The following is a 101455-nucleotide window of genomic DNA, read 5'->3' as shown; positions in this document are numbered from 1 at the left end:
TAGTAATGCTAATGACTGTACACGTGATTTGAAACAGAGTACATAGTAATATCTTCTATTTAAGACATTTGTTAAGGTAGCTCTATCTAGGAACTTCTAATTAAAATATGAATACACTAGGTTGCACAAAAAGACTGTTTCACTTCAATTTAAAGTCTAGAAAGGGTTTTATAAGATTCAAAAGGTCCATTGAGCTCCTCACTGCTATGTCATCAAAAATCCGAACACTTGTCCCGGATTTACTTCCAGATCATAATTGTTCTAGTGAATAACTAAAGAAAATAGAATAGATAGGTGGGAGATAGAAGAGAAAGAAACTAAATAGAAAAATCTCTCATAAGTTCACTAATTATGTTTTATGTTTGGCAGGACTCAATGATTATTCATTTGCTGGAACCAGGAGTAAAAATTTTGGTAGATATGGATCCCATAAAAACGTCTTTCAGGGAATGGACTAAACCTGGTCATTTTTCTCAAGAACAATATAGCTAAGGGACCTAATACTACTACTTGGATCTAGAACCTACATGCTGATGCTCATGATTTCGATAGCCATACTAGTGATTTGGAGGAGATTTCCTGAAAAGTATTTGGTGCCCATTTCAGCCAACTCTCCATCATCTTTCTTTGGCTGAGTGGCATGTATTTCTATGGTGCTTGTTTTTCCAATTATGAAGCATGGCTAAGCGATCCTACTCACATTGGACCAAGCGCCCAGGTGGTTTGGCCAATAGTGGGCCAAGAAATATTGAATGGTGATGTAGGTGGGGGTTTCCGAGGAATACAAATAACCTCGGGTTTTTTCAGATTTGGCGAGCATCTGGAATAACTAGTGAATTACAACTCTATTGTACCGCAATTGGTGGTTGGTTTCATTATCACAAAGCTGCTCCAAAATTGGCTTGGTTCCAAGATGTAGAATCTATGTTGAATCACCATTTAGCGAGGCTACTAGGACTTGGGTCTCTTTCTCAAGCAGGACATCAAGTACATGTATCTTTACCGATTAACCAATTTCTAAATGCTGGAGTAGATCCTAAAGAGATCCCACTTCCTCATGAATTTATCTTGAATTGAGATTTTTGGCTCAACTTTATCCCAATTTTGCTGAGGGAGCAACCCCCTTTTTCACCTTGAATTAGTCACAATACGCAGAATTTCTTACTTTTCGTAGAGGATTAGATCCAGTAACTGGTGGTCTATGGCCGACCGATATTGCACACCGTCATTTAGCTATTGCAATTCTTTTCCTGATAGCGGGTCACATGTATAGAACTAACTGGGGTATTGGTCATGGTATAAAAGATATTTCAGAGGCTTATAAAGGTCTATTTACAGGCTAGGGGCATAAAGGCTTATATGAGATCCTAACAACGTCATGGCATGCTTAGTTATCTATTAACCTAGCTCTTTTAGGCTCTTTAACCATCGTTGTAGCTCGCCATATGTATTCTATGCCCCCTTATCTGTATCTAGCTACTGACTATGGTACATAACTTTCATTGTTCACACATCACATGTGGATTGGTGGATTTCTCATAATTGGTGCTGCTGTGCATGCAGCCATTTTTATGGTAAGAGTACAACGATCTATTAGGTCGTGTCCTTAAGCATCGGGATGCAATCATATCACATCTCAACTGGCCATGTATATTTTTAGGCTTTCACAGTTTTGGTTTGTATATTCATAATGATACCATGAGTGCTTTAGGGCGCCCCCAAGATATGTTTTCAGATACCGCTATATAATTACAACCCGTCTTTGCTCAATGGATACAAAACGCCCATGTTTTAGCACCTGGCAGCCCCTGGTGCAACAACAACCCGTCTTTTATATCATATTAGGTTGCTTTAAGTAGTGTATTGTTACTTTATGTCTAGTTGTCATTTTAGCTTTGTAAGCTTTTTTGCTTTTTTGTTAGGAATCTCTACTTTTATAGAAGTAGGGTTGCATTATTAGGTGTAATAATTCAAATTTGTCTTCTAGTTAGTCACAAGCCTAGTCTTCTTAGGAGGCATCGAGAGTTGTAGATATCTTCTATGAATAAAATTATGTCTTTTATAATTTCTCTCTAAAATTCTTTCTTTTTGAAACCTTGGTCTATTTGCACTAAGATTCAAGTTCCTTATATAAGGATCTTGTTAGGAGTGGAAATAAGCCAGGCAACCTGTTAGGGGCCTATGGCCTAGCCTGTCCTATTTTCAAATTAAAGCAGGCTTAGGCCATTTGAAAGGCTTGTTTCTCTTAAAAGGCCAGGCCCAGGCTTTTTAATAAGCCTGTTAAGCTTGTTAGGAAGCATAGACTTGTTATGTTTTTTTTAAATATTATAATTGTAAATTTATAATTAACTTTTTTAGAATAATACCGTGTTTTGATTAATATTGTAAATATGCCTAATACCACATTTTTATCATGAATAAGATCATATTTGGATTACTCTTCAATATACCTGATGATTTCTGTAACATGCACTTTATTATTCATTCAAATCCTACCTGCCCGATGATGATTTTGTGTTTGTCATTGTTGACTTTTATTTACCTATACAAAACTACTCAGCTTTTCTAATATGCATCACCAACAACTGACAATAGAAATCACCCCTCTATGAATTTGATTTCTGTTTATCTCTTGTAATGTTACCATTTTAACTACATCTTCTCCTCAAGTTATTAAATATTTTTCACTTAAATAATATAACTTGAAACATGAACAACTAAATAATATACTACCATTTGAATAATAAATATTTTTCACTTAAATATTTTAGATAATTTTTATGTTTGTATTCTAAATAATTTGGATTGAGTTATTATAATTTTGAGTTGATTTAAATATATTTAAAATTTTTTAAAAAAATACAGGTTTCAGGTTAGGCCAGGCTTTTACGTAGGCCAGGCTACATATAAGGCCAGTAACAGGCCACAGGCCAAGCTTAGGCCAACAGACTTTAATACAGGCCTAGCCTGTTAAGGGTTGAAAGCTGGTCTGGCCTATTTCCATCCTAGATCTTGTGTATATATAAAAAAGAATCAAACCATATGTGAGAATCCTTCATGACTAAAGAACTATATAGTTCGAAGTTTTAGAGGTGGAGGTCCTAATATGGTCTGTTTAAGGCTTGGAGAGCTGTTTGTTTAGACCCTAACATAGTAAGACCTGTAAATCTTTAGACAGAGTCTCAGATGTTTAAGGAGACTCAGTCATATGGTATATCAGAGCAATATATCTCAACAGTATAGAGAATGAGTAAGAAAAAATTCTTGAAGCATGAGTAAATCTATCTCAATTGAACCTGTTCGTGTCTTTCTTTATCTCTTTCTCTTGACCCCTCTTCCTCCGCTGTGCTCCATACCACAAGATGCCTATATCCAAGCAAGAATGTGCTTCTCTAATTGAGCCTACTAACTCTAATTAGGCATGCTAAGCCTTTATGTTGAAAAACAATCTATCAAATTTCCTGTTAGTAGATCCTCTCCCCAGTTAAAGAACTTGTTCAAAGTTCTCATCTCAACAAGTGCGTTCTTCCTCCAACCACATCTGAACAATATGTCACCCTTGAACAAGGATATACGCATCTACGTAATACATGTTGTTTGTACCCTTCATGGAAGAAACTAGACAACTCTTATAAATCCTATCAAAATTCTTTTCACTGCACTGAGCAACGATAGTGTCATTATGACCAATTACCCTAGACTTCAACTTTATGCTTTTTGATCAGACTGCTTCCCAAAGTCTCTACTCAAAGTCCAAATCCAAATCATTGGAGCTGAACAGGATCCCCAAGCTATATTATGGCCGGTCTTAACTATCAAATGGTCTATAGAGTCTAAAATAGTCTCTCTTTTTAGATCTTCACTTCCCAACTTGTACCCAAGATGCTCTATATATGTTCACTGATAGAGAGCCCCCTGCCATTATCAGTATTCCAAGGCATTTTCTCAACAGAAGAACTCTCTCAGATCATGCCCCCTAAATGGATTTCAGTTTTATTCTGTTTCAGTAGATGAACATACTGTAGCAAAACCCCCCACTTGTCAAAAGAATTCCTAACGGGACGCTACTCTCACAAACAAGAGCACTAACTGGGACCATGGGAGATAATTCTCACCGTGGAGCTTGTTATTTTAGGGTCTAGCTTGCACTAGCTATGTATAAACCATACTTACCAAATTGAAGTGTGTTGGGAGGACTTAAGTGCTACAACCGAATTGCTGCAGAGAGAAATCGTGTGTTGAGATAGTGCGCACTAAAGAATCACGCACTGAAGAGAGTCATATGGAGATGATCGCATGCTACTAGGGCCTGTCCGAGCTTTTGGAGAAACGAGAGGGACAAACACACAATAGAGGTATCATAGTCTTATGCGATACAACTAAACCTAGCGCTATGCCAAAAGAAAATAGAGGATAAGAATGAAAATTGATTCTCGTCTTTAAAGCTTTATTTTATGCATTTTCTTGATATATATATATATATAGAGTAAAAATAAAGGATAAAAAGCCTAAAAAAGCTAATATCTTGAAATCAAAATTTAAATCATGATAAAAACAAATCTTATCTCATCTAATTTATTCTAATTTAACTGATATATAAATTAATTAATAAAGCACTAACTAATAATCTAACTGATTAGGACCTTTTAAGTGGGCTTACGCCTTCATCTTTCTACAATTATGATTCAAGATGATCTAACTGGTTATACTAAACAATATAGATATAAACTTCGTATTTATTATAATATTATTTTTAATCATTGATAAATTTGTGGTTGTATATTAGTGGTGATAATAAATTATGATACAACTCTTCTAGAATCTTATACCCTCATCTTCACCCAACAAGAGAAGCTCATACATTGTAATATTACTTTTAGCTATCAATGGGTATAATAAACCATAATAAGTCTCTTCTTGAGCCTTATATTTTCATATTTCACCCAATGAAAAAAATTCACACACTACTAAAGGGTTAAATTTACAACCTCTTGCTTTTAAGTAAGTACTTAAGTGTTTGTTGAATCTAACATTTTTAACTCTTGTAGAGTCTTAATCAATGTGATTTTCATTATTACATACTCATATAAATAAAAGAAAAGATAATTACATTATCCTCTTTATAAACTATAGAAATTTTGAGGGGTTTGTGAAAAGAAATGCATTGTAATGAATAAAAAGATAATTAATTTATTTTATATATTTTTTCTAAAATCTAATTATAAGGATAAAAGATCATCACAAAATCTTTATATCATTTATATTTTGTAGATAATATTAAATAAAATAAAAGATTTTGAGTGATGAGGTTTTTAACTGTAGTTTTTTTTCCAAAGTAATTATCCTTATAATTACGAAAAGGTGAGCTTTTGAGCATAAGGGGGTGTTTGGATAGAAACCAAATCATGGTTTCAGAAATGCTTTTACGGTTTACGAAGTAAATATGTGGAGGAGTTTGTCTCGTTTTGCGGAAAAGTACTTCTGAAACCATGGTTTGGAGGTTGCCAAACACTCCCTAATTCGTTGTAAAAGAATCCCGCTTTAAGTGTGCTTTTTGCCAAAATTCAAAAAAATAAATAATAACCTATTTAATAAGATAAAATTATATTCCCTCGTCCTAAATATAAAACTCATTTTATAGTATAATTTACATTATAATATGAGTCTTATATTTAGAACCGGAGGGAGTAATATTAACATATATCAAATTGAATATTACAAACAATAAGAATTTAAACTTTAAATTAATAAAATGTAAAATATGAATAATTGAGTATAACAAAAAATAATAAGAAAATGTAAATTTATTATTGTACTTTATAGAACACATGAAGTCATTGATATCAAATTGAGATGATCATAATCATTAAATAAATGAAAATATAATAAAAATAAGAAATGTAATACATATCCATGTACCTTTATATGGTAAACAAGAATTTCATAAGCAAGCATATTAAAGCCATTATTCACTATAGTCAAGAGCTTTTTATTATATAACTTGCTACATAAAACTAAAGAAACAGTAGAGAAATAGAAAGAAGAGAAGACAAGAGTTTTTTCATTTCATGCAAAGTATTAAATACATGATACATAGCCTCTATTTATTTATAGAAGCAACTTTACAACTTTAATAGGATCTATAGATTACATAATAATATAAGATAATTGTGAGCTTATGGAGATAATGTGAGATATTAGGAAAAAATGAGAGAGATATGGACATTTACATGTATATTCATAACAGTAATTTATTTATGATTAATAATTATATACTACCTTCAATTCTAATTATAAGACCTAAACTTAATATGTGTGATAAATAGGATTAGTTTGGAAAAAAAATAATAAACATGATGAAAAAATAAATTAATATCTTATATTTATGACTAAATTCAACTCGAGATAGTATTATTTTATATAAGATTGATAATTATATCTAAGGTGGCTTTTTAAAAAAAAATAAAAAATATAAATACATTACATTTAGCTTTGAGTAATATGAACTTTGAACTAATGCTACAACAGTATATGTTAGGAACTTTTTCTTATTTATGTTTAAGTATAAAATATATATAATTATTAATCCTATATAAATAATATTTATTTTAAAATTACTACTAGCATTTTCTACCAAATTACAAAGTAGATATATGTTATGAATTTATAAATAATTTAAAAAATTAATTTTTTAAATCTCTAATTATTTTTATCTACTTTAAATTTCTACACATATTTTGTCATATATTAACATTTAAAATTTTATTAGTTTTTCAATGGATGTGGACGATGTAGAAAACAGAAAGAAGGGAGGGGATTGTCATCACTTAAGAGTGGTGCAAACATGGAATGGAACGAAAAGGGGAGGGGAAACTTTGTGAGAGATGGGCTGTTGATAGGTGGCAAATTAAGCCTGCAGAAAAACTATTATATGAGTGGCTCTAAAACCCATTCAACAAGCCTAATCCAACCTTAAAAGCTCCATAGGGTTTATAATTGGTAAGTAATGATACGAGTGCAGTCTTTATAGTAACCTCCAGGGATTTCAAAACCGCACAGAAAAACTATTATAAATCTTGACTTAACCTGAGTAATTTTAGACCCAAGTATAAAACTGAATGTGTGTACGGTGTAGGCTTAGAAATCAAACTGCTCAGTAAAAATAAGGAATTTAAGCAAGAAAATAATTAATATAGTTCAAAAGAAATATAATTGAAGAGAAAACTAAAAAAACTAAAAAAGGAACTTCTCTTTCTTTTGTAATTTTCTTTTTTCCGTTGTTTACTTCTCACTTATTTACAAGTAATGAACACATGAAGGGGGTTCAATTTTTGAGATAGCTAATAAAAGATTGGAAGGTTTAAAGAGATTTTTTTTAAAAAAAATAATAATAATAAATTTGAAAAGGTAGAGGTTAAAGATCTTATAAGTGAAACTTGAGCCACAGGTCACTAAAGAATAACGATGAAAGTTGTTTTGCCGTAACCATAAAGCTATCATCGGGTTAGAGAAGAATTTAAAAGGGAAAAAAACAATGTCTTAACCCAATGTAACTTGCTGTTGTTCTAAAAACCCAAAGACCGAATTCCTCTATTTCCTCTTCATGCTTTTGCACCGTTTGATCTATTCGGCAAATCATGGTCGCTAGTTCCTTGCTCGCCTTAATTCTCTCCTCTCCTCACAAGGCAACACTCATTCCCCCCCTCACGGCCAGGACAACCTCACCATCAACTATTTGCAACTTCACTTGCAAATGTGCGGCGGTTCCCTTGCATATTTTAATTTCCCTGTCTATTTAATTGAGAATATTCCATTGACGTCAAATACCTCTATACAGATTTCTCAATTTTAATATATTTGAGTTTTTAAAAGCTCACATTTTTTATACATGTTGATTTTCATTAAATGTGGATGTCATTTTTAGCAAGAATTCAAACCCTAGTTCGTTATGTTACGAGGGAATAATCCCTTCTGCTAAATCCAACCCTCAGTTGGTGAGACTTTAGTTTGATGATGGTTGACTAGTTAGTATAGTTTTCTCTAATAACTTTGGGGTAAATCATAGTTAATGTATTATAATGAATTGACAAACAGCTAGGGTAAATCATCTAAAGAAGAGGTTTGATTTATTTATTTAAATAATTTTAAAATTTAACATTTAGAAAAAGTTGTTTTTAGTTGCCAAAATAATTAACATGCTTTGTAAATAATGAAAGAAATGTTGTTAATATGTGGACTTTTACATTAAATTATTCAATAATAAAATTTACTGAGACGCGTTCTCGCTTGCTAAATGCATTTGATAAAAGTATTGTAAATTTTATTTTCCAAAATTTGGGGAGTGAGATCATTTCCCATGATGGTATATATTAGTAAAAATATTTAAATAATCGAAACCTTTTTTTTTTTTAATCATTCTAAATTTCTAACCTTGAGCGTGGAGTGGTGGCCCACAAAAATCACCCGAGCCCCCTTCATAGTCACGCAGAATGGATAATTTTTTATTTTTTTTCCTCTTTAATTAAAAAAATTGTCCCCAAATGACTGGCTGCGAAAAGACATGAGATGGCGAGAAATAAAAAAACAATTTAACAAACGGAAACTAGAACGTCTACATGGAAGCACCGGAGCCACCGGTCTTTGAGGACAAGATTGTTCTTGCCCAATTTTTGTGGTTCAAATTTTGTCTTTTCCCACCCTTCCTTCCTCTCCTTGTCCTCATGTTTGAGTAAGATACAGATTCCACTGGCGTTTTCTAGTTCCTGCACAGAGCAAACTGAATCAAAACTCGTTATAGTTTCATATATTCGCCATCCCGAGTTCTCGGATCTTCTTGGTTAACTTGCCGAATGCTAACGGCTAGATCATGAGTGCCATATCGTCGGCGACCACAGCTAGTTCCAGTTTCAGCAATAACACTGTGTATCACCACTCAAAATGTAGACTCTCTTCGGATCTTCTTGGTTCAATTTCCTTTCCTAACATCAATTGGGATCATCGTTTTCGCCGGTGCCGCACTTCCTTGGAGCGTAAGTCTCCATTCCTGTTAGTTCCTAGGGCTGCGGCTCCAGATACTAGCAAGGAAATCAAGAGTGAAAATGCCCAAAATGGTGATGAAGGTAGTGATGAAATTCAAGTGACACAGAAGCAGGAATCGCAACCGCAACCGCCGCCGCCGTCCGTGTCGATTAGGCTAGACGACGTGAACCCGGTAGGTCTGGGTCGAAGATCACGCCAATTGTTTGATGAAGTTTGGAGGAAGTTCTCGGAATTGGGTCAGATTTCTAGGACTATACGCGCTGATGATAAGGAGGCTCTTGATGCTCTTCTCATACGAGAAGGGCCCATGTGCGAGTTCGCTATCCCGGGCGCTCAAAATACTGTTGTGCTCGTGGTTGGTGCCACTAGTCGCATTGGTCGCATTGTTGTCCGCAAGCTCATGCTGAGGGGCTACAGCGTGAAGGTGCCTTGCCTTTTTTCACAACTCCGTGCTTTTATTTACTTATACTGTATAAGTCGTTCTTCACCAGCGTTATTCACAGCTGCATCGAACCACTATATGCCAAATTATATAATTACGAATCTTTATTGAATAGTTCATGTGGTTACTCCAGAAATTGATGTTCTTTAATATGGGTTATCTTCTTTCAGCCCCGGAAAAAGTTAGAGGTCGTTTTTAATCTGTCTCTCTCTTTTTCCCATAAATGCTCATATTTTTTTTCCTGATAAGCGCACGCTTTTATATAATATGGTGTAGAATTTGAATTCTTTCTGTTTTATTTTTCTTTACGTCAATTGAATCACGAAGTTGCTCCTCGATGGTGTCACGTGGGTTTGAGAAGTATTTGACATTCCGAAACAAGATCATTTAGGAGACACAAAACCAGAATTTTCAGGCCTTTCTTGTTTAAGAATATAACTTTCTCGGTGTTCCATGGCGGCTTGATGCTCATGCTCTCTTTTGAGGCTTCTCTTATAAATTTTAAAAGAAGGGTTAGGTTTATTATTTATTTTATTGTATGTTAGGGAAGAAACTGAAAGAAGAGTAACAAGAAATGGCGGAACGTGCTGTGAGAGCAGTGCTCCATGCAACAGGAGTTTGAGATGGTTTACTCTGTGAAAATGAGTAGAATGGTTTAATTTCTTAAAGATGATGGTTGAGGGGAATTATTATTCTCTTTTTTAAAGCGGGCTTTTCACAAATAGTTCAAAGTCGAATCGGTGCATTGTGCAAATTGCTTTGCCAAGGCATTTACTTTCAATGATTTTTTTTCGTTGCATAATGATTTTTTATTTAATTTTTAAGGACATTATGCTGCTCAGTAAAAGAATTTGAGGCAGTCGGTTTCCCTTTAAAAGCTACACTTAAAAAGATGCTGGTCATTGTATAAATGACCCATTTAAATGTTATTAGCTACTATTTGTGATTCCATTGAAACTTTTTTTCTGCGCTGAAGGCTTTGGTAAGGAAGGATGACCCAGAGGTGGTTGACATGCTTCCAAGGTCAGTAGAGGTTGTAATTGGGGATGTTGGTGACTCCGATACACTCAAGGCTGCTGTGGAAGGTTGTAACAAAATAATATATTGTGCCACTGCTCGTTCTCCTATCACTGCCGATCTCTTTAGGGTTGATTACCGAGGAGTCTATAACCTTACTAAAGCATTTCAGGTCTGTCAATGTTGTTTGAAATTTTTAACATCTTCTCTCCCATGTGTTGAATGTTTGTGCCATTGTTAAATTAACTACAGATGAATTCTTTTACTATATTGAATTATACAAAGATGATGTATCATTGCATGATAATTGAAAGCCTAAATATCAGGCTTCATGACAACTCTGAATTTCAGGATTACAATAATAAGTTGGCGCAATTACGGGCTGGTAAAAGCAGTAAGAGCAAGCTCTTGATTGCCAAATTTAAGTCTCCAGAGTCATTGGATGGATGGGAAGTTCGCCAAGGAACTTACTTCCAAGATGTAATTGCCACAAAATATGATGGAGGGATGGATTCTAGATTTGAGTTCACTGAGACTGGCGAAGCTGTTTTCTCAGGTACATACATGTAGTGAATGTTAATACCAATAAGGGAAAACTCGAATTTCTTTTCTTTTTTTTTTTTCTAGTTATAAATAAGAGAGTGAAAAGGAACATATACCCTTGTTGAATCTATTTTTCATATTAATTTTAGGTTATGTTTTCACAAGAGGAGGTTATGTCGAACTTTCCAAAAAGCTTTCTCTGCCTTTAGGTTGCACTCTTGACAGGTATCAAATGATAGATATATGGTGTCTGTTGGCGAGATAGTTATCTAGAATTATCTTATGTTTTGCTTTTCGTTTGAACTTATATGTATGAGTTGAAATCTGCCATGTTAGGTATGAGGGCCTGGTCCTCTCAGTTGGTGGCAATGGAAGATCTTATGTTTTAATTTTAGAAGCCGGTCCTTCAGCAGATCCAAGTCAAAGCAAATTGTATTTTGCAAGAATTAGCACAAAATTGGGATTTTGTAGGGTAATAATAATTTCCTTTTAAGAAAATAATTGCTTTTCATTGACTCAGTTTCTTTTCATCTCAGCAAAGATTCTAGCAGTGTACTTCAATATTTTTCATATTAACTGTTGGTATTAATGTGTCAGGTTAGAGTACCATTCTCATCATTCCGTCCAGTAAAACCAGATGATCCACCATTGGATCCTTTTCTTGTGCATACTTTGACAATACGTTTCGAGCCAAGAAGACAGGTTTTTACCCCATAACCTTACTGATTATTTAGTTCGTGAAATTTAGACCTGATATCATCTTTGTAAAACAATTATCTTTTTAATTATTTAGTACACCAGGCATTATGTACTAGTTTTCCCTCGTGCCAGAAATTTTTTTTTTTTTTTTTTTTGGGGGGAGGGGTACAGATAGAATACAATGCAATGCAAACTTCTCATATTTCATTCTGTTTATTAGCGTTACTTATATTTAGCAGTCTGATTGAGTTAACTAATGACTACTGGACTGGTGGTCATGGGCCTAGCCTAACACTAGTGATGACTTTAACACTTATTTGTGGATAAGGGATTGTGCTAATACCATGACCCAAAGTAGGAGAGTTGTGTGTACTTATGCATGTTGTAAAGATATGTAGATATATTGTAATTAGTATAGGATCAAATCAGATATCATAGGATATTATACGATAGGATATTATCTCCTATTAATGAGCCATTAATGCCTAGGGCTCCTCTCTTGTGTATATAATGTCCCTTTCTGATCATGTATATACATGAAAAATATATTCCATCTGCTCTCTGGTCAATATGGTATCAGAGCGTCAATTTTAAGGTCCCTGTTCGTTCTGTTCTGTTGAGATCTGGGTACACTGTACGTTTGTTTTCTGTCCGCCTTGTGCCCATCATTAGAGCTCCGGTTTCTAGGCCTCTGGTGTGAACACGCGCCGGCCAAGAGGAGTCACAGTGTTCTGATCGGCCAACCACTGGAGTTTCGTTGCCATCTGAGCAGCGCGTGAGCGTCACGCGCCGTCACAGTCAGAGCGTGTGAGCATCACGCACTGTTGCTGTCCCCACGTGCCGATCACTTTTCCGGCCACTTTCCGACGTCAAAATTCTCCCTTGAGCTCATCTCTTCATTTTTGGCCTATCCCTGGTGTGTCTCGGTTCTGTTTCTTCCTCCTTGGGTTGATTTTTGGCTTCTGTTAAGCTATATTTGCTGTTTGGCTTCTGTTTAGCTACATTTGGTCTCTAAACAGCAGTGTTTCATATATGGTGTTATTGCTATTGCCTTTTACAGATTGTAGGTGGTGTTTTTTTTGTCCCTGGTGTGATTATTTGTGTTAAAATTATTGTTTCTGTCCTGTTCATCTCTCATGGGTGATACTAAGTCTGCAGTTACCTCTGAAGTGGTATCAGTAGTCATTAAGATTAACTGAATACAAATTAAACTGGACAAATTATCTGGATTGGAGTAAGACAATCCGTATCTACTTACAGAGCATTGAGAAGGAAAATCATTTAACTGAGGACCTTTCGGCCACTGACTCTCATCAATCCTGGTTAAGGGATGATGCACGGCTCTTCTTACAGATCCGCAACTCCATTGACAGTGAGATTATCCCTTCTGTTACTCACTGTGAATTTGTTAAAGAATTGATGAATTATTTGGAATTTTTATACTCAGGCAAGGGAAATATTTCTCGTGTTTATGAGGTTTGCAAAGCTTTTTATCGTGCAAAGAAGCAAGATCGTCCTCTCAAGACCTACTTCATGGATTTTAAACGAATGTATGAAGAACTGAATATCCTAATGCCCTTTACTTCTGATCTAAAGGTTCAACAGGCCCAATGCGAGCATATGGCCATTATGAGTTTTCTCACTGAGCTCTTACCTGAGTACGAGACTATTTGCTCTCAGATTTTATCTGGATCTGAGATTCCTACTCTTCAGGAGGTGTTTTCGCGTGTGATGAGGACTGAGAACCTTTCATCACCAGTTCCAACTGCTCTTGTCAGTGCTCTCATCAGTCGAGACCCAAATGATAATCGTGGAATGAGTAACCGTGGTGATTCCAAGCAAGGGGGAGCCACTCCAGATACAAGTGGGGTGATATGTTACTACTGTAAAGAACCGGGCCATACAAAACGTACTTGTCGCAAGTTGCAAAACAAACAACGTAATAACTCTGCCCATGTGACAACACTAGCCGATGACAAGATCACAATCTCTACTGCTGAATATGCTCAATTAAAATCTGCTGCAACACCCATGAATGCTTTCGCTGCTATAGGTAATCAGGCTACTGCTCTTGTCTCTTCTTCCTCCAAATGGATCATAGATTCTGGTGCTACTAACCACATGACAAGTAACCGCCATCTCTTCTCCACTTATACTTCTTACGCCAATCCTTCCTCTATTACTATTGCCAATGGCTCCCATTCCCAAGTCCTCGGATTGGGCACTGTTAAACCTACCCTCTCCATTCATTTGTCATTTGTGCTAAATGTCCCTGATCTTGCATTTAATTTGCTTTTCTCTAGTAAATTTACTCGTCAATTAAACTGTTAGGTCTCACTCTTTCCTGATCATTGCCTAATACAGGATCTTTTGACGAAAAAGATTATTGGTAGGGGCTATGAATCTGATGGACATTATTTCTTTGACGAGCAAGGGTCTCGTGCAGTAGCTTGCGCTGGTGGTGTCACTCCTTTTGAAGCACATTGTCGTTTGGGTCATTTGTCTTTGTCTTCTTTAAAAAGGGTTTATCCTCAATTTCAATATTTGTCATCTTTAGATTATAAGTCATGTCAGTATGCCAAACATTATCGTCTTCCTTTAGTTTCTCAATTCAATAAACGGGCTTCGTCCCCTTTTGAGCTAGTTCATTCTAATGTTTGGGGTCCGTGTCTTGTTGAGTCAACAGCAGGTTTTAAATATTTTATTACATTTGTTGATGATTATTCCCGTACAACTTGGTTATATTTAATAAAAAGTCGTTCTGAATTATATTCTCATTTTTGTGCCTTTTTTGCAAAAATTCAAACTCAATTTCATACTTCCATTCACACCTTACGAAGTGATAATGCTAAAGAATATTTTTCGACCACGTTTCAATCCCGTATGCTTCAAAATAGTGTCCTTCATCAATCTTCTTGTGTTGATACACCAGTTCAAAATGGTGTTGCGGAACGTAAAAATCGCCACTTACTAGAGGTGGCACGTGCACTTCTGTTTCAGATGGAGATTACCAAAACTTTCTGGGCTGATGCTGTCTGCACTGTTTGCTTCCTCATTAACCGCATGCCCTCTTCAGTTCTTGATGGTAACATTCCCTATACTACTCTTTTCCCTTCCAAACCTTTATTTCCTGTTGATACCAGGATCTTCGGTTGTGTTTGCTTTGTCCCGGATGTATGACCATCTGTCTCCAAATTAGATCCGAAGTCTCTTAAGTGTCTTTCTAGGATACTCTCGGGTTCAAAAGGGCTATTGGTGTTTCTCTCCTACTCTTAATCGTTATCTAGTTTCTGCAGATGTCACCTTTTAGGAATCGGCTTCATCTGCCCCTCCTCCATCTGTGGACAAGGATGACCTTCTAGTATACCTTGTCCTCCCGCCACCCACTTCACCACCTCTGGCTCTAGCTCCAGCACCTGTGCCACCACTGTTGTCTCGTGTCTACACTAGACGTTCCAAGGAGACCAATGTCACCGCCTCAAATTCCGGCCCTTCAATGTCTGCTTTGTCATCAAATCCTGTGTTGAGCATCTCTCATCTTAAGCCTACACCTATCTCCAACTCCGAGACACCTCCTGTTCCTAATCCGGATCCTTCACTTGACTTGCCCATTATTCTTCGCAAAGGTAAACGCATTTGTCCTCATCCTATTTCCTCATTTGTTTCTTATAACCACTTTTCCCCTGCCTCTCGTGCCTTTGTCTCTTCTTTAGATTATTTCCGTCCCTAAGACCCTACATGAAGCTTTAGCCCACCCGAGTTGGCGTGCTGCTATGGAAGAGGAGATGGTGGCCCTTGACCGGGCTGGCACTTGGATCTTGGTGGATCTACCGGCCGGGAAGAAGGCTATTGGGTGTAAGTGGGTCTTGACCCCTAAAACTCGAGCTGATGGTACCCTTGACCATCTTAAAGCTTGCTTGGTTGCTAAAGGCTATGCTCAGACCTATGGTGTTGATCACTCTGAAACTTTTTCCCCTGCTGTGAAACTTTCCTCCGTTCGCCTTTTCATCTCCATGGCAGCAACTTGTGGCTGGGATCTCTATCAATTGGATATTAAAAATGCTTTTTTACATGGTGATCTCCTTGAAGAAGTCTATATAGAGCAACCACCAGGCTTTATTGCTCAAGGGGAGCGTGGAAAAGTATGTCGCCTCAAAAGATCCTTATATGGACTGAAGCAGAGTCCCTGTGCATGGTTTGACAGGTTCAGTACTGTTGTCCAGAAATTTGGTATGTGTCAAAGTATGTGTGATCACTTTGTGTTCTATCAGAAAACATACACTGGCATGATTCTGTTGGTTGTATATGTAGATGACATTGTGATTACGGGGAGTAATATGTTGGGGATCTCATCACTTAAGTCCTTTCTTAATTCTCACTTCCAAACAAAAGATCTGGGCCCGTTAAAGTACTTTCTTGGAATTGAGGTTTTGAGAAGTAAGAAAGGAATTTTATTGACTCAGAGGAAGTATGTTCTTGACTTGTTGAAGGAAAGTGGAAAGTTAGGGGCTGCGCCAAACAGTTTTCCTATGATTTATAATCCACTACTTGATGCTGATGGAAGCATACCATTTGAGAATCCAGTTGACGCTGCTAAAAGCAAGCCGTTTGAAAATCCGAAGAGGTATCGAAGACTGATTGGAAAATTGAATTATCTTATTGTGACCCGTTCTGATATCACCTATTCAGTCAGTGTACTTAGCTAGTTTATGGTCTCACCTACTATCAGCAGTGGGAAGCTTTAGAGCATGTGCTTTATTACTTGAAGGGGTCTCCAGGTCATGGGATATTATTCAGAAATCATGGTCATACAGATATTGAGTGCTTTTGTGATGCTGATCATGGTGGTTCAAAGGCCATAAGAAGATCCACTGCAGGATATTGCGTCTTTGTGGGAGGAAATTTGGTGTCCTAGAGGAGTAAGAAGCAGAATGTGGTGTCACGATCAAGTGCAGAGGCAGAATATAGAGTTATGGCACAATCTGTGTGTGAGATAGTCTGGATACATTAGTTACTGAAGGAGGTTGGTCTTAAAACCTCGTTATCAGCAAAACTGTGGTACGACAATAAAGCAGCCTTACACATAGCTTCTAATTTGGTATTCTATGAACGTACAGAACACATTGAGATTGATTGTCATTTTGTTCGGGATAAGCTCAAGGAAAACTTCATCTTAACAGGACACGTGAGATCCAGTGATCGGTTGAGTGATCTCCATGCTAAGGCTTTGAATGGGGTTCGGGTTGATTATCTTTGTAACAAGTTGGGCATGATTCACATCTATGCTCCAACTTGAGGGGGAGTGTAAAAATATATAGATATATTGTAATTAGTATAGGATCAAATCATATATCATAGGATATTATACGATAGGATATTATCTCCTATTAATGAGCCATTAATGCGTAGGGCTCCTCTCTTGTGTATATAATCTCCCTTTCTGATTATGAATATACATGAAAAATATATTCCATCTGCTCTCTAGTCAATACATCTATAGAAAGCATAGTGCAGAGGCTCTACTCACATTTCATTTGTTTTTTGAATGGAAGTAAGCTACTGGGCTATTGGTCATGGGCGAGGCCTATGCTAACATATTGCAGCAACTCACTAATTATAGTTTGTTGCCCAGAAAAGAGAAAAACTGGAAATGCAAATTTAAAAAAAAAAAAAAAAAAACTCAACAATTTATAGTCTACACAGCTAGTTATCCATTACACATTATCAGCACTTTCACTTGCTGTCTCTCCTTTGCTTACTTGCAATGATCACCCAGTGTCTGTCCCACAATAAAACTAGGTTGCAAAATTCTGAATTTATAAGGCCTTGCTAAAGGAGTTTATCGCTGAGGAAGACTTTCCTTGCTAAGTCTATCTTAAAGCAACTTGATCGTACTTAGATGACTAAATAGTAGATACAACGTGGCTTCATGTGCAAGAACCCTCCGAAATAGAGGCAATTACTTTGCTGTCCTTTTCATGCCACTTCCTTTGTCAAAGTATATAGTACTTGTTTTCATTTAAATCATTTGTACACTTTTTAGTGCATTATTTAATAATTGACATAACATCTTTCTCCTTTTCTTTTTTTTTTTTCCATTTGTCGATAGTAATTTTTTATTTTCCCAAATATTTACAGTGTGATGATACTATATTTATTGTTGCAGAGGCCTGTTGATGTACCTACATCAAAGAGTCAAGATTTGAGAAGCTTTAAGCTTATACTAGAATATATAAAAGCCTTGCCTGTAAGTGCTCTTCTGCGGATTCCTTTTAATGTGGCGTAGACAGCCATAATGTTGATTATATGTTTGTCTTCTAGTCATGTATTGCAAATTGCAAGATCATTGAGTTCTTCTGTCCATGCTAATAGCAGAGCTAACTCATACTAGTTGAACTTCCTTAGGTGACATGATTAAAATGATGATATATATATATATATATATATCTCAAATGATACCCATATCTCAATGAGGGTGTGGTTTTTCCGTTTCCTTTTTTCTGGTCTGGATGATGTGTCTTACAAAGTGTGATTGTTTTGGGCATCTTTGAAGTCATTTCATTTATTATCACACCACATTACATTATATTGCATAGTGCTATCTAAAATTGTTTTTTCTCATGCACACAAATCAGATAATATTTGCATTTGAATGTTTGAATTCCCAAAGTACTTGCATTGAAATTTATATTTTTTGCTATACAAACCTTGGCTCTCCCACTACCCCAGCAATCTTTAATCATGCCTCTCGTGCATATTGAGCTATGTGTATATCTTAATGCAAGTCCATGAGTAGATTATATATCATGGTTATGATACGAGTCAAAAGTTCTGGGGATGGTTCTTTCCTTGATGGTGTTGCCTGGCGAGTATGAATTGTACTGTATAGCATACTTTCTATCATTGCTACCAGGCCGATAAATATTTTTGCTCTGCTTGATGCCCTTCATAAAAATTCGAAACAGAGAGAGGGAAAGAAGCAAAATGACTCTGCTTGATGATGCATCTGGATGATTAATTTTCTAAATTGCACATTTTTGCATTAGCAAAACTAATTAGCCTGGTGTCATGTTTACCTGATAATACGCTGTAGACTGGGCAAGAAACAGATTTTGTTCTAGTATCATGTTCTGGAAATGGAATTGAAAGCTCAAGAAGGGAGCAAGTTCTAAAAGCCAAGAAGGTAGGACCCTTTTGTTTCTTTAATTTTGTTGAAAGATGCTTTATATTTGGATTAAGGTGCAGTTTTTTTAACAATTAAGTTTCATGTAAGGAGCATCTCATACCATTTTGCCATTTCCATTACCAAAGCCAAATGTCAGTCTCCTTTTTTCCATGCGGATCCCACTCATTTTCCGGCTGGCAGATGTTGTGCAATTGACCAATTTACATGCTTAATTTTTTGTCCTAGTTGGGAGCTTACGTGTCACATGCTCAATTTATATTATTTTACCCTTTTAAAATAATGCTTCTAATTCATCATATCTCTCCTCTCTCTTCGATGAAACCATTTTTTTCTTCAGCCATGAAACTTCATCGCCACATAGAGAAGTTCATACCTTTCATATTCAAATCCAGATTAAAAGCCGGCGCAATTTTATTTTAGTGACATAGAATTAGAGAGAACCACATAGATATAGAATAGCAGTGGAAAAAATATGGACCAGAAAATGAACTTTCTGAATTTGTAGTTCCACAGCGCTGGATAAAATCTGGAGAAAAATGAACTTATGCTAAACTTAAAGCACCAGAACAGTGAAAAAAAAAAAAATTGGCAGAGACTGGATGGTGATGAATCAAGGGTAAGGTTTGGAGGCTGGGGTAGAAACCAAACGCAAGAGGGATCAGATAGTTCTCAGGCAAATGCATCTAAACACAACAAAATCACACTAACAGCAGCCATTGATTTTGCCATCCTATCTCCGATGAGTCTTCTTTGACAAAGTCACACAAGCGTTTTTGGCTGATCCCAACTCCTAAAATCAAAAGGGGGGGAAACCAAAATGAAAGTGAATTGGTGAGCTAAGGAGGGAGATCGAAGAAGACCCTCTACAAATAGAGGGGTGAGCTGCCATGTGAGAAACCGTCGCAGACGGGAGAACAAGTATTCTGTGACCTTTGCTATCTTCATCTTTCATTTTCTTCCCAAACCAGTATTCTGCCTTCTTCTACTTTCTCTATTCTCTCCTCACTTGATATCTTCTCCTTTGATTCTGCTCGCGCTGAACCAGTACTCTTCCCTTTGGATGCTGATCTGATCCTATATCCTTGTTGATTTACCAATCTCCCTTAATTCCCCAATGCTCGCAAGCCCTTGTTCCTCTTCAATAGCTTGTGTGTGTTTTCAGACCCCAAGTGTATCTCAAAATTTTGGAGCCTTATTTGTGTTGTGAATTGCTGGGTGATTCGATCTCTGTTTTCATCTTCCCCCCCCCCCCAAAATATAAATTTTGAAAGTTAAAATTTTTTTATTTTAATTTTTCTTCTCCCAAAATCAAAGTTATTTACACACCTGTCATGTATCATAGCCACATCACAGTTCACTCTTGCCACATCACCATTTCAGGTCAAACATTTATCCCACACCTCCTTCATGATGGTCAACGTTGGCCATTTTAACAGGGTGTTGAAAAAGCTCACTTTTTAACGTTTATGTTTTATTTTTGCACCCTCAAAACTTACTGGTCCCAGATGCTCCTTGTGCAAAGCTTAATTGTTAAAATTGCATTTTAACTTTTTATATTTTACATTTTTATATTTTACATTATGATGATGTCAATTTTTGGAATTTCGGCAGGCTGGGGAAGATTCGTTGAGAAGATCTGGCCTTGGATACACAATAATTCGTCCTGGTCCCTTAAAGGTAAAGTTTCAATTGTAGACCTGGAAACTTTTAATTGACAATTATGCTAGGAAGCAGGGATACTAATATAGACCCTCCACAGGACAGTGGCTTAGGGTTATGGCCTGGTTAGGCTATATTTATTATGTATTCTTCCTTGATTTTTGACAGTGGTTGATTGATTTCTAGACTCAGCTATCTCCTTTATATGTACTAAGTATACCAAGATGATTTTTAATTTTACCAAATAAGATAAATTAAGAGGAAACTTTTGAATCTAAAATTGTATGTGGTATCAGCACTAGTGATTTGTATCCTTTGATGATTCCAAACTTGGTCAAAAATGTGGCCAGGCAGAACACCTAATGAATGTTATTGCATCACATTCGTTCCCCACCGTTTCGAAGCTAGACCTCCTATTCTGATGCAATGTACGACAAGAAAAGAGGCACGCGCTCAATGTACTCAAAAGGCCAAAATAATCTTGAATTCAAATGCTGCACTCATCTGTGCTGCCATGTTCTGTTAAACTCCATCGCACTTGAGAGTACGTGGCTTGCATCATCTTCCATTGTTCATCCAGAAATGGTTGACTTGGCCACCTCTAAGTATTCGTGGTGACTGTCTGTTTACCCCGATACAATAGATAAGCATGAAAAAATAATGAATTGGTTAGTTGTTCATGGTTTAACCAAGGTTGGCGGTAATGAAAACCATCTTTTCCCTATCTCTTCCCCACAATAATGAAACGCATCCCCCCCCCCCCAAAAAAAAAAAACAAGAAGAACAGAGAGAGAGAGAGAGATAAAACTGAAAACCATTTGTTTGTTGTGAACATAAAACCATTACCTGTATGGAAGATAAACTTTCTAAATAAGGAGGATGTTATTGCAAATAATTAGTAGTGTTCCCTTCTGGACTAATTTGTAGCTTCTGAAACATTGCAGGAAGAGCCCGGTGGTCAGCGTGCTCTAATATTTGACCAAGGAAACAGAATATCTCAGGTTTGCTGAATTTTACTTTTTCTTCCTTTTAATTATCTACTATCAAGCAAATGGGTTCCTTTTCATTCATGCATTCATAAATTTGAAAAAGAGAATAACACCACAATACGATCGTGTCTGTGACTCATACATTATTTTTGCCCATTATCTCTTTTTTCTTTGTATCTCTTTGAAGGCACTGTTTCCATTTAAATCTCAGTGTGGGCATCCGGATTGCAAAACAATCCAATTTCTTATATTCCATAGGAACCAAGGTAGAACAGCAGGAAAATAAAGTTGAAGCTGATATTGATTCCACAAAATATTTTCTCCTCAAGAACAGAAGGAAAATTACAGCAGTTAACTCCCACCAATCTCACACGAAAGATACAAAAGAAACTAGCACACTTAAGTTAAAATGAAAAATGATGAAGACACTCTTCCTCCTCCCTCAACTAGCATTCAAGAGGCCAGAGCTCTCATAACTGCTCTCATATTACAAAATAAGTCCTGCCTTTCCCTGAGAAACCAATGACTGTTGTAAGTCCAAAGGGTGATCCTTAGAGCCCCAAAAACAATCCTTTCCTAGGTCAGGTCTATAGCCACCCTAAAGTAACTCTAATGCTTAGTTTCTCTCCCCAAAAGAGAAGGAAGCTTGAGGTTGACCCCTTGTACACCAGGAAGTGATTTTCCTCTTGGGAGAATTACAATGAGATCCTAAGGAAGGAAAATAATTACAAAATAAGTATTAAAAGTTGTCATTTTCTGTTCTGAAACTTGTTATTACAGGCTGCTCAGATTGTTATTGGAACTGGTTGGTAATTATTTTCGTCCTTGGCACCTCATTGTAATTCTCCCTTTCCTCTTTCTTGATTTTGCTAATTTTACTTTTATAGGGCTCTCAAGTAAAAGCAATTCTATCAAAGTCATGTGTTTGAAGAGAAACAACAAATATATGACTTTCGAAGTCTTTATTCCAAGTTAAGAAACATGGTCACTGACACATGCATAACACGTAAATGTGGGAATTGTAACTGAGCAAAGCATAGGTAAAACAGGTATGTTGCTTTCCAATGAAGCGTATCATTATATGGTCAGCCATGAGCTAAAAAATGAAGAAACGAATTGCCTTGTCAAAACTATTTAGTGCTGATTGATTCAGATCTTGCCATCATGCTAGATTAAGAGGGAAGAATTTCTTAGTTAACAAGAGATAACAGTAGCAGAGCATAATATAAGGGTCACATAATGTCTGGTGAGTTTTTAATGCGTCTCATGCATACCCAAGGAGACGGTTTCTTTTGTGTAATGGCTGGGATTAATTGATCTAAAACAATTGTTATCAGATACATGGTTCTTTTTCAAATTTCTTTTTAATTTATTGAACCAAGTTCACGAATTGTTAATTATAAAATTCACTGATTGACCAACGCCAAATTCTGTGTTTTTTAGGAAATCAGCTGTGCTGATGTGGCTGATATATGTGTCAAGGCGCTACATGATTCAACCGCAAGAAACAAAAGCTTTGATGTGAGTATATCCTGCTTGATTATTAATATTATACTGAATTTTAACTAAAAGAAGCTAATAGCTTTTCAAAATTTCAGGTATGTTACGAATATGTTGCTGACAAAGGGAGGGAGCTTTACGAGCTGGTACGTAAACAAAAATTAACTACAGTTCTGTAGGGGTTTTGAAAAAAAAAAAAAAAAAAGCAGTTAATTATGATCTAGTCTGCATGCTTGGAAACTGAAAATCTGAAATGCTGTGTTTGAATTGCCCAGGTTGCACACTTGCCTGACAAAGCAAATAACTACTTGACTCCAGCACTATCCGTCTTAGAGAAGAATACCTGATCGTTCCCTGTTCAGTATCATTTGCATCCGAGACAGTTCTTCCCATAAGCGAGATTCCATATGATGGCTGGCCAATTTGGCCCAATGGCTGTTTCAAGTAGATTCTTCAATCTATATCTTCATTGGTACAATTAAAATTTGTACAAATGGGTTTAATATGGTGGGAAAAAAAAAATCATGTATAGATATGAAGAGTGGGGTGTGGGGAAATTACTGGTCAACGACATTGCTCTCATGAAGTGATAGCAATTAGATCCATGTTATACACATCACGTCTTTGAACTGATGTATTGCGTGTGAAACTTCAAATTGATAACTTGCACATACTGCTGCTATGCTAGGTTTAGATGATCCAAGTGTCGTATATATCCTCACACTGGTGATTAGTGAATTCATGAGAAGTTGGTCTACCATGCCTACCTTTGGAAATTGCAAAGATTATCCACCCTGGGATCCTTGATTCTTTAGAGATGGGATTTGCCCATTCCTAGCTTGACTCTATTTATAGGTCCTTTTTTTCTTTTTTTTTGGTCTGGGATATCCCTTCGGTCATGTTTTTCGTATTTTGCCTATTTGATAAATTGAATTGCATTAATGAGTTCCTTAAATTTATTATTCAATGACTCATTACTTCTTGAATCTAAATTGTTGATCCACATACTCTCCGATATGTATAGCAAATTCCTGAATGTCATAGATAAAGAATTAATCTTTTTTTCAACGAGAGGATCAACAAATTTGAAGGGGAAAAAACACGTGTTAAAGAGAACCATGCAATAGTGGCGATAAAAAAATAAGGATTATATTGACAAATTATTGTTATTAATTTTTTTTTGTTTACAAACGTTGCGAAACAATCACTCATGCACTTAGCAAGCTCTTATAACACCTCCTCCTCTAAGATACAACACATGTAAGCGAGCGAGCATTCCAGGGCTTGATATCCCATATTCATCTCTAGTGCATGTGTTGCTAACGCATGAGCGCCTCTAGTGGCCTCCCAACACACGCGGGTCATGTCAACCTCCCAGTCTCGAGAGAGTAGTTCTCCAATTCTTCGTAAAAGGTCCCAGCTAGCGTTGATGCCCAGCTGTTCCTTCTGGATCATGTTCAGAGCCAGCGAGCAATCCATATATCTTAACGCGTCGGTGCCCTTCGTTCCAGGAGAGTTCAAGTCCGAGCCAGTTGCCCACAGCTTCGCTGGTAGCACAGAGCACACCCCAACATTCCTTACGCACCCTGCTAACCACTGCCCCGCCTCGTCCCGAATTAAGCAGCCTACCCCGACGCGTCCGTCTGAGTTCCTCCGGGATCCATCACAGTTGAAAGCCACGTAACCAGGGAGAGGTTTGGACCATGTAATGTATCGCTCCTCCCTTGTACACCTGCCTCTCCCAAGCACCCTTCGAGCTTCTCTAGCAGGCTGAATGTCGAGACCTGTGAGTTATGGAATACATGGAGATTTCGAGCCTCCCATAGATTCCAACAGGTGATACCAATTAAGGTGCACCATTTTCTTTATCCCTGCCAACGAACAATGTGACTTTCAAGTTACCTATCAATCAGTTGCGAGGTCCTGCTCCCAAGAGTCACCACGATTATCCGCAGTTGTTAGTGCGTCCCAAACACTTCGCGCGAAGCCAAATCGAGCGGAGCCGACTGAGAAAGCTCCATCCCTCTCCTGTCCCAATAACAGCGAGCTTCGCCATCCCACCTTCATGGGGGGCCTTGGTTCCTGCGATGCGGACAAAAACACGGCTTGGCAAGCCAATTATCCTCCCAGAACCTATACTTCGTTTTGTCAACTAGGCTCAATCGTATGGCTGTTCACTTCATTCCAAATACAGAAACAAAATCCCAATAACAGTGAGATTCATTAGGCTATGTGTACGAGAACCTCTTTTATTAACTAGGTAAGTCATGGTTAAATAAGAGGGTCATTGACCTTACCAACACAGCTTACAAGAGCGAAAATGACTAGAATTTACGCCAATGCAAGCTTCTATTTGATGATTCATGCATTTGCAAGAGGAACCACGTGATAGCACAAAAAATGATGAAATGGTTCTGGAATGATTACATGAACGATATGTACGGCGCACAAAGCCCCCCGTGTAGGATGTTTTCACCGTTAAATGCCATTTTTATCCTTAAACTACATAAGGAGGGATGGACACTCGTTTTTCCTTTTTCTTTTTGGGCCAAAAAAATAAGTCCAACTTATTGGTCACAAAAACATTAGGGTTAATACAAACTTTGATCTATCAAATTTATTTTCATTTTAGTTTTGGTCTCTCAGATTTCAAATCATAAGTTTTGATCTATCAAGTCTATAATCTAATAAAAATTTAGACCATTTTACCCTTAAAATGACTAAAACTTATTATTTTAAACTTGAGGAACTAAAATCAAAATAAAGATAAACTTAAAAGATCAGAGATTATATAATTATTATATTCACTTACAGTAGAAGACAGAAAAGAAAAATATTCAGTAAAAACCTTAAGATGCAACAAAAACAAATAAAGCCAATACAGTACTGAAGCAAACATCAAAACAAAATAAGCAAACAAAACAAACAAACAGAGCAGCATCAAACATCTTCAAGCAATCCCACTTCTGTCAGCAACATCCTTAAACGCAAAACTACTAGAAACTGCAGGAACATCATCCACCAAAGTATCATTTGCTAGGATAGTAGCAAGAGGGATTGTCGGTGAGTTCACCACAAAAATTGATGATAGTCCCTTTCCACATGCCACGGCAATCCAGCCTGCCGCTCCATTGCTCTTTCTGCGTACAAGAGCAATGTCCAAGCCCAGCTAATCTGCAAATTCATTGATGACTTCCTGCATTTCCCAGCTGCCTCTCCAATCAGCACCATTAATAGAGTTATTCTTCCAGCACCAGTAAACATCAGAGCAATCCACTTTCAAAACTGCTTTATCAATCTGCAACTCTTTTAGCAAAGATATTGCTCTTTGAACAGCCAACACTTTAGTCATGAAGGCTGAGTTAGCCTTCACCCAATCACCAAAACCCCACGGAAACTCCCCTCCATCATTCTTATAAACTAAGCCAATTGCTATATAATTATGCCTAATTGCACCATCATAATTAAAATCAACAATATGTAAATATGAATCAATTATATGCAATTAGAATTCTTCATGTACAATGAGATTCCATATGCAACCAGATAGCCACAATATACAATTAAAATCAGCAATATGTAAGTTTGGATCAACGATGTGCACTTAGAATCTTTGATATGCAATAAAATTTCATATGCAACTACGCATCTACAGTATGTAATTAGAATCAACTATATGCAATTTTAGATGAATAATATGCAGTAGAGTTTAGTCTTTCTCCCACTCAAGGACCTAAATATTCTAGGTACCATTACCCAATTAATTTTTCAAATAAAAATTTATCCTCAATTTTCCTATGAAAATATTAAAAAAGCTAATTTCTTTTCAAAGAGGGGATTTGCCAATCTGAACTCCAGCGGGTCTGCAGGCGATGCCTTCCAACCTGCCTTGCCTGACCTTTGTAGCCTGGACGTTAGGCCACATCACCACCTCTGCTTTTGAGCAATTTTCCCTTTTTATTATTCATTTAACATTTTGTTTTTTTTTAATATTATCTACGTAATTTTTAAAAAGAATTCAAAAATAAAATTTGAAACTACTAAAAGGATGTTTGGATGAAACCAAATCATGATTTAAAGAATAGTTTCTAGAAAATAAATTTTAAAAAAATAGATTCTATGAATAGATTTTGGAAAAATAGATTTTGAGAATAGATTTTAAAAAAAGTGATTTTGATAAAGTGAGAATATTTGGATAATTGTTATCAGAATCTTTTTTTTTTCATATACAAATTACTAAGATAATTAGATAAATGATAGATTTTAATTTACATTTTTGTTTGAAATAATAAATTTGTAAATAATAAATTATATATGAACAAATATAATTAATATTATCTCCAATCCTTAGTATAAGAACAAATTGGGTATTCCATTTGATTCTGAATATAACATATCAATCTACCATGTCTCATACATTTATCCGTTTTTTTCAAAGTAATTCTCATGTTAATTTACACATGTTAAATGATACATCAAATATTAATCCCAATACTCATCGTTAATAGATGTTTTAGAGAATGTAATACCTATTTATTATAAATAAATAATTTAATTAATTTTTTTTAATATTTACAAATTAATTTTCTAACTCTTACATTAAGAATCAAAGTTAATAATTGACATGTATATCCCAAACCATGGTTTTATACCTTTAACAGCAAAAAAAGAAAAAGAAATAACCACCGGCTGTTTGGCCGAGTGGTAGGCATGCGTGTGTGTGGAGTGTGTGTGTGCGGGTTCGATCCCGTCTCTTGTAACAAGAAAAGCCGGAAAAAAAAATCACTTTATGAAAAACCATGATTTTATACCCAAAACTACAGTTTCCAAATGAAAAGTGATTTTGAAAAAAAAATTATAATGTTTGGTTACTTTTATACAAACTATAATTTTAAATTGAAAAGTGATTTTGAAAAAATATGTAGTGTTTGGATTTTTTTTCTTCAAACCATGGTTTTCTCTTCAAAACCATGGTTTGAAGAAAAACCCAAACACCCCCCAAACCTTAAATAATAAAAAAAGTGTTATTATTTATCAATTAAGTATTATCAAAACTTATCAAAATATTATTACTAAACCTAATTTGAAATTTAGTAATTTTAAATTCTTTTATGTGGAATTTTTCTTTATTTTTGTGGTTTTCTGTTTTTTAGATGAAATAAAATAACTTTTTTTTATTTTTCCATGATACTGTTTGTGTTTTGCTGTTGCAACATGCCAACCTTAATTGAATAAATAAGAAAAACTTGTAATTAGGTCCGACAAAAGAAATTAAATACAAAAAAATCCCTTAAAATTACAAAATAATTCTGAAGTTGTAAGAGAATTTTTTGCAAAATTTTTTTTTATTTAAGTACTAAATTGCCCACAGTAATTTTTTTAAAATTTGTATTAACAATTGAAAAAACAGTTGTTAACAACTTAAAGTGCAAGGATTGACAACTATTGTGGCAAGTATTGACAACACATTTTCTTAGCACATCACAAAATGTAATGCATGAGTTATCAATATCTATCGCGATAGTTGTCAATCCTTACATCTTAAGTTGTCAACTACTATTTTTTCAGTTGTCAATGTAAACTTAAAAAAAAAAGGATAATTTTATAATTAAACAAATAAAACTTATTACAATGAGGTTTTTTGAAACTTCAGAATAATTTCATGATTTTAAGAGACTTTTTTGTATTTAATCTCTTTAAGTGGGATTTAATTGCAATTTTTCGAGGGGGTGGGGGGATTACGAACTGCACTTTTTTCGAGGGGGATTTAAGAGATTTTTTTTGTATTTAATCTAATTTTTTGAGGGAAGGTGGTGGGTGGGGGGGATTACGAACTGCACTTTTTTCACTTGAAAAATGAAAATGGATTATTGCGCTCTCCGTTTGTGGGTGGGAGGGGGACGAACGGTGTCCACATCCTCATCTGAGAGGCTTGTAATAAGCTGAAGAATCGATTCCCTACATTTTCTGGTAGGATTGGTTTGCTTCTGTCTTTTGGGCTATCCTAACTGCAAATCTTCACATGTTGGAGTACTGACTGTGAATTGGGTATGAAAGTGGTGTGCCTTTCATGCACCCCACATACTCTTCCTTCGAGAACCCCAAATCCCAAGTTTGGCTCAAAGGAGGCTCTTCTCTTTCTTCGAAATAGTGCCAGTTTGAAGCAGCTGAAGCAAATCCATGGGAAAATAATCCGTTTTGGTCACTCCCATGACCAATTGCTTGTCAGGAAGCTCCTACACCTCAGTTCCTCTTATGGGGATATGGACTATGCCACTGTAGTATTTAATCAGATCAAAGCTCTGGATACCTTCACTTGCAATGTCATGATTAGGGCTTATACTATCAGTGGTTCCCATGACCAGGCCCTTCACATTTTCACGCTCATGTTATGTCAAGGCCCTACGCCTGATAAGTTCACGTTCCCTTTTGTCATAAACACTTGCTTAGCTTGTTGTGCCCTGGCTTTTGGAAAAGTAGTTCATGCTCTTGCAATCAAAATGGGGTTTTCGAGTGATATATATTTGCAAAACACTCTAATGAATCTTTACCTGAAGTGTGGAAATACAGAGGGTGGGTATAAGGTGTTTGACAAAATGCGTGGGCGAAGTGTGGTTTCATGGACAACCATGATTTCAGGGCTTGCTGCTTGTGGACAACTGGATGAAGCCCGAAGAATTTTCGAGCAAATGCCATCTAAGAATGTGGTTTCATGGACGGCAATGATTGATGGGTATGTAAAAGACCAGCAACCAATAGAGGCTTTCAGGTTATTTCAAAGAATGCAGCTTGAAAATGTGATGCCAAATGAATTCACAGTGGTATGCTTGATTAAAGCTTGTACTGAGGTGGGAAGCCTAAAGCTAGGCAAATGGGTTCATGATTTTGCTCTCAAGAATGGGTTTGATCTTGGGATCTTCATGGGAACAGCTCTGATAGACATGTACAGTAAGTGTGGTAGTTTGGAAGACGCCATGAGAGTGTTCCATAAGATGCCAACCAAAGGCCTAGCTACTTGGAATTCAATGATCACTAGCTTGGGTGTACATGGGATGGGAAATGAAGCTCTTTCCTTTTTCCAAGAGATGGAGAACACAAATGTAGCTCCTGATGCTATCACTTTTGTGGGTGTTCTAAACGCTTGTGTTCATATCAATGACTTGGAGAAAGCTGAGAAGTACTTCAATCTTATGACTGAACATTATGGTATAACACCTGTGATGGAGCATTATAAGTGCATGATTGAACTCTATAGTCGTGCTAATAGGTTGGATGAAATTTACTCACTATTGAAGCCAAATTGCAGCACGGTTTTGGAATTGATCCAGGAGAGGAAGGCTGGTAATAGTGGTGATAAAAATTACTTAAGTTCACTCCAGGTTTAATGGAGGCTTGAAATGCTCAGGACTATTTGTAGGCCATCCTTCCTCGAACTCGCCATCTTTGCTTCATTGCTTCTAGTGGAACATCTGCTGATATCAATCAAAATAGATGATTTGAGATTCAACGTCGTCTGTCATATGCGAGCTTGACGCAACGATATCTCTCTCTGAAGCTTTTTTTTTTTTTTTTTAACTTTATACAAGAATGACGTATTTGAATGAAGATATATGCAGTTGGATGCTTGCCAGTGACATGGCTTGTAAGTTGCAGTGACCCCATTCTTTACCCTGTAAAATCTGAAAGAAATATAGCCTTTCAATCTGGGCACTCAGTTCCTATGAAATGGCTAATGCAAAATACTTCTCTAAGTTTGATAGATATCTAATTCCTAATGGAATCCTGGGTCATTAGCTTCTGTGATGGCATCTGAATTTTCTGCCGCCTCTCTGGTCTTCTCTGTCCAATTATGTGACCAGACATGGCTTCTTCTCTCGTTATTCGCAGCCGGATACACTCTGTTCTCACTGTTTCCTTCAATTTTTCAGTCCTATTCCATCCTTCTTATTCCTGCGGGTTTCTATACATCAATGGCCTGAACTAATTCGGATTCGCTAATTGTAAGTACTTCGAAAGGTAGGAGAGCTGATTAGGAGATTTAACGCTTTTCATGCTCAAGCGGGATCAAACCCCTAACCTTAGTTAAGGGAAGATAAGCCCTAGCACTCAACCATATGCCCCTAGTTTGCAATAGCCAAAGCTTTATACCACAAAAATAATATTTGATCAATCAATTCATATGTTGACTTAAGTCACAAATAATGACATTTTGATATTTATCTTCACCTGTCAAATCCATGTTTCATCATTTTTGGGTTAATATCATTTTAACTCCCTAAAATTTGAAATCATTGATTTTTTTAACCAAAAACACTGTTCGAGGCTTATAGGGACTAAAATTCTCTAGACACTTATAGGGACTAAAATTCTCTAGACATATCAATATGGTGTCAAACTTCAAAAACCAAAATCATTTGTTTCAAATTTTGGGGATAAAAAAATAAAATAAGTTCAAATTTGTACAGACCCATCATTTTTCTTAAAGCTAATATACTCATCCGGTCTTAAATGTAAGACACATTTTATAATGTAATTTACACTACAGAATAGGTTGTATATTTAGAACTATATATATAGGGAAAATGACCTAAAAAGAACCATGAAAATACTAAATTTCAATTTAGGAAGTTAGCAATTCATAATGCTGCAAAGAAAAGGAAAACTTTTTGAAATTAAATCAAAATAACAAAAATGCCCTGTTGGTAATTTTTATTCTAAAATTAGTTAAATGAATTGAAAATTTGTTATTAGCAACCGATGTTTATAAATTAATCATTTCCTCAAGATATGATGTTTTCCTCATTTTCTTAGATATTTAGGTTAAAATTATAACTTGTTAATTTTTATTTCAAAGTTATTAATATATATTAAAATGTAGTTAATACTGAGTTCAATTTGGAAGTGGCTTGGAGCCTGCCAAATTCAATCCTTCATATGGTTGGCTTATAAAGGAGAGCTCCTCCCACATGTTGAATGAACCCGCCGACACTTAGCTGTGAGCGCGAACTGCGAATTATGCGAAGGAGGGATGGAGGACATAAACTATATCTTCAGACAGTGCCCCTTGGCTGTTGCCTACTGGAAGCGCCTCATACCAGAGAGACACCTCAGTAGTTCTTGGGGAAACCGATCAGTGATTGTTGCCTACGTAACATAAACCCACGTCGAGCCAACCAGACCTGGATCCCGAGATTCGGCATCCTCAATTGGAAGTTTTGGGAGGCTCGGAACAAGCGATAGTTTGCTAGAGAAGATTTCAGACCGGAAGAAATTATCGCTGCCACCGATGCCATCGTTGAACATACTGCTAAAGCGATGGACCTCATATTTCCACTCAAAAAAAAAAAAAAAGCGATGGACCTCATAGCTGACATTAATTTTCCTACTTAATTCGCACTGTTTGCCTACCGCTTAATTTTGTTTTTTTTCCCTTACTGTAATTATTCGGGACCTCTTTTGACTGTTTAATAGAATTTCCATTTTCCACTCAAAAAAAAAAAATGACGTGAAAGAGTGGTGAATGAAAGTTATTGATACCTATTAAAATGTAGTAATAGTGACCTTATTACTTGCTAAACTAAAGTTGTTACTCACCTATTAAAATATAATCAATACCTATACAAAATATAGGAATGACATAAAAGTGTGACCTTATTACTTGCTAAACGAAAATTGTTAATACCTAATAAAATACAAAAGATATGAATGACCTACTAAAAGAGTAACCTTTGTTATTCACTAAAAAAAAGTTGTTAATAGCTATTAAAATGTAGTTAATATCTACACAAAAGTTATGGATGACCAATAGTTAAAACTAAATAGTTAACTTATACAGGAGTAATATTTTACATTATATTGATGACAAAACATTGGTGGCCAATGGTCATCTTTAATTTTGATACAAACCACCCAGGAGTGAATGCCACTTCCACTACTTAAGAAAAGAAAAAAAATCTTCCTGCCGGTTGCTTGCAGGTGTGGGGTGCCGGCGGGACGTTGCTGGTCAGCGACAGGGTTTCGGTAAAGGGGTTTGTAATTTTTTCTTTAAATAAGAGGCATTTTGTATATTACCTTCAATTTAAAAATCCAATTTAGATTGAGGTTGCTTTGTGTTATTTCCAAGTATTAGCTTCTCTTATTGTTATTTTGCATTTTCACGTCTCCTTTTCTGTCATTTTCCCACACACACATACATACCTATCATTAAGCGGTGTACGCTTCGTCTCATCTCATACGGCAATTTTTACAAATGCGAGCCACTCAAGTTGGGAAGAAGATAATGGCGAAGGCGAGATGATGGTATACGTGAAAGAGTTAAATCAGCCCGAGTAGAAGATAATGGTAATATATGGGGCAAAAGTGTTGCTGCCTTTAATGCCTGCTGTTAATGTGGCGAGACCGATCGTAATAGTTGCTCCAACAAAGTGGTTCGGTCGGCGTTGAGTGGCAGAAGAAGCAGTATTGTGAGTATGGTGAGCTCAGCCGCCGCAGCGGCCGCCATAGCTTGTGCTTGTGCTCGTGCTTGTGCTCAGGAGCCGCCTCAACCGGAGACTCTCTCCAACATACCTCAGACACTTTCCGGTGAATGTCCGTCGCCCGGCAACTGCCGGAAACCCAAAATCCAAAGACCTAAGTCCAGAAAAGCCGAATCCTGCACAAGCAAGTGCGTCACCACTTGCATCCAAGGCGGCGACGGTTCTCCCGGTGAAGGCCCTTTCAATGTCAGAAGGTACAAATCTGGATTTCTAAAATTAGAAAAATCGAAATCGAGCATAACTGGATACGCGCACATGAATAATTCGATAGAAAAATAACTGGAATCTAGTCTGCTTTATTTCGATACAGAGTGTTATTTACTTGGTGGATCAAACAAAACATAATTTTATTTAAAAAAGGTACAAAGACAGACATATTTTCAAAAACACAAAGCGTAAAAAATCTCAAAATTTCCTGATAAACATTGAATATCAGATTGTAGCATGTGGAGATTTATTGAAAGATCCTACTGTGTGTCAACATGTGAATAAAGGCTGGGTTAGTCATTGACTAATGAATTGCTTATCTGAGTCTTTGGTCGAAGATGATGGGGAGAATTATAACTATATGCAAACTCATAGGATAATTCGCATTAGAAATAATTGAATTCTAGTCTACTTTTGCTATAATGCATGGTGCTTTAACTTAGTTGTCTTGGGGAATATTTGGGTTTATCTCTCTCAAGACAAAAATGATGGGCACGATAGAGTTTTAGGTAATTAGTTAATAGATTGATGGGAATATGTAAAATAATGCCTGGATTTACTTTTATTTATAATCCTGACTGAACCGAAGTGTGAGCTTTTGAGTAGCCATACAAGAATTTTTAGAGTACAAAACATGAGAAACATGGCATCCTTTGTGCTGTTTGTCAAGATGCTGATCGCTATTTTGTTTTCCAAAATTTTTGTAGTACTTAGAGCTTCGGTTTTATAGAAAAGAATTGAGGGTAATATTTGTAATACGTGCCTCAATTGCAGTGAATTGGGGATTTTCAAACTAGTGAAGATGTTACAAAATTTCTATATAGCTAGAACTGCATTAAAAACCATTTGCATGATTTTATTCAATAGGAAAGAAGATCAACAAATTAGAAAGCACAGGTTAAAGAGAACGATACAATACCATGGAGAATAAGGACTATCCCCAAAATTGCAAAAGTCAAACCTTGAGTATGGTGAATTAATGTTTTTTGGTGAAAGGCAGCGATCGCAACTGATTGGTTTTTTTAGTGAAATCTTCCTTACATGGTGAATAAGGGTTTTCTTGAAAGTTGAAGCTCACACTGAAAGGTTTAGGGTCGGTGAGTCAAGTTTCTCCTTAACCGTTTAAACTTAATGTTGTAAATATTAATGCATCTTAATCAAACGCATCTACTATAAATTTTGTAAGTTAGCGGAGTCAGATTGCTCAAGATGTAATTTGAGATTTGAAAGATTGAAACAGTAAATTTTAAATTGGACATTTATAAATCTATAAAAAAAAAAATCCTAAAAGTAGTTTTTTCTATGTTTGGTATATGCTCCCTCCGGACTTATATAAGCATCTTCTAATTATCTCATCAGAATCAAAGAAAGGTAATTAAATCATTGATATTGCCCCTTTAAAAGTTCCCGGTGCCCATGCTTAAACTAGGATTATCTCCAAAATAGCAAAATTCAAACCCTTGTTACAAGCTTGAATATGATGAATTAGTGTCGTTCTTTATGAAAGGTGACTCTCAAGCTGATTAGTTTTTGAGTCAAATCTTTTTATAGGATATTAAATTTGGTGAATTGGGGTATTTTGAAAGGTGAAGCTCATACTCAAAGGTTTAGATTTCTCAAATAGGGCGAGTCAAGTTGTTTCTCAACTGTCCAAATTTAATACTGTAAATGTTAGTACATCTTAATTAAACACAACTAGTATGCATTTTGTCAGCTAGCGAAATCTGATTATTCATGATGCAATTGCAACCTCAGACCCTACTCATAAAATTGTAAAATGGTAAAATTAAAAAAAATGTAATTAATAATTCATCTTTTCATACAAAACAATTTATAAAATGAATTACCAATTTCTTTAGGATTAATATAATTTTTTGGTTCTTGGAATTTATGTCTATTTTAGTTTTAATCCCTCAAATTTTAAATTCATGGTTTTAGTTCCTGAAATTTAGTCCGTTTTAAAATGTATGGTGATAAAATTTACTAAAAAGTCATAAATAGTGTTGAAGTCAGTGATATGGACTCATCTAATGGCACATAGTTGGATCTTTTGTGGATAACAAAAAGGTAGGAAAAAAACAAGTTCTCACAATGCAGATATCTAGTCCCTCATTTTTTCTTCCTCGATGTTTGTTTCAAGAGCTATTCCTACATTGCAGTATGTTATTCACATAAGATCCAATTAGATGTCATTTGGTGAGTCCAAATCACCACTTTTAATGTTATTGATGACGTTTTAGCAAATTTTAATACCATTACACTTTTAGAAACTAATGTTTTAAGACATTAAATTTTAAGGACTAAACCCTGAGCTTGAAATTTGAGGAACCAAAACAAAAATGTGTTCAAATTTCATAAACTAAAAATTATATTAAACTTCCCTTTATATATATATATATATATATATATATATATATATATATATATATATATATATAGAAAGTGACTTATACATAAATAGGGGTGAAAGTGTGTTAAACCCTTATCAAAGGTCTATAGCATAGCCTACTTTGAGCCTAGCGCCAAACTCAAGTTCAAGCCTCTTGCCTTGCCTAGTTAGGCCCAAGCATATTTTCATTAGGCCTAGCTTAAAAGATTACAGGCTTGACCTTGTTGGCGTTTGTTTTTTAATTTACATTGTTATGCATAATGTAAATTAATTTTATAAATTATATATAAAACTGCTAACTTAGCCTTAACCCTAAGTTTTATAACACCAAAATTCTAACACTTTCATTTATCAGTTATTCACCTTTCACTCTTTTCTCTGTGACCACTTGAGATGGTAATACTAGCTCACTCCCTCTTGCCTAATTTGCCTTGTTGACTAAAACATGATAATTGTTGTAAATTTGTTTTAGTGATACCCAAATTAAATAATAGGAATAAGGTGTAAATTTGGCTTGAAAGTTTTTATTCATAGCACTAAGCACTCAAAAGTTTTTTGGATGCAAACTTGCTGCCGAAAATTTAGAATCATAGCAATTTTGTCTCTTACCATTAAAAATTATTAGGCACAGATGGGACCCCACCCCTTCGGAAGTCAATGTCATTATTTTAACTGTTAACATTAGTTTTTTTAATGATAGGAGGCAAATTTGAACCTAAAAAACTTTCAAGTACTTGACACTTCTAAATAAAAACTTGCAGGACAAATTTACATCTTAAATCTAAATAATATTATAATCATAGTAGTAGGAGTTTGCCATCTTAGTTTTAATTGAAAAAGGAAGAGGTAAAACATGTAATGTCACTTATTGTGATTAGTTGGTTTTAGAAAAATTCATCTTCCTGATTTAATGCAGGCTTTTAAATAGACTTGAGAAGTGATTTAATGTAGGCTTTTAAATAGACTTGAGAAGTTATAATGTAACTGGAAGTCTATATATTTTAGTCAATTTAATTAAGGTCCTACGTTTTAAATAGGGTTTTAAGTTTCTGTAATAGGCTCAGGCCTATTTGGTGTTTAGAGGATAAAACAGGGGAAGCATGATAACTATTGTGCTGCTTATCAAGATGTTAATCACTATTTTGTTTTGCGAAGTATTTAGAGTACTTAAGGCTTCGGAGGCATGTCATATTTCCTCCAGCCACTCAAATTGATGCAGATATATGTGCAAAATTTGTGACTTTCATACTCCCTTTTCTAACGTGAGAACCAGATAAACGGCTTGTAGAGGTTCAATATATTAATTTAGTTAGTTATGTGTATTGGTTTTCATAAAACACTACCTTTAATTATTGGCTAAATCATATAAAAATTCTCTAAACTTCATGTCATATATAAATAACCTCATTAACCTTTAAAATTTTACAATAAGCCCTCCTAAACTTTCAAGTCTATGCACGACCCCAAACTATTAACTTTATACTCTCTTAAATTTTATTTTTGTATGCACATAATTCCATCACATTTTAAATTATATACAATTATACATACAAGCTCCTTAAACTTTAAACCATTGTTATTTAATTAACAAAACTCATAGAGCGGAGTTTTTTAATTTTGGGAGGTCTATGGAGGTTTTTGTATTGTGGGAGGTCTATTGTAAGGTTTCAGAAGTTTAGAAAGGTTACATATATAAAGTTCGGAGGCTTTGTATAATTTAGTTTTAAAATCATCTTCTTGGACCTACTCCTCAATCGAAAGCCCTAGGACTGGTAACGCCATCCGAGTTCAATCGATACGGGTCAAAAAGGCCCGCTACCCGTCACATTTATTTACTTTTGTTTTTGCATTTTTTTCTTATGCAATATACTATTTTTTTTTAATAAGGTTAATATAATTTTTTGTCTTTAAAATTTGGGCTTGTTTTTCCTTCAAATTTCAAACTTATAATTTTAGTCCTGAGAAATGTTACTATCTAAAAGTATGACAATGTTAAAATCTACGAAAGTATCACAGATGGCATTAAAGTGGAATCACCAAATGGCACTAAGCTAGATCTTATATAGATAATATAGAGGAAGAAGGAACAATTCTTTAAAGCACAGTTGTTTAGGCCACTTTTTTCTTTATTGTTTGTTTGAGAAATTATCCATTGCATTGTGTTTTGAGAATTGTTCTCTATATTGCGTTTTGATAACCTATTCTTTTTTTCCTATTATCCACATGAAAATCAATCAGGTGTTATCTGCTGAGTCCATATTATCATTTTAACGTCACTTATGATATTTCAACATATTTTAATACTGTTAAACCTTCAAGAACTAATATTTTAAACGAATTAAATTTTAAGGACTACAACTAGAAACAAAATGGATCCAAATTCCAGTGACAAGATTATATCAACCCAAAAAATATAATAAAATCCTTAATTTTTCTTGGAATACTTTATTAAAAACAATAAATAAGTCCTATATGCAATTTTTTAAAATTTTTTTAAATGAGATATGACATATAATAATATAATTATAATAATTAAAAAGATTAAAAATAACAAATAAATGTGGGTTGTAAGCTTGGCAGTGGGGCCGAAAGCCCTTATTCTAGGTGAGTGAGTTGGCTTTTAGCCAATATGAACATGTTATTTATAGGTTTAACACATATTATCAACTTTAGAAATTCCCATAATATGTTATTTAAATTTGAAAGCATTGGTCAAACATATAATTTTGCTTTACTTAAATTAAGTAGAATTTTCATTACATATATGTGTTACTTCTTGTCTTTAATATAAGAGTTAGTTAACTAATTTGAATAGATTAAAAAAAATTAGTTAAGTTAGTTATTTGTAATAAATAGATGTTGTCTTTTTTAAAATAATCTTACTAATTAAATGTATTGGTTAGAATTATTATTATTATTATAACGACTAGTTTGGGAAAAAAAATAGATTAATATGATAAACAAAGTGGATTGGAATTTTATATTTAGGATCAAAATAGAAGTTAAACAAGCTCTTATATTGAGAATTGGAGGTAGTAATGTATAAAGTTTTCTCCAGTTAAGATGGAAAATGCCGGGTATAAAGGGTAGCAATTTGTATGAAGTAAAACTGAAATATTATTATTATTATTACTACTACTGTTATTACTGCTATTGAGAAGATCAAGGTCTCAGTTATTTTCTGAATTTTTCAGACCTCTGGTTGTTTTCAAGCAAGGGTTTCGAACTCGTCAATACTGGTAATCGCTTCAACTGTTGCCATTTAATTTATTTTCATTGACACAATGTCCAGTATTATTAGGTAATCCTGCAGTTTAAAATATAAGAGCTAAATAATTAATACACATGTTAGAAATTAATTAAGTTTGTTATTTGCAAAAAATCTGTATTAATTTTTAAAAAATATCTTTTCTTAATCAATTACATTAAAAACTACTCATTTAGTGCAAAACTTCCTTAATACATGCAATCAATTGGAGAATTTAGCAAAAATATTATAAAATTTGAAAGATAAAGTGAATTAAGATTTTATATTTAGGATTAAAATAAAACCTTCTTTTATTAGCTCTTATATGTTTAAAACAATAGGGAGTAATTAGAACGTTGCGATTAAATTGATCGTATCAATCAAAGGGCTTTTTGGTATTTTTGCACAAAGATAGGTGGTTAAGTTATGATGTTCACTCAACGTTCCTTGAAAAATTATTGACGACTTCATTATGTTTTTCGTACCAACTTGCTCCTTTTATATTTGAACAGAGATCTTTTTGTCTCCTAAGAATAGTAGTCATTAAGTTAATGATAAAAATAGTATTGGACAAGAACAAATAAACATGATTGTAGAGGATTCCATTATCTAATTTAAAAATGCCAGATGTGTCCTTTAAGCTTGGCAAATTACAAAGTAAAATATGGCTTGCTTAATTATTAATTATGAATTGAACCTGGATCATCTTCCCAAAACGGAAAATATTTTAGACTTTTATTGTTGAGTCAAACAAATTTTTATCCTCAGCTAAATATATTCTCGTGCATTATACAAAATTTGAGAAATAGGTCATATTATTCTTCGTTACCTGTAAAGACCAAGATTTTTTGGCCAGCCTTGTAAAGACTAAGTTTACTATTAATATATACAGACCCTCAAATTAGCAATGCTAATACGTATGGTCCAAGGTGGGGGAAAAGAAGTCTATTGAACGAAAATGCATTTATTTAATTTACAACACAGTTGTAAATTTTTAAACGATAAGTTGTAAATTCTGAATAACTTAAATATAAATTATATAAAATGAGTTGTAAATCATACAAAAACCCATTTTTATGGTATAATTTGAATTTGATTCACAACTAATAATATGGAATTTATAATTCAACCTCACATCATATGCAAAAATTGAGTAGGATCTTGAGACTTGTATCATTTTACAAATGTAAGAAACTTGCGTCTTTAATTTTTAGGTGAGGGATTTGGTTGTCATTTTTCCTAGATATATTAATTCTATAGTGAAAAGAAAATTATAAAAGTTTTATTTATTATGACTTTGCATATTTATAAGATGGTAAAACTGGACCATCCATATTTATAAGATGGAAGGATGATTAGATATCAACTATTTGTAATTAATCATAAGATTATAAGATAACTCTTACATTGATTCATCTAATTATACTTTGCTCACTGTGCAGCCTGGTGGAGTGTACAGATATATGCAATTTGATAGGTGATGGTGACGATGGACCTTGAATTTTGTTTTTGTTTTTCGGTTGATAGCACCAGCTATTTAAAAATTAAATATGGTTTGTCATGCTTCAGTTTCTGTGAAAAATGTTCCTTATTTTATCTTGGGAAAATATTTTTAAAAAAAACCTCAGAAGTCAGAAATCGCATAATCCCAGAATGAGAAATTTCTACAGCCAGGTATTGTTACTTTTAGCGTAGTCAAAACTTGTTAAAATACAAAAAACAAACTTAATAGTAATTTTCAAATTCTTTTTTTATGTCATTTTTTCTTTTTATATTTTTATTGGAAAAAAACATTCCAACAACAACAACATAAAATTCTTTATAATATCCTAGTCAAACAGGAGTTTCTCTAATTTATTACATTTCCAAGATAAAAAACTTTGTTGATGCATTGAATGAAAATATTTTTATGTTCATGGAACCTGTATGACTTCTAGACTAAATGAATTTAATGTTCTAATTAACGGTGACTCATTCTTGCGTGTGACCCAGTAAGGTCACATAACGTTTGCAGTGGGTCCAAATTAAAGTGGTAAAAGATGAAAGGTCTTTCACAAGTCTCGGAATGTCATTTCTTGATATCTCAATTATTAATAAATCTTAAAGGAATGTTTAGTGGAAGGTGATTACTGGTTAGAAAGTGTTGTGTTTGTGGATGTAGTTTTAAGGCATTTGATTACCAATGACAACTTTATCTAATCTGTTCCGATATCAAGATTGGCATTTCTTTTTTGTCTTCTTTTCCATTTCCTTCCTCCCTTGTCTTGTGTTTGGTGCTTTCAAGGTCATTGTATAGCACACTTTAGCTCAGATGATCAATTTTGATAGGATTAAGGTTTGATTTTATCCCAGAAGTTCTCGCACATAAGTTGTTGAGTATTCAAAAGTTTTGTTGAACAAATATCACCTCAAAAGTATTTAAAAAAATAAGCAAAATTGCCCAAACTGTTTAAAAACTAATGTTGAATATTCAAAAATTAACATTGACCATTTATATTGTTAATGGTGACGGGTGATATTGCTCCTTTTTCAACACTTTCAAGCAATATGATCCAACAAAACTTTTAGATATCCATAGTTCCTACGCAAAAACCTCCAGAACAAAACTTTGATCCATCTTGATATACTCCAATATCAATGTTAATCCCTGCTTATATAACTCCACATATATGGATTTGGAATAATGGTCTCAAACTCTATGGAAAGAAAAAAAACAAAAGAAAAAAATTGTTGCTCAAAGCACTCATCCCAATACATACAACTTTGGCATCAATTTGTTGAAGACTTTAGGAGGTAGACATCATGAAAGTATAGCAAAATTAACTTTATTTACGCAGAAGGTTTAAAATGGTTGGTGCAGTGCATAGGAGAACCACTTCACAACATAGTAAAGCAATTGATTACACCTTCCTTAAGCATACAGTACCCATTAACATCATAAGTCTGCAGTTCTAGAATAATGACATAATTTTTTTTTTTTTTAAAAAAAAGGTACTTAACATAATAAACAAGTTTGTTGAGCCATGAGTAAATCCAGCCTTTATGATTGCAAGAGAGACTACCAAGTCCATAGAAGGGCCCTCATCCTTCCAGTTTGCCGTTGAATTGGCAGCAGAAGAACTTAGTAAAGCCTACTTGAAACAGCAGCAAATCCAGTTACAAAAGCTTGCTGCTGCTGATGTACTGGCTTTGTCCTTTTCAGGTTCAGATAAAAAACTTGAAGAATCATTCAAACCAGCTTTGTCCTTTCCAGGTTCAGAAAGAAAACTTGAAGAATCATTCAGAAATGGAGAAGTTCGTTGTATTCCATCCACACGCATTCTTGAGCTCTTATTTGAGTTCACTAATGCAGAAGCTGCACAAAATTAAATTCATAATCATGTTGGTGTTAACTCAACAAATAGAATTATAAAATTATTAGAGGTGACATCGATTGAAGTCTTTCTTACCAGAAAATGGAATGCAAATAGGCTTAAATCTTTTGCTTTTAACTGCTACAAGACCAGAAGCACTTCCAACAACAGAAGCCATGCAAGGCTGAATCTCCCAGGGAGAAACTCTCCCTGGCCTTGGAACCATTGACGGTTCCTCCCACTTGACCTAATGTAGGAAGACATCGTGTATGTTTAAAATGAAGATGATGCAAGTCATAGAAGAAACATTAGACATGTAATTGAGAACAATGTCAGACCTTCAACATCCTCCACTTGGATTCGGGCCAATATGGGGAGAAATCCCCAATACCAATAATAGTGCCGAAGAAACTGACCAAAAAAAAACCATGCAACATTAAAACACAAATACTAAATGAAACATGACACCCTTTAACCATTATCACAACTTGCAAGGATATGCCAACCTTGTCTCAAGCGAGTCCTCTCTCTGAAATCTCATCTTGAACCTCATGCCAACATGAACGTTATTGTTCACTGCCTCCAAATATTTGTTCAAACGAATCACAAACTGGCTAGCCCTGAATGATATAGTAACCAAAATGTTATGTTATATATGCTAATGATTGGCATAGCACAAATCAAGGTGTGCACAAACCTAACCTTTGTTTGTAATAAACTGTAAACATAGTGCCAGTCATGACTGCATGTGATGCAGTCGCAAGTACTGCTAGATGCATATTCTGGTTTGGCATCCCAGATGAAGGAATAGGACTCTGTTGGAAAGTTGGAACTCCATGTGTGCTGGTAATAGAGGCCATTACCATTTTCCAAATTGAGTGAATTTCATGTTTCTGTGTTTCAGGTGGGATTGGATCTGGAACTGTTGGATCAGACTGAATAAACCCGTAAAATGCACCTTTTAGTTATAAGGACATATTTAAAAAGAATAAGCAACTTAAAGTTCTATGTATGCCAATAGGCTATAGAGAAATTCTATTTAGATCCCTCATTTTCTCGTTAACCTAACATATTGAATAGACTTGAAGTAGGAAAAATAGAAGGCATAAAAAAATTCTCACTTCTGTGTCAGGAATCAGAGTGAAGCCAAAGTAAATTTCAGCAGTATTTGGTTCAACCTACAAAATAAGTAATTTCATGATAAATACGCATAATGAACAAGATATTTTATAAATAAGATGAAAGGAGAATAGCAACAAAACATCCTCAGTACCAAAGGCTGAATATTTATAACTCTGCATAGAATCTGAGAAGGAAGATTAGGATGAGCAATTCCATGGTGGCACTCCTGCTTTGTAGAAAAATTCAGCTGCAAAATTAGAAATGAAAAAATTCTTATGTAAGTGACATGGGAGAGAAAGATATCTTGGTGAAATTCGAAAGCAACTATGACTTTGAAAAATGACAACAATGATGCAGAGAGTAAAGATTACCTCTTCAATATGTCCCTGCAGAAAATAAACCACCCTTTCTCCCTCTCGGGGGATATCAACCATGAGCCTTTCACATAGGTTCCATAGTTGTTTGTTTTGATCATATCCTCTCAAAACTACCAAACACACAGATTATAATGGATAATTGTGAGTTGATATTCCCTTGTAGTGGTTGTAAGAGAGCATGAAAATGAAAGATGGTTAAAGAAGCATTATTATTTTGCATGAATATTTCAAATACTCAATGACCAATAAATGAAGAGCTAAATTTTACAAATAAAAAGGTCATTATGGATATTAAACTCTCCCATTTCAAAAGAATACCCAGCATCAGAAATTGCTAACAACCCACACATTTTCTTTCTTTACTCAACCTTCTTAGTAACCAAATAAAGCAACAATTCATATTAAGAAATCTAGTTATTGACCTGTTTCCCCATGAGAACTTGTTAGACCCCTGAGATCGCTCCCATGGTGTGCACAGAACAACATGCTAACCATTTCAAACAAGGGGAAAAAAACCCGAAGTCCAAGGGTACAACACAAAAGCCAACAACCAAAGAGTAGCTTACTCCTTCCACGTATTAGCTTGCTCACCAGCCAAAAGTTGAAACCAATCATAAAACCCTCACACTAAATTTTTTTATAAGCCTCTTACTAAAGTTTATTATTATAAAATAATCAACAACTACCAAATAGAACAATTGAAAGAATATGTGCCGCATGGAAAAACAAATAAAGAAAATTACATAATACCTGGAGTCGTCGACATGAATGATCTCGATAATTCGATTCTTAGCTGGTGTCTCAATTGCGAAGAATTAGGGTTTTCCGAACTAGTGAAGATGGCACAAAATGTTTATTTAGTTAGAACATCACATTAAAACCATTTGCATGACTTTTTTCAATAAGAAAAAGGACCAAAAAAATTTTTAAGAAAAAAAACACTTGTTAAAGAGAACTATACCAAGCACGAATAAGGATTATCTCCAAAATTGCAAAGCTCAAACCCTAGTTATGAGTTTGAATATGGTGAATCAATGCTTTTTTCATGAAAGGCGACGCTCACACTGCTTGATTTTTTTAGTGAAATCCTCCTCTCAAAATCTCGATGTGGTGAATTAGGGTTCTTCTAAGAGGTGAAACTCACACTAAAAGGTTTTTGAGTAAAACTCACCTTAAATAGAGCGAGTCAAGTTTCTTCCCAACCGCCTAAATTTAATGTTATGAATGTTAATGCATCTCAATTAAATGCACTTAATATGACCTTTATAAGTTGACGAAATCTGATTGCTGATGGCGTAATTTGAGATCTAAAACAATAAATGTTAAATGGAACATTCATGAATCTCAAAAAAAAATATCTTTCAGAATCAGATTCTTATGTTTGATGTATATACTCCATTCTTTCCGTCCTATTTACTTTTTAAAATTTAAAGGGCAAGCACTAATGACCTCAGTTATAAGCAGGATTGAATATATTTGATTTCTCCTTATAGGGAAACATTATGCTATTAGGCTACAAAGTCATTGGCCATTCTATCTCTCTCTCTCTCTCTCTCTCTCTCTATATATATATATCTTCTAACTCACACCCAAAAAAATGTAGCTAAGTCATTGATATTGTTTGAAAAGGAAGAAAAAGTTCCCAATTTATCCTTATCAAATGCATCCTCTTTAAAAGCATTCTTATAGTTATATATAACCTCACAACCTACTGAAAAATTGTGACGTAAAATTTTAAAAAAATGTAAGTAATAATCTCTCTTTTTCTGCAAAATGATTTTTGGAACGGATGATCAATTTCTTATAAATGACTAGTATAAACAAAATGAGCACGTGAAAATTTGAGAAAGCCACCAACAATTGAGATGAAGGGATTTGGTGCCCGTAAACACTATTTAGTTGAAGCTTTCTGAGTGTTTGTTTGAAATGATGATAAGATTTTTCAAAAGCAGTTTTCCAATCATAATTTACAAAGTATATGATAAGACTTGAGAATTTTGTTTTGAATTATGCAAATGAATGCTTTTGAGTTGTCTGATTGTAATCCCAAACAAGCACTGAGTCAATAAAATAGAGAAACCAATAATGCTAAATCCCAGTCAGTCAATAGCATCAAATGGTTGTCAACACCCACAAAAAAAAAAAAGACACCTTATAAAAAGGTTCCGCATCATAAGGCAAACTCGAAACATGGCCCAACTAGAGTAATAATTTTGCTAGGCCTGAAAGAGTAGTATTTTAACATCCGTTTTTAATTTTCTTAGGACTTTAGAAACTATTTATCATCTTAGGAATGAATTAAGGTTAAGAATTGCGTCTTCGAGTAAGGTTAACTAATAAATAATGTACTGCCTCCGGTCCTAATTATAGAGCCAATTGACTAATTTGAAAAGATTAAAAAAGTAAATTGAGTTAGTTATTTATTCTAAATAGGTATTATCTTTCCTAAAATATCCTTGCTAATAAAGTGTATTAACTAAAACTATCATTGTTAGAAGGGCTACTTTAGAAAAAATTTATATAAATATGAGAGACAAAATATATTAGGATCTTATATTTAAGACTAAAATAAAAGTCAAACAAAATCTTATATTAAGGACCGGAGGCAGTATTTCTTCTGGCAAACTTTGTAGTTGTTATCCATGCGAGTTTAAAAAATGAAATAAATCAGCGGCATATGATCGGAGCTCAAGACATAGCTAATTTAATGCCCCAAAAAAACAGAGATTCAGAATTAATTTAATGGCACCCCGAATGGAACCAAAGGCATGATGCATGGATTAGTAACACATGAGATGTGATGACCGTAAGGGTAAAGGGCAAAATATGCACTAGGTGCTGCATTCTAATATTTCATATCAGATCCAGGGATCTTATTCGTCAAAGAACTAAAGAGATCCACTAGGATCTTGCTCAAATAAATAAGCCCCGCCCTCAGGAACCTCCATGTGAATGGGAGCAGGATTTACTCCCCCGCCGAACCAACCCCCCCCCCCCCCAACACATGAAACAAAACAAAAACCCTTTTTTTCCCTGTTTTATCTATACATGCTCAAATTCCAACCTCACAAGATCATGGTTTTGCATTGTGATGGGGGTTAACAAAAAAAAGGCCTCCAGCTGGCCATCTCTGAAATGAAACGTCCTTGGCTGATCCAAAGTGACGTAGTTTCAGTTCAGCTTTCAAGGAGTGGTGGAGGAGGGGACTGTATCAGGGAGGAATAAATAGCGGAAACGGGAATCAAAGGAAAGTATGGCACAGTTGCGTGAACCGAGGAAGCTCTGGCGCCTCTGGGACATGCATTGCTCCACAAAGGCAGCTTGTGAAGGAGGAAGATAATGGGATATCCACACTGCCAAACTTGCATCATCCGCAAAACTTTTGGCAAAGCAGTGAAGCATTTTGGGCACTAACAATCTCCCCTTGCTGCTTACTCCCACGGCTGCACGAATGTAATCACGCTGTGCATCTTCAAGCTCTTCCCTCACGTTTTTAGCTGTATAAATCCTGACCTGCATTTACATATTACACAAACATCACACACACAGTTATACGCCCGTCTAAATGGAATTGTATATCTTTTACTGCTGTGGGATGATCCATTGAAGAGAGGTTTAGTGGCAAGACCTACATGTCAAGTGAGTCTCACCATTTTCTTTTATCTCATTTTTCAATTGATCATGCAACAACTAGGACAAATACAAGTTAAATATATTATATCCACTTAACACAAGCCTCTCATATCATGGTAGGAAAATGAGTGTCCGATGGAATAGAATTTAATCATTCAGCTAATTTTGACAGTATATCTGAATCTAATTAAGCAGTAGGATTACCGCAGGTGAAGAATACATTCCGCAGCTGAGAGCAAAAGCCACTAGAGGCTCGTGGTTACCAATTGCAAACTTCCTTTGCTCCTCTGACACTTTGAACTTTTGAACGGCAAGAAGCAATGCCTAATAACACAATTGACAGAAACTGAGTCATGGAATGATGCCGGGACTTTTTTACAACAGGGATGCCAAAATACATACTATCTGAGGCCTATGAAGTGGCGGCTTCATCTTCAGAATCACATACTCAATTGCAGCTGCACTGAAAGAATGACCCCCCACAGTATATGCAGCCTGTATATAAACCAGACGAAAGAGAGGTGGTTAAAACTTTACGCTATAATGACTTTTGACCCATGGTATAGCTTGAGCCTTGAGATGCTACCAATTATGCTAGGGCAAAGTGATGCATATTATTTACAAATGTATGATATGCATAGAAAAATATGCAGATCCCAATATATAAAAGCATGTTTAATTCATCATGGCTACAGAAATCTTAAAATTCCAGTATTTAGTGTCTCCAAACAAGTAAACTTGGCATTCGAAAGGAAATTTTCCATGAAGTATTAAACCATAGGAAATGAATGATCTGGCCTAAGTGAGGGGTTCTCAAGAAGCTTATGCGAACAAACAAATATAATTCTGATTTTCAAGTCCACATCATCAGGAGAAAATCATTCGCCATAATAGAACAACATAATTAACTGGAGTACGATTAGAACAACAAGAATACACATTACACACAATCTCTATATCATCCCTTTCCCTTGAAGAATCCAAAATTAAGAAAAACACTAGCAAGAAAAAGAGGGAAAGAATGAATGGAATAAGATAAGAAATCAAACCTTTTGCAACAAAGAAAAGAGTTTTAAGTCACTTCTTGGGACTCCATAAGCCAAATAAGCCTGCTATAATGAAGAGACATAAAAGCTATAATATATTTCTGAAAACATGCATCAAGCCGTAATATTAATTGATAAAAGATATAAGGGCACCCACATGCATGATCAATGCGTTATACAGATTGATCCAGAAGGCAAGTTTCTCACTGGAGGTCAAATGGATGGGATTTGCTTTGGCCAATTGTTCAACGAGCAATCTGTTCTCAACAACAAAATTCAAACCACATGAACTTTTCTTGAACTTCAGTTTCAACTTTTCTTTCAAATTGATACCCAAAGTAAAAAATTCAACAAGACAAGATCAGGTTTAACTTCATTTATTCAAATTTCTTAAAAATCAGGGATCAGGCAAGAAAGTACAAATTTCAAACAGAATTTAGTTTGAATTTTTCTTCCAAATTTATGCCCAAAGTTCAAAACTCAGGAAGACGAGGTCAAATTTCATAGCTATCAGCAAATCAAGCTCCATCCAAATCTTGCAAATTCAAATCTGCTTTAAACAAAAAAAAAAAAATTATGGAAGAACATGTATATCTTTTGCAAGAAGAGCCAATCTCATGCTGCCGTGCCCAATGCAAATTTCATGTGAACCTTGACCATGAAGCACAGGCACTTAAAAGAAAGAGTCATGTCCAAAATAAGCAATGGTCAGTGGAGTTGTCAACCAAGCCATAGCCAAGCAATTTCAGCCACCCACATAGAAAAAAAACAAGCTCATTTGGTTTTGCTTTTGCACCATTGAGATGATCAATTTCGCCCTTTTTCCTTTTAAAACCAGCAGGACTGATTGTGACCGTCCCTGAAATTATTGATATTTAATCTGTGTTGGGTGGTCTGTAAAGCACCAGGACCACTAAAAACAGGAGCTGACAAAGGAGGGAATGGTTGATTTCATACTTTCATCTACCATGGAAATTTCTTTGGTTTGGAACTTGGCTCTGAATACAAGGGAAATGAATCTGAACCCATAACCCTTTCACTCAACAATAACAGGGTATAGATAAAAGATCAATCAAATAACAAATAAGGAAACCTAGTAAATTCCCAAAATACCAAGGACCCAAAAAACCAAAAAAAAAAAAAAAGGAAACAAATATAAATCAGACAAAAATAATGGGATTGATCTCAATCTGCAAAAGATATTTATTAAAAAAAATGACAAAAAAATTTACCTAAACCTCCGGAGTGCCCCAGCAGCATACTCTAATTGCTTTTTTCCCACTGACATCCAAGATACTTCAATTGCTGATCCATAACTTCCAATATCAGCCCAACTCAATTTACCACGAACATGATAGGGATCACAGGCATTCCCAGAAGCCAATACATCACAATCCTTTACATCAACTAGTGGGCTCTGCACCCATGATGAGGATGTTGAGTGCTCAGATGATGACCACCTCAATGAATTAGGAAGATGTTCGCATGGTGACTGAGTTGAGTACTGACTGTCTTCTATAAATGACTTCATAGATATACCAGAATCTGAAAGAGAGATATATATGTTTTTCATACATCTGACCATTTCTTCTGATAACAAATTAGGCCAATTCCAAAGTTCCTTTGGTGGCATCCCTTTAGGAAGCTTCCTGAAATCTGCAGGCTGACAATATTTGCCATCTATCTTTGTAGATTCATTTTTTTCACAGCAAAACAAAACTGAGCGCACTGCATTCTGATGCAAAACAGAACATGTCAAGACAACCATCAGAAGCTGAAGTCAAGTTGGGCCATATTATAAAAGCTCCAATTGCTTCAACAGCACTACCTCATTTGCTTGTACATGTAGACTAATTAATTCACAAAATAAGACTCCAACTCCATCAGAGGAAAATAAGATAACTCAGAATCTAGAGGCTTGAAGGTATAAACAGAAAAAAAGCACGGGGCAAAATTGAGAAGCAAAGAAACAAAAATGTTATCAGGACAGTAATGGAACACATAAGCTGGATATATGTATGATTCAATGGAAAATGCTCCTCCACAGAGTGTACATCTAATGGAGGTCTACAAGCTACGAAAGAACAGAACCACACTGTGCATTCAAGAGGCATAGAAACTCTACTCACAATTCACTCATCTCAATTTCCATGCCTTTCTACACCCACCTCTCACGTTATATAACCTTCTCTACTCTAACTGTCAAACCATAATACCAAGAATACCCTTATCCCACCTGTTCTGCATTCCTATTCTATCTTTGGGCTTAAGGCCCCTTTCCAACATTACCCCCCCGAGATTGACCTGTCCTCAAGGTCAAGAGGAGGATGCCATAGCTGAATAAGGCGCCAATTCTGGAAGTGTTCATTGGTTATCTTGGTTCACGATGCCCCTCTCCCTCATTGGTGGGTTTTCTGAAAGAATCAATACCTGCAATTGTTTGTTCTTGCATCATGACGGTTAGTCGATTTCAGCATCAATAAGCCTCTTAGAGTTGGCTTTGCCTGAATAAGTGACTAGAATGGTGACCTTCATTGCATCGATTGTTGTAGTCAAGGCTGGCAGCTTAGTCAAGAACAAAGAAGACACAGGCGTTAGAGTGGTTTTGGACAAGTCTGATTGAGAGTGAAATCGAGTAGGATAGACTTGACTACCCGTTTCCTTGTCTTCAAACCAGACCCAATCCGACCCAATATCATGGGGCACTAGACAATGGACTAAGACCCAGTTGCGCTCCTCAATTTGAAGCACCATATCCATGTATTCCGAGAGTGTACATAGACGGAGCAAACATAGGTTGGCCTTGATCTCCCCATTGACAGGCCATTCCTGAAGGCGACGATGAGCAACTCTTCATCATAGGTTTCCAAAGTTGCCAAGAGTAATTTGAAGTGTTCAATATATTCGGCAACACTTTGATGATGTCGAAGAGCCATTAACATCTCGCATAAACTCCCAAGATGTGACAATAAAAAATAAAAAAAAGAATTAAATCATATTTAAGTTCTTTCCATTGGAACCAATTAAGCACACGTCCCTCAATACAGAGCACAACAACATCAAGCTTGTCATTTTCATGACTTTGTTGAGCTTAAAGTAGCGCTCCACCTTGAGGATCTAACCAAGAGGTTCATCACCAGGAAACAGAGGCAGATCAAGCTTTTGATAATTAGAGGCTTTAAAATTTTCTCTACCAGTCCAATTTTGATTACCTAAGGAACAATCTTTGCAGCTGAGGAGGCCGCATGTTGCTTTTCCTTCCCCATCGAACACTGACGAGCTCGAAATTCATTAACCAATTTAGTTGTCAATGACTTCGTGGTAGCCACATCGCAAATGATCGTCACAGTATCCTTAGTCAAGCATTCGACATTCTGCTCCATTTGCACCAAACGAGACTTGAGTCCATCCAATTTGCTTTCCACTTTTTTGCCGATCATTTCCAAGAAAGAAGGGCTCTGACACCTTTAATAGAACACAGAACCTATATATATATATATATATATATATATATATCGAGGTCTACAAGGTAAGAAAGAACAGAACCACACTATGCATTTGAGAGGCACAAAAACTCTCCTCCCAGTTCACTCATCACAAATTCCATACCTCTATAGCCACCTCTCACGTTATATAGCCTTCTCTACTCTAACCGTCAAACCATAATACCAAGAATACCCTTATCCCACCTGTTCTGCATTCCTAGTCTACCTTTGGGCTTAAGCCCCATTTCTATCAGACAGCTAATGTTGGCACTTTACAGCCAAATTTAATAACACAGAGCTGATAAATAAAAAAATAACAAGTATTAGTGAGATAGGTCTCAGGAATATTATTGCGTGCACATAGATAACATGAATAAAATCACTAGGATATATTTCATCATGCTTTCCTCAAAAAGAAATTAGAGTCAAAAAGAAGAAACAAAAAACAAAATTAAGGAGAATAGAATGCATAAATGGGAATTGACAATGATGATTTTAAATGCTGCCACATATTTGAAAGAAAAACTTCCAAAAATAGACCACTAGAGAGAGTACCAATGAAAGCCAAAGAGACAATCATATCCTGTCCCAAAAATTCTATGGATGGGAAAGAAACCTGAAAAGTAAAAGTGTTTATCTGCCAACAAAGATACAGAATAATAGCATAAATTGCAAGCTTCTATGAAGGGTCATGTAATTTTATTTTTCAAAAAAATGCCTATTACTCTAGGGGAAAAAAAAAGAAGGTTAATTTCATCAACAAAAAGAAGAGGTTTTGGAAATATATATCAAATGTAAGAAGAGTCATGAATAATATTTTAAACAAGAGTAATGGTGCAAATCTACCCATAAACTTATGTCCAATGTGCGCCAAACACCATATATTTTTCTTAGATGCAAATCTACCTATGCAAGTTCAACGACAATGCAAAAATGACATCAGCATTAAACAACCTAAAAGCAGTTACTTTTGGTGGTGGGGCCTATGATATTTTAGTAAAAGTACCAAAACACCCACAACTCAAACACACTCATCCACCAACTACTCGATTCATCTCTAGATACCCAAAACCATCTCAAGCCCTAGTCAAATCCATATTTAGATCTCAACACAGTCACAATCAACACCAACATAACTAAAAATTCAAACCAGAATCATCATTGAACGTTAACCAGATTTTACAAATTAAAAAAAAAATTTGTTGGGGACTTGTTACTTCATATAAGAAAAGAAGGGCCAGTTGAAAGCTGAAACCTGAAAGATAAAAAGCTTGCCCACAAATTTATTGTCATGAAATCGCATAGTAGAGGGGCACTAGTGGACAAATCATTGCTTTAATGAAGGCAAAGATAAAAGCAAATACACTCCAATTCCATCTTCTTAGCACCTTTTATTCCTCAACCCTGATCCTCAATCTCTGACCACCACACCTACTTGCTTCAGTCTCCACTTGATCCTTAAGCCACCACTCAAACCCTTCACTATTAAAGATTTAACCTTTAACAAAGATAAGCTGAACCCAAACCAAAACCAGTTGGGATTTCATATCAGCAGGATGCAACGACACATGGGATTTCAAATCATCACATAGAGTCATCACTATATTGCTAGGATTTCAGATCGTCGGGATGCAGCAACAATAACGATGATAGTAGACTATGTTCTTTGACCTCCAGCAAAAATCGAAGTGGCAATGGCTTGTCGTCTTAGATCTTGATGCCATTGTCAATATTTTGGCGTCTCAAATCTCGATTGGTGTGAGGCGTGGCTGCTTTATTGTCCTTCTTCCCTCACGCCACGCCAAAGTCTACCATCAAACTTGGGATTTGTTGGCCATGGCATATTGATCTCACTAGCTGGGGCACAAGTTCGAATAGGGAGGTTGGGAGAGAAGGGAGAGGCAATAGATTAAGGTGAATGACTTTGCTTCTTATTCAGAGTGAATCAAGAGGTTGGGAGAGAAAAGGGCATTTCTTCTAAGTTAGGGTAATTTTGGTATTTTCATAAAAATATTGTGGGCCCCACTACCAAAAGTAACGATCATTAGGTTGTTTTAATAGTGGTCCATTATTGCATTGATTTTGAACTTGCATAGGAAGATTTGCACCCAAGAAAAGTATATGGTTTTGGCATGCATTGGGTATAAGTTTATAGGTATATTTCCACCTTTACCCTTTAAAAAATAGGGATCAAGTAAAACTTACTTGATCATTAGGGGAGAATCGTGTAACTAAAATAAGTGCATTAGACTAGGAGGCAAATCAAAGATATTCATAATATGTTCATTACCAAGGACAAAGAAGAGTTTTAACAATGCTAACTAGAGAAATAGAAATACATCCCTGAATTGTTCCTTATATGTTAAGAAAACTTGATCAATGATCAACTATAGCATTACCCGGCACTTGTAGCTTAATATGTAGACTGAACATTTCAGGCAATTAAATATGGACTTCTCATACATCAAACATAAGAAACGAAGTATTAGAAAGCTAATTGCCATACCAACAACCCCGAGCTTAGTATTTAACAGATCCACTGATCATGTCATGCATCAATGAACTCATTTCAAGGCAATCCTCCTATTCATTATTGGTTATATTCTCTAATCATTACTTCTCTAACTGAATTATATTTTCTTAATCAACAGATGTATACAAAAGAGTACTGACAGTCAAATCTGCCAAGAACACAAGAAAATGAGAATAAGATCAGAATATCACCCTCAGAAACTAATTATTTCTCAATATTGCATATATAGTACTGAAGAATACTACTAGTATCTTATGTTTATATGGTGAACATGTTCTGCTTTTAAGGAAGAACTAGACTTTTTCATATCATGTCGAACATGGATGGTACCTCCATCATTGGCTCTTCTCCTTCACAAGAATGCTTGGATGACTGAGCTTTTTGCACTTGGTCAAAGCACCTTTCAGCAAGCTGAAGTCCTTCACAATCAAATTGCTTTGAAGACCTTAAAGAATATGACATCTGCAAAAACAATGAAGATTTATGGACAAAAGGAATCATTTTAGCAAGGTATTTTCTCATAACAATAAATAACTCATCACTAGTTCATTATGTAAAACTGCACTGCAAATTGGTCTCATATCATTTTTTTTTAAGATTATTTTCACTTGAAATGGAACAAAGTCAACAGAAAATGTGTTTCAGTTTTCCCCAACAAGTTAAATAGAGAATTCATTGTTAATAAAACACAATGGCATTGTGTGGTTCACATAGTCGTCCTCAATAGGATGAGGCTTCTTGTTGCATGGAAATGCATAAGAAATTGAAATACCAAAAAATATTTATAAAAAAAATCAGAAAATCAGGATTGACATTATGCTTTCTCTAAAACTAAGAAATAAGGGTTGGTTTTTCCAAACATATACTAAGTAGGTAAGTTATCGAAATAGTAACATCAATTAATTGCAGAAATTACACTTCATGGTCAGTCCAACCACTTCAGGCCACAAAAAATAAAAGATAACATTTGGTTCAATGGCTCAACAATTGGCTTTCTACAATATAATAAAACCCTACGCATGTTTGTGCATGTATGTGTTAAGAATCACTTGAACTCAAAAGCTAAACATGCTACCTTGGCAACAAACAAAAGCTTAAGTTGTCAAGTAAAGTTCATAGTTTATACTATAATCTCTCACATGGTGCATGATATCACATGTAAGAATAGTTACAGATGCGTACTAACACATGTTTTTTTAACCTAAATAAGAGAAATTAAATAGCTTAGTGTCTGACCCCAGTTCAATCATACAACTCACAAATTTTTGGGATACCAATTGAGTTGAATCATACAGCTCACATTTTTTTGGTACTGACACGGTTTAAAATGCTCAATCGGAGTTACATCTAACCCAGCTCCTTTATTATGGGCAGCAGCAATATGTTTTGAGTTTTGATACACTGAACAACAATAACAAAGAAAAAATCCATACCGGCGTACTCAAAATTTCTGACGAACAAAGAAATGTTAATTGAGAAGGTAAATGTCTCAAACGATACTCCACAAGTCTCCGTTCATTTCTTTCTTGACTGAGTTGGAAATGTAAAGATACCATCTCATTTTCAAGTTTTGAGATTGTACTTTCCAGTTGAGCAATATCTGAGAGAAGCCCTTGGACCTAAAGAAAAAATAATGAAACGCACCACAACACAAATTCATACTACAATAGAGATTAATGGGAAAAGCAAGACTTTGCATGCCTGTAATTTAATATGAATACAAATGCTTAATGGCTGGAGAATGAAGCATTCATTCGAGCTAAAGTTGTGAATATTCAGTAAAAACCTTTTTTGTCATAAATTATCATATGTATCCTTTCTTAGCTTTAAGAGTACAATTGGTTCCAAGCTTCCCAACCCTAGCCCCCCACATAGAGCGTTTCAAGAAGATGCACAGACAAAAATCCTCTTGCGCTTATCAATATTGTTTAAATTGCTGATAAGCATTGCTAGTACTCATGCACTACAAAACGTAGTTATTTTGTGCAGCATGTTTTCACCTTTCTCTTTTCACAGCAAAAGGCCATTTTACTGGAATCACATCTTATTCTTCGTAATCTTGTCTTACAGCCACACACTGAAAAGCTTGTGCTAGAATCGTTTTACAAATTTCATAATTAAGCATCTTAAACACTGGCCAGAACTTTTGACCAAAAAAAAAACTGGCCAGAAAAGTCTACCAGTTTATCAAACCCAACTCACTCCTTCAACACTCAAATTTGCCTTTTCTATCAATCTAGTGATTTAAATTTCTCCTACAAGTCACAGAATCTACATTTTTTATTTGAGGTCCGATCGAGTATCATCCTTCAAGCATAGACAAATCTCTAATCAATCAAATAAGTATGTAATGTAATCATCTTCTTCAAAAAAAAACAAGGAAACAAAAAAAAGGGATTACATCTCTAGCCACAAGCAAAAGAAATTTGAAGAGTTCTACTCAAGTCTCTTGAACCTCAAGCCTGATTTGAAAACATGCATACAACAATAGAGCATACCAAAATAGAAGGCAGCATAACCAACAAAATATTAATTTAAATCTAAGGGGAAAAACGGACATCTACAACAATATCAAATGTCACTATTTATGTTAATAAATGTCTCTCTGACAGGATCGGAAAAAAGGCAACGACAAGGCGAAACGTCAACATGAAATTAAGTTACCAAAGACATTAAAAATAATAATAGTAATAATGATAATAATAAGTTTCTACTTTTAGCCTTCATCCTCTTCAAAAGCAAAATATTTTGGATTGCTGATAGTTTATAAGATGATAATCTAGCTATTCCTATGGGAAGTCCAAGAACCTACATAAGTTTTTTCCCTTGTGGGAAAAGAGCAAATAGAACTTTAAAGTGCATTAGTATCACATCCCATTAAATCAGGACATATGACACCATATTTTGGGGGTAAAAAAGGACATACATGATGAGGGAGATTTGCTGGACCAGAAAATCTGATGACATTTCTCTCGAGTACATTTTCAAGGAATGCATGAAGTTCCACCTCTTCTAGTAGCTGGTTTTCTAATTGTTGCACCTGTAGAGATGTCAAATTCTAAATTAGGGGTTAACAACTATAAGATAGCTAAGATATTTGGCTGTATAAACCTATATGTGTTATTAAAAGCATAAAATGCCTACTGACAGCCACCAAATTAGTCATATGACGACCAAAACTATAAAAATTGTGATTCATCAAAATCAAATAGGAAATTCTCCATACCATACCAAGGGAAATGTGATGCCTATGTGCGTGAGGCATGCCTCCCTCTACGTGTGTTCGTGTGAGTGAGAGAGAGAGAGAGAGATCATGGGAAGTTGAAAGTAATTTCAATCAGTAACAAGGGAGGCCAATATCATCTTGCAAGGTCCATGAAAAATCATCCAGTTCCTTTACCATTTTTTTCCCACAAGAAACAAGTAACACGCTCAAGATGAGTCAGCACAAAGAAAACTCACATCCTGTTCAAGTTGAAATCTGCTGAGAGCAGCACTGTTTCCTTGTTCATGTGACAAATTTCTTTCTGTCTCTTCCGTAACACTTCTCACCTTAAAGATTACATTTAAAACAACTCATAAGAATCATCACTATATTACCGTTGGGGAAAAAAAATCAGTCACAGCAATAAAATATGGAGAATCTTTGATTAACTTTGAATTGAAGCCAATGAGCAGGAAAAAAAATAGTGAATATATCAATCAACAAAAAGGCAAGTATTTGGTGCCAAAATTTGTTCCAGCTATTATTCTATAGGTTCTTACTATGAAATCATTGTAAGGAAGCCCCGCTATCCAACTTACCCTTATGGATATGTCACCACAATGAAGCTCACTCAGAACATCAGCCTGAAATTCTGAATCACAATAACTTGCGCCAAGACGTGAATATTCAGATGAAGAATCGCTTCTGTGAAAATAAAATTATATGTGAGTATTGGTTAAAAGGAAGATAGTTCAGAGCACACGTATAGGCAACGCTCCCCTCCCCTTACCGTCTCAGCGCAGACGGCATAACCAATGAGTCACACATCCTGCGATTACTGTATTTGTCATTCAATAGTGCACAACCTCTCCACAAACCTCGTCAAATTGTTGTCAAGTTCCCAAAGTAAGCCCATGCGCAATAAGTAATTATAGATTTTGCATATTCGTTTCAGGCATCATAGTTGCAGTGAAGCCTGTATTTTGCACTCGGAAGTTCTATTAAAAGGTTTGTCTTCAATGATCTCAAGATAGAGAATGTAAAATAGGTGAAGAACTGTAACACCTGTGACCAAGTAGTAAGAACAAACTCATGAATGCACAGCTCCCTGTCATTTTCAATACAAACACCCACGTATTATCAAGACGATAGTGCGCCTTGTCAAACTTTCCTTTCAAATTAATTTCCGTCCAGAAAACTTTGAAAGGAAAAAGGGGGCAAAAAAATTAAAGGAGTAGAAGAAGAGGTTAAGGGGAAAGTTAACTCTTCATGAAATTTAGAGTTAAGAAAAAGCAATGAATTTTTGTCGCAAGTCCAGTCATCGATAAAGCACTCGGTAATTAAAGATAAAAAAGGCAAGAAAAAGCGGGGCACCTGTAGCTCCCGACCCCATCCCCTAAAGAAAGTAAAAAGTTTCCAATACGAATAAGCCACCGACAATTTCCCATCTTTTCAAGGTCAGAAGAGTTTTTGGCGCATGAACCTGAGTACACACGAACCTCACGTCATAACTGAAAAAGCAATGGGTCTCCGTCTATTGTAAAAAGTGAGGTTATGAACAGTATTAAACAAAATACTTCTAGACTCAAGCGCGTCGCCAAGTTTAGATCAATAACAAAATGCATCAAGCGTCCCCGAGTCTAGTTCAATGCATTTGCTTGCTTTTAATCGGTTTAAAGAAGTGAAAAGCCATTTTTCGAGAGGACTCTTGTCCGACCAAGAGGGGCAAAACAAGGGGTGAAGAGGTCCGTAGAAATGTAAGAGAAGAAATAACAAACCGTTAATCAGCGCTTGGACTGTAGGTTCAGTACAAAGAACTCAATACAGAGCTCTAGCTGATTCAGGCGCTCGTGTGACGGTGTGAGTCAAATCTTGAACTTCGCGTTGAAGGCTTCAACTTGGCGTCGGATGCTTTCTGCAATGCTTCAGGTGGATAGTGAAAGCAGAAGCCAGAAGTGTTGGAAGACAACAAAGAAGCAGTTAAGCGCAATAGCGAGAGTTAAGTGAGATTTCAATTTTCAAGCAGCGAATTGCAGGAAGGACAGGAGGGAAGAATGTAATGAATTGAATATCATATTCCGAGAAAATCCCAGAAAAATAAATTACTTATTTAAATTTCATTACTCTCAAATCAGTCTTGTAAATTGTAATAAAATAAAATTGTGCAATCTTTCTAAAGGAAAATAACACTAAGGTCCCATAAAATACAAAAGGAAAATTATATTGGAGGTACTTATACTTTTTTTAATTTTCAATTTGGTACCTATGTGTTTTTTGTTCTTAACTAAATCTTTAATTTTGTTCTATTAACATCATTAATCCTTATGTAGAGACTAAAAATATCAATAGAACAAAGTTATAAGAGCTAATGTTGTTAAAAAGATAAAATTAAATGTTTAATTAAAAGGAAAAAAACACATAGGTACCAAATTAAAAATTGAGAGAAAGTATAGGTACCTTCAATATGGTTTTCCCAATACAAAATGCTGCAAAAAGTCCCAAAAAATTTGGTAATAAATGTGAAGTCTCAAAAGAACTTAAGTGCTATTTAGTAAAGTGTAAAAAGACTTCTTTGCCCCTAGTGAGATGCACCCAAAGTAAATGAAAGTTGCTCTGTTTTCCGTCGTCACTCTATACATAGAAAGCAAAAGGAAAAAAAACATAAACTTCATTATGTTTCGTCCCCATTCCCATTTTAAAATCTCATCCACTCCACCCATATCAATTATTAGCAAAAATCCCTTATGTTTTTGGTTTTGTGTGTGCTTGGTCATTTAAGTTGGAGTTTTATTATAGGTAGGTAGGGTGATGATAAGTGTTCTGTTTTTACGTATATTATGGGGAGTTGAAGATGGGCTTGCTTTGTCTGGGCATGATTCAATCAGAATTGATGAAGAAGATGAAGGCTGGCGTGGCCAAAAACCCTTATTGCGAAACAGGAAAATATATTGTCAATATGAGTCGTGATAATTGTTAATATAGCTGCTTGACTTGTGCTGTGCAAATTTACATTAAATGGTATTGTTAAATTTTTGATACAAAGACCATGACTTTCTATGCTTTTGTTTGTTAGGAGATATTACAAAAGAAGGAAGAAGATGCAATGAAAAAGGTTGGGTAGAAGAATTTTTTTGTAAATAGAAATAATATTTTTTGTAAATGTCACAATACACAAACAATTAGATTAATATTAGATATATGCAATTGTATTTTTTAATGGGTTGTGAAATTAGTGTAATTACATGTGTATGAAATTGTAAATAAAAGTTAGCTATATATTACATTATGATGTATAATCAGTTGTCATTATCGGCACCCTTCATTATCAATGCACCTTTATCACTTATCACTTGCTGCACTATCAGTTGTCAATTTACGTACTAATATAAATTGAAAAAAATGTGATTTTATGTTACATGATGCTATACAAAGTCATACAATATCACCAATTTCTCAAAACTAATTCACTTTTTATAATAATATAGAGTCATTATTAAAAGTCAATCATCACTAATATAAAATTATCAAATCACTTGTCATCAACGATACCTTACTTGTTAATGGTGACATTGCGACTTGTCAATAACATCATTGAGAATCTGTTTAAGTTTTGAAAACATACCGTTTAATTAACATAAATTTCAGTAATACATTCTGATGATAACATGATATAAAACGATATAATAATTCTATTTTTAAATAAAATACAATAGAATTGCAAATTTAAATCAATGCTTCTTGCATCAATTGTTAATGTCTACATATAACTTGGTAATTTTCCTACTGATATATGTGATTTTGAGAATTGGGTTGCTTTGTTTTTTTTTTTTTTAAAAAACAATATAACCCCGATAGAATATGAACGCCAAAAGAATTATATAAAAAAATTCAATATGTAAAGATAAAGTAGTCCTTCTTATAAACCACAACAAACAAAGTAACTTATGCCAGCCAAAAGAAAAAACTCATGTATCAGTATGGACGTTATATAATTTGAACTCACATTTTTTCAAACTTATATCAGCAAGTAAATTAACAAGTGATAGTGTAACTATTGACAAGTCACATTGAAACCAGTAATAAGTGAATATGTTGTTCATGACAAGTGATTTCATAACTTCATATTAATGATGATTGACTTTTAATAACAATTTTATATCACATTATAACCAAAATATATTAGTTTAGATGAATTGACGATATTATATGATGTCGTATGATATTATGTAACTTGAAATCACATTTTTTTAAATTTATATCAACACGTAAATTGACAACTGATAGTGCAATTAGTAACAAGTGATGAAGGATATATTAAAAATGCAGGGTGCAGATAATGACAACTGATTATGCATCAAAATATAATATATAGCCAACTTTTATTTACAACTTCATACACATGTAATTATACTGATTTCACAACACATTAAAAAAATACAATGGCATGTATTTAATATCAAACTAATTATTTGTGTGTATTGTGACATTTACAAAAAAAAAAAAGTCACTTCTATTTGCAAAAAAATCATTTTGCCATCATTTGTCTTGTCCAGGTTCAAAGTGGCCTTTTTTTTAACCTTTTTTTTTTCTTTTGCCTTATGTGGCTACCCATCCTTCTTCATTGCCTCTTTTTCTTCTTTTTGTATCCTCTACCAACGAGTCAAAGGCATAGAAGGTTATGGCCTTTGTGTCAAAAATTTAACAATATCATTTGACGTAAATCTACACAACATAGGTATCATTAACAAGTCAATGAGCTATATTGACAATTATCGCGACTCATATTGACAACATATTTTCTTGTTTCGCAATAGGGTTTATAGCCACACCAACCTTCATCTTCCTTATCAATTCCCACCGAACTATGCCCAAACAAAGTAAGTGCACCTTCAACCCTCCACAATATACCTAAAAATAGAACATCCAACATCACCTTACCCACCTATAATAAAACCCCAACTTAAATAACCAAGCATACATCAAACCAAAAACATAAGTGATTTTTGCCAATGGTTGATATGGGCGGAGTGGATGAGATTTTCATATGGGAATGGGGAAGAAAAATAATGAAGTTTAGGTTTTTTCTTTTTTGCTTTCTGTGTAAAGTGTGGCGATTTTCAGACTGAAGAACAAAGTAATTTTCAGTTACCTTGGATGCATCTCAACTGGGATAGAGAAGTCTTTTTACACTTTACTAAATTGCACTCAAGTCCCTTTAGGATTTCAGATTCATTACCAATTTTTTTTTGATCTTTTTATAGTATTTTGTGTTCCATAGGATCTCAGTGTCATTTTTCCTATTTTTAAACGAGATATACTCTTTTAGTTTGTTATTTTCATTATGTCAAGATTTTTAATTATGGAAAACTTAATATAATAAATATAAAAAATTTTATTTAAATTTTTTTTATAATATTACTCTTTTACTTAAAAATGGGCTCTTTTCTAAAATGCTACCTCATCACTCTTTGCAGGCGTGCAGCATCTTTGGCCATGTTTGGATTGGCGTTTCAAATGGTAAAAGCATATAGGAAAACGTGAAACTGATTTTTATGGCTTATTTATCTAGAAATGATTGTTTGGATCTCCTTTTAAACTAACCAACTTCTGCCCAAAAGATTCAGCCAGCCCATCGCTCTGAAAACCAACTTTTGAGAGTTTGAAAATGCATTAAACCATTAGTGTGGCATTAAATGAGCATAAAAATTACACCAACCCAGGTTTACGCTCATTTCCCCTCTGCCTCATCTCTCATCTCCTTCTTCATTCTTAGTCGTCGCTCCCTCCCTCAGAAGTCAGAACTCAGCTGCTCATCCCTCCCTCACTATCGCCGGTTGCTCTCCCTCCCTCCCTCTCTCCGGCCGTTCTGCTTCCATGACTGTTGTCGGCTCTTCTCCCTCTGTCAATCTCTCCTTTTTCCCTCACACAGAGGAGCCTTCTTCCCCTGACGAGCCTTCTTCCCCTGCTCTTGTCCCTGACGCAATCACGCCCAATCTCGCCATCTGTCACGTGGTCCATTGGTTGTTTGATCGAGTTTTGATAAAGCCCAATTTTTATACATTTTATCCCACATTAAATTAGGATTCAAATGATAATTTTGAGCTTAAATGGAATTTTATGTATTATTGAATTAATTGGTTGATTTTTGGATTTTGCATAAAAATGGAGATTTTGGATTAAAAATATAAATATTTTGTGAATTCCTATTTTTGACTTGAAATTAATTTTTTTTCTATTTCTTTGGAAACAAGTCTCATATTTTTAGAAAGATTATTTTTAGAAAGTTTTGCACTTTCTTGCCTAATTTTTGTGTAGATTTGATATTTAATTTTTGATTATATTTGGATATAATCTATATTAATGGATGCACTTAAATTCTTGTAGGTCAAGAAAGGGGCACACAGGAAATCTAATTGTGCAAGATTGTTTCTTGGAATTTAAGTACAATCCAATAGCTAATATCAAGTGGGTCAATTAATTACTAATGAGCTTGAATTTTGGATCCAAAAAAATTCCTTTTCTCCTATTAAAATAATCCCTCCAGCATGCGCCTAGCATCACTTTTCCTTCTCCATTCACACCCACAAGCATCATCCATCGTCAATCACTTCCTATATCCCACATTCACCATATACCATCTAGTCACCATCATCACTCCACGTATAAAACAAAAGCCGCACGCCCTCTCTCATATATTCATTGATTCCATTCCATATTCACCCACCAATTTCAATCAATTCCTCTCCTTTCTCACTACACGCACAGCTTTTCATCTACACCTCATCATTCATGGCCGTGGCATCTAACAACTTTGGAGGAAGAGACATTTTGATGGAGGCTTAAGCTTGTTAGGGAGGCAACTTGAGAGGAGCATGGAGGAGACTAGAGCCTTGAACTAGCACCTAAAGACCATAAGGGAGTAATGTTCCATTTATCTTTTTAATTCAAGGACTTGAGATTATTTAGTTTTAAATAATTTTAAGTTGTAATTTTGTGAGACAATTTAGTTCTAGATTGTCATCTTTATGCTTGGATTGGATTAATATTTGGATTTTATGTGTATTGAGACACTTGTTGGAATTTATGTTTAGAACCTTTGCATTGTTAATTGAATTGTAAAATTTGGGTTCTTTTGCCTCTTAATTGTTTAATTAAGTTGGTTAATTGTCTAATTGTTTAATTGGATAATTTCAAACATAATTTCCAAAATTAATTGAGTTATTTTTCATTGGTTTTAATAAGTTTAATCAACTAACCTTATACTGTTATGAGTTCTCTAATAGTTTAAGGGTTTTTGAAATTGAGGGTTCCTTTTGTTTCAAGTAGGTAATTAAGTTTATTAATTCCGCTCTTTTATCACCTCCTTTGGTCTAATTAACTGATTAAGGTTATGAAGGTTAAATCCATGCGAATCCTAAGTTGTCCCCTCTACCGTACCGAAAAGAACTTCTCAATTTTCACTTGTTAATTTTCTTTGCTCTTTAGTCAATTTTCTTTATTTATCATTTTAATTTTCTTTCTTAAAAAAAACCCCCCAAAAATTGCATTGCATTTGTTTAATTTAATTTAATTTTCATATAGATTTTAGGACATTTGCATTTTCCATTTAGAATTAGAATTTTGCATTTTAGTTTAGGTCCAATTTATTGCATTTTTTTATCACCTGAATTTTTATCTAAAAAAACCTATAAATTGCTCCTTGGAAGTAATGACCTAGGTCGATCCTAAACTACAAATTAATTGGGACCTAATTTAATTGAGTGTTTTAACGACGAAAGCATCATCAAGCTCGCACTACCGAATATGAAAAATGAAGATGGAGAAGAGAACAAGCCCTATTTTCGTTTTTCTTTGAGAGTACTACTTATTAAATATGCCAGATAAGATTTTTTTTAAATCAAATTTGGGCTGAGTCATCATTTTCATGGTCAACTATTTTTATTTTATAATTTCATAAATAAATTATTTATATTTATAATTTCACAAATAAACTAATTTTATTTTATCATAACAATTTTAGATTTTTTTTAACAATTACCACATTAAAAACATCAAATATCAAATATTACTAAACAATAAACTTCATACATTTTTCAGTTATTTTACAACTAAACTCACTTTTCTTTTAATCATCCAAATAATTTTTACCTTTTTTAACTGACTTTTTATAAGCATCTATCCAAACATAAATCACATTATACTAACTGACTTTTACTCTAATTTCAGTTACAATAATCAGTTAAAATAGAAGTTAGTTTTACTCAAACGCCAATCCAAACATGCCTTTATCGCCTGCCAATAACTTTGAGATCCGACAGCGGCGGCGACTATGATTTCTTTAGGCAAAGTTGACTTGTGATAAATATCTCAGGAATTGCAGTAAGTGGCTGACAGTACTATAATCACCCAACTATAAACTTTGTTAAAATGTATTGTGGTTTGCTAATTAAATATAGGAAACAATGAATGAAGTATAGCAAATACTCCCTTCATTTTTTTGTAATATTTCAAAATTTGAATTGATTTAAAAAAGACAGAAAGAAATTATTAATAAAAATGTAAAGTGGATATTTACTATACACTTCATCCTTTATTCGTTATTTATGCTACCTCTTATCTTTATCATACAACTCATCCAAGGAGTATAAAGTATTTGGGAAATTTGATTTAAAAAAAACCTGTTTTAAAAATTGTATTAGCTAAAATGATCTAAATTTGAGTATATACAACTTTTCTTTAACTGTGTATAACATATTTTCAGTTATATGCAAGAGTCATCAAAATAAAAATCATTTAAACATAGTTAAAGATATATTGCATGCAACTAAAGAAAAATTACACCCACTCAAATTCAATTGCTTTTAAGCAACATCATTTTCAAATAGGTTTTTTTTAAAACTAATTTTTTTAAGTATTTGGCCATGTTTATAAGACTCTTTGATTGTTCAGTGAGCATTAAATATTTTTCCTATATATGTTCATATTTAATAAGGTTAGTGAGAATGTAGAAATTAACAAAATTAATATTATTATTGATTCTTATAGTTTCATTGAATTTTGGTTAAAATCCATGAGGTTTCAAATTATTGGTTTTGGTTCATATAGTTTCATAAGAGTTTTGGTGAGCTTAAATATAGGAAGCAAAACCAGATCTTGTTAATAGCAGTTTCACCTAAGAGGAGGATGAATTGGGTGATAAAAAATTCACTTTTAGAAATGAATTCAAATGAGTTCAAAGAAAAAAGTTAGAAGTATATCATTGAAGGATATTGAAGATAAATAAGAGTACAACATATTTATACTGGTTTGGTCAACTATTTAACTTATATTCAATTCTTAGAGCGCTTCTCAATTTCCATTAAGCTTTCAAGATTCAACGGACTCTTACTACTTTAATACAGTAATTAAATTCACTTAATCACCCTCTCTTACTTCTCATATGCACCCTGTTCAAGATTTACATAATCTTGAATATCTCAAAATTTAGGGAAGCATTAATGAATCTCTCTCTAAGAGTAATCAATGATCACTAAAGCTCAGAAATGTACTTTAGAAACCAAAGCAATAAATCCAAAAGTTAATGCGATAGAGTGGTAGCTTAAGTTTGTTAATTGCTCCATTGAATGCTTGTCTTATTTATAGTTGATCTTCAATAAGTATCTGTTAGACTCTCGAGTTTTGTTTCTGTTGGAAATGGAACTGGATAGGTTGGCAGCTTGTATCCGTTGAATTGCATTTGATGTTTCTAACAAAAAATTGCTAACCAACGTCATTTTTCTGTTGAATCTAACCAATGTCATATTTTCTGAGTCCTTGAACCTACGATAATCTTGCTTTATTGATGTTGTTAGTGCTTCATAAACTCATGAACATACTCATGAACATTGAAAAACAATAACATCTTGAGATATATGTAGAGTTACTTTGATATTAGACAAAAAATCAGAATTTGTTATTTAAGAAATTGATAAGCTTACTCGAGCAGCTTATTGAGTAAGAAGGCAAAGGGACAGATAATACTTGAGTGTCTTGTTGAGCAGATATTTTCTCGAATATAAACTGGAAAAGATACTGAAGAAAGCTTAAAGAAATTAATTTTGTAAAGTTCATACCCGAGCCTATACTTGTGAAAATAGATCAATTATAACATCTTTGCTCAAGTGCCTTTATCTAGTGAAATACTTGAGAAAGTTATCGAAAAAGAGTAGAATATCTTTGAGAAAGTAATCGAGTAGAGAGTTTGAAATATGAAATCAGAAGGGCAAGACTTAGTTGATAATAGTTAGATAATCAATAATGTAGTAGAGTAAAAGTAATTAAAAAAAAAGCTTAAAGAAATACTTATTTGTTCCTATTTATAAATCACGTATAGAGAAAAAGTTTGTTTCTAAATATAAGTCATTTGTGTGGTAATTAATGAGTTTTTTTTTTTTTTTTAAATTTTACTTCTATTGATTTCAATGGGCGAGAGAAAAATATAAAACATATTTTTTTAATATCTTTTCTTTAACAAGGGTAAAAGATGAAAAAAAAATATCAATTTAATTTATTTCTTGATTTGCAGACTTAGGGTATAAGCGACTTAAACATAGAAACAGAGTGATGCTTCAGCTTAAATTAGGCACGCAAACACATAGTCGAGAAATCCTCAACTCAAATACTTAGTTGATTTGTAAAAATAGAAATTTTGTTGTAAAATTACTTTTTACTCATTTGAATTAAATTTTAGAAAAAATTGGAAAATGGTCCCTCATTAAAAATTTAATTGGTAACAATGATTTAAATCAGAATATTAGTATTTTGTATGTATAAAATTTCCAAAGTACCAATACTTAGTATGCATAAAAATTTATCTAGTTCTTCTCACCAATTAAATTTCTAAGAGGAACTTTTTCTCAATTTTCCTTAATTTTATTATTTATTATTTTTTTCTTTTTTGAATATTTTAATAAACACCAAATTATTGGATCTTTTGAAGTAATTTTATTTTTTCATCAAGGCAAGATAGAACCCACTACAAGACACTTTTTTTTTTTCGCACGGTTATTTTTTTTTCCTCCACTCAACGTGAAGAAATTAAAAAGAAACTCCATATTGGCTATTTTTGCCCTAAAAACAAATTGATCCAAAGCTCATTCAAACACAAGTAACGCTGACATCATATTTTCAACTTGTCACCGCACATTTTGGGATAAAAAAGCGGATCAACATGTACTTAGTCTCTTTAAAAAAACAACACACTTTTTTTTTTCTCAAACAACTAACTTAACTAATTATTTTAATTTATATAGTTAGTTATATAACACATACACTTATATGAAGGACAAAATACACTCAAATAAATGTTGTATTTTCCAAAGAATTTTTCAAATATCCAGAATGAGTTGAAATTTAACTTGAAATAAATAGTAGTATAATACAAAGATTAAAATTTTTTTGGTCAATTTTTGCTGAGGATAACAAGTTTTTTCCCCTACAGAAGGACTATTCAACTGTAAACATTAAATAATATTTCTATTGCCTTGCAAAATTATCACTTTGTACGTATATTGACATAATTGATAATCAATATTTTGAAATAAAATTTAAGATAAATAATTATGGGATTTAGTTTAATCTATTTATTTATCCAATAGTGATAAGAGAAATAATAACTATGATATTTAGTTTAGAAAAAATCCTAAAGAAATGATTGTTAAATTTTAAAATTCTAAATCAGTATTAATTATTATACTTGTAAAGAAAATGACTATACTCAAAAAATAATAATAATACATTTTTGTATTTATTTCTAGTTTAAAATTTTAAAATTTAACGGTCTTTTTTTTTTTTTGAGATTTTCTCTTTAGTTTAACCTATTTATTCACCTAAAAGTGATAATACTTATCTATTTTATTTGATCTGATACTTATATTTAAATATGTTAATCGGATTATGAATTATTCCCTCTGTTTCTTATTATAAGAGACAAATAACCAAATTACGTTGATAAAAAAAACAGTTAAAATTAGTTGAGGACAATTAATGTATAAAAAGTATAATATTTTTTTCCAACAATGCTCCCATTAATAAAGAGAGAGAGTATGAGAGAGAACAATTAAATTATTAAAAGAAAGAGAAGTGGGAGGGAGAGAGAGTATGAGTTGGAGACAAAATAAATAGGGATAAAATAGGAAATCAATACAAAAGAATAGAGACAACTTTTAAGTGTCTTTTATATATAGGAATATACCATAAGCATCAAATATCTCTTATAATAAAGAATGGAGTGAGTATGTTTTAATCAATATCATAGTCATACGCCATGGAAGGTTTGTAATTTTCTTTGATTTTAAAAATTAAGTTTAATTAAAGCTCATGGGCCGTAATTTTCATTTTTTTTGTTTCATTTAATAACAGCATCATTACAATCTGCCAACGAAATAACCAAATCCAATAACATAATGAAACTAAAATCGAAACAAGAAATGAGGAACTCGATGAATAGATAGGTATATACTCTATGAGTCTATGCATCTGTTTTTTCGCGGAGATCCTTGCGCGGGTTGAAGATCTTTACTCTTCAGATTCATGGCGGCAACCCAACCACAGGGTCCGGATCGTACAACCGGTACGTAGACGAGGCTGTTCTTTCGTTGATGTTAAATAGTTTTCATCAAATTTTGATCTTGACCTTCCTCAAGCTCCTTTATATTTATTTTGTTTACGTTATTTCTGCATGAAGTCAATGAATCTGCCTAAAGTGAACTCCTTGCACGAGATTACGTCAGGAAAGCTGTATAATTGTTCAAGAATTGAATAAAGTTTTCTTGTTCTAGTTCTTTGTTCCTAATTACATGTAATTGGAAAGGATATACGCAAAGCTTTGTTATGAGTATCTAAAAAGTTTAAGATTGGTGGGATTTGTTTTTGGGCATAGACTACGTTAGCTGGACCTTCGTTTAGGCTGTGCCATCGATGTCTGGTTTTCAGATCTGGCCTCTGGGTAATTTGCTTGATTAGAAACTTTATTTTTTTTGAATCCATTATAATTCTTACATATCACTGTGTGTGTTCTGATTTACTTATGTAGGATAGCTAGTGTTGAGCTGTCTGAATGCTCATTTGTTCCACGTCTCACAAAACACAATATAATTCGGCATCCGTTGAGTAGTCATTGAGAAATCTGGGAACGGCAGGACATATGTTGGTTCGATTCTGGCAATTAGTGCTACTGTACAAGTTGTATAGTTTATTTTAGGTGTTTTCTGCTTAACATTGATTAGACACTTAATCTTAAGTACTGAAAAGGGAGAAGGTATACTTACAAATGTATAATTAAATCTATGGCGAAACTATCTTAGTTTCAGTAAATCATCATCCTGTTGCCAATGCTCCTATTTAGGTTATCAATTTGTGAAATTTATATCTTTCCAATATCATTGTGTCTAAAATTACGTCAACTAAAAATTTTAACCTGTTTAGTGAACGCCAATCAATAATATAATTATAATTGGAAGAGTGCTTTTCTTTGGGTGGTGATGTGGCCAAATAGGCCTTTGTTCACTGTTGTTTGCTTGTGCATCATCGTTCCCTTTTTCCTGTCTTTATCGGCATGGCATAGAGATTAGGGAGGAGTATTAAGGATTTTCTTTGGTATCCTGCTGGAGGTCTGAATAAAGTTCATTTTGTGGAATGGGACCATTTTTTGGTAGACCAGGAGGATTGTATCCAGGAAATTTGGTGGATAAGAACCCTGCTTCAGCAGGCATGGCCATGGTGTTTTACTCAAGAGATTTCTTGATTGGCATCAGGTGATTTGCAGTGAGTATATTTTGAATCAGAATGGCTGGGGTGCCAACGTGTTGCTCCTAGCTACTCACAGGAGTCCATGGAAATTTGTTTCTCAGTGTTGTGATTCCTTTAGTCCTTTTGGTTTCATTAAGTTTTGGTGACGGATCTGCAGTCAAAGTTTTGGAGGATATTTGGTTGAGAGTATATGTTCTAGCTCTTAGGGAGGCTTCTTTATGCCTTTGCGGCATCTGCTCTGTGCATAAAATTTTCACCTCTTCTGTATTCTGCTCAGTTCTTTTATTTTAGCTAGATATTCTTCAGCTTCTTCAATGTCTATTCTCAAGAATTCTAAATGACAGGATTTCTTAAGATTTACAACCCTTGCACCTTCTTTTAGATACCATCATTTTTTCGTCCAATGTGGATATAATTCAGACTCCTGCTTCCTCTTGTCGCTATTTATGCAAATCATTCTCTAAATTTCTAATGCACTCCCCACAGAAAAGTTTGTAAATCTTAAGGATTAAGGGTTTAAGGGCATTTGGAAATCCATCCTGCCCTCTAAGGTGAAGTTGTATTTTTTGTGCTTTCTCCTAAATAGGATTAAGGGCCTCTTTGGATAGGCTTTTTAAGAAGTCACTTTTGTGATACAATTTGTTGTTTTGTTTTGTTTTTTTTTTGAAAGCCTATTTTCATTTGGGTACAATAATTAGAGTTCTTTTCAAATTACAAAATTTGTTTGGATGCAATATATCCATATCTAGATAGTTTTCCATAAATAATCTTGGGTTTAGCATTTTTAGTGAGCTAAAATGTAGTAATTAGGTGTGATTGTGCTTAAGGATTGATTATGGGAATTAATGCATTTATTGATAAAATTAATCATATTTTTATATCCCTAAACTTTTTTTATCTTTTTGATTAGATGACACTGCATTTGGATGGGTTAGGATGTAATAAATGTGAACGTATTTTTCTGTTGTTGGAGTGCAAAAATTTATGAGTTGGGTTTTAAAGATCATCAAATTTAGGGTAAGCCTCATGATTCAGAGCACTTATAGAAGTGTTTACAAATTGTTTATCAATGAGCTCTCGCATTGTTAATGGGATTCAAACCCACTTCCTTATGTGGTATGAGTTGTATCTTTAGCAATTAATGATATATACATTATAGTGGTAAGGGGGTTTTTAGTCATTGTACCGTGAGGAAAAGGTAAGTTTGGCCTTTAGAGTTAGTTATAGAGAGAGAATATGATCCTCGGACGTGCGTATGCCAGAATATATGTGCTTGTACCTACACTGCTATGTTTTCGTGAATGAATATTCTGGTTTTCCTCTCTATGTTTATCATTAAGGTATCAGAGCCTACCACCTCCGGCCATGGCTCCGCCGGAGACGCGATCCTCATCTGACCGCCTTGGTGACGTCGAAAATCGCCTCGGCCTCCAACAGACTACACTTGATTCAGTTAACGCTCGACTGGAGCAGCAATCATCCGACATCACTGACCTTAAGCTAGCTTTGCAAGATATTTCATCGAAACTTTCCACGCTGAACACATCGACGGGAAGGCGACCAACCTCGGGTGATATGGGTTCTCAGGCAACCGGCTCTCCTCGCATTCCTGCATTTGGCTCCTTTCACGAGTTGAATGCCTCTGGTTCAGGTTCTGCTTATTCCATTTCGACTAAACAGAGTCGGGTGGAATTTCCCAAGTTCGATGGGACTGATTTCTGTGGCTGGGCATACCGGGTGCGTCAGTTTTTCGAAGTCGACGGTACTCCCACTGATCAACGCATTCGCCTACTGAGTATACATTTGGAGGGCCATGCTCTGCGATGGCACCAGACATTTATGCGCCACTGATCTCTTACTGATATATCATGGGCCGATTATTTCCATCAGATGGAGATTAAATTTGCTGATGTGCGGGAGGAACATCCCCTGATTGCTCTGAAAAAACTTCAACAGTTCTCGGATTCGGTGGCTGACTATGAGCGGAAATTCGATGAGTTACTTTCTGAGGTTGATATACCTGAACCCGTTGCTATTAATCTATTTATCGGAGGTCTCCGGTCCGACATTCAGAAATTTGTTCTGAATTTTGATCCATCCACCTTGGCGGGGGCTATGTCGACTGCTCGCCTCCAGGAGTCCACAATCACTGCCCTGCATGAACACGCCCCATCGACCGTCCGTCGCTCTGGACCTCCGATGTTTGGGTCCGGGTCAATCGGTCCAGTGGGCTCCCGTTTTCAGGTCGGTTCGGACCCGAGCAGCTCGGACAAGCCCAAAACTCTTGGGACGTCTTCCGTGACTAAACCCAACACCTCTTCTGCGTCTTCGACTCCATTCTTACCGTCTTCAACGTCATCCAAAGCCACTCGCCAATTATCCAAGAAGGAAATGGATGACCGCAGGAAAAAGGGGCTCTGCTATTGGTGTCCTGAGAAATACACCAGTAGCCACCGTTGCAAGGATTCGCACCTGTTTACCTTAGTTATTGATGAAAATGATGAGTTTTTTGAAGATGCGGTGGGCGACGCGCAGATAGATTCAGTGGGTACTATCAACGCCATTGAAGGGGATGAGAAAGCTTCTACTGTGAAGCTCTTGGGCCGGATCAAAAACCAGAGCATTGTTATCTTGGTGGACACGGGAAGTACCCATAACGTAATAGACTCCTCAATGGTTAAACGACTCCTATTAAAACCCCAAGATTGTGGTGCTGTGAGACTAACCGTGGCCGATACGAGGAAGGTAACTGTTACTAAATACTGCCCCAACCTCTCGTGGGAAATGGGTAATACTTCTTTCGCTGCTGATTTCTTAGTTATGAAAGTAGGGGGTTATGACATGATTTTAGGGACCCAATGGCTGCGGACCATCGGTCGCTTTTCGATGGATGTGGACCAAAAGATTTTTGACTTTATGTATAAAGGTCAGAAAGTTGAATTGCATGGTTTAGGATATAGGGAACCGTCGGCAACAAGGGAGTTTCACTCTCTCCATGTTTTACAGGCTGCTGCTTATGCCTATCTTATTCATGATGCCTCTCATTTACATATTCGGTTGCCAACCAACTCTCACTTATCTGAGAAACAGCAACAGGACTTGACCAACCTATTACATACCTTTGCTGATGTTTTTGAGGAGCCCACCGAGTTGCCCCCTCCCCGTCCGTTTGACCATGCCATACCCTTGCATAATGACAGGCCCATTAGTTGCAAACCGTACAGATATGGTCCTACCCAGAAGACTGAAATTGAGAGACAGATACAAGAGATGCTTCATTCTGGGGTTATTCATGAAAGCTCTAGCTCGTTCGCAGCACCAGTCGTTCTTGTTCAAAAGAAAGAGGGGACCTGGCGTTTTTGTGTGAACTATCGCAAATTGAATGAGGCCACAGTAAAAAATAAATTCCCCATACCAGTTATTGAAGAGCTACTAGATGAGTTAACAGGGGCTGTCTATTTTTCTAAATTAGATCTCAGATCCGGCTATCACCAAATAAGGATGAAAGTTGATGACATTCACAAGACTGCATTCAGGACTCATGAAGGGCTGTATGAGTTTATTGTCATGCCCTTTGGGCTTACAAATGCCCCTGCAACTTTTCAGGGACTTATGAACTTTGTTTTTAAAGCTTTCCTAAGAAAATTCATCTTGGTTTTTTTTGATGATATCTTGGTTTACAGCAGGGATTGGGTCTCTCACTTGCAACACTTGACTGACACGCTTTCTACTTTGAGACAACATCGCCTATTTGCTAAAGCTTCTAAATGTATCTTTGCAGCCACTCAAATTGATTATTTGGGTCATATCATTTCTGCTCAAGGGGTCCAGGCTGATCCCAAGAAACTCGATGCTATCTGTTCATGGCCAATACCTGCTAATCTCAAGGAATTGAGGGGTTTTTTAGGCCTCACAGGCTACTACAGACGTTTTATACGTAATTATGGAGCAATTAGTAAACCTTTATCAGATTTATTGAAGAAGGATGTTCCCTTTCAATGGTCCTGTGCAGCAAATGAGGCTTTTCTGCAGCTCAAGAGGTTGATGACTTCTCCTCCAGTTTTGGCTTTGCCAAATTTTAATGAACCTTTTATTGTTGAAACTGATGCGTCTGGCACTGGTTTGGGGGCAGTTTTGTCACAAAATGGCCATCCCGTGGCATTTGCTAGTAAAGTCCTGAACTCCACAAAGAAATCTCTTTCAACTTACGAGCGAGAGGTCCTAGCCATCCTTTTTGCCGTTAAACAGTGGCGATCATACTTGTGCAGCCGCAAGTTTACCATCAAAACAGATCATTTGCCATTGAAACACTTGTTGGAGCAGCGCGATTTGAATCAGGAGCAATTTAAATGGCTTCATAAGTTATGGGGCTTGAATTATGAAATCACCTACCGCAAAGGCAACGAGAATATGGTTGCAGATGCACTCTCCCGACGCTCAGAAGGGTCTTGCTTTGCCTTGTCCAGACCTGTTTCGCCACTCTATGAGCGTGTCAGGGATTCTTGGCTAGCTGATGATCAGTTACAGCAACTAGTTCGCCGCTTAGAACAGAATCCAGCGGCTCATCCAAAGTATACGTGGCAGCACCAGCTCCTCAAACGCCAGGGTAAATTGGTTGTAGGTGCAGATCGTACCCTTCGCCATGATCTGATTTCTTTTTTTCATGATGACAGCATTGGGGGCCATTCAGGGATGCATGCCACTTATCAACGCCTTTCTTCCTTCTTTTATTGGAAAGGGTTAGAAAAAGATGTGAGGAATTTTGTGCGTGAATGCACCACTTGTCAGCGTTTCAAGCCTGAATTAAGTGCTTCTCCGGGCCTCCTACAGCCTCTCCCAATTCCAGAGCATGTATGGACTGATCTTTCAATGGACTTCATTGGGGGTCTTCCCAAATCCTTCTCTAAGTCCACAATTCTAGTAGTTGTTGATAGACTATCTAAAGCTGCTCATTTTATGGCCTTAAAGCACCCATTTACAGCTGCTGAGGTGGCTCAAATTTTTCTGGACAATGTGGTCAAATTGCATGGGTTTCCTAAGACCATTGTCACTGATAGAGACCCTATTTTTTGTGGTAAGTTCTGGAAAGAACTCTTCAGACTCTATGGTGTTAAACTACAGTATTCTTCCGCCTATCACCCCCAAACCGATGGGCAAACTGAGGTCCTCAATCGCTGCCTTGAGTGTTATTTAAGGTGTATGACAGGGGATTTTCCTAAGCAATGGGTTAAGTGGCTACCCTTGGCAGAACTTTGGTACAACACTACCTACCATTCTTCTATTGGCATGTCTCCATTCGAAGCTGTTTATGGTGTGGCGCCCCCTGTACACTTACCTTATGTGGCTGGAGATTCTCCTAATGACCTGGTGGACCGCACGTGTTTATTAAGAGAACTAGTATTACAGCTTCTGAAAGAACACTTGGAGAAGGCACAACACCGAATGGTCCAGCAAGCAAATAAGCATAGGGTTGAACGCCACTTCACAGTGGGTGATATGGTCTATTTGAAGCTTCATCCTTTTAGGCGGAATTTAATCAATAATTCCTCCCTCCACAAGCTGGCAGCTCGCTATTTTGGCCCTTATCAGATTCTGAAAAAAATAGGCAGTGTTGCTTATGAACTCAAACTGCCTCTAGAAACGCGAGTCCATCCTGTTTTTCATGTCTCTCTCCTCAAGAAACATGTTGGTCCTGCAGTAGCGTCAGCCCCGTCCTTGCCACCTACTGATGATAATGGCCAGTTTATGCTCGAAACTGAGACCATCTTGGGGCGTAAGATAATTAAGCGCCACAACCGCCCTGTCACCCAAGTCCTGATTCACTGGAAGTTTACTCAACCTGAAGATGCCACTTGGGAGGACCTCACTGCCATTCAGCACCAGTTCCCTCAGTTCCAAACCACTGCACCAGCCACTCGTCATATCCTTGTGGACAAGGATTCTCTTGCAGGGGGGAGTATTGATATATACATTATAGTGGTAAGGGGGTTTTTAGTCATTGTACCGTGAGGAAAAGGTAAGTTTGGCCTTTAGAGTTAGTTATAGAGAGAGAATATGATCCTCGGACGTGCGTATGCCAGAATATATGTGCTTGTACCTACACTGCTATGTTTTCGTGAATGAATATTCTGGTTTTCCTCTCTACGTTTATCAATTAACCTAAAATTCATTGGCATGTAGGAGTACTAATGTAGCTAAAATTATTAATTAAAAAAAGCATAAATAACAATGCCTTTCTTGGTCAAATGTGTTGAGCAAGTTATTTAAAATCTGAATCCAGTTAAGTGATTAACTAATAATATGCTGATAGTAGAAAGTAAAGTTTCCAAAAAGGAAGCATATAAATGAAGAGCAACATACTTGCAACCATAAAAGAGGATTCATGTATTCTCTAATGGTGTGAATGAGCATGGGTCCTGGAATAATACGCATACTTTAGTGGTTATAACTATGGAATAAAGGAGAAGAGGGAGCAAACAAGAAAGAAGAGGGATAATCATAATAGAGGTTTGGTAGAAGTCTTAGACATTTAACAATCTTAGCAGCTACATAATTCCTGGTTGAGTGGGTTTGCTTACATTATGAAGAGGAGTGATCTTACAAAAATGGCAGAAGAAGAAAAAGAGAAGAGCGGATGTTGGTGACTCTTGTAGAAGACTAAATTTTAGTTATTATGAAAACTCAAAAGATAATTTATCGAAACCTGATACTTTATCAAAACCTGTCATGAGATGCTTTATGGACTCTGTTTTTCCATATAATAACTTTCACATGCGCTTCTTAAGGAAGCTAGAAATCCTTGGCTTCAATAGGAAGCCCAGTTTTGACTTTTTCAATGCTTCTATTTTCGTGAGAAGCCCATTCAGACACATTTTTTAAATAGAAATTATTTTTTATTGAAAGAAATAGCCCATCATAGGCTCATGATACTGATGCTTTATTGGAGGTTCCTTGGCCCCATTGCATCTCCTTCTGTTTCTATCGTCTGCATGAATAATTCACAATCTGTTGCACATGATTTTTTTCCCCCAGTAAGTACATGTATCTTTCTATTAGAACCAATTTTATTCGAGATACTATCGGGTACCAAATTTGGGCACCTCTCCCAAGGAGGATTCAGACCTTAGTTCACCAGGTGTTGTACATAATTTTTTTTTTGACTGTTGAGTTGCTTGATTTTTGTGGAGTATGCTATTTGGAGTTTTTGGAGAATAGGTGTTTCTTCCATTACTTGACAGTTTTCCAACCAATAATATTTAAAAGAGCTTGGTAGCCAAAAAGAGACTAGAGCTTTGTAGCAAAGTCTTATGCAAAATTATAGATATTTGGAGAGGAATGCTTTTTTCAAGGATTCTCCATATTTGGAGACTTTGTGGTATAGGATAATGTTCATGGTCTCACTATGGTTCGCTCCTGATGTTTTCTGGTTTTCCTTTTTTTGAATGGGTTGGGATAAAACGTGATGTATTACGATGGGTGCTTAAGTGGGATAGGAAATTCTGCCCCAAAAGCTAGCTATTGAGGTGGGAGAACCAACACATTTAAATACTAGAACCAGTTTCGGTGCTAATCGTAGTGATGAGCATATCAAGTCTCAACCAATCAAATTTAATATGGATGATTGTAATTTAATATTTAATGTTTTTGTTTTTTAAAAAGTGTTTTTGTTTTTAATAGTTATATAATCCAAAATAAATGTAATCTCCTAAATGTAAGTTTTTTTAAAAAAATAAATTTTTTATTTAAAAAATGACTAGTTGAAAATTTTAAATTTAGACCATTAAAACTATATTTGAATGATTTAGATTTCATTGCATCGATGAGCATTATGGTGCTCATCACTGAGATGAGGACTGAAATTAGTTCCCTTAAATACTCTATTGTGCATCCCATCCATTCTACTCAATACGGGACTTGGTATCTCATACTACCAAGTTCCTATCATTTGGCCTCCTATGAAAAGCTGACGTCCCGGTGGCTACACTTCACGGTGCTGCACTCAGCATCTTACTAGTCAAAACCCTCTGTGGTAACCGCCGATAGCCTGGCATTGATATCAATTGATAGATACCTAAGGGGGATGGGGAAACCTACCCAAGAGCTAGCTGTTGAGGTGGGAGAACCAACCCACTTAAATATCCTATTGAGTATCTCATTCTACTCAATGTGGGATTTGGTATGAATAGAATTAGAAGTAGTTAGGCAGAATAGGGAAGAGAGATTAGAAGGAGGAAACCGGAGAAAGACATGAGATCAGAGGGAGTAGGAGAAGATGAGAGAAAACTGAGAACTTAGCTGAATAGTGTGCACTTTCATTAATCTGAACAATCATCATACATTTGGATAGCCTTTCTGGCTATTTATAATGCCATAGACTTATCGATAACAAATTTGACGGAAATACAACATAAAACCCTATCTAAATGTCTAACGGCTAGTAACGGTTACTTGTCCTTTGATATTTAAATTTAATTACAATTACACATCAAAATGCCTGCTTGGTACTTGAATAGCAAATACAAATTTACCTTCGTCTATTTAATTTGTGTGCATAGGCTTGTATATGTGGATTTGTGTCATGTAGCTATAGCTTCAAGTTTTGCTATCCTCAAATTTAGATTTCATTGGGCATAATTTGCACTGCCTATGTTTCTAAGATTGTACTAAGTCACTGAGCATTCTAAATGATGCAGAAGAGGTAGCAGCTGAACCAGACAAAATGAAGGATCAGGTAATGTTGAATCTCTGGTCCTTTAATTGTGCTTTGTGCTTATGGTTCTTTTTATGTTGATGGCATTTAATATCTTTATAAAAAACCTCTTCTGTGCTTTGTCAGCTTCATTCGTCAATACCGGGTAGGTCAATTTCTTCTAATGCCTCTCAGGATGCTACCACGGGTCATTCAAGGGAGACAACAAGTCAATCAGGATCGTTTGTTTCAGGTGGAGGCTGTCCTCTATACCCACCTAATGTATATGCACCGCAGCCCCAGGCTTTCTTCTACCCAGGTTAATTTTATTTGCACAAATTCTTATTGTTCTTTAAAAAGAACTCTCATTTTGTAATGTTGGTCAAAATCCTTTTTTGGCCTTAAAGGTATTGTTTTGCTCCAATTAAATCCACAAGTTCGAAAAATGTTGCTATCAGGAACTTTTGGGAGAGCTTTATCCCAAAAGCTGAGTTGGGGGAGAATTGAGATCCCTATAAGCTGCACCTCAGAATCCCATACTACTTGTGCAGAACTCCAGTCCCTTACCTTGCGATGGATCCAAAGTGTTCCAAATAAATTCCAGAGGGCAGAGGCTGATGTTATTACTTCCTTAAAGATAATGCAGCATCTTATGCAGCATGTGACGTGGCAATTTTTTACATGTATATCTGGCACTTAATTTGCCACCTTAACATTGCATTTCTGTTTCTCTCTCACTCTTCCTCCTTTTATTCTCTTTCTCTGTTCCTTCCCCTCTTGCTGGAGTTGATAAATTGCTTAACCTTTGCCACTTCTGGGCCTCAACATTCCTGCAACCATAAATTGGATTCTATGCTTCCTCTGCTCCGTTCTCTTTCTCTCTCCTCTCTGTTTGTAGACTGGATAAGAAGTGTAATGAAATGAATGATTAGAGAGAGCACATCTAGAGTAGATAGGAAATGTTTGAAGAATTATTGGCGAAGACTGAGGGATTCCATAGAAGATGTTGTGTTTTGGTGCAAGGATAGTCATGGGCTGAAAATTGGACCATCTCTCCACAAATTTGATCCCTCAATTCCAATATCTCTATTATTCTTTTCAATATTCCCAATACCTAATAATCTAATATTCAAATAAGACCTTGATTGCAGTTTTTTTGCTGGAAGTAAAATATTCTTCTTTACTAGTTAGTGCTATCCAAACGTAAAGTTTCAAATGAAAATTTTCATTTTACTTTTGCCATAGTGCGGACCTAATATAGGACTAGGACATTGATCATGTCCTTGTAAAGAGGGGAAAACCAGAGTTTTAATCATCTAATAAAGTGCGAATCTGAATAAGCATAAGAATGGAACATAATGGAGATAGGTTGTCAAACTTAGTATTGTTTAGGTTTTACTTGAAAGTGAATGCATTTTCAGTTGAGAGATGTTGTCAAAATCTTGAATACTTTAGTTTATTATCTAATTCATTATTTTGTTCATTAGGATTTCTTAGTTCAGCAATTTCTTGAGGAATTGAGTGGCCTTGATAGTAAATGATTGAACCATATCTTATACATTGAGATTACCTGTACAATTTCATATTTTTCAAATTATTATTCAGTTAGATTGAGTTCGCTGATGTGTGTGGGTTTATAAAACTAATCTGTAATGCCTTTTCATGAATGAAATATATTTATTTCTCTATTTTTTTCCGGATTGGCAAGCTACTGCTTGCTGGCCAGTTCAAACCTGAGTTCCATGTGTCGAAGGGTGCATCCTGCGCCATCAGGCCAAGAGGCCTTCAACTATTTATTTCTCTTTTAATAAGCTATAACATAATTGAGGACATGTTCATGATCTGTTCGCATTTGTTCAATTATCAGCTGTGAATGTCAGCAACCAATCATTACGGAAGAAATAAGTTTAAAAAAATAAAAATCTTAGTTATCTTCCCTTTTAATTGCATATTGTGTTGTGTATGCTGAGGTTGCAGGGAATCACTATTCTGATTTTTTTTTTTTAAAATCTATTTTTGCAATGTGAGTCTGATCTCAGGTTTTGAAAGTGCCAATGGAGAATGGGACGATTATCCTTCATATATCAACTCTGAAGGATTGGAAATTGGATCGCCTGTGAGAATTTGGCTCTTCCTTATCTAAATATATATACATATATATTATACATTTTTTGTGATTCTCAATATAATGTAATTTTTCTTACATTTATACTAGGGTCTCTACAATGATAATCCATCTCTTCTTTTTCATTCTGGATATGGCTTCAACCCACAAATGCCTTATGGACCATATTCCCCTGTGACAACACCTTTGCCTTCTGTAGGTGGAGATCCACAATTATACTCCCCCCAGCAATTTCCGTACTCTGGGCCACCTTATTACCATCAGCTAGTTTCCCCCAGCTTACCCTATATTTCTTCACCAGCTCCAACTTCCCAGCCAGAGCTGACTAACTTGGTAGGTGTTGATCGACCAGGTGATAGCATGGTTTTGGGACCTAGACCTGGCTACCCCTCAATGGGATCATTTGGTAGAGGTAGTTTTCCTGGAGCACCTGGTTCCTTTGGCTTTCATGATTCCCAACAAGGATTTGATGGATCAAGATCTGCGGGAAGTGGAATCTGGTCTGATAGCTCAAAACCCTCAGAAAGGCAGATGTCCATGATGCCCCTATCACCAGCCGTATCTCCACAGCCACTTGGGTCACTTGGGTCATTTGGGTCATTTGGCCAGAGTGTTGGAATGGTTTGTTCTACTACTTGTGCTCTATATGCAAACTGTTGTAATATTAAATTTTAAAATTTTGAAATCTAGAACATAAACAAGTTCTTTGATACCTGGGTTCCCACTGCCACCAATCAGGATCTTCTGTCTGTTTAAAGTGCTTAGAATGGCATTGTTTATGGGGAAAGGAAAATTCTAATTTCTGAATGAATTAAATGGTCTGGGTGTTTTCTTAGTCTCGACCTTCATATGACATCCTTAGCCCAATAACCGAACGAGCTATGTTACTCTTCTAACGAAGGGCATATATTGTGGTTAACTGTGGTTATCTTTTCTTGCATCTTTGCATTACAAATCTACTGCTGTCTACCTGTGGAACTTGATGGATAATAACATAGAATTATGCTTGAGACTCATGCTGCTGATGTTCTTGTTACTTTGCAGGCTTCTCATCAACAACCACCATTGTATGGGTTTGGATCTGGTTTAAACTCCTATGGTAGAGACTATGTGCCTAACCAGGGCTCTAGGTTTGGTGGCACTGCCATTTCCAATCTTGGTGTAAATGACAGGAACTGGCTTTCTCTTGAAAATAGCAGACGGCGTGACAGGGGAATAGCTCCATTTTGCGGCTGTGATGGTACTCATGATATACTCAGCGAACAGAATCGAGGTCCTAGGGCCTCAAGACTTAAGAATCACTTGTTAGCTGAAAATGTTTCTGTTGATAATAGTAAAAGCTCTTCTACTACAAAGCTCCAGAATGAATCATTTAACCAGCCAGAATTTATCACAGATTACAAGGATGCCAAATTTTTTGTCATCAAATCCTATAGTGAAGATAATATCCACAAGAGCATCAAATATGGTGTCTGGGCCAGCACACCAAATGGGAATAGGAAGTTAGATGCTGCATATCGCCAAGCAAAGGAGGAGCAAGATGCCTGCCCTGTATTTCTCTTATTTTCGGTAATAATCTGATTTCTCTGTCTTATAAACGCAAATGTTGCACTCCTATTTTCTCGCTATAGTAGCTATAACTTATCCCTTTGGCATTGCGACAAATATAGGCTTTTCTTAGAATTTGTTTCTATCCGTTGAAAATGTTGTGTGAAATGGAGTGTATCATACCAACAATGGAAGCTTGCAAAATGAAGGATAGCTGACTCTGATGCAAAGTTGATGTAGACATGGGGGTAATAGGAGAAGATGAAGACAACAGTAAGGACCCATGAAATGGAATTTAATCCCATGATATAGAAGTTTGAGGAACTCTAAATTTCTCTCATATTTTCTGCTGTGGATAGTTATCTTACGTTGAACAAGTGTTCATCATGGTTTGGTTAGCGTGTATCCATACATGAGTGCGTGCGCACACACTGCCCAAGATACTGCTTTGGCTATAGTTATTTCTTGTAGCACATTTTATGCTTGATGTTGGTACTTAAGTTTTTGATCAGAGGAACCAAACACGGTTTCTGAAATTTATGCACATTTTATTGGTTTTACCTTTTGTTTCTACATGAGTAGTGTGAAAATGAATCATGCTTGCAACTACATCTAGGTGAATGCTAGTGCTCAGTTTTGCGGGGTTGCTGAAATGGTGGGGCCTGTTGATTTTGACAAGAGTGTGGATTATTGGCAACAAGATAAGTGGAGCGGACAACTTCCTGTCAAGTGGCATATAGTTAAAGATGTTCCTAACAGTCAGTTTCGACACATTGTCCTTGAAAATAATGATAACAAGCCTGTGACCAACAGTCGAGATACTCAGGAGGTAGGAATCTGAGATCAATACCCCCGCCCCCCCCGGGGGGAAATTATGTATAATCCATTTACAGTTCTTATTCTTTTTGTTTTAAAATATTTCGATATGGGGAGAACAGAAGTTGAAATAGATGTGACCGGCCTGTGGTATATCTAGCCATAAGGGTTAAGACATTAATATTTCCAAGCAATTAAAAAAGCTTAGCTATTATCTTGAGAAATCGTCTCATGCATCTAGGCAACATAAACATTATACATGGTCTTTATTTTTTAGGTCCCTCATGCGTAGTGATGATTTATGGGTCTCTTATTCCTTGGTGACTTAAGTTTTATTAATTTGTTTCCATCAGTTTCGTCTCATAAACCTGCAAATGGGTTTCCAATTTCGTTTGATTATCTGCAGTTAAAATGTCATCGCCATTAACTGTTTCCTTTTGACAGTAACCCTCCACTCACATCTGTTGTTTCTTGCACCTCTGAATTTCGAGCACCTCAGGTGAAATTGCAACAGGGGATTGAAATGTTGACCATTTTCAAGAATTATGAAGCCGAAACATCTATACTAGATGACTTCGATTACTATGAAGACCGGCAAAAGGCTATGCAAGAACGGAAGGCAAGGCAGCAAACCAGTCTGATGGGTATAACAGTTGGAGAAGGTGAACGCAAGAGTTCTGCTCCTGCCAACATCAATGGTGATTTTATGAAGCAGATGTCAAAGAGCTTTGCACAAGTTGTTCGCTTAGAAGACAATAGCACTGAAGCAACCGTTACCGATAGAGGTAGTTTACCCACCGATGCCTCCAATGGTACTGTTGTTAAGCTGGAAGATGGTATTTCTGTGACTAGCTCCTCACTCCAAACCAGTTAGGAAGGCGGCATACCCTGTTGTGCTGGAAGTTTGAAGCACTCTGAAGTATTTGGTGGGTTACTAACTGGGATTCATGCTTGCTTTACCTTATTACCTTTGCAGGAAATTGCTACTGGTGTCATTAAAGTGATTGAAGTTTATGGTGTTTCTAAATGGAAAAAAGGTTTTTCTGAAGGATACATGGCAACATAAAAGGGTGGCTTTTCATGTATAATGTTTCTTGAGCGCGTCGCTTTTATTTGTAGTTTTCGTTGTTTCTCCCAGCACCGCACTTCTGCTTATTTCAGAAGATTGAATTTCAATGATCCCCCTCCCCTTTTTTTCTTTTTCTTTCTTTTTTTTTTAAATAATAATTTTGGGTCAGGGTAGTTTGTTAGCCATGTGTTATATTTCAATATTTGTAAAGTGCGGTTTTCCTCAATAAAGCAAGCAAGCACCTTTGAATGAGAACCCTGTAAACTGAAGTATCTTTATTCTTGCCCTGTTCTGGAGGTAATCTCCTCGCAGTTGATATATGGCCGAATGAGTAACATCTTGCGATTTTAAGAAGGAAACAATTCTGAATCAGCAAAAACTTTTGGCCCAAAAAGAATGGAAGAAAAATAAAACTAATCTCTCCGTTATTGTTATAGTTTCAGCAAATCTTGAATCGGGTCTTTCTAGATTTTTTTTCCCCCTACTCATTTATGTTTTCCCAATTATGTATGTTGGTCTTTGAGCTGACACAGGTGATGCGGCACTGTTATGCAAATTTCATGAATGTAAGAGAAGGATCGCCACACGTAAGTGGCCAAACATTCAGAATTGGAATAAAAAAGAATTACAAGGACCTGATTCAATATATGTTGAAATTACAAAGATTAAAAGATTAATTTTTTTCCTTATTTTTTTGAATAATACTACCTCCAATCCTATATTTAGCTAGTTGATTAATTTGAGTAGATTAAGAAAATAAGTTAAGTTAGTTATTTGTAGTAATGAGGTGTTATCTTTCTTAAAATATTCTTACTAATCAAGTGTATTAGTTAGACATGCCATTATTAGAATGGCTATTTTGGAAAAAAAAAAGGATAAATATAAGAGACAACATGAATTAGAGTTTTATATTTAAGATCAAAATAAAAATCAAATAATGTCTTATATTAAGAACTAGAGGTAATACTGAACTAAAAACCAACCAAGTCATGAGGTCCAGGTTCCTCGTCAATCTCCACATCATTTAAATGAGGGGGTGGTTAATCCAAGATACAAAAATTGTAATATGAACTATAAGCTAGTTTAAATAGGCAATTGATCACCTGTCATGTAAGTTCTCAAATTAATTAACTAAATTAACCCCATATAGTATAGATATCAATCTAGGGTGTTTTTTTCTATGAGGAGTTTTGTTAAAATTTTGAAAACCTTTTTAATTTTTTTTTTAAAAAAAGTGATGCAGAGATGGAAGGAGTAGGAAAGAAAATTGATTGATTTTTTAGGAAAATAAATTAAGAAAAATAAAAGGAAAATAACAATGATTAAAAGAAAGCAAAAGGAACAAAAACTTAACAAGAATGATGCACTTGTTGAGAACATTGATGAGTGGCTATCATGGTTTAAAAGGATGAGGAGTTTGTATAAAAACAATTATTAAGTCAAAAGAAAAAACCTTAAATAACATCTAAGTCATCCTTAATTAATTAATAATTATACCTAAAGAGCTACTCCCTCCGTTCCTTATTATAAGATACATTTGATGCTTATGGCATGTTCCTATATATAAGAGACACTTAAAAGTTGTCTCTATTTTTTTGTATTAATTTCCTATTTTACCCCTATTTATTTTGTCTCTAACTCATACTCTCCCTCCCTCCCACTTCTCTATCTTTTAATAATTTAATTGTTCTCTCTCATACTCTCTCTCCTTATTAATGGGGGCATTGTTGAAAAAATATATTTTACTTTTTATACATTAATTGTCCTCAACTAATTTTAACTGTTTTTTTTATCAACGTAATTTGGTTATTTGTCTCTTATAATAAGGAATGGAAGGAGTAGTATATAATCATTTTTCAATTAATCATTTAAAATACTACTTAACTTGTGAATTTAATTAAACAATTATATCTTGTTTCTTGAGAAGAGTTATCTATCCAAAACCTTAGAGCGTGAACTACTTGTACAAATCAAATAAAAATATATAAAAATAAACACTTATAAAATCATGAGGAAACTAAAAATATATTTATTAAAAGCTTCAAAATATAATTGTTCAACTAAAAATACAAATCAAATATCAGTTCACAAAAGAAATCAAAATCCTAACCTAGAAAATTTATAAAAACAACATCCTAGTGGATTGAAATATGAAAACCAACAAACCCCCTAATATAAACAGAAACTTAAGTCACGTCATCTTGTTCTTAGAAATAAAGAGGACTAGCCACACATATGGTTAGGTGACACCATAATGATAAAAAAAAAATAATGAAAAGAAGATAGTGAAACAACTGGACAAAAGAGGAAGCCAAGTGTCTGCTAGTGTAGATGGCTTCATTGCTTCTCCAAGGCTCCTTTGATCTCCTTTCAAAACTTTTGAATATGTCCTAGTTAGATGAGGAAACCCTTGAGACTTCTAGCTTAATCTGTTATCTTCTTTTATATTGTAATTTTGATAGAACTTTGAATTTGAATTCTCTTGATTTGGTGTGATCTTCATGGCAACTAAAGTGAAAAAAACTTTCGAATTTAAATGACATTGGATAAAAGGATAATATTTCAAATTTGAATAAAGATATGGTGGTGGGATGAATTGGAGTTAGGGTTTAGAAAAAAGATAAAAATGATAATGTGGATATTTGAAAAATTAACTGAATAATGGATATATGAATAAAATATTATTCAAATTCAAAATACGATAAGGGAATTATCTAAAAAAAAATTAATCATTCAAGCTCTTTAATTTATAGTGGAAGATAAGAGATATTTTAGATAGATATTTTGGATAATTTCCAATTAGATAATTGGAAAATTCTCTTTCAATGTCAAGTGGCTGTCACAAATCTAGTTTTCACAGGGTTCATGTTTTGCTTGACAGAATATTTCCTGGAATCAAAGCAAAGATACCTTTCAAAAGAGAAATTATAAAAATATAATAAAAATACACTTTTAAGCAATTAATTTATATAATTTTTTTAAATTAAAATATGAGTATCTTTTACATTTTAAACTTTTTAAATGTTATAAAATCTCTTAATTATATGTAAAAATATATTATAAAATAGGGATACATTATTAATCAACACTAACAATGTTCTCCCTATAATTGTTTGATCATAACATTCGAGTCCCTATGAAGTAATAGTCTTATTTCAATTGAATTGAAAACATTTCATTTTAAACTTTTGATTTTATTGGCAAAGAAGAGGGCGCCATGTTGGTTTCTTGTCATTAGCAAGATTCACATTTGGCATCTTGGAAGACACCTCTTACTAGCTTTTCAAAATTCCTAGGCACATGTATTCTCCTATTAAACGCATTTTAAAACGCATTTTAATTAGAGACACCTGTCGAGTACTAAATATAAACACTTTTTTTAGTGAAAATTTAAAGTTTGATTTGTTATATTGTGAAATATTATCTCTATTACTAGACCCAACCCTATTAATGATTGAGTTGTTTTTGTTTGTACATCTAACTCACCGAACAAGGTCTAAGAGAAAATTCCTCTACCATCCTTGCACCCTTTTCTTAACCTTATCGGTAACAAAAGATAGTGTCTTGGCTTTAGATATTTTCTTTTTCAATTATTATATACAAGTTGAAGAATAATTTTAAAAATATAATATCTATTTATTACAAATAATTAACTTTAACAAATTTCTTTAAATTATTCGAATTAGTCAAAATAGTTCTTATTGTTTGTTGAGTTATGATGGGAGTCTTTCCGTTGGCAACATTGTTAATTTAACTAGACGGGTTGATATGGCTCGTCTCCTTCCTCAACTTCTCTCCTTCCTCCCTCCAGTCTCCTTTACGCCAAAACTATTATTCGATGTTCTCCCTCCATTGTCATCGTCTTGCTTGCTGGCCAGTCTTTCCCGCGCACAATCCCTACTCTCCCTTCCTTGATCCCCTTCCATTCTCACTCACTCTCTCTTTTCTCTCTCTACAAGGACTAACAAATTAATTTTTCTTTCTTAAAAATAACACTACAAAATGAGTCATATATTTAGAACCGAAAAGGATACCAATTAAAAGTCAAAAACGTCAATTATATTCGGTGGAAAACTTCGAGAACAACACAAATTTGCCTTTAAAATTTTTCTCCTTTTATGTAAATCGCATTTAATTTAACTTTATAAAATTCAAAGTCAGCAATATCCGTTATGTTATATGGAACGTATATCATTCACAATTTCAGCGACATTTTCTAGACCACAATAAAAAGGGAAAAAAAGTAAAAAACTTCAAATTTTTATTCTGAATTGACGTCCAAAAAATTGCTATCCGGAAAGAAAAGAACCAGGCGATAATTGCCCCAGAAGAAATAAATCGATTGATTTTATTTAAAAAAAAAGGGAAGAAAAGAAATCGATTTGAGGAGTACAGTGCAAGACTACAAGCACTCATCGGATATATCTCTCGGATAGCCAGTCTGAGAGAGAGAGAAGATTCCGAGCAGTGGACAAATTTAGAATGATGATTGTCGTTGACACCATCGTAACGACGGTGATGAGTGTATGGAAGGCATCATCCGAAGAACTTTCCCGGGAAAACCTCTATGGTGGCTGGGCAACGCTTATTGTGCTGTTTATTTTATTGATGCTTTGGCAGTTTAGTAGGTTTTTCTTGGCCTATTGTTCTCCATCCAAATCCGTTTTGGTTTCAGATTCTTTCCGCCCAATGAATTCCAGGAGCAGGTAGAGTCGTTCACGTGACTACTCTTGTTTGTTCTTTTGTTCAAGTTTCTAGCTTGTGTCATGTGCACTATCAGAAAATAGTATTGTTTCGCAGTTGAGTTTCCTAAATCCATGTGCTGCTGCTGCCTGTATTGAATTGGTGTTTTCTTGCCCTGGGGAGTCTCTTTTCTATCAGTTTATGTTGGAATTCACGGCTTTCTTGGAAAATAGGTTTGAAACATACATGGCCTAACAAGGGGAGAAGGTTAACGCTTTATTGATGTCTGCTGATAGATGTAAAATCTATCTGGTCTTACTGCTTAATAACATTTTTATTTAGATATTCTGAGGCTAGAATGTGCTTATAATCGGCCAATAGCGGTCATTATTTAACATTTTGACCTGAAAGAATAAGCGTAACTTTACTCCAATCAGTTAATCAGTTAAAGAAAGTCTATACATATGTAAACGATATGTATTATCAGGTGAACTTACTCTTCAATTTTACACACATTTTTAACTTATGTAAGTTTGCTTTACTTTCTTCAAGATAACTTCCTTTTTCTGCAAATATGCCTTGTGTTTCTATCACTACACACGTGAAGGGAAACACCGATTTGTGATCAACTCTACCAAATTTAATTTTCTCATATGAAATGGAATTTTATTAGTGTAAGCAGCAAGAAGATTTAAGAGTTGATAAACTAACATTTGATTTTCTTGGATTGATTGATGGTAGAAAATTGGCGGGTTGAAAGTTTTTGGGTTCTAGCTTTCTAGGGCAATCCATGGGAGTAGGGATGGTGGTTTTCAAAGGAAAGTGTTTTTATTCAATAATTTCCGCTGAAGTAACAGGTCTGGGTAGGTAAGAGAATTGAAGAGAACAGAAAAGTAATTGACAAGAAAAAAGTAAATTAGCCTAGTGCCTTACTGCACAACACACCAGATGGTTGTCCCCCAAGTGATAAGATATACTACACCAGCTATTATTATTTTGAGAAACTTCGAGAGGTAGATGGAAAGTTGAGCAATTTCACATGGTCAACCAAGAGAAAAACAACTTTCTTATTAACTCGCATCCTTCCTTTTCATCTAGAACTGCTTATTGAGTTGGGAATGATATTCAATTTTAGTTCTGTGAGGAACATTGGATGGGAATTCTTCATTGTCAATTTTTTCCCTCAACTTCTGAGTTATCAGCATTGGATTTTAATTTTTATCAGAGTTTTGGTTTTTCTGTTATTCATGGATGTATCTTGAATGGTTAGTCATCCTGGAAGTTTTGTTTTGCAGAATATCAGAATTTGTGACAGATGCAGATTTGAAGTTTTTAATGGAAAACTTGGATGAGTTGTTCCATGAAAATGATAAGTGGGAAGCTGTCATAGATAAAAGCAACAAGAATCTGTCCTACTATGCAAAATGCTGTAAGCCAAAGGTATTGATGTCAAGTAATTCAATTTTAGTGGACTCATGAATCAATCTTAGTGCACGCTCACTTTGTAAATTGTAATGACAGTATCATGTTGATTTTACGAATTTTGTGTGTCTGTTGGTCTGAAGTTAATAATGTTATAATTAGCATATGCTAAGTAAAACAACTAACGAGGTCCTACTTTTTTCTCCAACACTCACAACGTACAGGCTGGATAACACAAATTTAGAATGAAACCACTGTCAGCCGCCCTTGCATTTGCTCTGCCTCTCATCCTCTGATCTTCCAATATGTTTCATTAGTAGCTTAGTAATTGGTATGTTCAGGCTAGGGAGGGTAGTAAAGAAAAAAAGAAAGTGTTGGCAGCTAAAGCAGAATTGGGCCTTGGGCCCTAATTAGCATTAGTTTGAAATTTAAATTTCAGATGCAAGCTAGTATCTAGGAGTGTTATTCTGTTTTATCATTATTATTATTTGAATTTGTATCTTTTTGAATTTCGCAGAATCTGGGCCTATCACTAGGATCTCAGCCTATCTTCCTCATCTAATTGAGGATGCTATAATCTATTTATTTCACTCCTCCTACTCGAATATTATGCAATTCAGAACTGTAAGAGTTCTTTGCAAAGAAATTTTTTTGGGAGAATTACTATGAGGTCCTAAGGAAAGATTTAATTACTAAAAAGTTTCAACGACAAGTGAGCAGCATAAACCAGTTGTCATTTCTTACACTCGGATTTGTCATTATATGCTCCTCAGTTGTCAATGGGCTTCAGGGTAATTAAATCCCTTCCTTGAGACCTGACTGCAATTCCCCCGATTTTTTTTAGCTGATTCTCTCCTTTACACACCATGGAACAAAGTCGTTATATGTTTATTCTTGTTGACAGAATTAATTCATAATTAGTGGTTAAGTTGTCAGGACGTTACATCCTATTCTTTTTGCTTTTTGCAATTGTGATCCTTTCATCTCATAACTTCTAATTGAGTAATATCTACACAGATGTTATATACCTTCTAGTTGTAGAACACTGTCTTTCAGATTTTATGCTATGGTATAGTTATTATTGCATTAATGTTGCAGGATGGTCCTCTGAAGTACTTGAGCATGACTGTATTTGATGAGGTTTCACCTGAGGTGCTAAGGGAGTTCTACTTGGACAGTGATTACAGAAAGAAGTGGGATAAGACTGTGGTTGAGCATGAGCAACTGCAGGTGGATAAATCTAGTGGTATTGAAGTTGGCCGTACGATAAAAAAGTTTCCTCTTTTGAGCCCCAGAGAATATGTGCTGGCTTGGAAATTGTGGGAGGGAAGGGATAAAACATTCTACTGTTTTATAAAGGTAATGCACCTAATCATGTCTGCCTTGTCACATTATGCTGCAGATGCTCGTGATTAATTCATATATGGCAAATTATATGGAATCGTTACAGCTACAATTCCCCCCCCCCCCCCAAAAAAAAACCCTTAAATAAAAAAATTGCCTTTTTGATGTCATATCATATGACCACAAACTTTGATAGGAGTAGGTAACAATAAGTTAAATAGTAAAGTTATTTGTTGATCAAGATATTAGAGATTATGATAGGAATCCACTATCATCTCATGCACCAATACTCAGACGCACAGCAGAGGATCTTCTGTGAAAATGCGAAATACTTCTGACAGTGGAGGTAAACCTGCCACTTACACAAGGAAAATCGCAACAGCAACAAGATCTATCAGACTATCCTCACCCTGCACGTAGATACCAATGCCCTCAAATAACATCCTCATATACACTCAGACACAATAACTCAGAGCCAATTACAGATGCAAACAAGATTCAGAGAAGGACTAGATCTGCGAAGATAAAACTGGTCCCCCAACATATACCTGTATGGGACTGATAAAATGAATAATAAAGATAGTCTTATTAACTTGCAGAGTTATAATCCCTTATCATAAATTTAGTTTTCTCTATTCTTTTGCCCTGCAACATGATGGCATTTAAATTCTGTGACCATGCACGAGCCACACACTCCCCCCCCCCCCTCCGTGGGAAAAAAAGAAAGAAAAATCTTGGTTTGTTTGGAGAAAAGGTACTTTCTTCTGATGGTGGCACGTTTCTATCTTCAAGTTGCTCCATTTTCTAGTGAGAACTTACATGCACAATACGGTGACAGATTAAGTTGAAAGTCAATAATAAATATTGTTGAAAAATATTGTAATTGTAAGAGTCTTTTTTAATGTATCTGTGGGATGCCTGAGGAACTGGTGCCTCTCTCTCCTCCTCTCTCTCTATGCTGTTGATTTTGCTCAATTTGTTCTGGCTCATTTTTCAAATAACTTTTTTCTCCCATTTCTGGTTATGATTCTTTTTAGGAATGTCAGCATCCTTTGGCACCATATCACAGAAAATATGTACGGGTTAAATTTTTCAGATCTGGCTGGCGAATTAGAAAAGGTAGGCTAGTGGCTGGTTTGTTTGCTTAAATATTTCCAGATCTGGCTGATGAAGACCAGCCTCTTTTATTATTTCCATTCAAAAGTTATTTTTTGATCCTAAGGAAAGAAAAATGTGAAAATCTTCCAAATTAGCATGGCTTGTTATTTTGAGAAAATTATACTGAGTTGAAATGGATATCATGACAACCTATTTATATATTTACATTGAAAAGCTTGCTCTCATTCATCAGTACTTGAACTCCATTTTTACTTAAATTTGATTGTTTCTCAACAGTGTAATACGGATTACTGAGTGAGTGAGTTTTAGATATAAAGAGACTGTTATATGACTAGTATCTATTTAAGTACAGTACCTGGTAGAAATGCCTGTGAAATCACGATGTTCCATCAAGAAGATGCTGGTTTGAATACGGAGTTGGCAAAGCTGGCTTTTGCTAGGGGCATATGGAGTTACGTGTGCAAGATGGATGATGCACTCCGCAGGTATTCCAGTCGATCAAGTTCAGTTACCACTTCAGCCAACCTAATGCAGAAGGTCAGTGCTATTAGTGCACTTATAATCATGTGATTGAGAGTTATATTTTGAAGTAAAAGTTCTAGTGTTTCAAAGTTGATGCCTTGTATTGTATTTACGGGTAATTTGCTTTGAGGTGTTATGCTAGCCCTATGGCCCACTTGGTTATTGGAAATGATGACGATAGAATTGGTTGCCATGAATTTGTTTGGTTTGGGATTAGCAGTGCTGGAAAGAAATTTATTTCTTATAATTAGTCAAATAAAAATAAAATTTTAAAGACATATACCAAAAAAGATATTAAAAGACTGAATTGCCCTCACACAGTTTTGTTTCCCCTTCCTTCTTTTCCCTTCTTCCCATTTCTTCTTCCTCTTCCCTTCTTAGCAGTGCCCTCCTCTATTGAAGGCTGATCACTGCCATCTCTATCGCTAGTGTTGTTGCCACCACTGTCACTACAACCACCCTTCTACTTCCTCCTTTGTCCTTTGCCCTCAATCCCTCTCCTCTCTGCGGCCAAAAGTCATAAATCCCTCATCTCACCATTGCTAGAATTAGTAAAAATAAAACTAATAAAACAGCCAAAAGTTGAAGGAGAAACCAGTAAAAGCTGATAGGTCTTAGATTTGGCAGCCTGATCAAAGAAGAAACTTTGTAAAGATTTCTGGATTGAGTTTTTGGCATTTGAGTCTGAGCTGGGGGAGCTTTGTAGATGATGCCAGAGGAGGAGAGTAGGAGATTGTGGATGAGAGGGTTAGCGTTTCTCGGAGGGGAAGACTCGATAGTAGAAGAGGGAGGATGAGAGGGGTGAGGTATTTTTGGGATATGAGATCAGGAATATGATCATTCCTCTCATTTTTGGGAGGAATGATGATTGCTAAAATATGGTGATTATGATTTCTTTATAGAGTATTTCTTTCAATCAAAATTGCTCAAAGTGTGGGAATCGTGTAGGATTCCATTCCTCTTCTTCTTCTTCTGGATACATCGGAAAATAAAACAAACTAACTATGAATGCTTAAATCCTTAGAGTGCAGCACTGCCCTTAATGAAGTAGGACCCAAAATTTGAATGTCATGAGTGAAGCTAAGAGCTTTCTTAGCAAACATAATTTTGCCAACCAAACATCACCTTAGGTTTTTGTTTGCGTGATATTACTTCTCACGGCACTATAGATTTGCTGTTCATTGGTTTGTGTTAGCAATTAATTTTGGCAGGCTTGATGCCTTCGTCTCTGCTATTGGGGTCCAATCATTTTGGGTTAATTTGGATTTTATTTTCCTTTGATTCAGCCCTTTTAGCATTTTAATATCTTTGGTTTCTTATCATGAGTAAAAAATGTTGGTCCTTGCGATGCTCATTATGGTACACTTCTCTCTCAAGGCTCCTATACATCTGTTTGTACCATTTCTTTGGCTGCTTTGAATTGCACTTTGGTTGCAACTAAACTCTAGAAGGAGCTTATCACCACCCCCCCCCCCCCCAAAAAAAAAAAAAATCTCTAGAAAGAGCTTGGCTAAGAATTCTTGATTTATTAGTATGAGAATACTAGTTCAATCTTAGTGTCTTGATTTAATTTTTGAAACCAATGACATAAGTATTGACTTTTATCCCTGATTGATGGAATCTTCTCAGTTATACCCTGACATTGATTTTAAATCCTTAACACTACTCTACTTTTACGTTCTGCATTGCTTGTTGCATTGGACTATTATATTTTGTTCAATAAAAGATGCTGATTTCTCAACAAACCTGACAAATCCTTAACCCCGATTCTCATAAAATTTTCTCAATTAAAAATAATTCCGACATTGATTCTAAATCCTTAACGATATTTACATTTACGTTTTACAATCCTTGATGCATTGGACTGCCTATATTTTCTTCCATAAGAGATGCCGATTTCTCACAATTCAAATGCAGATGAGCTCTAGATTTGCTTCCCACTCATATTCGGTGTTGTATTAGTAATGCCCCCAACTTTATGGTAATCATGAATTATTTGTATTTCATTTTTCACTAGACTAATTTATTTAGCCCTTGGAAGAACAATCTTTTATCAATTCAATTCTTGATGAAACCTTTTAATTTAAGCTTTAAAATATCACTCCCCTTTTTATTTGGTATAAAGCCTTAGTCGTCCAAATGCTTTTTACCTTGTTTCAGGCGCTGGCTAATTGTTTGTTTTCTTTTACTTTCTTTGTTTGTCCCAAAAAAAAAAAAAAAAAAAGGTTCCCATTTTGGTCAAAATGGGATCCTAAGTTGCGGAAACAGATTGAGAGTGGAGTAATCTTTCAGGGATTAAATTGAGAAGCTTAATCTTTACAGGATCATTACATTATTCTTTTCTTGTTCTGTTTCCAGCACAGTAAATATTAATTTCTACGCAAAAGTCCTAATAATCAAAGTCATATTTTTGTCCTTGAGAGATTATATTTTCAGTTTATTTCTATGTCATTTCAGTGCTCAAAAGGTTTGTTTGTTTGTTTTTTTTATTTTTTTATTTTTATATTTCACCCTTTCGAGGTGCCAAGTGATACTTGCACAATCTTTGGAAGCATGCTGTGGTTTAAAAGAAATCATCTGCTATCTAAAGTGATTTTTAAATCTATGAAGTATTAAACTGACGATGAATATATCTCTGTTGGACCAAATTAGTAGTTTTAACTTCTATTAAAATGTGCTAATTTAGGGCAATTCTTCCTACTTCCCCTGGCTTACAGCTCCTAAATCCAAAAAAAGTTACCATCTTTTGATTTTGTTGAAGATTGTTATATAATGTATTGTCGAAAGCCATTATATTGATTCAATTTATTTTGGCAAAATTAAAAGCTGGATTTTATCTCATATATGGTGAATTATTGACTGAGATGCAGTTGAGAAGTTGAACTAGCCATTACTGATTAGAAGTGATTTGTTATCATCCGAAAGTGTTGCCTGATTGTTGACCAAAAAATTCTGAGTAGACTTTGCGGCTGACAATCTTCTCTGCATAGGTACCAACTCACTTAGACACAATTCATAGCAATGGTGCACATCCTACTATACTCCATGAACATGTCACGGACGAGTCTCGTAAGAAGACACTATTTAAAAGGCCATCAGGAAAGTTCGTAGCCAATAGTTTGCTGCTTGTTGGGGGTGCAATCTGCCTGTCTCGAGGTCACTCTAGCCTTGGCGCAAAAGTAGCCTTGGCTTACATGTTAACAAAACTTGGCAAGCACAGTGCTAAATCGAACCCGAATGAGCAACATCAAGGTAGATGACTTGATGCACTGTAAGAAGTGAAAATAATTTTTTTTTTTTTGTGTAAATATTTTGACCTGAGAATTACTTCATAGCTTTTCTGTGGCTGACAGCTATAAGTTGATGAGTCCAACATGTCATTACAACTTCTTTTTTTTTTTTTAACAAACAAAATAATGCCATGAGCATACTTGGTGTAAATATTACAAGATGTTTCAGTGTTATAAATATTACAAGATGTTTCGGTGTTATGTGAGAGTGAATATGGTTTGTGATGATGCCATGAGCATACTTGGTGTGCTTAATGTATTGCAGTATTAGTAGTACGCAGGCAAGACTAGGGAAACTGTGATGCCCTCAGAGAAGATTTCGTGGGGCCGGGTCCAGTGACTGGATTATTATTTTGCAACGTGACATGGATAAATTTCGGTCTTATTTCTTAGTGTCCTGTTTGAGGGAATGTTGGGGAAATGAAGGGAGAGCTTGATTGGAGGTGCTTCTTGTAATAACATGTCGTTTGAATACCTATTCTTTATTACTGTCACTGAATTGAATTATTATAATTAAAATATGCTGATCTGGATATCATTGATTATTACCCCTTCTCCTCTGTGTGTATGCCTTGCAGTTACCCAATCTTGTTCTTCATAAATTTTTTTGTCTTAACTTACAATTTCCAGTTCATGAGATTAATTTAATTGACTGAATTTTATTTATAGCATACAATTCCAAAATTCCTTTGCAATTTGGTAGGTGCCATATCGGGGCTGAGCATGGTCAATATGTTAATTTAAAGGTTAAGATTAAAGTTATTTGATTGATATGAAAACAAATTACATAAAATATACTTTTCTGCTGAAATGTGAGTTAAATTTAATTTTTTTTGCTACTTGAGAACTCTGAAAATTTGTCTATTTCTGACGTGTGAGATACATTGAAATTAACAAGAAAAACTTCATGGAGCCCAATATAATTGCATTGATTTTCGTGCGCTTTCACAAACTAGGGCATGATGTACGCACAAATTATCTATAATATCAATAGATTCTGGACTTCTACGTGTTAATGGGTAAAATACACAATCATGATACTAAGATGAAAACAAACTCAACTATCGCCTACGAGTGCATGTGTGTACTGGCAAAAAAAAAAAAAAACTGATCCTTAATATAAGTTTTAATCTGTAAAATTGCACTGCAAAATAAGTGTTTGCTTGCATTAGCAGTGAACAATGGTAATTTTTATTACTGATACTGATTAAAAGTGACGTTGGTTGATGGTAATTTCTATTTGGATCTTTTTTCTTCTAAATGATATTGAGAATATGAATTATATTTGGATTTTATATATTAAAATCATGTATAAATATATAATTACCAAAAAGCAATAAGGGTATATAAGAAAAATACAATTTAATATAATTCTTATAAGTAAGAATTGCTATTATTTAAATATAATATAATTTAATAATTATGATTAATAAGGTTAAATATGAGAAATCCTAGTTGTTGAACCTCTATTGTGATTTTACAATCGCAAAGGCTACTCTTAGTAGATTATGTTCAAACGTGCGACTATAACTTGGACAACGATATCTTGGAATTTTAAAAAGTTTAAACCAACAGGATAAATACGTTTTATAATTACTTATTTAAATTGAAACGAGCTTATTTAAACTTTCATCACTTAATCAAATAAGCACTAAATCTTATATTTAGGACGGAAGGTGGTATATATTTGTGTGAATGTTTGCGTGGGCGTTTTCCTTTATAATAAGCACTACTAATTAAAAAAAAAGACATGAATCCTTCTTTTTGTTGTAATACTATTTGAATATTTTGTTACATAAATAAACATACTTTTTTGTGTGGATATTTTGAATCATCAATTTTTATTTTCTTGGGAATTGCAATTATTTTATAAAATTGATTTGTAAGATTGATTTTGAGTATAATTGAAAAGCAAAAGGATTCTTGAAACAAACATTAACTACTATGATATCTCTTCATTTGGCTGGTTGCTGGCCTTGTCCCATCCAATAAGTGGGAGTGTACGGATTTGGCTAGCTCATTAACTTAGGCTAGGCGTCTCTCCATTCAATTTCAAAACAAAACAAATCTCTTTATTTGCAACTGACACCCAAACCCAATATCCTTGCCAAATACCCTCGGACTTTGTACGGCCCATCTGTAAAAAATAAGCAAATCTAATGTGAATATTTCTTTTGAAAGTGAGACCCAAACGCAACACAAGTTTAGGAAGAAGAAACCTATGAATTTGATTGCTAAAAATGGAAAACACAGAGTGCGCCATAGCTAGTCAGAGCGAAAGGAGAGGAAAATGGCTGATGAGAACCTCGCGCCCTTCGCGGGGATGGGGAGTACGGACATGCCACTTCTTAGTTTTTACACCGAACCAAAACATTCCCAACAAACCAAGAGACCTCCAGCTCTTGATCGTTCCAAAACTCTGGAATAACAAAGACAAAATCAAGCTTCACTGAATCTTGTATTCTTTTGTGATTTTCTACAATTGAGGGGCACGTTCGTACTTCTTCCTTTTCTCTGGGTGAGAAGATGCGCCACAACCTTGCTGGGTTGTGGATCCCTCTGCTCGCGGTTTTCACCACCGCAGTTCATTGCAAGACTGATTCCCAGGATGGTATGAATACTTAACAAGATAGTCACTACGTGCCAGTCGTTCCCTCTTGCTTTATAATATATCCCAGTAATCAGAATTCGGAATTGTGATGGAACTCCATGTTAACGTGGATTTATCTACCATATGTATAATTGGGTTTACCGTGGTCTTGCATTTATCTTGCATTATTTGATTTATACCCTTTGGCTCTTGATGCTTTCTGAAAACTCTACTGCTATTAAGA

The 101455-nt window shown here is 35.1% G+C and overlaps 6 protein-coding genes and 1 long non-coding RNA gene across 14 annotated transcripts; 5 read left to right on the top strand and 2 right to left on the bottom strand.

Annotated features, from left to right (window-relative positions):
• Positions 1 to 8716: 8716 nt before the first annotated feature.
• Positions 8717 to 24036, top strand: LOC114718007 (uncharacterized). 2 transcript variants are annotated; one of them, XM_028903251.1, is made up of 13 exons: positions 8721 to 9463; positions 10458 to 10670; positions 10850 to 11054; positions 11191 to 11266; positions 11378 to 11513; positions 11639 to 11743; positions 17907 to 17987; positions 18834 to 18923; positions 20538 to 20603; positions 21530 to 21586; positions 23018 to 23095; positions 23173 to 23220; positions 23350 to 24036. In XM_028903251.1, the coding sequence occupies exons 1-13, from the start codon at positions 8867 to 8869 to the stop codon at positions 23419 to 23421; spliced, it is 1824 nt and encodes a 607-aa protein (XP_028759084.1). In that variant the 5' UTR covers positions 8721 to 8866; the 3' UTR covers positions 23422 to 24036. The 2 variants fall into 2 exon arrangements, 1 of the variants encoding a protein (XP_028759084.1); XR_003737770.1 differs by lacking the exons at positions 23018 to 23095; positions 23173 to 23220; positions 23350 to 24036 and adding an exon at positions 20936 to 21190 and having other exon boundaries at positions 8717 to 9463.
• A 4915-nt stretch (positions 24037 to 28951) lies between these two features.
• On the top strand, positions 28952 to 30800 carry LOC114718008 (pentatricopeptide repeat-containing protein At3g26630, chloroplastic). Its single transcript, XM_028903252.1, has one exon. It carries the CDS (start codon positions 29125 to 29127, stop codon positions 30457 to 30459), a length of 1335 nt encoding a protein of 444 aa, XP_028759085.1. The 5' UTR covers positions 28952 to 29124; the 3' UTR covers positions 30460 to 30800.
• A 1486-nt stretch (positions 30801 to 32286) lies between these two features.
• LOC114718010 (uncharacterized) lies at positions 32287 to 32545 on the bottom strand. The gene is made up of 2 exons (XR_003737771.1): positions 32435 to 32545; positions 32287 to 32395 (listed from the first exon to the last, which is right to left on the bottom strand). It is a non-coding gene; the product is annotated as an uncharacterized LOC114718010 (long non-coding RNA).
• A 755-nt stretch (positions 32546 to 33300) lies between these two features.
• LOC114718009 (uncharacterized) lies at positions 33301 to 41803 on the top strand. The gene is made up of 3 exons (XM_028903253.1): positions 33301 to 33803; positions 39400 to 39444; positions 40895 to 41803. The coding sequence occupies exons 1-3, from the start codon at positions 33544 to 33546 to the stop codon at positions 40950 to 40952; spliced, it is 363 nt and encodes a 120-aa protein (XP_028759086.1). The 5' UTR covers positions 33301 to 33543; the 3' UTR covers positions 40953 to 41803.
• Positions 41804 to 47038: 5235 nt separating this feature from the next.
• Positions 47039 to 60215, bottom strand: LOC114718014 (uncharacterized). Of its 5 annotated transcripts, none has more exons than XM_028903257.1 (13): positions 59985 to 60215; positions 58997 to 59271; positions 58806 to 58911; positions 58464 to 58553; positions 57928 to 58059; positions 56435 to 56620; positions 55332 to 55463; positions 50216 to 50718; positions 49141 to 49240; positions 48987 to 49049; positions 48340 to 48432; positions 48142 to 48261; positions 47039 to 47817 (listed from the first exon to the last, which is right to left on the bottom strand). In XM_028903257.1, the coding sequence occupies exons 2-13, from the start codon at positions 59032 to 59034 to the stop codon at positions 47488 to 47490; spliced, it is 1893 nt and encodes a 630-aa protein (XP_028759090.1). In that variant the 5' UTR covers positions 59035 to 59271; positions 59985 to 60215; the 3' UTR covers positions 47039 to 47487. The 5 variants fall into 5 exon arrangements, with proteins under 5 accessions (XP_028759090.1, XP_028759092.1, XP_028759093.1 ...); XM_028903259.1 differs by lacking the exon at positions 59985 to 60215 and adding an exon at positions 59581 to 59962; XM_028903260.1 differs by lacking the exon at positions 59985 to 60215 and having other exon boundaries at positions 48987 to 49046; positions 58997 to 59961.
• Positions 60216 to 70654: 10439 nt separating this feature from the next.
• Positions 70655 to 86505, top strand: LOC114718013 (YTH domain-containing protein ECT4). 3 transcript variants are annotated; one of them, XM_028903256.1, is made up of 9 exons: positions 70656 to 70816; positions 80688 to 80725; positions 80831 to 80849; positions 80937 to 81002; positions 82723 to 82799; positions 82899 to 83429; positions 83853 to 84377; positions 84973 to 85185; positions 85672 to 86505. In XM_028903256.1, the coding sequence occupies exons 1-9, from the start codon at positions 70777 to 70779 to the stop codon at positions 86044 to 86046; spliced, it is 1884 nt and encodes a 627-aa protein (XP_028759089.1). In that variant the 5' UTR covers positions 70656 to 70776; the 3' UTR covers positions 86047 to 86505. The 3 variants fall into 3 exon arrangements, with proteins under 3 accessions (XP_028759088.1, XP_028759087.1, XP_028759089.1); XM_028903255.1 differs by lacking the exon at positions 80831 to 80849 and having other exon boundaries at positions 70655 to 70816; positions 80879 to 81002; XM_028903254.1 differs by having other exon boundaries at positions 70655 to 70816; positions 80831 to 81002.
• A 4123-nt stretch (positions 86506 to 90628) lies between these two features.
• LOC114718015 (uncharacterized) lies at positions 90629 to 98860 on the top strand. The gene is made up of 6 exons (XM_028903263.1): positions 90629 to 90947; positions 92220 to 92364; positions 93445 to 93705; positions 94728 to 94809; positions 95162 to 95346; positions 98322 to 98860. The coding sequence occupies exons 1-6, from the start codon at positions 90724 to 90726 to the stop codon at positions 98589 to 98591; spliced, it is 1167 nt and encodes a 388-aa protein (XP_028759096.1). The 5' UTR covers positions 90629 to 90723; the 3' UTR covers positions 98592 to 98860.
• Positions 98861 to 101455: the final 2595 nt, after the last annotated feature.

The sequence above is a fragment of the Neltuma alba genome, unplaced genomic scaffold, assembly GCF_004799145.2.
Source record: "Neltuma alba isolate B1F8T4 unplaced genomic scaffold, ASM479914v2 tig00011790_pilon, whole genome shotgun sequence".
Classification (NCBI taxonomy): Eukaryota; Viridiplantae; Streptophyta; class Magnoliopsida; order Fabales; family Fabaceae; genus Neltuma; species Neltuma alba.
The sequence above is the reverse complement of the archived record's forward strand: the minus strand, read 5'-3'. Positions and strand labels throughout refer to the sequence as shown.

Coding starts and splice junctions, on each gene's coding strand:
- LOC114718007 (XM_028903251.1), top strand. CDS start 8,867: ATGAGTGCCATATCGTCGGCGACCACAGCTAGTTCCAGTTTCAGCAAT. Junction 11,514..11,638: donor CAAAATTGGGATTTTGTAGG/GTAATAATAATT, acceptor TTAATGTGTCAG/GTTAGAGTACCATTCTCATC. Junction 18,924..20,537: donor AAGTTCTAAAAGCCAAGAAG/GTAGGACCCTTT, acceptor GAATTTCGGCAG/GCTGGGGAAGATTCGTTGAG.
- LOC114718008 (XM_028903252.1), top strand. CDS start 29,125: ATGAAAGTGGTGTGCCTTTCATGCACCCCACATACTCTTCCTTCGAGA.
- LOC114718009 (XM_028903253.1), top strand. CDS start 33,544: ATGGTGAGCTCAGCCGCCGCAGCGGCCGCCATAGCTTGTGCTTGTGCT. Junction 33,804..39,399: donor GGCCCTTTCAATGTCAGAAG/GTACAAATCTGG, acceptor TGAATTTTTCAG/ACCTCTGGTTGTTTTCAAGC. Junction 39,445..40,894: donor TTTCGAACTCGTCAATACTG/GTAATCGCTTCA, acceptor CTCACTGTGCAG/CCTGGTGGAGTGTACAGATA.
- LOC114718014 (XM_028903257.1), bottom strand. CDS start 59,034: ATGTGTGACTCATTGGTTATGCCGTCTGCGCTGAGACG. Junction 49,241..50,215: donor GGGGCACTCCGGAGGTTTAG/GTAAATTTTTTT, acceptor TGTTGAGAACAG/ATTGCTCGTTGAACAATTGG. Junction 48,262..48,339: donor CACTTCATAGGCCTCAGATA/GTATGTATTTTG, acceptor TTGTGTTATTAG/GCATTGCTTCTTGCCGTTCA.
- LOC114718013 (XM_028903254.1), top strand. CDS start 70,777: ATGGCGGCAACCCAACCACAGGGTCCGGATCGTACAACCG. Junction 80,726..80,830: donor CAGACAAAATGAAGGATCAG/GTAATGTTGAAT, acceptor GTGCTTTGTCAG/CTTCATTCGTCAATACCGGG. Junction 83,430..83,852: donor TTGGCCAGAGTGTTGGAATG/GTTTGTTCTACT, acceptor GTTACTTTGCAG/GCTTCTCATCAACAACCACC.
- LOC114718015 (XM_028903263.1), top strand. CDS start 90,724: ATGATGATTGTCGTTGACACCATCGTAACGACGGTGATGAGTGTATGG. Junction 92,365..93,444: donor CAAAATGCTGTAAGCCAAAG/GTATTGATGTCA, acceptor TTAATGTTGCAG/GATGGTCCTCTGAAGTACTT. Junction 93,706..94,727: donor CATTCTACTGTTTTATAAAG/GTAATGCACCTA, acceptor GATTCTTTTTAG/GAATGTCAGCATCCTTTGGC.